Genomic DNA, 135849 nt, shown 5'->3' on the forward strand with positions numbered 1-135849 from the left:
GTTATTCAGAGGTGGGCTCCTACCGGTTCGGCCCGGTTCGGCCGAACCGGTAGTGGTATGGCGGCCTGGGTCGCTGGAACCGGCAGCGACCCAAGCCTGCCACCCCCCCGGAACTGGTTCTCTGGGCGTCGTTGTGGCTGCTGCCATCTTGTTTTTTGCTTGAGCAATTTTTATTGCACTGCACATGAACGCAGAGCGTGCATCATGCGCGTGGGCTACGAGCAAACCAGCAGTAGGCAGTTACCTGCCCCACTGATGTCCGATAAACCTCTTCTATTTAATTTTCAATGAATTCCTCTCCAGCAAAGTCTTTCCTCTCCCACAGTCTTTCAAGATAGTTCACAATTGCTAAGCTTTATCAGGCTTGGCGAGTGGCCAGGCCGATATCTTTCAGACGCCCACAAGAATGCAGGAATGAATTAATTGTCTCCTGCAAACTCCACTCCCCTTTCGCTCCTCTTTTATTTCCTATGAGGGGTGGGCCATTCACTGTCCACCTGTGGCCTTACTCCCAAGTCAACCCTCGTTCCTTAGCTGTTCCTTTTGTCTGGCAACTCTGTGCATGCACACACTAGGAACAGGCTCCAGCTGTTCTTCTGCCTCACTGCTGTCTGACTCTGAAGGCAGCTGATAACTGGCATACGGCCCTGGCCCCCTCTCTGTCTCCAACACAGAGCCTTCCCCAGACTCCAGGACTGGCCCAGGTTCCTCCCCAACCCTCCTCACTGTCCAAATGTGCTTCTACCTCCGTTGGCCGCTGGCGGACCGCAACACTAGGTTCTTCCTGCCTTTAAACCATCAAAAAAAAATTAAAATAAAAAATAAAAAAGGTTGCCCTGGAATGTAGGGAAGGAAAGAGAAAGATCACTTCTAGATTATCGTACACCCAACGTTTTTAATGATCAACAATAAACTCCCAACAAAAATAAGTAAGGCTGAATGCAACTCATGGAGAAAACATCCCAGATCTTGCAGAAGTTCATGAAACTCATCACGGTACGCTCGTCCTTTTCGGACCACGGGTGAACGCGGCGGGAAGAAAACGGGGGAGCAGGAAGAGCGCGGCAGGCCCGCGGAGATCGCCGGCGATGGCCTCCTCAGACGATATGGAGCGTCTTGAAGGCCGCAACCACCTGCTTCTCCTTCTCGTGCCTGTTTTGCAGGGACTCCAGGGAGGAAATCGGAGGGAGGTTCTCTCCGTTTAAAGTCCGCGCCAGGTTTTTCTCCTCTTTGGTCTCTTGCTCCGACGATCTCGAGACAAAAAGTCGAGGCTTGGGAATTGTCTTGGCGTATTCAAGGGCCTGGAAAGAAGCAAGGAAAGAAGGCCACAACCGACTGGCCGTGAAAAACCTCAAAGCCCAGATTAGAAAGAAGGCCATTTCCAAGGAAGAAGCAGTGGGGTCCCTTCACATCAGCACCAGGGGTGGGATTCAAAAATTTTAGCAATCAGTTCTCTGCCTGGTTGCTGGCTGGGTGTGGCCATGGTGGGCATGGCCTACTCGGCTCCATGTACCACAGTGGCAGGGGCGGGGGCAACATTTTTGCCTTCCCCAGGCTCCGGAGGCTTTCTTCGAGCCCCCGGGAGGGCAAAAACGGCCTCCCCCAAGCTCCAGAGGCCCTCCGGAGACTGGAAATGGGCCTGTTTCTAGACTTCCAGAGGCCCGTTTTTTGCTCTCCTTACCTGGCATCCAAAATGGGCTGCGTGGAGACTCCTGGAAAGGAGGGGTGGGTGTGGCCAGCCAGTCATTGCAACTACCAGTTCAGCAAACCAGATGTAAAATTAGCATCAGGTTCATCCGAACTGGTCCGAACCGGCTGAATCCCAGCCCTGATCAGCACCCCCACAAATTCTTCCTGTCAAGGCTCCGACTAAGGAACCCAAGCAAATCAGAATTCTGAGACTTGGCTCCTTCTCAAAGGTCTTTTTTTAATGAGTGCATCGTATCGGCACAGCTCTAAAGGAAAACCCACTCTAAATCTTTCCCGCAGTTTCAGTATAATTAAACTACAAAATAGCAATACCAATAGCACTTAGACTTATATACCGCTTTATGGTGCTTTTTCAGCCCTCTCTAAGTGGTTTACAGAGTCAGTCTACTGCTCCCAACCAGCTGGGTCCTCATTTTACTCACCTGGGAAGGATGGAAGCCTGAGTCAACCTTGAGCCTGGTGAGAACTGATCCGCCAAATTGCAGGCAGCCGGCAGTCAGCAGAAGTAGCCTGAAGTACTGCACTCTAACCACTGCACCACCGTGGCTCAGATAACCCCATCCCCAAATGTCACAGGTCACATTGGCCAACTGGGTAAATTGGCGGGCTCTTCAGGCACGAGAAAGCCCTTTGTTGTGTCTAGTACTTCCTTCCCCCTTTCCTCCTCTGTGTGGAAACTGAGGAACAGAAAGATGGCTGCAGCTAGGTTCAGTTCGAAGTTGACACTTCCCCAATCTGCACAACCACCCTCAAAAAAGTGGGGAATCACTCGTTTCCTCCAAGTTTGGCTTAACATCCTCCCAGAGGTGCCCAGTTCTGGCAAACCAGTAGCAGAAACTTTTGAGTACTTCAGAGAACGGGCAAATACCACCTCTGGCTGGCCACGCCCCCATCTATTCGCTGCCTCCCAAGTCCCAGCTTTATTGGCTGGGTATTCTTTTGTCGCCCTGCACAGGAGAACGGGACTGGAAAGCAGGTTAGTGGGGTGGGGAGGGAATGGAGATTTTGCAGTATCCTTTCCCCAGAAGTAGGGAGGGAATGAGGATTTTGCAGTATCCTTCCCCTGGAGTGGGGTGGAAATGGGGATTTTGCAGTATCCTTCCCCTGCCATGCCCACCAAGCCACACCCACAGAACTGGTAGTAAAAATTATTTTAATCCCACCACTGGAATAGAACCATGGCAGAAAAAAAAAAGAAGTAGAAGGGAAAATTTTAAAAAGACATAAAACCAGCAAGTAAACAGATGCATTCCATACTCCGAGCGAGGGAAACTTTATCACTTCTATCCCATCTCAAGAGAAGAGATGCCAACCTCCTCTCATACATTTGGCAGGATTTGCTCTTTGTGAATTCGCACCCAACTGGCAATCTCCTGAGGTGGTAGACTTGTTATATGATCATGTTTGAGAGTGCACACATGCATATGCCCCTTCCGTCATAAATGGAAATCTGGCAAGGTTTTTGCAATCTTGCCCACTTAGGATTTCAACCGAGTAGGTTAAACGATCAAAGAACGGTTGCAGGAACTGGGAATGTCTAGTTTAATGAAAAGAAGGACTAGGGAAGATATGATAGTAGTGTTCCAATATCCCAGGTGTTGCCCCAAAGAAGAGGGAGTCAAGCTATTCTCCAAGGCAGAACAAGCAGCAATGGGTGGAAACTAATCAAGGAGAGACGCAACCTAGAACTGAGGAGGACTTTCCCGACAGTGAGAACAATTAATCAGGGGAACAACTTGCCTCCAGAAGTTGTGAATGCCCCAACACTGGAAGTCTTTAAGAAGATGTTGGATAGCCATTTGTCTGAAGTGCTATAGGGTTTCCAGTCTGGGCAGGGGGTTGGACTAGAAGACCTCCAAGGTCCCTTCCAACTATTCTATTCTATTCTATTTTATTCTATTCCATTCTACTCTACTCTCATAAAGGAGGAGCTATGTTTGCATCACTAACACTGATGATGAAAACAATCAAAATTCCAGACGATTTATGTCAAGACAGAGAACCAGGAGCATTCTGATTATCCAAGAAAAAAGTTCAGTCTTGATCCTTGAAGGCCACTATTCCTCAAGCTGGGACAACTTGAAGAAGGATGGAGTTGAACTCCCAGGATGCTGTTGGGGAATTCTGGGAGTTGGAAGTCCACACATTCTTTGAGGTTGAGAAACACTGTTCCAGACAATCTTCTACTGGCCACGGTTCCCCCCCTCCCCCCGCTAGTTCCTACCTTCTGCCTCGACACGACCGATTTGTTCTCCGTTTTCGACTGAGGTTTCCGTGCACTTGACATATTCTTCAGATTTTGTTCGTTTACTTGCTTGCCGTATACTTTTTGGTGCTTTATCTTTTCCGACTGCCAAAAGGACAAAGAGGAGGAGTTCAAGGGCAGGCTGGAGATGATCGCATAACGCATTTTATTTATCGATTTAAATTGTTCCATTTGCATGGCCGCCTACCTCGAACCGGTTGAAAAGTTCAAGTATGATCTCTAGAAGGAAGGGTGGAAGAGGGAGGGGTGGACTCAAAACTCTTGCTAGCAAGGTAGAGCCGAGGTGGCGCAGTGGTTAAATGCAGCACTGCAGGCTACTTCAGCTGACTGCAGTTCTGCAGTTCGGCTGTTCAAATCTCACCGGCTCAGGGTTGACTCAGCCTTCCATCCTCCTGAGGTGGGTAAAATGAGGACCCGGATTGTTGTTGGGGGCAATATGCTGACTCTGTAAACCGCTTAGAGAGGGCTGAAAGCCCTATGAAGCGGTATATAAGTCTAACTGCTATTGCTATAAGGTAAAGCGTTTCAGCCAGGTATTTATTTTGTGAGCTAAATCTCTCCTGAACTCCTTACAGGAAAGGTAGCGTGTGAATACGACGATTCCTTAATTAGGCTGTTGTTTATTGTTAGCTTGATTGGGGATTGTCTAAAAAGATCAAAACATCGCCTCACCAGCAATCAACACTCAGATCATCATCATCATCATTAACTTTTAATCACCCCATAATCCCTTGCGGGGTGGCGTCTGGAGAATGGAGCTGAGTGATTACTGGCCAGATGCCATTCCTGTTGCCAATACGGAGTTACATTCAGCAGATATATTCTCATTGGTTCCCAGAGAGAGAAATAGCTGCCTCTACCTAGGATTGAACTCACAGCCTCCTGATTGTGAGACAAGAGCTCCGCCTCTGGGCCACCACACTGGGTTATGTAATGTCTGTAAGAACAGCAACCGAGCCCAGAGATCACTAAGGACCCCGCAGTTCAATCTTGAGCTACAGATATTCTCTTCTATTGGTAGGTTGAAGATTGTACATTGTTTCCCCTACTTGCTACAAAATCACCACCACAACTTGCTAAAAACAATTGAGTTGTTCTGACCTAGGGTTCCTGACACAGGTAAAAAGCACACGCTTAGTCCCAAGAACCCTCTTTTTATTCCAACGGCTGTGAATCATGTTCATTCACAGCCCGTAATGAGTCCCAAATAGTTTGTAAAGAGTCCGACAGAAGTCTGCCAAAGTCTTTCAGGATAAGGCTGATAAGCACCCACCTTTCTCTCCCTTGAAACGCTGCCAAAGACCTAACTGGCAATTAGCTTTGCAAGGCCACACGGAGCACAGAGTCAAAAAGGAGCTTCAGAATTTAAACCGACCAGCACGAACGAAGTTGCTTCCTGCAAAGGCTCACGTGTCTTTGTTCCTCCTTTATGTCCTGTGGGAGGGACTAATCACCTCCCAGCCTTATTCCCGAGTTCTCCCTTTTGTCTTAGCTGTTCCTGCCTTCTGGCAGCTCTGCGCATGTACACATAGGGAACAGGCTCTCCCTGTTCCTCTGCCTCGCTGATATCCAACTCTGGAGGCTCCGGAGCAGTGGTGGGTTTCAAAATTTTTTTGAACCTACTCTGTGGGTGTGGCCTCCTTTGTGGGAGTGGCTTGCCGGCCATGTGACCTGGTGGGAGTGGCTTGCCAGCCATGTGTTCTCTCTCTCTCTCTCTCTCTCTTTCCTTCCTTTTGTCTCTCTGTCCCTTTTTCCTTTTTTTCTTTCATCTTTCTCTCACTTTTCTTTCTTTTTTTCTTTCTTCCTTTCTTTCTCTTTCTCTGTGTAAGTCTGTGTGTGTGTGTGTGTGTGTGTCTGTCTGTCTGTCTGTCTATCAGTGATGGGTTTCAAAAAAATTTGGAACCCCTTCTGTAGGTGTGGCCTGCTTTCTGGGTCCACTGGTGGAACCTGTTTACTGTTTATTAAATTTATAGGCCGCCCAATCCCGAAGGACTCCGGGCGGCTTACAGAAACAGAAGTTAAAAGAAATTAAAAACAGATAAAACCTCTTCTAACCAGTTCGGTAGATTTGACAAACCGGTTCTACCGAACTGGTGCGAACTGGTAGGAAACCACCTCTGCTCCGGAGGCAGCATATAACCTCCAGATGGCCTTGGCCCCCTCCCTGCCTCCGATGCAGAGCCCTCATCCGAGCCTTCCCTTGACTCCAGGACTGGCCCATGTTCCTCTCCAACCTCCTGACTGTCCGACTCTGTGGCCAGCTCCACAGGCCGCCAGCAAACCATAACATGAGTGTAAATTGGGTGAATGTACACTACTGATCCTGTTGTACCAGTAACATGGAAAATACCTACCCTTTTCCTCTGAAAATAAGACCTCCTCGGATAATAAGCCCAATTGCCCTCGTGACCTCAAGACTGGACTACTGCAATGCGCTCTACATGGGGCAGCCCTTGAAGAGCATTCGGAGACTTCAGCTCGTCCAGAATGCAGCCGCGCGAGCGATTGTGGGTGCACCTCGGTACACCCACGTTACACCTATCCTCCGCGAGCTGCACTGGTTACCGATTGGTCTCCGGATACGCTTCAAGGTGCTAGTCGTCACTTATAAAGCCCTTCATGGTATTGGATCTGGGTACTTGGGAGACCGCCTGCTGCCAATTACCTCCCAAAGACCCATTAGATCCCACAGAGTAGGCCTCCTCCGGGTTCCGTCTACTAGCCAATGTCATCTGGCTACTACCCAGGGGAGGGCCTTCTCTGTGGCGGCTCCGGCCCTTTGGAACGAACTCCCCGCAGAGATCCGGACCCTCACCTCTCTCCAGGCCTTCCGAAAAGCCGTTAAAACCTGGCTGTGTCAGCAGGCCTGGGGTCGATGAGTTCCCTTCCCCTCTCGAATCGTGTGGCTGTTGGTTGTTTTTTTAAATGCCCTGTACTTTGTAGTTTTTGTGTTTTTCCCTCCCTCCTCCTTCGGGTTTGTGCGCCGCCCTGAGTCCCGTAGGGAATAGGGCAGCATATAAATAAAATGAAACTCAAACTCAAACTTTTGAACGCATGTGCTAAAATAAGCCCTCCCCTGACAATATTGCAACATAGAAGCAGCCATGAGGTGACCACGCTCCCCGTCTCCTGCACCTCAAAAATAATAAGACCTCCCCGAAAATAAGGCCAAGCGCTTATTTCAGGGGTCAAAAGAAAATAAGACCCTGTCTTATTTTCAGGGAAACATAGGTAGCATGTTTCCATTCGTTCAACAAAATAAAATATGAAGGTTTGGGGGAAAAGGCCTTTTTTCAATTCTTTCTTGGCTACTCAATTTCATCTTCTCCTTCGGGCCAAAGGAGAAGCATCAGGCATCAGATGAGTTTCCCGGTGTTTCCTAACATGGGCATAATGCGCGTTCTGCTCTTCACAACTAGATTTTCTCGGTTGGGTTGATTTCTATTCTTTCTTTTAATTTTTTAAAAAAATACGTTTGTGATAAAGCCAGGGCCATCTAAATTCCCCGGAATGGCACCACTGCATTAAAGCAACGCACCCTTGGACACACTAGAAGAGAAGGGATCTGTGTGCATTCCTGATCTGCAATTGGAATTCTCTGCAGGAGGACACAGACTAATGGAAATCTTCTTCCAAGGTGCAAAAAAAATAAAATAAAAAAAGCGCTACACCTTGGAAATCTACTCTGAACGCAGCCAGAAGTTTTCTGGACATTGATTTATCTATTTTGGTCATGAAGGACAGAACCCAAGGGAGCTTAGCCTTCGGAAGTTGTGGGAGCTTCATCCCTGGAAGCTTTCAAGAAGACAATGGACAGAAGACATCTGTCAGAAATGGTGTAGGGTCTTCTGTTTGGGCGGGGGGTTGGACTACCTACAAGGTCCTTCCCAACTCTGCTAATCTGAATCTGAGATAACAAGGAAAGGAAGGTGGTCCAATCCGGTTAAGATCTGACTTTTTAATCTTTTCTCCCCTCAATTTCTGAGCTTAGGTGGGCCTAGTGCCGTGATGGCCGAGGTGGCGCAGTGGTTAAATGCAGCACCGCAGGCTACTTCAGCTGACTGCAGTTCTGCAGTTCGGCTGTTCAAATCTCACCGGCTCAGGGTTGACTCAGCCTTCCATCCTTCCGAGGTGGGTGAAATGAGGACCCGGATTGTTCTTGGGGGCAATATGCTGACTCTGTAAACCGCTTAGAGAGGGCTGAAAGCCCTATGAAGCGGTATATAAGTCTAACTGCTATTGCTATTGCTATGGCGAACCGATGGCACATGTGCCATCGCCAGCTGGTCTTCACAGGTGCCAGAGCCACAGAAAACATCCTGAAAACAGCCTGAAAAGGCCATTCGGGGGGGCTTTTTTGGACCATTTTCAGGCCATTTTTTTTGGCCCGAAAATGACTCAAAAACGCCCCCCAAAACTGTCCTCAAAATGGCCTGAAAACCGGCCCAAAAAACCCAGAGCATGCATGTTCCAGCCACCTGGTATTCACATTTCCCGGCATGTCAGAGAGTGCGCGCATGCACATGCGTTCTGGTTTCGGCACTTGGTCCCGAAAAGGTTCACCATCACTGGCCTAGTTCCACGATGCCGAACCTATGGCACGCGGGCCAGGAGTGGCACGTGGCGGCCCCCCCTGCTGGCACGCGTGCCGTCGCCCCAGGTCAGATCTCCGTGACGTTTCTTCCGTGAGCTTCTTCTGTTTCCCTGCAAATGACGAAACAGAAGCTCGCGGAAGAAAAAGATCTTGCCTTCCTGGTTTCCGTTTGGTAACTCAGCCCCAAACCCTCCGTCGGTAGCGTTCTGCAGGGCAAAAACGCCGCTCGAGAAGAAGATATCCGTAAACGCCATTCCTCTTACTTTTTCTTTGATGGTTTCATAGTCAGGGCCAAGTCCTCCAAGCCTCACATCCATCTTCGTGTAACCTTTTGCTCTAGAGCCCTGGACAAAGGCAACGGGAAGTTTTGAAAGAAAATAATGGAGGCTGAGAAAGAATCAACCGCGGAAAGAGCACGTAAACCAGAGTGAGAATCAGGGAGAGGGACATCACACAAAGGAGGTTTATACTGTATTTTTTGGAGTATAAGACGCATCGCCCTGCCTTAAAAGTGGGTGGAAATTATAGGTGCGTCTTATAGACCAAATACGGGCATTTTTGGCCTCCCAAGTCCTCCACACATCGTGTTTTCGCCCTCCCTGACACCCAGAAGCACTCTACAGTGCTCCACACATCCCGTTTTTGACAAAAATGGGTCCATTTTTGGAGTCCCAAGCCCTCCACGCGATGCATTTCTGCCCTCTCAGACCCCGAGGAGCACTCCACAGGCCAAAAACGGGTGCGTTTTTGGCGAAAACGGGCCTTGCAAAGCACTGCAGAGTGCTTCTGGGGGCCTGGGAGGGCAAAAATGTAACACGCTGAGGTCAAAAACTATTTTGTTCTTGTTGTCCATCCTTTATATTTATTTTTATTTATCTATTTTACTTTATTGTCACTGTACGTATAAACACAGTGTACCCATACAAGGAAATTCACGTCACACCCAGAGACTAGGCCCAACACACACGACCATCCCTTCCCTCCGCCGTGGGTTACTCGTCTTAGCTCACCTTCCGGTTCTCTTTCTTTCCTTTCCTTTCTTTTTGCTTTTCCATCTGAAGCAAGTAGCCCTCGGAATTGCTGCGGCTGAGAACGGGCTGGGCCTCTTCGCCGCTCTCCAGGTGGAGCTGCGAGTCGCTCTCCCCTCTCTGGATTATGGGGGGAAACATGCTGGCCAAAGGATTCCTAGCAAGATGGTCATCTGCCAGCCGAGAGAATTCTCGATGGTGCCGTTCGACCGCCTGGATGAGCTGCGCCGTTGGAGAGAGGCTTCTCTTCACCGGGTGAGGACGAGCAAGCGGCTGCGAGGACCTCAAGGAACAAGGGCAAGTAAAGAGGGGCGCCAGGGAAAGAGAGAGACACAGGAAGCAATGAAAAGGCACTAACCTTTGTGAGCTTATCACACAGTCCCCGCGCCCCCGCACCCTTGTCAATGCACATCTTTTTTAGAACCCTGCAACCCAAATAATCCAACGGCAATGTTCTGACCCAAACCACGAAGCAGACTCCGTGTCCCGACAAAAAAAAACCCTTTTTATTAAGTTACTGTGAATTCCTCTCATTCACATCCAGCAAAGCCTTTCGAGGGAGAATTTACAGTCATAGACCTTATCTGGCATGGGAGGATTCATAGTCACAGACCTTATCTGGCTTGGGAGGATTTACAGTCACAGACCTTATCTGGCTTGGGAGGATTTACAGTCACAGACCTTATCTGGCTTGGGAGGATTTACAGTCACAGACCTTATCTTTCATGGGAGGATTTATAGTCACAGACCTTATCTGGCTTGGGAGGATTTACAGTCACAGACCTTATCTTTCATGGGAGGATTTACAGTCACAGACCTTATCTGGCTTGGGAGGATTTACAGTCACAGACCTTATCTGGCTTGGGAGGATTTACAGTCACAGACCTTATCTGGCTTAGGAGGATTTACAGTCACAGACCTTATCTGGCTTAGGAGGATTTACAGTCACAGACCTTATCTGGCTTGGAGAGCTGCCAGGCCGATAGCTGAAGAACGGAAAGCTGTATTTGGCAAGGAGTCTTTGAAAATCACGAACCCATGCGGCGAACTAATTGTCTCCTGCAAACTCCACTCCCCATTCGCTCCTCTTTATTCCCTATGGGAGGGGCCATTCACCGTCCATCTGTGCCTTTATTCCTGAGTTGGCCCTTGTTCCTTAGCTGTTCCCTTCTCCTGGCAGCACTGCGCATGCGCATATCGGGAACAGGCTCCAGCTGTTCTCCTGCCCCACTGATATCCAACTGTGAAGGCAGCTGTTAACTGTCAGACGGCCCTGGCCCCCTCTCCGCCTCCGACGCAGAGCCCTCATCAGAGCCTCCCCCAGACTCCAGGACTGGCTCATGCCCCCCCTCCTCCAACCTTCTCACTGTCTGAGTCTGCTGCCAGCTTTCCACTGGCCACTGGCGGGCCACAACAGGCGATGATGTTCTCATCAGACAAGTCTTCTCCTCCAACCCCTTCTCCAGTTTCCAGTCTATCTTTGGATCCTGCCCACATTTCATGTAAGAGTCTCCAAACCTGGCAACTTTAAGACCTGTGGACTTTTAACTTCCAGAATTCTCCAGCCAGCCATGTTGGCTGGGGAATTCTGGGAGATGAGGTCCACAAGTCTTGAAGTTGCCAAGGTTGGAGACTCCTGCGCCAACACATCCCTTCCTGTGGTCATTACTCATGGAACACCTCCTGAAGCTACCTGAAATGTCTCCAGCCATTTCCTCTTCCTGCCTTGAGACCCACGACTGCTCCCCAAACACCGGTATGGTCATCTCCCATCCATTCATCTCCGACTCTATATTTTCCCAGAAAGCCTTGGCTATATTGACTGTCAGCCCTGAAGGTGGGCCTGGCCGAAGCCATCTTGGAGCTTCAGTGCTGCCACACTGCAGCTGAGGGATAGGAAGGGGGGGGGGGGTTAGAGATAGCTGGGGTTGTGTAGTCAAAACAAAATACTCTCTCTTGGGAACCAAGGAGGTTCTCACACCTGGCAGGAGGAAAGAGGTGTGATGTCACCAGGCCCTCAAGACGGTGCCTTGATGGGGCCATGTAACTGATGGTTTGGGGTTGAGGGAAAACTTTTAATTCGGTAAAAACTGTGGGAAACTTCAGAGTCGGTTTTCACAGATGGTGTCAATATGATATATCCAATAAAGCTATTCCTTGAGGAATTCAGGAGCCTTGGAGTTTTGCTTAGTATGCGTCTATTACTTGGAATCTAGTGGTGGGCTCCAGTTCCCGTCACAACCGTTACGCTGCGACGGGGCTGGGAGGTTGCGCAGGTGCCGTACCCTGTATGTGCGTACGCAAACGGCCCGGTTAGTTCAAATAGAGGTAAGGAATGAGGGCGGGAGGGCAGGCCCTCCAAAGCACCGTTCCGGTACAGTGGCTGCTGCTCCCAGCTGCCACCGGTATACCCGTACTGGGACGTACCGGCTGAAACCCCACCACTGACACTGACCTTGGTTTAACGGGTGGATCAATAAAACAAGGAGGCGCCCCCAGACCATCCCGTTGAGTACTTCTTAAAACAGTATTCATAAAACATCATCTTTACCCTGAGTAATAAAAAGCATAGTTGTTAGGGATCTCTTCTGTGTGAATGTGCCAAGCTTTGCAAGGTGCAACGGCTCCGTTTACCGGCTGCTTCCGGCCGCCGTTGTGAGCATACGAAACACACTTCTCCCCTAAGGGATTCCAGCATTGGCCATGACAGGGGAAAGGCGGAGGCTCCGAAACAGTACACCTGTAGGAGGACGGGTGATGGAGTCCAGAGGCGTTTTCAAGGCCGGCTTGGCACTTCTCACCCGCGCATGGCGAAGGAAACCCTGGAAAGTGGTGGTACGCGTTCCGCTGAAGAGGCTTCGCAGCAAGGTTAAAATTCACGGACCGTTTCTTGGCATGGTGCTGAAGAAGGTTTGGAGCTTGGGCAGAGAACGGGCTGTTTCCACCGGAGGGATCGGCAACGGAAAAGCAGGCAGGTGGATAAAACTCACAATGCAGAACGCCTCCGCTGTCCTGCTCCACCCTGGATGTTTCTATGTAAACACTGGAACCTGGACCAGCATTCTCAAGTTCTAGCAGATTGTTACCACCGCTTGGCTGGCTTCTTAGTTCCACTTGGGTTCCTAAGGGATGTTGGGTTGACCCCTTGCTCGAGGGGGTTACGTCCAGCCATGCAGCTCGGCTGGAGTCCACACCATCCATTGGACACCTGGCAGATGGGTGAGCCTAAAAGGAGAAAAATCGTAGGGGAAACGTTGAGATTCAGTTCTACGTTGGCTGGGTAAGAAAGAGGTTGGGCATCTTGGCGGCCCGACAAGGGGGGAAGAGGGGAACCGGGGTTGCACGAGTGGTGGGTTGGCGCCACAGGAGGTATTCAGCCGGTTCTGACCGGTTCTGGTGAACTGCTAGAGGAAATTTTGAGTAGTTCGGATAACTGGCAAATACCACCACTGGCTGGCCCTGCCCCCCAATCAATTTGCTGCCTCCCAGCCTCCATGTCCCAGCTGATGGTCAGTCTATTGCTGCCTCCCATCCTCCCAGCTGATTGCTGGGTCTTCTTTTATTGCCCTGCACAGGAGAATGGAGCTGGAAAGCAGGTTAGTGGGGTTGGGAGGGAATGGGGATTTTGCAGGATCCTTCCCCTGCCATGCCCACCAAGCCACGCCCACCAAGCCACTCCATGCCCACCAAGCTGCGCCCAGAGTTAACCCATTTACTTAATCAGTACTCGGATTCCAAAAATTGTTGTCTTACAATGCAGCATTGTGCCCAATTGAGGGTTATAAACAGACAAGAAGGTTCCCCCCTCCCCCGAGTTTATTGTGCCAAATATGAATATTTATACACCATTAACCACTAAATGGGAAGATTTGTTTTTGACCAAAAGTACAGGCATCCCTTTTGGTTCTTGAATAAATATATCAAGTAATAGTAGTAAACTATATTTGGATTTCTTCCCCAAGTTCTAAGGAAACCCACAGCAGTATTTCTTCGGTTCTTATCTGCCTTTCTCTGAGCTAACTGCTGTCTGGCAAAAGCAGAATAACAGAGTTGGAAGGGACCCTGAAGGTCTTCTAGTCCCACCCCCTGCTCAAGAAAGGCAATCTTATAACATTTCAGACAAATGGTTATTCCAGAAAGCTCCATTCTTCCTAGGTGGCATGGTAGGTTTCCTCACATTCTGAGAAGACAAGCTGGGCTGGGGAATAGGATTTGTTTGTCCCCAAATCTTTAGTAATATACTGTATTTCTGAATGTTGAGAAAAAGTTTATTCATTTTGAAATGTTTATATCATGCTAACTAGACACTAATAACATGAGTTTGGGAAGAAAACGGCTGTGCTACAATGCCCAAAACTCTTAGCCTGAAATGCAATGACAAGAAAGTTTTTGGATCTTATTTTATTCTTCAAACTACCGGATAACCTGGTATTTATTTATCGTAATCCATACATTTGTCTTCAAAAATAATCCTGGACCAAATGTAATTTCTAATATTGGATTTTCCCCCTTACCAGAAGGAGCCCCCTTGTAGAGTACCGTGAAGCAGTTACCATGGCAACTCCACTGCTCTGTACAGTAGAAACCATTTTACGGCAGTACGGTAGAAACCATTTTAAGGCACAAGAGGCTGTATCTTAACAGAACACACACCCCAAGGGGTTTTTGGGGTGTCTTACCCCCACATTATTTGTTTCCAGAGAGTAAGTCATCTGTATACCAAGTTTGGTTGAGATTGACTGGGCTAGAGAGAAAAAACTGGGTGCTCCAAAAGACATTTGAATTTCAGGGGGACAGAAATATAAAATAACTTGAGTAAAAAAATCCCCGTATTCATTCTGTGTTTTACCGCAATTTAAATGCTCTAGTTCTGGTGCATTTGAGAGTGTTTATATGGGTGTGAAAGTGGTCTTTTTGCAAAATAGTTGACATCATATAAAGATAAAGGTTCCCCTTGCACATATGTGCTAGTCGTTCCTGACTCTAAGGGGCGGTGCTCATCTCCGTTTCAAAGCTGAAGAGCAGCATTGTCCAAAGATGTCTCCGTGGTCATGTGGCTGGCATGACTCAATGGTGAAGGCGCACGGAACGGTGTTCCCTTCCCACCAAAGGTGGTCCCTATTTTTCTACTTGCATTTTTACGTGCTTTCGAAGTGCTAGATTGGCAGAAGCTGGGACAAGTCACGGGAGCTCACCCTGTTAATGTGGCGCTAGGGATTCAAACCGCCAAACTGCCGACCTCTCTGATCGACAAGCTCGACGTCTTAACCACTGAGCCACCGTGTCCCTCTTGACATCATATACTTTGCTTAATTAGGAGGACTTGGGCTTGAGGGGATTTTGATACCAACCCTCAGAACATCCCTCCGGCACTAATAGGATTTTGTTCTCGGGGTGATTAAAGAAATGCCTGCTTGCTTTAGCTATTTAAGCTAAGAAGCTTGGTCTGCGAAGGAGAACATTCCTTGCGGAAGAGCCTGTTTTGAACCAGAAATAAAATCAGGCCTTTTGAAACACCTAAAACAGTGGAGACTCTCTAAACCAGGGGTCACCAACCTTTTGGACCTCGGGGACCATTAAATTCATAATTTTAAATCCCGTGGACCACTAATATGAATTTGTGACGGGATGGGGTCCTTCAGGCATTTAGTCTGGCCACCTGTTAGCGGAGAGAAGCGCCCGGGGTCAACTCTAGGTTTTCTGTCCATTGCAGCTAAGCATCTCAAATACAGCCAAGAATGAATGTTTGTCTTGTAGCCAGCCTGGGTTCTAGATCGGCCCCCTGCAAACTGTGTCTTTCAAATTTCGTGCACCGTTCACTGAAGCGCCTGGACTCTCCGAGAGGGAGGGAGGGAAGGGGTGGAGCTACTAAACAGGCAGCCAAGCTAAGTGCCTGAAGGACCCCATCCCGCCAGCAAGCAGGAGTAATTGCTTTGGTGGGCTGTATCCGGCCCAGGGGTCATAGTTTGAGGATCCCTGATTTAGTGCAATATAAAAAATGAAAATTTCTGCAGACATGCAACATTTTCTCGCGGACCAGTTGGTGACCGCTGCTCTAAACCGGCGCCCCCCCCCATCCCTTGGGGCACCAGGGACCGGTTCTGAGGAGAGAGGGTTTTTTTCCACAGAGGGTGGAAGTTTTATATGCTGCCTGCATCGCCAGACGGGGCTTAGCTTATTTGTGGGGCCCGGTACCCGTCCATGGATCGAAAGAGAAAGAGCCAAGGTGGCGCAGTGATTAGGGTGCGGTACTGGAGGCCACTTCAGCTGACTGTTATCTGCAGTTCAGCGGCTCTAATCTCACTGGCTCAGGGTTGACTCAGCCTTCCATCCTTCCGAGGTGGGTGAAATGAGGACCCAGACTGTGAGGGCGATATGCTGACTCTGTAAACCGCTTAGAGAGGGCTGGAAGCCCTATGAAGCGGTATATAAGTCTAACTGCTATTGCTATGGATCAGGTTTGGGGCTGCAGGCTCCTACTGCACTCCTTAACATTCCAAAATTTACCCTGCAAAATCAAGGTTTGTTCCTACTTATTTTTGGAGTGAAGAACTCAACCCACCACCCAAAGTTTGGTGTAGACCTTGAACCAACCAAAGGCAACAGTTGTTTTCTGTGAAAAGCAAAGCAACAGTTGAAGTTTGAGGTACCGTATTTTTCAGAGTACAAGACGCTCCAAAATATAAGACGCACCTAGCTTTTGGGGAGGAAAAGAAGTATAAAAAATCTGCCTCTGCCTCCCAGCAATTTGCCTCCTTGCAGAAAACAGTGAACAGCCTGTTTCAGTTTCAGCACAGCCTGATTAGCACAAGCAGCTGATTGTCGGTTGGATCAGCCTCCCGACAATCAGCTGTTTCAGGCTGCAGGACTTGCCATTGCCTATTGCCGCCTCCACGGGCCCCATATTTGGGCTCCGCATCCCATTTTCGGCCTCCGCACACCCCATTTTTGGTGTCCACACGTCCCATTTTCCGCCCATTTCAGGCAGTGCGGATCGGATCGGGCAGAAAATGGGGCATGAAGAGGCCGAAAACGGGGCGCACAGGGGTAAAAAAAATGGTATGCGGAGGCCAAAAATGGGGCATGTGGAGGCGGCAATAGGCAATGGCAATCCCTGCAGCCTGAAACAGCTGATGGTTGGAAGGCCGATCCAACCGACAATCAGCTGCTTGTGCTAATCAGTCTATGCTAAAGCTGAAACTGAGAAAGACTATTTGCTGCAAGGAGGCAAAATCCTGGAGGCAGAGGCCAAAGGATAAGTGCCGGTAGGTGGCTGGGGCTACATTCAGTATATAAGGCACACCCAAATTTTCACCCTCTTTTGCCGGGGGGAGGGGGGGAGTGCATCTTGCATTCCGAAAACTACTTGTATTTTAACTTGTATCTTAAGAGCCTATATGGAAGGTAGCTCGGGGTGTTTACTTGAGTCTTGATTATGGTAGCATCTTCTAGCCCCATTTTCAACTTTGACCTCTTGTTTAGTTATAATTGGTGTCTCATATTTGGGCCTCTCGCGGTATGCTATATTTTCTGAAGAGCAACATTTGCGAGATTACCGACTCGTCTTCAATTACAGACATTCAGGAGTGGAAAAACTTTTGCTTCATGAAGAAGAAAAGGGAAGGGGAAAAAAAAGCAAATTAGATTTTATTCGGACTGAAACAAATTAAGGGCAGGCTTGGTTAAGTGGGCCATCTCTTTAAGCCAGAGGACCGTTCACTGCCTGCCTTCCTCTCGTCATAATGCTTCAGAACAACAGTTGGGGGGGTGGGGGGGATCAGCCTCAGAAGGTCTTGCCTTAATTGCAACTTCTGGCATTAATAGAACTGTACTGGGATTTCACGAGAAAAAAAAGAGGACAGAGAAAGCATGTAGAACATGGTTCCTACATTCCTTCTGATCCCTTGCCGTAGGTCAGGGGTGTCACACCTAAGGCTTGGGGGCCGGATCTGGCTCACGGGGTGCTTAGATCTGGACTGCCCCCCCCCCCTGGAAACAGCGAAGGTGTCAGGCCTGCAGCCATCTTTTCTTTTGGGTCTTTGGCCTGCCACACTTTCTATTATTGTGCTACGCGTTTTCTATTGTGAGAAAATGGGTGGGTGAGATTGTACGGAGTTAGATGCTATGTAGCCATAACAACATTCTTTCTGAAAAGCCAAGGTCATCCTTTGTCTTTGATGGGTAAAACTGCCAGCCTGGCAAGCAGGAGATTGGACCATGTGATGGGAACTTGTAGGTGTGGGGGCAAGATCTTGAACTGGGTGGGGAAAACCAGGAAGCTTTCGGGTGGCTCTCTTCATAAATTGGAACTTTGAGCAATACTTTGCCTTGGTCTCCGATTTACTTTTGGATGCTATTTGGAACTCTGACAAAAGGACCAGCCTGTGGTGCTTCTGCCAGGAAAAATGAAGCTTGGGAGGGCCGCATGCTCAGTTTTTGCTGGCAGAGGGTTGAAGGAGGCCGTCCCAGACGAAAACGGAGCTTAGGAGCCCGTTTTCGCTGGCAGAGCACTTGGGCCGCCACAGGCGCCCCCAACAGGAGTGATGTCGAGCTGGCCACGCCCAACCTTCACTCCGGCCCCCTGAGATCAAACACAACCCTGACTCGAGTTTGACACGCCTGCTTTAGATGTATAGAAGAAATCCTTCAGCCTGGTCTTCCACTCCAGCGGCTGGTCTGCTAGATCAATCTCTAACCGAAGGTTAAGATTAACAGATTAACAGAGTTGGAAGGGACCTTGTAGGTCATATAGTCCACCCCCCCCAACCAAGCAGGAGATCCTACACCATTTCTGACAGATGGCAGTCCAGTCTCTTCCTGAAAGCTTCCAGTAATGAAGCTCCCACCACTTCCGAAGGCAACTTCTGTCCCATGGGTTGTCCTCACGGTCGGAAAATTTCTCCTCATTTCTAGGTCGAATCTCTCCTTGATCAGGTTCCATCCATTATTTCCTTTTCTGGCCTTCAGGTGCTTTGGAAAATAGCTTGACCCCCTTCCTCTCTGGGGCAGCCCCTCAAATATTGCAACACCGCTATCCTGTCTCCCCTGGCCCTTCTCTTCACTAGACTAGCCATGCCCAGTTCCTGCAACCTTCCTGCCCTTGGAAAACACCATCAAAGCTGAAAGAGATGTTGTGTTCTGGGTTTTTATTTATTTATTTCGAAGTTAAAGCTTCATCAACTTCCAGTTAAGGCCTCAGGTGCTACTCCTCACGAGGTGAGATGGGGAACTCCCGGGGGTAGGACACAAAGCCATCCACACTCCATTTAATCTTTGCCCGCAGTGGCCTCCTCCATTTCATCCGGCCTTCACCCCAGGCCTTCTTTGTTAACCACACCGGACGCCGGTGTGGAGAATATGCACTCAGAGTAACTGCTTAATGGTACTTATTAAAGTCCCGTACGGAGCAGAATGTTGCAGTGAAAGGTTTAACCCCGGGGAATTCTCGATTGCAGGTGGCAAGACGATAACTTGTTAGCTGGATCCTTTTATACTCGTGATTAATGTTGGTGTGTCGTGACTCTTATTCCGGACTCCCGAGTTTCTAGCAGCCGTTGGTGAGTTAGGCCATTATTGCCCTGCTTGCATGGATCAAGCGGTGGGTAAAATAACATTTTAAGGAGAAACTTCCTAAGGGTGAGGACAATTAACCCGTGGGGACACCTTGGCTTTGAGGAATCGCGGAGGTTTTATAAGAAGAGTGTGCGGTGACAGCCCAAAAAAGCCAATGCAATCCTAAGTTAAGTAACTCAGTGGCTTAGACGCTGAGCTTGTCGATCAGAAAGGTCGGCAGTTTGGCAGTTCGAATCCCCAGCGCCGCGTAACGGAGTGAGCTCCCGTTACTTCTCCCAGCTTCTGCCAACCTAGCACTTTGAAAGCATGTAAAAAATGCAAGTAGAAAAATAGGGACCACCTTTGGTGGGAAGGTAACAGTGCTCTGTGCGCCTTCGCCATTGAGTCATGCCGGCCACACGACCATGGAGACATCTTTGGACAGCGCTGGCTCTTCGGCTTTGAAACGGAGATGAGCACCGCCCCCTAGAGTCAGGAATGACTAGCTTTCAGCGGCTGTTAATGGTTCTAGAAACAATCCTCCCGCTGAGTTGCATTGATCCAAATATTAATTAACGGCCGAGACAATCGGTTGCAACACAGAGGAAAGCAAAAAAACAAAACCATGAAGAAGGTCTGAATGTTTCCACCACTGGCTTACCGTTATGGGAGAGAGGGAGAGGGTGAGGGAGAGAGGGAGAGAGGGAGGGAGGGAGGGAGGGAGGGAGGGAGGGAGGGAGAGAGAGAGAGAGAGAGAGAGAGAGAGAGAGAGAGAGAGAGAGAGAGAGAGAGAGAGAGAGAGAGAGAGAGAGAGAGAGAATGTTTGTTCTTGCGCGCAGCTCCACTGTCGTCTTCCCGGTGGAGGTAGAGCATACTTCTGCATTAGCTCTTTGAAAAGAAAGGCAGGAGCTACAACTTCGACCTGCAATTTTGTTTCCCCCCCCGCCCGGCTCCCTCCCCGCGAACTGTTCTATTAATGCCAATCAAATTGAGAAAATGATCAAATGAAATTGCATTTTGAGCATCGTAAGCTGTGTAATGTCTTCTTCTATTAAATTGAGGCCCGTAATTGCTTCGCCGCTGGGGGAGCGGGGGTGGGGGTGGGAATGGAAAGAGGGAGAAGAACAACAAAGGCCTGCAATCATAAGATGTCATTATCCTCAGAACAGCAAACCGGCTTTTGCAAGGAAAACTTCAAAGGCTTCTGGGTTCTTGAATTGCATTTGGCCGCTATTGTGGGAGCCCGGGCAATCTTGATGAGGTGTTTACACGGAGGTAAGGCGCAGTGGCACACAGAGCCTGAGTGCCTTGGTCTAGAGCCATTAAAAAATTGTACATTATGTTTCTGGCTTTGAAGTAAAGGGGGATAGAGGAGGGTTGTGTGTGTGTGTGTTTTAGAAGGGAAGCAACTGGCTCGGAGCGCAGCTGAGTAAGAGAGAGCGAGAGAGAGAGAGAGAGAGGGAGGCCAGCTCCTTTCTCTCAAAAGGAACTCATCATCCTCGGATGCTCAGAGAATCAGGCAATCCTTCGCGCAAAAGAGAAACCGATGCTTGAGAAAATGCGCCGGGAATTAAGGGGACATTCAACGATCCAACCAGGTTCAGGCTATCTACAGCGCAGGTGTGCACCCATTTAAGGACGGGGCCGCAGCCGTCATAATGGAGAGCGTTAATAGAAGGCTCTTTCCGGCAAAGGCTGAGAGAGGCTTTAGCCGAACGCTGCTTTGTGCCGCCGAGAGTTTTTTTTTTTTTTAGGGCGTCTGGTTTGAAGGCGGAAGCCGGCAACGCGGCGATCGCGGGCGCTGAGATGCTCAGCAAGCTCTCCCTTCGGTGCGGCTCCAGCCCTAATCCCGCCTGGCTTTATTTCTGTCTCCGATTTTTCTCTCCCCCCCCCCAAAAAAATAAATCCACGGAAATCGAGGAAGGCTACACAAGACACCGACTTTTATCAGAATTCCGGATTTCCCCAAAATGCCGCATAGAAGTTCCTAAACCGTTCTTGGAGATTAAAAATAGAGAGTGACTCCGGTCCCCGTTTTGGGTGGGAGGATCATTTCTAGCCAAGGACAAGGAACTAAAATGTAAGAAAATATAAAATATAAGAAAATATAAACTATAAGAAAGGAGGTGGGTGGTTGGGAAAGGGCAACCTCACTCACTGACTTATTTATTTATAAATTGTTTCTCTCTTAAATTTCATTTTTGTGCCACCCATCTCCCCTGTAAAATGCCTCTGGACAGCAATATTATATTTTTATCCTGCCTTCAGAACGACTTCTTAGTTTAGTTTTAGTTTAGTTTTCCTTCCTTCCTTCCTTCCTTCCTTCCTTCCTTCCTTCCTTCCTTCCTCCCACTCTCCCAATCTTCCTCCCTTTCCCCTAATCATTTTAACCATTCAGCAATAGATTTGTTTTCTTTCTTTTTCTTTCTTTCTCTCCTTCCTTCCTTTCCCTCCCTCCCTTCTTCCCTCCCTCCCTCTCCCTTTCCCTCTGTTTGAATTTGTGACTTATCTATTTTGTTACTAAGAAAGGCCTCTCAAAGGCAGCCTTTATGTGAGGGTACCTACCACACACTCTCCACATAAACAAGACTTTTGGAATTTTAAGTTGGGAGGAAGAAATGGTCAGCTTCCCACGAGCCATACCTTCCAGCCTGCTCATGTTGTGGCCAGCCAGCAGAGCTGGCAGCAGATTCAGACAGTGAGGAGGTTGGGGAGGAACCTGGGCCAGTCCCGGAGTCTGGGGAAGGCTCTGATGAGGGCTCTGTGTTGGAAACAGAGAGGGGGCCAGGGACGTATGCCAGTTATCAGCTGCCTTCAGAGTCAGACAGCAGCGAGGCAGAAGAACAGCTGGGGCCTGTTCCCAGTGTGTGCATGCACAGAGTTGCAAGACAAAAGGAACAGCTAAGGAACGAAGGTTGACTTGGGAGTAAGGCCACAGGTGGACAGTGAATGGCCCACCCCTCATAGGAAAATAAAAGAGGAGCGAAAGGGGAGTGGAGTTTGCAGGAGACAAATAGTTCATTCCTGCATTCTTGCCAAGTATTGCAGCCTCTGAAAGATATCGGCCCGGCCACTCTCCAAGCCTGATAAAGCTTAGCAATTTATCTTGAAAGACTGTGGGAGAGGAAAGACTTTGCTGGAGAGGAATTCACTGCAAATTAAATAGAAGGGGTTTATCGGAACAAAGACTCGGCTTCGTGTTGCTGGAGAATCCTAGGTCAGAACAGTTCAGTGCTTGCTGTGATTTTATTTTTACTAACATTAAAGAGACAAAAAAACCACCCATAGCTATTTAACAACAAAACAGCCCTGGCTTCAACTCGGCCTCCTTACCTAAGATGGAAGATTAAATATGGTGAAGCAGACTAGGTCACCTCTTTTACCTGGAAAATGTGTCTGAATATTGGAGCGTCTTCTGTGAACATTCACAAATGGATCGTCTACAAAAGACACCCAATTACGATAAAGCAAACCGATAAAAACTTTTCTTTCCCAGCTCTGCCTTCCAAGATCCTCCCTCTCCCCCCCCCCTCACCCCCTTCTGGAACCTAAATTTGATTTTGGGCTTTGAAGATGTGCTAGGCGAAATCTAAAAGGTTCCTGTGCCATAGCCACCTCCAGTTCTGACCGAGGATTCCCAAGAGCAGGAAGCAAACTCCTTGTCCCAACAAAAAGCCCTTTTATTAATTTCCTGTGAATTCTGCTCACCTCCAGCAAAGTCTTTCAAAGGAGGATTTTCAATCACAGACCTTATCTGGCTTGGAGAGCTGCCAGGCTGATATCTGCAAAACTTGGCAAGGAGTCTCGGAGAGTCACGAACCAATTAAGCAAACTAATGGTCTCCTGCAAACTCCACTCCCCTTTCGCTCCTCTTTTATTTCCTCTGGGAGGGGCCATTCACCATCCACCTGTGGCTTTACTCCCAAGTCAACCCCTGTTCTTTAGCTGTTCCCTTTGTCTGGCAACTCTGCACATGCCCACATTGGGAACAGGCTCCAGCTGTTCGTCTGCCTCACTGCTGTCTGACTCTGAAGGCAGCTGATAACTGGCATACGGCCCTGGCCCCCTCTCTGCCTCTGACACAGAGCCCCCATCCGAGCCTTCCCCAGACTCCAGGACTGGCCCATGTTCCTCCCCAACCTCCTCATTGTCCGAATCTCGTGCCAGCTCTGCTGGCCGCTGGTGGGCCACAACACCTCCCCCTTTTTCATTTTCGAACCTATGGGGGCCCAGAAGCATTCTTGTCGATAAAAGGAAGCTAATGTCCTGCTTTGCAGGATGCCAGTTTCCCCCTTCCATTTTCTAATGAAAAGAATCTTGCTAACAATTACCTTCCCTTCAGAGCCTTCCTCTCTCTGCTTTTTGCCATGGAGCCGAAGGTAGGACTTGTTCTGCTGGGTTGCTAATCCCAGCGTGTTTATGTTTTGCTCGACGAAGTCTTTTTCGGGTCTCAGGTTCGGTGCTTTGAACCGGACCCTGCAGCCAGAGCTGGCCAAGCTGTCGTTGCTGTCGTAGTGATGGATGACCTCTGCTTTTCTTCCTTTCTTATCCAGCCTCGGTGGTCTGCCTCTGCCATCTCCAGGTTCGTCCCCAGAAGGGCTCCAGAGTTCTCCTGCAATTCCTGGCGAGATATTTCGAGGGCTTTCCTGTAACGGGGAGTTTTGGGAGGGGATCCCTCCCTGGGAAGGACAGCAGGACAGATCAAGGGACGTCAAGTTGAAGTTTTCCAGTTCGTCCTGATGGGAACCTTGTAGCTCGAGAAAGCTTCTTCCTGCTGGGCTGTCTTTCCAGTTCGGATTATAGCGCAGCTCGGAATACGCATCCACGATCTTTTCCTGAGTGCTAAAAAGCAAAGCAAAAGGTGAAGAAAAGGTATTTAAAAGTTGGTCAAGAGGGTCACCGTTTTTAAATTTTATCTCCTTAGATGTCCCAGAATAATTCATGCTGGAAGCCGCCCAGAGTCGGCTTCTGGTGAGCTGGACATCAACCAAATTTGAATAGAGTAGAGTAGAGTAGAGTAGAGTAGAGTAGAGTAGAGTAGAGTAGAGTAGAGTAGAATGTAGAGTAGAGTAGAATATCGAGTAGAGTAGAGTAGAGTAGAGTAGAGTAGAGTAGAATATAGAATATAGAGTAGAGTAGAATATATAGAGTAGAATATAGAATAGAGTAGAATATAGAGTAAGTAGAATATAGAATATAGAGTAGAATATAGAATATAGAGTAGAGTAGAGTAGAATATAGAGTAGAGTAGAATATAGAGTAGAGTAGAATATAGAATATAGAGTAGAGTAGAGTAGAGTAGAATATAGAGAAGAGTAGAGTAGAATATAGAATATAGAATGTAGAGTAGAGTAGAATATAGAACATAGAATATAGAGTAGAGTAGAACATATAGAGTAGAATATAGAATATAGAATAATATAGAGTAGAGTAGAATATAGAATAGGATATAGAACATAGAATATACAGTAGAGTAGAATATAGAGTAGAGTAGAATATAGAGTAGAATATAGAACATAGAATATAGAGTAGAGTAGAACATATAGAGTAGAATATAGAATATAGTAGAATATAGAGTAGAGTAGAATATAGAATATAGAGTAGAGTAGAGTAGAGTAGAATATAGAGTAGAGTAGAATATAGAGTATAGTAAAGTAGAATATAGAATATAGAATATAGAGTAGAATATAGAATATAGAGTAGAGTAGAATATAGAATATATAGAGTAGAATATAGAATATAGAATATAGAGTAGAATATAGAGTAGAGTAGAATATAGAATATAGAGTAGAGTAGAATATAGAATGTAGAGTAGAGTAGAATATAGAGTAGAGTAGAATATAGAATATAGAGTAGAGTAGAATATAGAGTAGAGTAGAATATATATAGAATATCGAATATCGAATATAGAGTAGAGTAGAATAGCAATAGCACTTAGACTTGTATACTGCTTCACAGTGCTTTACAGCCCTCTCTAAGCGGGTTACAGAGTCAATCTCTTGCCCCCAACAATCTTGGTCCTCATTTTACCCACCTTGGAAGGATGGAAGGCTGAGTCAACTTTGAGCCTGATGGGATTTGAACTGTCAAATTGCAGGCAGCTGGCAGGCAGCAGAAGTAGCCTGGAGTACTGCGCTGTAACCACTGCACCACACAACAGAATGGAGTGGAGTGGAATAGAAGGCAGAATGGAATGGGATAGGTTAGATATTGGAATGTGGAATAGAATAGGATAGAATAGAATGCAATAGAATGGAATAGAATAGGACCTTGGAGGTCTTCTAGTCCAGTCTCCTTCTCAGGCAGGAGAACTTATGCCATTTCAGATATGTGACTGTCTAGCCTCTTCTTCAAAACCTCCAGGGATGGAGCACCTCCAACCTCTAGAGCCAAGCCATTCCACTGATTAAATTGTTCCCATGTCCAGAAGTTTTTCCTTAGTTCTAAGTTGCTTTTCTCTTTGATTGATTGATATCCATCCATCGCTTCTCGTCCTGCCTGCTGGTGCTTTGGAGAGTAATTTGACCCCCATTTTCTTTGTGGCAAATAAATATGAGAAGCTGCTGATTTTTGATCATGGGTCCACGGGGGATGCCGTGGTGGTCATAAATACGAGGACCAGTCACAAGTTGTATTGAGATGGTCACTAAACAAATGGTTGCAAGTCAAGGACTACCTGTACAATTCTGCACTTTCTCCTCCTCCTTTAGAACTATCGCAGCATCCCCAGGGTCACGTCACCAAAAGCCATTATGTACAGGGAGTCCTTGATTTACAACAGTTCAGTTAGTGACCGTCCAAAGTTACAACAGTGCTGAAAAAAGGGAAATAACCGTTTTTCAGAGTTATGACTATGATAAAAATAGATGAGAGAGAGAGAGAGAGAGATGATGGATGGATAGATAGATGATAGATAGAGAATAGATAAACATGATAGGTAGATAGAAGATAGATACATAGAGAGATGATATAGATATACAGATGATAGATAAGATAGATAATAGAGATAGATAGATAGATAGATAGATAGATAGATAGATAGATAGATAGATAGATAGATAGATAGATAGATATAGATATAGATGATATAGATATACAGATGATAGATAAGATAGATAATAGATATAGAGATAGATAGATGGATGGATGGATGGATGAGAGAGAAATCATGGATAGATAGATGATAAATATAGATGATATAGATAGATAAAAAGATAGATAGATAGATAGATAGATAGATAGATAGATAAATAGATAAATAGATAGATAAATAGATAAATAGATAGATAGATAGATAGATAGAGATAGAGATAGATAGATAGATAGCTAGACGATAGATGATAGATATGCATGATAGGTAGATAGATAGAAGATAAATACATAGAGAGAGAGATGATGGATGGATTGATAGATAGATATAGATGATATACAGAGGTAGGTAGGTAGGTAGGTAGGTAGGTAGGTAGGTAGATGATAGATAGATAGATAGATAGATAGATAGATAGATAGATAGATAGATAGATAGATAGATAGATACATGGGTGGGTGGATGGATGGATGGATGAATGAATGGATGGATAGATGGAGAAATGATAGATGATAAATATAGATGATATAGATAAAAAATAGATAGATGATAGATGATAGATAGATAGATAGATAGATAGATAGATAGATAGATGAGAAAGAGATGATGGATGGATAGATAGATGATAGAGGATAGATAAACATGATAGGTAGATAGAAGATAGATACATAGAGAGATGATATAGATATATGATAAGAGAAAATAGAGATAGATAGATAGACAGATAGAGATATAGATGATATAGATATATGGATGATAGATAAAATAAATTATATATATATATATATATATATGTATGTATGTATGGATGGATGGATGGATGGATGGATGGATGGATGGATGGATGGATGGATGGATGGATGGATGGATGGATGGATAGATGAGAGAGAGAAATGATGGATAGATAAATGATAAATATAGATGATATAGATAAAAAATAGATAGATAGATAGATAGATAGATAGATAGATAGATAGATAGATAGATAGATAGATAGATAGATAGATAGATAGATAGATAGATAGATACATTAGTCCGCCTTAATGGACTCCATCTGAATTAGCAGTGCGCTAATTTGGAAACGCATCAAATTAAATTTCCCCTGAATGGCAAGTCTAGGATCCTTCCTGCCTTCTCTCCCCAATGCAGGCCCTGCTCTTCACCCAATTAGCATCCTTTCCTGCTTGCGATAAAAACCATTCAGAACGCTTCCCACTCTGCCCGTCGGAGAGGTATATGGGAAGAGTGCCGTTCCTAATGAGCCCCCTTTTCTCTCTTTGCGATGTTTGTCTCCAAGCAGGGCATTAAATGGGTACATGTTCATCATTTTTCAATTCGGGCCTTAATTTAATCCTTTGAAACCCCACCATTATTTGGCATTTATGTGGCATTAACGCTCCAATGAGCATAACAAATCCAATTTTCCGTCTGCACAGAAGGGGAAAGTTAATGCGGCTCTCGGAACAAGTGAGGAATGTTTTAATTTTGCACTTAGGCAGTTATTGAATAAAAAGAGACAACTGGTCGGTACACTGGTGCTTCCCCTCCGCCTTCCCCTCCAATCCTTCAAAATAATAATGTTTTCCAGAGTGATACAGTCTAAGATCTCTTGAACATGGCAGCCCTCCGTACATTATTTGAAATCAATGAAATTTATAGCCATTAACTCGCCACTTATTCTGCTAACTGCTTCTAAAATGATTATATCTGCATTTTTCCCCCCCTTTCAACCCGGGGATGAAGCAAACGCTCGCTTCATGAAACTGGCAAATGATGAAAAACAGAGAATAGCATCAATACAAAAGCAGGATTAAAATATAAGGCGGATATACAGATCAGTGAATTAAAACACAACTCAGTAAAACCATGTGCCTGGTCTTACAAAGGTTGAAAAGTAGCCAAATGGACCGCCAATTAAAATATGAGCCGATGCAATCCTAAATTGCATTAACAGAGGGATATACTCAAGATCAAGGGAGGTACTAATACCACTTTATAAAGCTTTAGTAAGACCACACCTAGAGTACTGCGTCCAGTTTTGGTCACAACACTATAAAAAAGATGTTGAGACTCTAGAAAGAGTGCAGAGAAGAGTATAATAATATTTATTGTCGGGAGGCATACTCTGAAAACATCCTGAGGATTAAAGGCGAGAACTCATTGGAAATTATTCTTCAATAATTTTCAATAGAGCCGAGATGGCGCAGTGGTTAAATGCAGCACTGCAGGCTACTTCAGCTGACTGCAGTTCAGCAGTTTGGCTGTTCAAATCCCACTAGGCTCAAGGTTGACTCAGCCTTCCATCCTTCCGAGGTGGGTAAAATGAGGACCCGGATTGTTGGGGGCAATATGCTGACTCTGTAAACCGCTTAGAGAGGGCTGAAAGCCCTATGAAGCGGTATATAAGTCTAACTATTGCTATTGCTAACTATTGCTATAATAAAAACCCCACCCAAGCAGGAGACCCCATACCATTTCCGACATGTGGCAGTCCAGTCTCTTCTTGAAAGCTTCCAGGGATGGAGCTACTACAACTTCTGAAGGCAACTTCTGTTCCATGGGTTGATTGTTCTCCCTGTCAGGAAATTTCTTCTTATTTCTAGGTTGAATCTCTCCTTGACGAGTTTCCATCCATGATTCCTTCAGGTGCTTTGGAAAATAGCTTGACCCCCTCCTCTCTGTGGCAGCCCCTCAAATATTGGAAGACTTCTATCCTGTCTCCCCTGGTCCTTCTCTTCACTAGCCTATCCGTGCCCAGTTTCTGCCACCGTTCATCGTATGTTTTGGCCTCCAGTCCCCTCATCATCTTGGTTGATCTTCTCTGCACTTTTTCTAGAGTCTCAACATCTTTTTTATAGTGTGGTGACCAAAACTGGATGCAGTACTCTAGGTGTGGTCTTACTAAGGCTTTATAGAGTGGTGTTAGCACCTCCCTTGATCTTGATTGTATCTCTCTGTTAATGCAATTTAGGATTGCGTTGGCTTTTTTGGCTGCTGCTGCACAGTTAGCTCATATTAAATTGGTTGTCCACTAAGACTCCAAGATCCCTGTAAAGCTGTATATAAGTTCTATTGCGAAGTGCTAAAGAAGGAGGAAGGAAGGAAGGAAGGAAGGAAGGAAGGCAAGAAGGAAGGAAGGAAGGAAGGAAGGAAGGAAGGAAGGAAGGAAGGAAGGAAGTGGTTCAGTGGTTAGAATGCAGTACTGCAAGAACACTCTGCCCTCTTACCAGGAGTTCGATCTTGACCGGCTCAAGGCTGACTCAGCCTTCCATCATTCTGAGGTGGGGAAAACGAGGACCCTGATTGTTGGGGGGGGGCAATAGGCTTAGAGGGGGGCTGTAAAGCACTGTGAAGCAGTATATAAGTCTAAGTGCTGTTGCTATTTTTACCTTTCATTTTCCGGATTTCCTCTTTCATCCTGGTCCTCACTCAGCCTCTGTGTTTCTTCTCCATCGGATTCTTCCTCGTTCAGGTCGGTGTCTTCCAGGCTGTCCTTCTCCATGCTTTCCTCTGCCTCTTCTTCGTAAGCCCATCTGGCCCGTTCTTGAGTTTCGCAGATCCGTTTCTGCAATTCGCACTGGTACTGGGCTTCTTCAGCAAGACTGTCCGAATCCGATTCATTCTGAGCCAATCCTTCAGAGGCAATTTGCAAGAAGGAGTAATGGCGGTGGGCTTCAGACAAACCTTTCGGCGAGGAGCTCCTAATGTTCATCTTGCAAAAAAAAATAAAAAAAATAAAGGTCAAACTTCAAGGATGTCCGGCCCAGTTTTCTGCCGAAGCAATCGTATTTGAATAGCAATAGCAGTTAGACTTATATACCGCTTCATAGGGCTTTCAGCCCTCTCTAAGCGGTTTACAGAGTCAGCATATCGCCCCCACAGTCTGGGTCCCTATTTTACCCAGAAGGATAGAAGGCTGAGTCAACCTTGAGCAGGTGAGATTAGAACCGCTGAACTGCAGATAGCAGTCAGCTGAAGTGGCCTGCAGTACTGCACTCTACCCACTGCGCCACCTCGGCTCTATTGAAAATTATTGAAGAATAATTTCCAATGAGTTCTCGCCTTTAATCCTCAGGATGTTTTCAGCGTATGCCTCCCGACCGTGACCCGTCAAAACCGCGGCAGACTAAAGCGCGCCCGATTAAAGCGCGTACGTGACGTCATCAGCAGCGCGACAAATACGACCGCGGAGAAAAAAGGGCGCTTTAAAAAGCGCTTTTAAAGCAAGCCGATTCACATAAAGGTAAGGGTTAGGTTTAGGTTTAGGGTTAGGTTAAGGGTTAGGTTTAGGATTAGGGTTAGGTTTAGGGTTAGGTTAAGGGTTAGGTTAAGGGTTAGCGTTAGGTTAAGGGTCAGATTTAGGGTTAGGTTAAGGGTTAGGGTTAGGTTTAGATTTACGCGTTAATTTTAAGTTTACCGCTCACAGCGTGCTGTTTTCGTCGCGCTGTGTTGACGTCACGTACGCGCTTTCATCGAGCGCGCTTTAGTCTACCGCGGTTTTGTGGTGGAACCCCTCCCGACAATAAATATGATCAAAATATTAAGAGACGTGAAAAGTTCAACATTCTTCTAAATGCCAAAACTCTCGCTTTTGAAGGGTGGTAGGCTTTAAAACGTATTCTGCATTTCTTCTGAAAGTGTAAAAAAATGAATATTGATGGAAACAGATCCTGGAGAAAATAGGAAAAATGAATAGAATAGAAATAGAATAGAAATAGAATAGAAATAGAATAGAAATAGAATAGAAATAGAATAGAAATAGAATAATGAATAGGATAGGGTAGAATAGAATAGAATAAAATATAACAGAATAGAATATAAATAGAATAATGGATAGGATAAGGATAAAATATAACAGAATAGAAATGAATAGAAAAGAAATGGAATAGCAATAGAATAGCAATGGAAAAGAAATAGAATAATGGATAGGGTAGGGTAGGGTAGAATAGAAATAGAATGAAATAGAAATAGAATAATGGATAGGATAGGATAGGATAGGATAGGATAGGATAGGATAGGATAGGACAGAATTTTTTATTGGCCAAATGTGATTGGACACACAAGGAATTTGTCTTTGGTGCAGACACTCTCAGTGTACATAAGGAGAATAAAGTACATTCATCAAGAATAAAAAGATACAACACTTAGTGATAGCCAAGGTTACTAATAAGCTATCAAATCGTACTAAGAAGCAAATAAAAACAATATAAATTAAAAAATGGAAGCAACATGATTATAGTCCTAAGTGGGGAGAGATAGACACTAGGAAGGAAGAGAAGAAGAATAGCAATCCAGTCTTAGTAAATTATTGACCGTGTTGTGGGAATTAGTTGTTAAGCAGTGAGGCATCACATGATGGGATGGGATGACAAACCCAGAATACCACAAGCAGCGACTCCTTGCTTCGCTCTTACAGCCTAGCCTTTATTGTCACTGTGCAAAATAAAATTGGTTTTAGCCTCACTGGTGCAGCCCATGAGACCAAATGCAAACAGCATAAGTAGTATAAAGATTAATCCCAATGCAAGTAATTAGGGGAAAAGAAAAAAGAAAGAACAAGAAAAAACTGTGGTTGTGGTTGTGTTTAGGAGTCGGACAGCCCAAGGATAGAAACTTATTTTTAAACCTATTGCTTCGGCTGGCTATGCTTTGGAACACTTTTATTATTTACAATTATAAAACACAGAATTACACCAGTTTTGGGCTCTGGAGTTTTTAACTCTTTGTATCTGCGACCCTTCCGGGATGGCATTTTCCCCAACCTCGGAATGCAAGAGCAGAAGTCCAGCATGCATCTGGATGGAAAGGGGGGGGGGCAATAAATCAGAATAAAAATGCATTTTTCAGCCTTTGCAAGAAATCTGTCTGTCTGTCTCTCTCTGGATCAATTCCCCCCCCCCCAATGCAAATATCCACCCCATAAACGTTGCAAGGGAAAGTGCAGGATTCTCTTCACCTGGGAATCCCATCCAAAGGCATTCCCACTTTTTTTTTTGGAAAAGTTGCACAGCAGGGAGAATCTTGGCTCCTGCAGGTAGGAATTCAACAGGGGAAGCCCAGTGCACCTACTATATAGCCCTGTTGAGCCACGCCATTCCTCTGGGCGGGGGGAGAAGCAGCTTGCAGCCCTCCTTCCCAGCACCCCCCCCACCTCCCCCCCAGACCAAGCCCCCCCCCTGCCCATCTCGGGGGTCGCCCCCCATAGAGACCTGCTCAGTACCTTCCACCAGCCGCAGCGCTGCGGGGTATTCACAGAGCGCGTTTCCGCAGCCCCCGCTAAGCCACCAGCGTGGCTCTTTAGACCTCCTAGCAACGGTATCCAGATGCACAAGCCGCGCCGGCGCGAACCAACTGATAAGCTAAGAGAGGGGGAGCATTGGGGGGGGGAGGAAGCAGCGTTCTGGAGCTTCCGCCTTGGGTTCCGGCAAAATGGTATGGTCCAAGGTCTGTTTGTTTTGCTTTTTTTTTAATCCAAAGGTTTAGGATTTTAAACCAAGTTGGCAGTTTTCTAATTTTAGGAAGAGGGAGGGAGGAGAAAGAGAAGGAGGGAGAGAGAAAGGGAAGGGAAGGGAGGGAGGGAGGGAGGAAGGAAGGAAGGAAGGAAGGGACTGATGATGTTATCCAGTTTGGTAATGAAACGTCTGCAAGAAAATAACCAAGCTCAGAGAGCACTGAGGTTCTCAACAATTAAACCCTGAGCTACAGATATGGATGGATGGATGGAAGGAAGGAAAGAGATGGCAGGGAGGGAGGGAAGAAAGGAGGAAGGAAGAAAAAAAGATGGGTGGTAGGGAGGAAGGAATAGGTAGGGAGAGTGAGAAGGAATGAAGGAAAAGAGATGGAAGAGAGGGAGGGAGGGAAGAAGGAAAGGAGGAAGGAAGAAATATGGGAGGGAGGAAAAGGAGGGAGGGAAGAAAGGAGGAAGGAAGAAAAAGATGGGAGGGAGGGAGGAAGGGATGAAGGAAAGACTAGGGAGAGAGAGTAAGAAGGGAGGGAGAGAGGAAGAAAAAGAGTTGGAAGGGAGGGAGAAAAGGAGGAAGGAAGAAACATGGGAGGGAGGAAGGAAGGAAGAAAAAGAGATGGAAGGGAGAGAGGACAGAAAGGAGGAAGGGAAGGAATAGGGAGGGAGAATGAGAAGGAAGGAAAGAAGGAGGGAGGAAAGGAAAGGAAAAAGAAACATGGGAGGGAGGAAAGGGAGGGAGGGAAAAAAAGAAAGGAAGGAATAGGGAGGGAGAATGAGAAGGAAGGAAGGAGGGAGGGAAGCAAGGAAAGGAGGAACATCCCAAAATCATTAAGTCCACGCACAAGGAATTTCACTGCTAAATAACAACTGGCACAGATTCCCAAGGGCCTTTATCATGTGGTAATCGCTTTATTTTCAGTATTGTTCTGAGATGTATCTTGGTCTAAGAGATCCAAAATCCTCTCCAAAATCTGGATTTTTGAAGATAATTTATTTTATTTTTTTTGCAAAAAGGGTCAGCGCAGGAAGAAAAATGGGAAGAGAAGATGGTTCTTGCCGTTAAGCACAGCACAATATTGTCCTTAGTGTTACATATCCGTTTCTTTAAAGTGGGTCAATTCTTTTTCAAAGACCGAAGAGTCCTGACTTCCTTCGGAAGGTTTTGGCGTCCTGTCACGTGATTCTTGGACTGTATACTTCTCGCTGTTCCTCCAGGGCATCACTGTGTAAAATAAAGGCACAGGTCATTGCTACTTTGAGCTCATTTCTTTTCACTTCTGATACTAGCTCATATTTCAGCCCCCAAAGAGCTGGTAAAAAAAGATACAGTTTAACAGAGTTGGAAGGGACCTTGTTGGTCATCTAGTCCAACCCCCCAACCAAGCAGGACACCCTACACCACTTCTGCCAGATGATAGTCCAGTCTGTTCTTGAAAGCTTCCAGGGATGAAGCTCCCACAACTTCCGAAGGCAACTTCTGTTCCACGGGTTGATTGTTCTCACTGTCGGGAAATTTCTCCTTATTTCTAGGTTGAATCTCTCCTTGATCAGTTTCCAGCCATTATTCCTTGTCTGGCCTTCAGGTGCCTTGGAAAATAGCTTGACCCCCCTCCTCTCTGTGGCAGCTCCTCAAATATTGGAAGATGCTATCCTGTCTCCCCTGGTCCTTCTCTTCACTAGACAAGACATACCCAGTTCCTGCAACTGTTCTTCATATAGTTTAGTCTCCAGTCCCCTAATCATCCTGGTTGCTCTTCTCCGCACTCTTTCTAGAGTCTCAACATCTTTTTTATAGTGTGGTGACCAAAACTCAATGCAGTACTCCAAGTGTAGCCTTACTAAGGCTTTATAGACTGGTATTACCCTTAATCTTGATTTTAACCTCTGTTGGTCAGTTTCCATCCATTATTCCTTGTCTGGCCTTCAGGTGCTTTGGAAAATTGCTTGAACCCCTCCTCTCTGTGGCAGCCCCTCAAATGTTCAAAGACTGCTATCATGTCTCCCCTGCTCCTTCTCTTCACTAGACTAGCTATGCCCAGTTCCTGCAACAGTTCATTGTCTGTTGTAGCCTCCAGTCCCCTAATCATCTTGGTTGCTCTTCTCTGCATTCTTTCTAGAGCCTCAACATCTTTTTTGTAGTGTGGTGACCAAACCTGGATGTGGTATTCTAGATGTGGCCTTACTAAGGCTTTATGGAATGGTTTTAGTACTTCCCTTGATCTTGATTGCATCCCTCTGTTAATGCAATTTAGGATTGCATTGGCTTTTTTGGCTGCCTCTGCACATGGCTGGCTCCTATTTAACTAGTTGTCCACTAAGATTCCAAGATCCCTCCCACAGTCACTGCTATTAAGCCTGGTTTTATCCAGTCTACATGTGTATTCCACAGCAATGGAGCTGCCCACTTGTTCACCCTTTTCTTAATTCCAATCTCTGCCCTGCCTGCGAACCTGAAGAAATCTCATTTGTACGTACCACATAGATTCTTCTCGAGTCTGCCAAGGGCTTCACTTGCTTTAGGCCTGTAGCTCTCAATGGGTTGTTCAGAAGCATTATTATTTTCTATATTAGGGAGGGACAAGAATGAGGTGCAGAGTATTATTCCAGATATCTGTTCTGACAAAGACATTGTTATTTTTAAAATCTGCTATGGACATGCAATGCAATGCAATGCAATGCAATGCAATACAATAGCAGAGTTGGAAGGGACCTTGGAGGTCTTCTAGTCCAACCCCCTGCCTGGGCAGGAAACCCTATACCATTTCAGACAAATGGCTATCTAACATCTTCTTAAAGACTTCCAGTGTTGGGGCATCCACAACTTCTGGAGGCAACTTCTGTTCCACTGATTAATTGCCCTCACTGTCAGGACAATTTCTCCTCAGTTCTAAGTTGCTTCTCTCCTTGATTAGTTTCCCCCCATTCTTCAGGAAAGTGAAATCAATCGCTATGGCGGACAAGGTCTACTGTTCTATGAAGATGCTGGAGATGATTTCCCTCAAAGAATGCTTTTCAAAACCTTGGAGCCCCGCAAGAAATTTTGTGGGTGTTGAATACAGGCTTTTTAGAAACTTTTGGATGTGTGTGTGTGTGTGTGTGTTTGTGTGTTTGTGTGTGTGTGTGAAAGAGGAAACTATTCCAAATATGTACTAAATACTTCTTTTCCCCCCCCTTCTTACCTTTTTTCCAGACGCTGTGTGCTTTCCACAGCTTCATCACAAAGAGAAGGACCATGATCAAGAGAACAAGCAGGAGAATGGACACAAGGCCCGGGAACAAGATGTGGGCTTGTTCCTCCACAAAGCCTCTGTAAGCCACGTTTGTTTCTGTTTGGGATGAAAAGGAACAGAAAACATTGGAGTTTTGTCATCTTTAGCTTCTACTTCCTAGCAGAAAAATATTGGGGGCTTTGAGAGCGGGGAAATTGTATTTTTCCACCAACTGGAGCTTCCATGGAGTAAGATGTCTCGGTCCACCACACCAGCCTTCTCCAACTGGCTATTTCCCAGAAAGTTCTGGAGTACGCACAGAATTTGCATGACCCGACAAAAGCGCACACTACAAAAGCACACCGACAAAACCGTGTCGCTAAAACCGCGATGTCATCAACGCGCCGACAACAGAGCGTCGACAGAAGGGCGATTTACAACAGCGCGTCAGCAGAAGGGTGATTTAAGTTAAGGTAAGGGTTAGGTTTAGGGTTAGGATTAGGATTAGGTTTAGGGTTAGGTTTAGGGTTAGGGTTAGCGTTACGGTTAGGGTTAGGTTTGTCAAAGGTGCACGGAACGCTGTTACCTTCCCACCAAAGGTGGTCCCTATTTTTCTACTTGCACTGCTTTCGAACTGCTAGGTTGGCAGAAGCTGGGACAAGTCCCGGGAGCTCACTCCGTTACGTGGCACTAGGGATTCGAACCGCCGAACTGCCGACCTTTCTGATCGACAACCTCAGCGTCTTAGCCACTGAGCCACCGTGTCCCCTTATAAGAAGTTGACTAGAGAAACACACACACACAAGAGAGAGCATATCTATTAAGCAAATACTCTGAAATGAAAACTCCATCGTCTTCCCTAACCTGTTCCGTGTCACCAAGCCTCTGGCATCAGATCAGGAAGGACAGCGAAGAATTAAAAGCACATCAGTTGAACATGAGGAGTAATGTGGGAACAACTTACGATTGTTTGTCCAAACTTCTCTATCTGTACTTGGGAACGATGTTCGCGTGGTTGGGTTTCCCTCTGTCACGTTGAATGTTGGATTGGATTCTGTGGAAGGGTTGAAAAAGAGGGTTATGGAAAGGCCAGGAGAAATGCAACCGATGTTTTGGAGACGAGCTAGAAGCAAATTGAGGGTGATGTCCAGAAACACCAGAAAGGATCAATGTTGTAGTCTTACCGTTGGTGGTGTTAGGATGTTGAACTTCGGTTTTCCTGGTTGGGGATAATGTTGGAATGCTAAACGTTCCTTCTGCCTTCTGTTTTTGTTCTGAATGTGTGGAAAAGGAAACAGGGAAGGCATTTAACGCCCAGGTGTAACATAGATCAAGGTCAAAGTCTTCTAATCTTCTACTAGATTAGAAGATTCATTTAGATCAGATATGGCCTTCCGCTTCACGGTGCTTTTACAGCCCTCTCTAAGCGGTTTACAGAGTCAGCCTCCTGCCCCCAACAATCTGGGTCCTCGTTTTACTGACCTCGGAAGGATGGGAGGCTGAGTCATCCTTGAGCCTGGTGAGATTCGAACTGCCAAATTGCAGGCAGCCGGCAGCCAGCAGAATTAGCTGCAGTACTGCATTCTAACCACTGCGCCACCGCAGCTCAAGTAGTCGCAAGTCATTTTTTTCAGTGCTGTTGTAACTTTGAATGGTCCCTAAATAAACTGTTGTAAGTCGAGAACTATCCGCAGTGCAAACTGTATAAGTTTCCCATGGGGCATACTGTACATATAAATGATTGTGTAATTCTTAAGTAAAGGTAAAGATTCCCCTTGCACATATGTGCTAGTCGTTCCCAATTCTAGAGGGCGGTGTTAATCTCCGTTTCAAAGCCGAAGAGCCAGGGCTGTCCAAAGACGTCTCCGTGGTCATGTGGCCGGCATGACTAAACACTGAAGGCGCACGGAACGCTGTTCCCTTCCCACCAAAGGTGGTCCCTATTTTTCTACTTGCATTAATACGTGCTTTAAAACTGCTAAGTTGGCAGAAGCTGAGACAAGTCACGGGAGCTCACTCCGTTACGCGGCACTAGGGATTTGAACTGCCGATCTTTCCGGATCAACAAGCTCAGCGTCTTAGCCACTGAGCCACCACGTCCCTGGTAATTCCTAAGAGGGTCTTATTTCTCCTGTTTATTTTTTAAACCCGTTTTCCATCCTGCCTTCAAGATCTCCACTTACTGCCATGTTCCAGATGCAAAGTCACAGTTAAATTCCTCCTTCCTAAGGCTTTGTGGTGTATCACACAAGAAATGACACAGCCTTGGGGGAATGCGTAGATGGCCAAGTTGCTTATGGAATGGAACCTCTTGGCTTCCAGTTGATGTTGACTGTTTCCTAAAAACGCATTGAGGGATGCAAAAAGAGATGATGATAATAACAATGATAACAAAATACCCTGTTTCCCTGAAAATAAGACCTCCTCTGATAATAAACCCAATCGGGCTTTTGCACGAAAATAAGCCCTCCCCCAAAAAATTGCAACACAGCAGTAGCCATGAGGTGACCACGCTCGCCGCCTCCTGCACTTCAAAAATAATAAGACCTCCCCGAAAATAAGGCCAAGCACTCATTTCGGGGATCGCTGGCTGGGGAATTCTGGGAGTTGAAGTCCAGACATCTTCAAGTTGCCAAGGTTGAGAAACACTGGCTTAATACAATGGACCCAAGTAGTAAATAAATAAACAACCAACTTGATTTTAAAGCAGGTAATTGCCTAGCGGTTTTTTCAGTGTTATTGAACAAGAAGCTATTAAAAGGCAAAGTCCTGGAAGAAAAATTAAGTTATTTGAAACATACCAAAGATTTCCATTCCGTTCTGTAGCAGCCAGGTGATTTGAGGGGCGGGCCAGCTGCCCTGGGTGGAACACCTTAAGAGAATATTTTCTTCTGTCTGGTTTACTGTGGTTTTCAATGCTTCCAACAAAGGTTTGGAAGGTGGAGCTGTAAAAAGAAGAGAATCCATTAGTAAAAAGGCTTGATTTAAATCAACTCGGTTTAAATCATAATTTTTAATGAGCACCTGCCATCTCTGTCCCGCATCGGCTACTCCTGTGACTGGCTGTTGAGTTACCGACCGTCCCAATATTGCAGAATATACAGCCTCATGCTACATAACTACGCTCCATTTCATGCTGAATAAACTCGATTATTAATGTATCTTAAATAGAAAACTATCTTTAGATAGATTTTTTTTTTACTCCAGAAGCATTTTATTAAAATGAGTTTGATAAAAATAAAAAAAAACACGATTTAAATAGAAAAAAAAATCCATTTTATTTTATTTTTTTATTGGATCAATTCATCTGCGTATTTGGAGGGGAGATAGAAGCGAATTTAAGATTACTGGTGGCCCTCGATTTACCACTACAACTGAGCCCAGACATTTCCGTTGCTAACTGAGGCAGTTAATTGAAGCCTGTCCCATTTTATGACCTTTCTTGCCACAACTGTTAAGTGAAACATTGCAGTTATAAGTATGTAATATGGTTGTTAAGCAGTGGTGGTATTCAATTTTTTTTACTAATGGTTCTGTGGGCGTGGCTTGGTGGGCGTGGCGTGGCTTGGTGGGTGTGGCTTGGTGGGCATGGCAGAGGAAGGATACTGCAAAATCCCCATTTCCTCCCAATCAGCTGGGACTCGGGAGGCAGAGAACAGATGGGGGCGGGGCCAGCCAGAGCTTGTATTTACCCATTCTCCGAACTACTCAAAATTCCCACTACCGGTTCTCCAGAAATGGTCAGAACCTGTTGAATACCACCTCTGTCGTTAAGTGAATCTGCAACGCCCTGCGGTTCAGCTCAAAACCATCCCACCCATCTCCGCAAGCCGTCATCCGTTGAAAAGTAGGAGTTTCAGATCTTACCCCAAATTGTAACGTTGACTACTTTGGTTCCAATATTCTCGCTGTAGTAAAGACAGGTGAATAAACCCTCATCGTGTCTTGTTACGTTGGAAAGACGAATGGACAGGGAATCGTTGGAGTAGTGCAGAAGTTCGTACCTTCCATCTTTTGTGACTGTTTAAAAGAGAGATATAAATGTTGGTGAGGCGAAGGCCACACTTGGAATACTACATCCAGTTTTAGTCGCCGCAATGGAGAAAAGATGTGGCGACTCTAGAAAGAGTGCAGAGAAGAGCAAGAAAGATGATTAGGGGACTGGAGGCTAAAACATATGAGGAACGGTTGCAGGAACTGGGTACGTCTAGTTTAATGAAGAGAAGGACCAAGGGAGACATGATAGCAGTCTTCCAATATCTCAGGGGCTGCCCCAAAGAAGAGGCAGTCAAGCCATGCCCAGAAGATAGCTGGACCTCAACACAACTGAACATCACACATAAATGCTTTCTTGTTGGAGAGAGTGAATACTTTGAAGTATTTCTTAAAATGAAGAAAACAAAGAACAACTGTGGAGGCAGCCATCACACTATCGGAATTGCCCTGTTCACACATCCTAACTGTGGTGTGGAGGTCTTGTGGCTTTGAACGAAGAGGGCGAGTTGTGAAAATAGATTTATGTCAGCCTGTTACACCTCAGAGGCCTGTAGGAAAAAAACCCCTTCTTGTCTGCTTCCAGTGGAAAAAGTTGAAGGCGCCACCATCCCACCTTGCAAGTCGTTGAAAAATATGGTAAAGCCGCTGGGGTCCTTCCATTCCAGAGCGGAGGTGTTGCCTTGACTGTTGGTGCAATGGAGATCCAGATTCTGACCTTCCTCCAAGCTGAGACGTTCCCTTAGGACTTGGGAAGAAATCCCTAGCAAAGAAAAGGATTTGTAGAGAGTTACAAATCAACCAGCGGTTGAGTCCTTTTGAGTAAAATACGAGAGCAACCTCCCATTAGGCTCTTACAGAATTACTACGTTCCCCCAATCTTTTGGGGAAACGTATCTTTGACACAATATGTGTTCTTCTTTCTCCCCACCTCAATCTGTCTCCCTCCCTCTCTCTCCCCCTCCCTGTCTTTCTCTTCCTTTCTCTCTTTCTGTCTTCCTCCTTGCCCTCCTCCCTCCCTCTCTTCCTCTCCCTCCCTCTCCCTCTCTCTCCTTCCCTCCCTCTTCCTCTCTCTATTTTTCTCTTTCTCGCTCTCTCCCTCCCTCTCTCCTTATCTCTCCCGCTCTCTCCTTTCCTCTCCTTCCCTGCCTCCCTCTTTCCTTCTCTTCCTCCCTCCTTCTCTATTTCTCTCTCCCTCTCTTTCTCGCTCTCTCTCCTCTTTCTCCCTCTCCCCCTCCCTCCCTCTCTTTCTCGCTCTCTCCCTCTCCCTCCTTCCCTCTCCTTCCTTAACTCTCCCCCTCTCTCCCCCTTTCTCCCTCTCTCCTTCTCTTTCTCTCCCTCTCTCTCCTTCCCTCCCTCTCCCTCCCTCTCTTTCTCGCTCTCTCCCTCCCTCTTTCCTTCTCTCTCCCTCTGCCCCCTCTCTCCCCCTTTCTCACTCTCCTTCTCTCTTCCTCTCCCTCTCTCTCCTTCCCTCCCTCTCCCTCTCTCTCTTTCTCGCTCTCTCCCTCCCTCTTTCCTTCTCTCTCCCTCTCCCTCCCTCTCCCTCTATCTCTGTGTTCCTCCCCCTCCCTCCTTCCCCCTCTCTCCTCCCTCTCCCTCCCTCCCTCCTCTGTCTTAAATACATACACACACAGTGTATTGCAGCTGAATTCTTATTTTCTCCTAACACATCCTACACACTGGCTGGACTTAACGCCTTGTGTAAACCAGACAGATATGGACTTCCTTAAAATGGTATTTGCTCAAAGACACTTCAACACACCAGGGTTAGGTCCAAATCCTGATGCCAAGGATTCATTTATTCATTTTCATTTATTCTAAAAAAAAATTATTCTCCAGGCCACGAGATTCCAAGCTGTTCACAATAAAAGAACGTTAAAAACACCCCATTTATCCCTCAACTCCTCCCAATTAAAACCCATCTTGCCAGTTAAGCTAAAACATAGTCTCAATCTAAGTTCTAATGAATCCAAAATGCAACCCGCCCAGTGTGGGTGCTGAATTTTACCCACCCGAGGGCCGCTTCTATTTCATTTCGCCCACCTAAAATAATGTCACACTTCTACAAACATTGGAGTTTCCCGAAGCTGGTTGATAACCTCCCACCTTATCTGTGAATAGTGTCACTGAGGCTGGAAGGTGGGTTTTTCCACAGGAGGGAAGAAAAGGTTCCAAAACGCTCACCCCCCCCCCCCAAAGGGAAAGTTTGTGAAGTTTTCTCCTGGGGGCTCAAAGGCAGAATTTGCGGTCTTCCTGTGAACTCATCTTTAGCTTCACTGTTTCCTGCCGCAGGTCGGTTCGCAAACTATGAAATGAGGCCGAAAGGAAACGTGCACGCCAACAGAGATTGGGCCCCAGAATCAATTATACATTTCCTTTCCATTTGAGGTCTTAGAAAAACGGAGAGTGAAAATAAATGCAGTAGGCAGGGCTGAAATACATGTAAAGGTGTATTTTAAACAGAACCAAGTGTGTAGAGAAAAGAAGAATTAGGGGGTGACATGATAGCAGTGTTTGAGGGGCCGCCACAAAGAAGAGGCAGTCAACTTATTTTCCAAAGCACCAGAAGGCAAGGCAAGAAACAATGGATGGAAACTAATCAAGGAAAGAAACAAGCTGGAATTGATGAGAAACTTCCTAACAATGAGGATAATTAATCAGTGGAACAGAAGTTGTCTTCAGACATTGTAGGTGCACAGTCACTGGAGGCTTTAAATGGTATGGGGTCTCCTGCTTCAGCAGGGGGTTGGACTAGAAGACCTCCAAGGTCCCTTCCAGTTCTATTCTGATTGGTTGATTGATGTTGGAGAACAAGAAACGGGGAAAACACTCATTTCCACCACGTTAGCTTAGCATCCTCTCACCTACCCAACATTGGCCCCAGGAATTCCCAGGTTGAGTTCAGACATTGCCTGAAGCTGGGGTTCTCCAAAATGGTCAATATCGGCCCACCAGGGTTGGTCTATTATGGTTGCTGTTGTGGCCCAGCAGGAGCCGATGGAGCTGCCACCACCAGACTCCGACAGCGAGGGGCCCTACGAGTTGGCTCTGGAGGATGTTGAGGACCCTGGACAGGGTTCCGACTCCAAGCAGGGCGCAGAGAGACTGGTTGGCCACCAGGTGGTGCCTGAGCCTTGGATCAGTGGGGAGGAGATAAGGGAGAGTGATCCAGAAGCCAGCAGTGAGTTGTTCCTGGATGCACGCCATCGAAGAGCTACTAGGCGTCAGGAACAATTAGGCAATTACAGGAGGTAATTGCGCTCAGCTGGTGGTCATTAGGCTCCTCTCCAGACTATAAAAAAGACTGTGCACACACCCCTCTTGCAGAAGTCAACGCATTGACTAAAGAGACCTGTTGTAACTAACTTGGCAGGCTGGATTGCTGCCAAGGTTTGTCTGAGTTGCTGCCAAGGTCCTTATCTGTTTGTTTGCTTGGCTTTCAGCCACCGAGATTTTGGTCTTATTATTAAAGGACATTCCAGTTAAGCTTGGCATCCGTTACTGGACGGAGGAGGGGGTCAGAACAGGTTGCTATGGTTATTATTATTCATAGTATTACTAGTAAATGTAACGATCTTCATCTAGGAAATATTTGGAGGTCAATGAGCAAATGAAATTTCATGACAGAGTGGATGGCAGTGCGAGAAAAACCTTGAGAAATGGAGCAAAGAGATGCTACCTAGGGAAGCATTAGATAAGAGATGATGCAGCCCTCAGCTGTATAGTAGGCAGAGAAAGAAACTGGGAAGAAACCCTCCCTAACTTCTCAGAGGAAACACTAGCTTGGCTCTTTCAGGCTTGCAAAAGGTTGACATACAATAAAGTAAGAGTTGCCCCAATAAAAGAGAATATTTGTAGCTCAGGATTGAAATGCAGGGTCCTTGGTGCTCTCTGAGCTTGGTTGTTTCTTGCAACCAAGAGTAACTTGATCACTTGGACCCCTAAGAGTAACTCAACTCATCATAATCATTATCATCCCAACAACTGGAGCAATTAATAGCATTACCTGTGAGAGGGATCTTAGAGTCTTAGTGGACAACCAGCTAAATATGACCCAACAGTGTGTGCCATCAGCCAAAAAAGCCAACGCAATCCTAAGTTGCATTAACAGAGGGATTCAATCAAGATCAAGGGAGGTACTAATACCACTCTGTAAAGCCATAGTAAGACTACACCTAGAGTACTGCATCCAGTTTTGATCACCACACTATAAAAAAAGATGTTGAGACTCTGGAAAGAATGCAAAGAAGAGCAACCAGGATGATTAGGGGGCTGGAGGCTAAAACATAACGATGAACAATTGCAAGAATTGGGTTTGTCTAGTGAAGAGAAGGACCAGGGGAGACATGATAGCAGACCTCCAATATTTGAGGGGCTGCCACAGAGAGGAGGGAGGTCACGCTATTTTCCAAAGCACCTGAAGGCCAGACAAGGAATAATGGATGGAAAATGATCAAGGATAAATTCAACCTGGAAATAGGGAGGGATTTTCTGACAGTGAGAACAATTCACCCATGGAACAGAAGTTGCCTTGAGAAGTTGTGGGAGCTTCATCCGTGGAAGCTTCCAAGAAGAGACTGGACTGCCATCTGTCAGAAATGGTGTAGGATCTCCTGCTTGGTTGGGGGGGGTGTTGGACTAGATGACCTACAAGGTCCGTTCCAACTCTGTTGATCTGCATCTAATTCCCGTCAGAGAAAAATGAGCAGCCCAACCATTTGACCATGAAGATCTCGTTCGTTGAAGGAATCTTCATCCTTGAGAAGAGTCCTTGCAATTTAAGCCACCGCCAGCTGGCTCTACTCCCTGAAGACCAGGGAGAACGCTGACTTGGTCTCAACACTCATTGGAAGGAGGTGAAGCAGAGCCGAGCCCGATCCTAAAGATGCTGCTGGTTCCCCTACCCTGCTGGTTTTCTGAAAGCTACAATGATGTCCCAGAACTGAACCCTTGGCATGGAATCCGAGCAGATGCTCTGGTGTTACTTACCTTGCAGGGACAGGAGTACCAGCACCCAGACCCAAGGAAGGCAAGTCATCGTGAGGTGATGCCTGATCAACTTCCCCTCCACTTTCGATCTCAGGGGTTTGCTGACGACTTCTCCTTTTCAACAGAGCAGCACAAGCCGTGTACCATGACTTCATCAGGGGTAGGTCGGCCCTCTTCCTCTTGACTCCTTCTCCCCTCCCTCCCCCGTATCTTCACAGTTCCCTTCGCGGCAAGGGACAAGTGATCTCCAGGCTTGTGGGTGGGGAGATCTGCACCTCTCTTTAGACTGCTCCAAGCTTCGCTTTGTGGTGAATGCTGAAGCGCAGCTCAACCGCGAGTTCTTGCAAGGCGCCTCGTGCATGCATCTCATAGCTTTCTGGCGGTGTTCTGACCGAGGCTTCCCAAGAGCATGAAGCAAACTCCTTGTCCCAACAGAAAAACCCTTTTATTAATTGACTGTGAATTCTGCTCATTCACATCCAGCAAAGTCTTTCGAGAGAGGATTTACAGTCACAGACCTTATCTGGCTTGGAGAGCTGCCAGGTCGATATCTGCAAAACTTGGCAAGGAGCCTCAGAGAGTCACAAACCAATTAAGTGAAGTAATTGTCTCCTGCAAACTCCACTCCCCTTTTGCTCCTCTTTTATTTGTTCTGGGAGGGGCCATTCATCGTCCACCTGTGGCCTTACTTCCAAGTCGACCCCTGTTCTTTAGCTGTTCCCAGTGTGCGCATGTGCAGAGCTGCCAGAAGAAAAGAACAGCTCAGAAATCAGGGTAGACTTGGGAGTAAAGCCACAGATGGAAGGTGAATGGCCCCTCCCATAGGAAATAAAAGAGGAGTGGGCTTTTGCAGGAAACAATTTGTTTCAGGAGTGTGAAGATCTGTCCGTGAATCTCAGAGACTCTGTGCCAAGTCTTTCCTTGCACAGCACCATATTTACATGGCAGCTTTCCAAGGTAGATAAGGTCTGTGGTCATAAATTCATCTTTGAAAGACTGTTTGCCAGGCCTTTGATGAATGTGAATGAGAGGAATTCACATTTGTTTAATAAAAGGGGTTTTGTCGGGACCAGGACTCTGCCTCGTGCTTTTTGGGGGGAAGCCTAGGTCAGAACAAACCCCAGGACTTGTCTGTTTTGTTCCCCCTCCTTCTGCATCCCCCAAAAATCATGGACATTCTTCCAAGCGGCTGTGCCAACCTTGCCTTAACATTTTGACTTGCAGGAATGTGGTGTTGTACTTACCTGATTGATTCTGCTTCCAGCACAACCTCTTCTGAATAACGCTACCTAATTCCTCCTGTCATTCAATGTTTATCCAATGTGCTAGGACAACGGTGGTGTTCCATTGGTTTTCTAGTGATGGACTTAAGAGGACGTGAAAACAGGACTCTCCTTGCAAATTAGAGAATGCATTCTTGCCAATCCCAAAAGAACTGAAAACCAAATTTATTTGGATGATTCAGGACAAGCCAGATGATGAGGGGACTGGAGGCTAAAACATACGATGAACTGTTGCAGGAAATGGGCATGGCTACTTTAGTGAAGAGAAGGACAAAGGGAGACACAATAATAGTGTGCCAATATTTGAGGGGCTGCCACAAAGAGGAGGGGGTCAAGCTATTTTCCAAAGCACCCGAAGGCCAGACAAGGAATAATGGATGGAAACTGATCAAGGAGAGATTCAACCTGGAAATAAGGAGACATTTTCTAACAGGGAGAACCATCAATCCATGGAACAGAAGTTGCCTTCGGAAGTTGTGGGAGCTTCTTCCCTGGAGGCTTTCAAGAAGAGACTGGACAGTCACTTGTCAGAAATGGTGTAGCGTCTCCTGCTTGGGCAGGGGGATGGACTAGATGACCTTATAAGTTACCTTCCAACTTTGTTAAACTTTAACCATCATCTTTTTTAAATTCCTTTTTGCTCTGTGGGACTCCCTCCCTCATAAATATTATGCAACTTGCAATGTGTGTTCCTTAGTTACGATGGGAAAGAGAGAATAATATCCCTATCTATTTGTTATATACCCTTTTAGAAAGAGCTTAGAAAGGATCTACCACATCCTGTTTTAGTTGTCCTTTCCGTCAAATTGAAAACCACCGTAGATCAACTCAATTAGGGGACTGGAGGCTAAAACATATGAGGAACGGCTGCAGGAACTGGGTATGTCTAGTTTAATGAAAAAAAAGGACTAGGGGAGACATGATAGCAGTCTTCCGATATCTCAGGGGCTGCCACAAAGAAGAGGGAGTCAAACTATTCTCCAAAGCACCTGAGGGCAGGACAAGAAGCAATGGGTGGAAACTAATCAAGGAGAGATGCAACCTAGAATTGAGGAGAAATTTCCTGATAGTGAGAACAATTAATCAGTGGAACAACTTGCCTCCAGAAGTTGTGAATGCTCCAACACTGGAAGTTTTTAAAAAGAGGTTGGACAGTCATTTATTTGAAATGGAAAAGGGTTTCCTGACTGAGCAGGGAATTGGACTAGCAGACCTGCAAAGTGCCCTTCCAACTGTGTTATTTTATGCTATGCTATGCTATGCCATGCCATGCCATGCCATGCCATGCCATTCTAATTGTTCCCAGACTTTGATCCCAAATAATATTGTGGGGAGACAGTGAGAGCCCTTTTGTGGAAGGGAAAATAAATAAATGTACACTTTAAATAGTGCGGTTGTGAGAAACTGAGACCAATTTCTTTTATTGAGATCAATTTCGTTTCAAATGACAACATGTGGAAATTGAGCAGTAACAGAAAGAAAACATACTTTAAGCAGCAATTCTCTCCTTTAACACACACACACACACACACACACACACACACACACTTCACATCCAAATGAAAAAATCTGCGAAAGGAGGCATAGGATTTCCCTTTCATACCAGATAACACTCCCAAAAACTTAAAAGCAACAATAAAAAGGACGTTGCTTATTTAGCACCAATCCCTTGAACAGAAAATCTTAGTTCACTCTAAACTCCCTGCAAACTCGCTTTAAAACAAAGCAAAACAACAACAAGAAAACACAACGAAAAACTTTACATTTGGTTGCGGGAAGGAGATTCGCTAAACCTTTTCCCGAAGATTCCCAAAATATATTTTTTTGCATGTCATTTTTTTTTTTAAAAAAGAAGTTTCTTTGCTTCCCATTTTCCCTGAATTCAGCAGTTTCCTTTTGAGAGAGGTGGCTAAGAAGCCATCTCTACCCCAAACTGAGAAGTTTCTCTTCCCCAAATCAGTGCACAAATTCGCTAACATGCTAAAAGAACTACTTGGTGGTGGCGGCGGTGGTGGGAATGGACGTTTATCCAATCATCCGGGACATAAGCGTCAATAGTAACACAACGGAGTAAGACCCTGGAATGTGTACTTTGTGAATGAGTTTTTGATACATTAAAAGATCGACCTACTTCTGGGATGGGTGCTACTCAAACATATCCTGTTATCTTTTTGTACAGTACAGGGGTGGGTTCCTGCCAGTTCTAACCTCTTCTATAGAAGAGGTTCCACAAATCTACAGTGCCGTTTAGAACCGGTTCCAGCTCCCTCCCCCCTCCCGTCTGCACATCATCAAGATGAAGAGGGAGAGGAGGAATTCTGGGAGTTGAAGTCCACCAGTCTTAAAGCTATCAAGTTTGAACACCCCTGGGGTTTTTCTTTTCTAAAGGGTTAGGGGTGTAAGAGTCTTTTAACTTAACAGCTTTAAAACTTGCTTGTTTCAAATGCCAGAGTTCCTGAGCCAACATGACTGGAGGAGGAATTCTGGGTGTTGAAGTCCACAAGTCTTAAAGCTGTCAAGTTTGAACACCCCTGGGTTGTTTTTTTCTAAAGGGTTAGGAGTGCAAGGGTCTTGTAACTTGACAGCTTTAAGACTTGCGTGCTTCAAATGCCAGAGTTTCTGAGCCAACATTTTGGTTGCTCAGCAAGAGTGTTGTTAAGTGAATTTCACCACATTTTACAAGTTGGCCACTCCCACCCAGTCACATGGCTGGCAAGCCACTCCCACCCAGTCACGTAGCCGGCAAGCCACTCCCACAAAGCAGGCCACAACCTACAGAAGAGGTTCTAAATTTTTTTGAAACCCACCACTGGTACAGTACATCATGAAGTGTGAACAACTTGCAAGCTCTCAGTGCAAAAAAACCCCCAAAACATTCCTGCCCCAATTAAATACATATCAGTCAACAATAAGTCGGCGTTGATTGTCAAACACGTTTCAAAGATCGCAAAGACTCTTCCAGAAAAACCAGCCCGAAGAAGCTAGACCCTCGGTTCATTTTTAGAATATCTGTACATAGCCAAAAATACTTTAAATTATATACTTCCTACCTAGCCTAGGTGTTTGCATGTATTTACAGGTGTGTGTGTGCGCGTATATACACATATGTATACATTTCTAAAAATACTAGCAGCAACCGACGGCGTAATACAAGGCCTGCAATTGCTCTCCGTCCCACTCTTGGCTGCAATTTCTCAACTTTTCACTGTACATCCCTGGTTACAAAAGAATGCTTTCCCAGAATGCCTTGCTTACTTTTACATGGGTAGAATGTACATAATTTTAAGTCAATTTACATATTGCACACCAGGAGCTTTCGTGGATTGGCGTAGCGTCCTCTGCTGCCCTTGGCGGAAAGCTCCTTTTTTTTTAAAAAAAGCAAAGCTTATCCTATATACTGTATTTTTCTGAGCATAAGATGCACCGGAGTATAAGACACACCAAGGTTTTGAAGAGGCAAATTAAAAGAAAAAGAAAAGTTTTTGCACTCTGCAAACTTCCCAAAAAATGGCCCGTTTTTTGTGAAAATGGACGGGCCCGGTTTTTTCCCCAAAAGTAGCTTGTAGAGTGTTCGGGGGGGGGGGGAATCCCCCCAAAATGAACAAAATACAGCCTGTTTTTCACAAAAACTGGCCCGTTTTTTGTCAAAATTGCTGTGCATTGTTTTTAGGAGTGCTCCTGAAAGCTGGGGAGGGGGCAAAATTGAGCAAAAAATGGCCCATTTTTCACTCATTTCTGCCCTCTCCAGCCCCCAGGAGCTCTCTGGAAGCCTCCTAAAGGCAATGCACGGTCATTTCGGTGAAGGGGGCGGGGTTTCGGCAGGCAAAAAATGCTATATTCAGTGTATAAGATGCACCAAGATTTTCAGCCTCTTTTTTGAGGGAAAAAGATGCGTCTTATACTCCGAAAAATACGGTATGTAAGATGCAAATGGCATTATTGTTTATTTGAACCGGCCATGTGGCAGCTCTGTTCGGAGCCGGCTGGCCCTACCCTTTGGCAGAATTCAGGAAGGTGCCAAGCAAGGTTTGGAGGCGTAAGCTCTGTGCCCAGAGAACCGACGGGGTGCTACCTAAACTAGTCTTTGAGCCTTTTGAGGTGTAGTTGTGAAAGCGGTGGCGCTGGGACCCTATTGCGCCGGGGCCCTATCGCCACCGCGGTTGAAGAAAGATTCATCTTGGCAGTTGGGTTGACTTTGGTACGTGGGTTAAAAGGGAGCACCGTTTCGACTGTTACTTTAAGGTAGCGCAATATTTCGGGTGGAACCGACCCGATTGTTCTACCATCGAAGCCCCTCGTAGCACTAAGGAATATAGGTCGTCCTTGAACTTACAATCATTCATTTAGCAACTGTCGAGAGGACTGACAAAATGACTTAGAACTGGTCCTTGCCCCCCAGGGTCATATGATCAAAATTTGGGCGCTCGGCAACCTCAGTGTATATTTATGATGCTTGCAGCATCCTGGGGGTCATGCGGGAGCCATTCGCAACCTTCCCATGGTCTTCTGACAAGCAAAGTCAATGGAGGGGGAGTTGGATTTGCTTAATGACCATGTGATTCACTTAACAACCATAGGAAAAAGGTAAAATTGACCACGATTCACTTAACAACTGCGTCACTTAGCAACAGAGGATCTGGTCCCAGTTGTATTTGTAAGTTGAGGACTACTGGTAAGGTATGGACCATAGTTAACCAGGTTAGCGTTGGCGTAACTTATTTGTAAGAGGCTGTATCTGCTGGGGTCAACTTCATGTCTGGTGAAACTATCTTGAGATACTTATTTTCCCAACCAGACACACACACACACAAAACCCACAAACACAACACACAGACACACACACACAAAACCCTTCCTTGGAGTTTTTATACTGGCCTTGAGTCAGGGGTAAAAAGCTCTGTAGTCTGCTACTGGTTTGCTTCGTGAACCCATAGTAGAACAGCGAGGATGGGGAACAGGTGTGCCGCATGATATATATTCACTAGGAAGCAGGATTTCCTGCTTTCTAGCAAATATAAATCGTGCAGCACAGCCAATTGTCACACAGCTGATTGTCGGAACATTAAAAAAAATTAGCATTTTTTTTCACTAATGGTTTGGGCGAACCAGTAGCATTTTTTACAACTGGTTCGGGAGAACTGGCCCGAACTGGTAGCATTTCACTCCTTCCTTGAGTGTAGTTGAAGGGAAAAGCTGTCTCTTGAAGCAGCCTAAACCGGATGAAAAGTATCCCATTTTTTTCCAACCATTTGATAAACCAATTGTTTATCAATTCAACGTAGCATTTAATCATACCTTCAAATGGCACCCAGAAACAGGTACCTATATCTGAATCTTAGGGGACCCCCCCCCATTTCTATGAGTTCTGAACTCACATTTTCTGGGTCTATTTTTAATGATACAATCTCTCTTACATCACGTTGTTATTAAATAGATTTTTTTTCTAGTTCTGTTAGCAAAAGCTCCCCTCTTGAATTCCTGGTTCACAGCCAGAAACCAACAAGCACCATAATAGTTTAATCCCATGACTAGATCTATCCAGAACCAGATCTTGCATGCTTTGTAAGGCTTATCTAAGAGTTGTCTCAGTAGCAACCATCTGTAGTAGTTCTTCCTCTAGGATAATAGGACTCTTTCTCATAATGTCTAAGAGTCACAATTGGAAGCCCTTCTAAGATGGCTTCCCTCTTCCTCGGGATACGGCCGGCTCAGCCACAAAGGGAGAACTCTTTCAGTTGCTTGCTTGCCCAAAGCTGATTGCCCCCCCAAAACCAGTTAGGGCAAATATGCAAAAAGAATAAAACAAGACCCTTCAGATCTTTGCCAATCGTTGTAAGGGAACTTGTGAAGTTTGAAAAATCAATTTTCTGAAGCGTAAGGGAAGTGTGTGTGGGGGGGGAAATGGAGGGGGAAGGCTAATAAACATTTATAGAGTGATTGCCCTGCCGGCAATAACCCAATCGCTTAAAAGAGTAACTTAACAGTGACTTTTTGGAGAAATATTTATGGCGTGGGGGGGTGGGGGGGGCCCAGAAAAATGCATGGAAGAGCTGGCTCATGAGGTAAGGGCCATGAAACCCCACGTTCAAAACTGTTGAGTAACATCAAGAGGTGCTGATCATGGTTGAAATACCGTATTTTTGGGAGTATAAGACGCATCAAGGTTTTGAAGAAGCAATTTCTTTTTTAAAGTTTTTGCGCTCTGCAAACCAGCCCCAAAATGGCCGTGTTTTGCAAAAACGGGCCCATTTTTTTTTAAAAAAGGGCATGAATATCCTTTAGGAGGCTTATAGAGTGCTCCTGCGGGCTGGGGGAGGGGAGCAAAATTGAGCAAAAAATGGCCCGTTTTTCGCTCATTTCTGCCCTCCCAAGCCCCCAGGAGCACTCTGGAAGCCTCCTAAAATCTATGTATTTTGGTGAAGGGGTGGGGTTTTGGGAGGCAAAAAATGCTGTGTTCGGTGTATAAGATGCACCCAGATTTTCAGCCTCTTTTTTGAGGGAAAAAGGTGCGTCTTATACTCCAAAAAATATGGTATATCATTACGAATAAATTAAAGAGTTTCTCCAGTCTCTAACTAGACCAGGACTGTCAAAATCAAGGCCCGGGGAGGGGCGCATCCAATCCACAGGGCGTTTAGATCTGGCCTGCGGGCCTGACCAGTGAAAAAGGAGCAGACCACTGCCTCTGCCAGCGAAAAGGGAGGAGACCCTTTGCCAGTGAAAAGGGAGCTCAGGAGGGCCGCGTGCAGCCCTCCCGGGCTCTGTTTTGGGCTGCAACAGCCTCCTGCACTCCTTTGCCAGAGCTCAGGGAGGCTGTGCAGCAGAGGGTTGCAGGAGGCCTTCACGGCACAAAACAAGAGCCCGGGAGGGCTGCACGTGGGCTCCCCAAGTTCCATTTTCAATGGCAGTGGTCTGCAGGAGGTGTCGCAGTTGAAAAACGGAGCCCGGGAAGGTCTTTGTGGCCAAAAACGGAGCCTCGATAAGTGACATCGAGCTGGCCACGCCCATCCGGGCCACATCCACCCAGCTCTGCGAGGTCAAACACAACCCTGATGTGGCCCTCAATGAAATCGAGTTTGACACCCCTGTTTCACTTGAGGTTTTTCAGCATGGCGAGATAATGCAGCTAGTCCTTGACTTACCACCATGTGTCCAGTGGCCGTTCCCAGTTGTAACAGCATTGGAAAAAAGTGACCGATGACCATTTTCCACGGTTACGACCATTGCAGCATCCCGGTGATCAACATTCAGCCGCTTGGCAACGGATTCATATTTACGACCGTTGCAGTGTCCCGGGGTCACGCGATCCTCTTTTGCGACCTCCTGAACAAGCCGAGTCAGTGGTCAAGCCAGATTCACTTAACGACCGTGCTACTAACTTAGCCGTGGCAGGGATTCACTTAACAGTGGCAAGAAAGGTCGTAAAAGGAAGCCGAACTCGCTTAACGATTGTCTCGCTTAGTAACAGAACCTTTGGGCTCAGTCTTGGTCGTAAGTCAAAGATTACCTGGACATCTTTAGTGTGCAAACGAGATTTCCCTGGACAAAAATCTCTCTCCTTTTTTTTTTTGCATTCTGATTCCTTTTGTTCATTTCAAATATCAAATCATAAACCCCGTGCTGACAATGCTAGAAAAATTAGATATACTGTTAGGCAACCTTCTCTATTTTGACCTGAACTTTCCTTCCACAGAAAAATAATTTTCTTTCACAGACACATCCCTATAACGGGGATGAGATCTTGCTCGATATATCAAAAAACTAACATTAAACGAAACCCACAGTTTACGACTTTGTTGCTAACAATTATACAGAAGGCAGTGGAAACAATTTTTCCTTCCTAGACCTTAATTCCAATTTTTTTTAAAAAAATTCTGGAAATTATATATATATATATATATATATATATATACACGCATAAATACATACATAGAGATGTGCATTAAAACTCAATGGCTTACATCAGAGAGACCTATCTGCTGGACAGAAAGACCGAAGAGACGAAGAATGAAAATAAGTTGGAATAACGTTATATTTTTCCACAATCCAAGCAGATGCTATATTTGCTAATTCCCCCCCCCCCCCAAAGTGCCATTTGGTGGCAGATATGCTTAAATGTTATTTTTAAAGCCATTTCCAGGGCCAGGAGTAATTTTCTCCACCATCAATATTTTCTGTTTTTTTGTTTGTTTGTTTGTTTTATAAAAAAAAACTCTCAAGGAGGTGAGAGACGAGCTCCAGTTTTTAAGAAACTTTTTTTCCCCCCTGTCCTTCTGACTTTTCCCTCCCCACTTTTGGCCTTATTCTTGGAGCAGAGTTTCTCTCCAGTTAAATCCACCGGTTGGTCCGTGAGTGAGTGGCAGGATAGGTGGATCGGTCAGTTGCCAGAGTCCAGTGTCTTCAAGTTCTTCACAACAGCAGAAGCCCAGGTAGGGAATCTGAATCGAAAGAAAAGAAACATCAGCGAGAGATTCAACAGAATAAATTATTCTCCAAAGCACCAGAGGGCAGGACAAGGAAAAAAAAAATGGATGGAAACTGGTCAAAGAGAGAAGGAACCTGGAATTAAGGAGAAATTTCCTGATAGTGAGAACAATTAATCAGTGGAACAACTTGCCTCCAGAAGTTGTGAATGCTCCAACACTGGAAGTTCCTAGCAGTGAGGACACTTAACCAGTGGAACAGAAGTTGCCTTCAGAAGTTGTAGGTGCTCTCTCAATTTTTTATTCTTTTTTAACAATATATTTTGGAATGTTTTTGTTAAAGATTTATACCGTGTATGGGTTCTGGGAAGTTGGGGGAGGGAAGGCTGGGGGGGATGATGGGAGGGAGGGATGAATATTAGGCTTGACGAGGGGTGTTAGATTTTAATGTAATATGATTGCACATGTATACTGTCTTCTCTTATTTTTTCTTTAAAACTAAGATATGTTAAGTATATTGATATGGAAGCATAAATACCATCAACATAGAATGGAGTTTGCTCAGAAGCTGAAATACACCAAGTGAATGAGAGGCAGAGTGGGAAACAGAGGAGAGAAGAAAGATAGGAAGAGAGGGATAGGAGAGAGGGTAAGGGGGGAAGATGAGGAGGAGAAGGAGGAGCGGAATGAAGAGAGAGGAGAAGGAGAAAGGAAGGGGAAGTAGAGTAGGAAAGGATGGTGGAGGGAAGAAAGGAGGTAGGAGAGAGGTAGAAGAAAGGGGTGTATGGAGAGCAGAAGAGCTAATAATGGGTTTTTATCTTTGGGCGTTGATGACAAGAGGAACTGATGTAATTACTACTTAATACAATAGGATATTGGCTATGTAATAGTATACATGTGATTATATGTTATGAAAGTGGAAAATAAAAAAAGTATATTTAAAAAAAAAACAAATCCTCCCCCCCAATTAAAAAAAACAACTGACATAAAAATCACAGAAGTTGTAGATGCTCCATCACTGGAGGTTTTTAAGAGGAGACTGGACAGTCACTTGTCTGATATGGGATAGATTCTCCTGCTTGAGTAGAGGGCTGGGCTAGAAGATCTCCAAGGTTCCTCCCAACTCTATTCTATTCTATGTCAGGCTGATGCTTTATGAGTTGACATTTTAACTTATTCTATTCTAGCCAAGAAGTTGCATCTCTGTAACTTGATTTCAGTATTATTGGTCCAATGACATTATTTAGGTTGTGTTTGGAGAGGGGAGCAAATACCTTTCAGCCATGCGCTTCCTCTACACCAGTGGTAGTCAACCTGGTCCCTACCGCCCACTAGTGGGCGTTCCAGCTTTCATGGTGGGCGGTAGGGGTTTTGTTCCGATATTGAAGCACTTTCCTTTTTAAAATTGAATTGAATTTTATTATTTGTATGCCGCCCTTCTCCGGGAGGATTCAGGGCGGTGAACAATTCAAAAGGGGGGAAAAAGGGGAACATAGAACGAAATACAGATAATTAAAATAAGCAAGAGTCACGCAACCGTACAAGTCGAGAGGGGAGGGAACTCATCAACCCCAGGCCTGCCGGCAAAGCCAGGTTTTGACGGCTTTTCAGAAGGCCTGGAGAGAGGTGAGGGTCCGAATCCCTACGGGGAGTTTGTTCCAGAGGGGCGGAGCTGCCACAGAGAAGGCCCTCCCCCGGGTAGTAGCCAGATGGCATTGGCTAGTAGATGGAACCCGGAGGAGGCCAACCCTGTGTGATCTAATGGGTCTGTGGGAGGTAATTGGCAGCAGGCGGTCTCTCAAGTACCCAGATCCAATACCATGAAGGGCTTTATAAGTTACGACTAGCACCTTGAAGCGTATCCGGAGACTGATCGGTAACCAGTGCAGCTCGCGGAGGATAGGTGTAACGTGGGTGTACCGAGGTGCACCCATAATCGCTCGCGCGGCTGCGTTCTGGATGAGTTGAAGTCTCCGAATACTCTTCAATTGACTTCCCTACTTTATAAATCACCATTACTGTGGAACCGGTGGGCGGTTAGAAAATTTTACTACTAACAGAGATACAAAAGTGGGCGGTAGGCATAAAAAGGTTGACTACCCCTGCTCTACACAATTATAATTTTCTTTCAGGACCGCAGAAGCAACATAAAGAGCCAAGGTGGCGCAGTGGTTAAATGCAGCACTGCAGGCTACTGCTAGATCAGCAGTTCAGCGGTTCAAATCTCACCGGCTCAGGGTTGACTCAGCCTTCCATCCTTCCGAGGTGGGTAAAATGAGGACCCAGATTGTTGGGGGCAATATGCTGACTCTCTGTAAACCGCTTAGAGAGGGCTGAAAGCCCTATGAAGCGGTATATAAGTCTACTGCTATTGCTATTGCTATTGCTATGAAGCGGTATATAAGTCCACTGCTAAAATATGTATTGAAAATAGAAGTGCAAAAGAGAAGCGAATGCTGAAATAACCTTTTCGAAACGCTAAGTCTATCAGGCACAGTCTGGATTAATTGCTCTGCAAATGTGCATATCTGTGCCCAATTTCATGGGCACCGTCATGGGCTGTCCAAATGAGGTATGAGACAATCCTTTTTCCAGCAATCTTCCCTGCTCACATGGTTCTTGTGCTCAGACAATAAGCTTAGGGATCACGCCTGACTGAATAAAGCATGTTCGGACGCCTAAGAAGATTTTCATCTGGGCGCAAACAAAACCACATCTAAAGAGCTTTATCTTGTCAGCATGTCAGTCACCTTCCGGACCATCTGGATAAAATCCTTCGAATTCTGCGGCGACAGTCCTTGTAGCTGGCAAGTGCAGGCCTCCAGGGAGGATGCGTGTGCGACAATCAAGATGTTATTCCCTGCGGTTAAAAACAACAACAAAACAACAACAGGTAAACACAGAATCACATGGATTTAGGTTTCCCAGGGATGAGCTCTCCGGGACGCAAAAGCAAAGCTTTGACATGGGTTTGATGAAGCTGGTGGGTTTTCCAGTCCAAAGCAGCTCCAAGAGGCTGCCTTTTTGAAATGAAGATAGTGAGAAGTTTAGAAAGTAGAAAACATAGACACCGGTGTTTTTGTCGACTTATAATCAATTTCTTTCTATCCTGCTTTCCCACAATCTCTGGTGGGATTTCCTTTCTCTCCTTCCTTTATTCAACATAACTATTTCCATAAGTTGCCTTTCCAACCCAATGCATTGCAAGCCAACCCAACCCAACCCAATGCAACTCAACCCAACCCAACACAATGCAACTCAACCCAACCCAACACAATGCAACTCAACCCAACCCAACACAATGCAACTCAACCCAACACAATGCAACCCAACCCAACACAATGCAACTCAACCCAACCCAACACAATGCAACCCAACCCAACCCAACCCAATCCAACTCAACTCAACCCATCCCAACTCAACCCAATGCAACTCAACCCAACACAATGCAACTCAACCCATCCCAACCCAATGCAATACAACCCAACCCAACACAATGCAACTCAACCCATCCCAACTCAACCCAATGCAACACACTACACACAGAAACTGGTTTTTTATCTACTTATAATCAATTTCTTCCTATCTTGCTTTCCCACAGTCTCTGGAGGAATTTCCTTTCTCTTCTTCCTTTATTCAACATAACCCCCCCAACCCAACCCAACCCAATGCAACCCAACCCAACTCAAAGCAATGCAATCCAATGCAAGACAACCTAACTCAACTCAACCCAACCCAACCCAACTCAATGTGGAGGTAAGCTTCGAAACATTTCAAAAGGGGAAGAAAACAGCTATCTAGTCACTAGTTGGATGAATTCCTTTGGCCAAAGTTAAATGAGCTTAAATCAAGAGCCACATAGACTTTGGGAGGAGATTAAACCACAATACATTCTGGTGCCATCTTTCCCCAAGAGTCTCTCTCTTTACATGGGACGGGCCTTCTTATTTTTTCTTCTTAATTTTGTATGTAACAGAGTAGAGAGGTTTGCTGTTTGCAACTTCTTTAAAAAAGAGAGAAAGCCTATTTACAATGTTCATGAGCTTCCTATCGTAAAACAAGATTGTGGTTTTCTCTTCTGCCTTGTCTTTACAATTGCATCCTACTGTATCTTGTAAGGTAAAGGTAAAGCTTATCCTCGCACATATGTGCTAGTCGCTCATGACTCTAGGGGGCGATGCTCATCTCCATTTCAAAGAGCCAGCGCTGTCCAAAGACGTCTCTGTGGTCATGTGGCCGGCATGACTCAACACCAAAGGCGCATGGAATGCTGTTACCTTCCCACCAAAGGTGGTTCCTATTTTTCTACTTGCATTTTTTACGTGCTTTCGAACTGCTAGGTTGGCAGAAGCTGGGACAAGTCACGGGAGCTCACTCCGTTACGCAGCGCTAGGGATTCGAACCGCTGAACTGCCGACCTTTCTGATCGACAAGCTCAGCGTCTTAGCCACTGAGCCACCGTGTCCCTCCACTGCGTCATGAGTTTCCTATCGTAAACCAGGACGATGGTCTCCCCTTCTCCCTTGTCTTTACAATCCTATCCTACTGCATCTTGAGTGGCAGTGTTACAGACACAGGTAGTCCTCGACTTATGACCACAATTGAGCCCCACAATTTCGGTTGCTAAGTGAAGACACTTGTTAAGTAAGTTCTGCCCCGTTTTATGACCTCGCTTGCCCTGGTTGTTCAGTGAATCACTGCAGGGGTTAAATTAGTAACACAATTGTTAAGCAAATCTGGCTTCCCCATTGACTTTGCTGGTTAGATGGTCGCAAAAGGGGATCACGTAACTCTGGGACACTGCGACCATCATAAATAAGATTCCATTGTCAAGCATCTGAATTTTGACCGTGTGGCCGTGGGGATGCTGGAACGGTTGTTAAGTGTGAAAAGTGGTTGTAAGTCGCTTTTTTCAGTACCATTATAAACGGTCATTAAATGAAGCGTTGCTAAGTGAAGGACTGCCTGTATCTCTTAATCTAATGTTACTGTTCTCCACTTCACCAAAGGAATTATACTTGCCTTTAGCTTTGCATTCACTTAGAATTTCCTTGGTGACCTGGAAACTTCGGCTGATGTAGGTCTCATAGGATTCCGAAATTCCTAATTTGTTCACGGCTAAATGAGGTCTGTGGAGGTAAAGAATAAGAATAAAAGAATCAGAAAGCAAAAAATCCAAGTAATTAATTAATTGTAATTTGTAATTTAATGAGTTTATATGCCGCCCAATCCCGGAGGACTCCGGGCGGCTTACAAATACAAGATAAAAATAAAATGACAAATAGGGGAAAGAACAAAACAATTTAAAAACACAACATACATTAGGGTTAAACTGGGGGTTGGACCTGATTTAAAAATCAGCAACCCCAGGCTTGTCAAAACAGCCAGGTTTTGGTGGCTTTTTGGAAGGCCACGAGAGTGGGAAGGGTCCAGATTTCTGTTGGTAACTCGTTCCACAAGTATTATAAGAAGGAAAAGCTCAGCTGCCAGGGGTGAAATGCTACCGGTTCGGACCAGTTTGCCGGAACGGGTAGTAAAAATGCTATCGGTTCACTCGAACCGGTAGCATAAAATATACTAAAAATGCTTTTCCCACAATCAGCCGTGATACCTGATTTATATTAACTAGAAAGCAGGATTTCCTACTTTCTCAATTGGTAATTTAAATCGCGGGGCACAGCGGAATCCCCCCCTTCGCTGTTTGCTTACCTTTGCAGGCTCACTGAGTAGCAGGCTTCGCCCACCTGCCCGAATGCCATCCCATCCTTTTTTGACCCTCTGCGTATGCGTGTGGGGTCCTGCGTGGAGGTGGCATGTCCAACCAAGCGAGATTGTGCTCAAACGCGAGCACGCTCTCTCTCACATTGCTACTGAACCGGTAGTAACAGTAAGTTGATTTCACCCCTGTCGACTACGATTTTCTGTCTTCTCTTTTGGGGTTCTTTTTTCTTATTATTTTGCACTCTATTAACCTCCCAGAATTGGGTTTGTGAGATGGGCCGATGCATGAATCAATCAAAATAAATAAATAAATGCAAACAGATAAGAGAATACTGGAATTGGAAGGGACCTTGGAGGTCTTCTAGTCCAAACCCCTCCTTAGGCAGGAAACCAGAGGTGGGTTCCTGCCAGTTCGCACCAGTTCGGTAGAACCGGTTCGTCAAATCTACCGAACCGGTTAGAAGAGGTTCCACCAGTGGACCCGGAAAGCAGGCCACACCTACAGAAGAGGTTCCAAATTTTTTTTGAAACCCACCACTGACACACACACACACACACACACACACACACAGACTCACACAGAGAGAGAAAGAGAAAGAAAGGAAGAAATAAATAAATAAATAAAAAATAAAGAAACTGAGAGAGAGATGAAAGAAAAAAAGGAAAAAGGGACAGAGAGGCAAAAGGAAGGAAAGAGAAAGAGAGAGAGAGCGAGAGAAAGAAAACACATGGCCGGCAAGCCACTCCCACCAGGTCACATGGCCGGCAAGCCACTCCCACAAAGGAGGCCACACCCACAGAGTAGGTTCGAAAGTTTTTTGAAACCCACCACTGCAGGAAACCCTATATAATTTCAGACAAATGGTTGTCCAATCTCTTCTTGAAAACCTCCAGTGTTGGAGCATTCACAACTTCTGGAGGCAAGTCGTTCCACTGGTTAATTGCTCTAACTGTAAGTTGATTTTCTCCTTGATTAGTTTCCTGACTAGTCCTTCTTTTCATTAAACCAGGCAGACCCAATTCCTACAACTTTTGCTCCTACCTGTATGTTGTATCGACACTCAAACTGGCTGCAGCTAAATCAGGCGGTGGGATCCAGGCTGGCAGAGAATTCCCTGATACCCATTTGGTCCATTCGAACAACCCTGGCTCGACTCGAATCTTCAGGTTATTTTCTTGTTGCAAGCCTATTGAAAAAAGAAAGGAAGGAAGGATAGAAAGGGAGAGAGGGGAAGGAAGGAAAGAAAAAGAAAAGAAGAAAAAGGGAAGGAAGGAAAGAGGGAAAGGATGGAAATAAATAGAGGAAGGAAGGGTGGGAGGAAAGAAAGGGAAGGAAGGAAATAAATAAAAAGAAAAAAGAAAGTAAAGGAAGAAAGAGGAAGAGGAAAAAAAGAAAAGGGAAGGAAGGAAATAAAGGATGAAAAGGAAGGAAGAAGAAAAAGAAAGGAAGGATAGAAAGGGGGGGAAGGGAAGGAGGAAAGAAAGAGGGAAGGAGGGAAAGAAAGAAAGAAAGGGAAGGAAGGAAAGGGGGAAAGGATGGAAAGAAAGAGAGAGGGAGGAAAAAAGGAAGGAAAGAAAGAAAGAAAAAGAAAAGAAAAAAGAGGGAAGGAAGGAAAGAGGGAAAGGACAGAAAGAAATAGAGGAAGGAAGGGTGGGAGGAAAGAAAGGGAAGGAAGGAAAGAAAAAGAAAAAAGAAAGGAAAGGAAGGAAGAGGAAGAAAAAGAAAAGGGAAGGAAGGAAATAAAGGATGAAAAGAAGGAAGGAAGAAGAAAAAGAAAGGAAGGATTGAAAGGGAGGGAGGGGAGGGAGGAAAGAAAGAGGTTAAGGAAGGAAAGAAAGAAAGAAAGGGAAGAAAGGAAAGAGGGAAAGGATGGAAAAAAGGGAGGGAGGGATGAAAGAAAAGGAAGGAAAGAAAGAAAAGAAAGAGGAAAAGAAGGAAAGAAAGAAATGATGAAAAGAAAGAAGGAAGCAAGGAAGCAAGCAAGGAAGGAAGTGGCATAATATAAAAAAATGCATTGGTGGCTAACGCTTCATAATAACACATGCCATTTTCAAACGTTTGTGTTTCCGATGAACAAATTTGGTCTCTTGGCTCTTGGCTGTTTTTATCAGCCGCATGTTACTTGTGCATAAGTCACAATTCTGGCTGGATTAAACCTCCAGGCAGCAGAATTTTACAGAAACGTAGGAACAAGCGCCCCATTTCATCCCTAGGATGGACTCGGCCACGGGTGGCCCTCGGGGGAACCAACATCAACCCACCCAGCGACTTACCTTTCAGGATATGGTGTGCGGTCTGCACACAGCGCAGCGACGGAGAACAATAGATGTGGTGGATGACTGTGTTGCTCTCAAGAAGAGCCTCGCCTGTATGGAGACAGTGGGGTTCAAAATAAAGGCCACAGCAGGGTCGGCAGCACCCCGAGGGCCAAATTGGCTTTTTCAAGCTAGGAAAATTGTGACTTTCCAACAGGGGTGAAATGCTCTGAAGTCTGCGACCGGTTCGCTCCTCACGTGATTAAGAAGCCTTTCCTGAGTCTGCGAAGGTAAGTAGAACAGCGAGGGGGGTGGGAACAGCTATCCCGCACGATTTAGATTCGCTAGAAAGCAGGATTTCCTGCTTTCCAGCGAATATAAATTGTGCGGCACAGCTGATCGTTGGAACTACCGGTTCGCCCGAATCAGTAGTAAAAAAAAATGTTTAACAAAAGTTTTTAAAAGTTCCGGTGATCAGCTGTGTGGCAATCAGCTGTGCCGTGCGATTTCTAGCAGATCATTCCCCCATTTTTTGCATTTTTGGGAGAAAAGCAATTAAAACTGTAGCCTGCAAGGCAGTAACTACATTCAGCCTCTAGATGGCAGTCGTGCTGCAAAAAAACAATGTTCCCATCCAACGTGTATTCTTTTTTTTGGAAGCTTAGTTTAAGAGGTGATTTTGAGTGCGGTTATCACATTGTCAGTCTGGAAAATGCGAGACGTGCAGTAGGGCATTGCCGAGTTTCATTTTCAAGGACTCCTGGGGAGGCGGGGGGGGGGCAGAGGTTGGAGATTATTCTGCTGGTGACGTTGTTTGATCCCGGTGACACAGTTGGCGTCATTGGCACGAATGTGGTCAGTGGAAAAGCTGCAGCCAAACTGGGCCAGTGGCAAGCGAGGCGCCCACGGGGTGGGGTGGGAAATGGAGGCTTTGCTGTGGTTTTGCCAAGGGGAGGCCAACAGGCACAGGAGCATTAGAGAATGGCTCACTGGTGAGTGTGCTAGTGCCTTTACAGGTGTACAACCAGCATGGCTGTCTAAGGAATTCTGGCAGTCGAAATTCTGAAAGTTGTTACCGTGTTTCCCTAAAAATAAGACAGGGTCTTATTTTCTTTTGACTCCCCCCCCCCCCGAAATAAGCGCTTGGCCTTATTTTCAGGGAGGAGGTCGTATTATTTTTGAGGTGCAGGAGACGGCGAACTCATGGCTGCTGCTGTGTTGCACATGTGCTCAAAAGCCCGATTGGGCTTATTATACTGGGGGTGTGTGTGTGTCTTATTTTCAGGGAAACGGGGTAAGACTTGTAGCCCTCAGTCTTTCTGGCTTTGCAGAGTGGTGGGAGAGGAAATAGTTCCGTGCGAGCGGCAGGGGTGTGTGCTTCCACGCGCAGCTCTGCTTGCAGCACTCACACAAATGGAGCTTCATATGGGTCTGCGAGTGCCCGTCACTCAAACAAATGGAGCTGCGTGTGCAGGCTCGCCTGCTCCTTGTGTGGCCCAGTTCCAAACAGCCCAGGGTTGGGGATCTCTGCTTTAGACCGGAGAGGGTGTCAAACTCAATTTCATTGAGGGCCGCATCAGGGCTGTGGGTGACCTCAGGGCACCGAGCAAGCATGGCTTACTGGGTGGGTGTGGATGACGGTGGGCGTGGCCAGCTTCATGCCACTTACTGGGCATGGCCGACTGGGTGGGCGTGGCCAGCTTCATGCCACTTACTGGGCATGGCCGACTGGGTGGGCGTGGCCAGCTTGATGCCACTCACTTGACATGGCTGACTGGGTGGGCATGGCTGACTTGGCCCCACTCCCCAAACTGCTGGCCTGTTTCCTCATCACACTGAGTAGGCCAGGCTGAAGCGACATGGGCAGGCCCCTTACATTTTCCAGGATGGCCCTCGTCGGCCACATCCGGCCCGCAGGCCTTGTGTTTGACACCCCTGCTTTCGACAAAGAGCTTGCAAAGGCAAAGATACACCTTTTCAACGTGCCCCTTCCCGCCCCAAACCCCTGAGCAGGCAAACTCACCCACAAGCCGGGCTTGCGTGCATCCCAACACCGTGATGGGAGCATCCTTTTCATACTCCCTGAAGCCACCGCTCCGTTGAGGCAAGTTGTGAGGCATGTTCAGATTTGTGCGGATGTATCTTCCTGTTGGGAGACACGGAACAGTGCCGGATAAGGAGATTCCTCAAGGACGCATGGCTGACGTCAAGATAAAAGTCAAGCTCAACTCCTGGTAGCATCTGTGAAGCTTTCTTGGCGCTATTAGAGAAAGGATTTGCCCCAATCGAGTTCTGGGGGACGGAGTGGTGGTGGGATTGACCTCGAGTGTCCACAGCTGGAGAGGTTGATGGCCTCTCCTTCCAAAATATAATCTGCTTTGATCTTGGTGTTCTTTTGAGACCAGCCAAGGTTGGCCAGGAGTTGCCACCTCTTGTACATTAATGGGATGGCCTGGCAATTTTGAGATTGGTATCCGTGGTTTTTTAAGGTGACACTATGGAATGTTCATGGGAATGATTTAGAAGTGAATTGGCTTTGTCTTCTTCTAGGCTGCCTTTTTTAATTTAAAAATCTAGCCTAGTGCCTTAGAATTTCCTGGTATTCTCTTACCCTAATACAAATCAAGCTAAGATAAGATCTGTCTGTCTATCATCTGTCTGTCTGTCCATCCATCCATCCATCTATCATCTTCATCATCATCTATCTATCTCTATGTATCATCTCTCTCTCTCTCTCTCTTTCTCACTTGCTCGCTCACTCATTTGCTAGCTATCACCTAGCTATCATCTATCATCCATCCATCCATCCATCCATTATCAATGTCTTCATCATCATCTTTCTACCTATGTATTATCCCTCTCCCTCCCTCTTTCCCTATCTCTCTCTCTCTCTCTCTCTCTCTCTCTCTCTCTCTCTCTATCTATCTATCTATCTATCTATCTACTATCATCTATCATCTATCTATCATCTGTCTGTCTGTCTGTGTCTGTCTCTCTCTATATACCATCTATCTGTCTGTTTGTCTGTCTCTGTCTATCTATCTATCATCTATCTATTTATCTATCATCTATATCATCTATCTATCTATCTATCTATCTATCTATCTATAACTATCAACTATCATCTATCATCTATCTATCATCTGTCTGTCTGTCTGTCTCTCTATATATACCATCTATCTGTCTGTCTGTTTGTCTGTCTCTGTCTATCTATCTATCTATCTATCTATCTATCTATCTATCTATCTATCTATTTGTCTGTCTGTCTGTCTGTCTGTCTACATCATCTATCATCTGTCTGTCTGTCTGTCTGTCTGTCTGTCTGTCTCTATCTATCTATCTATCTATCTATCTATCTATCTATCTATCTATCTTCCATCCATCCATCCATCCATCCATCCATCCTAGAACAACAATCAAGCAAGAAACAATAACCCAATCAAGGAACTACCAGTTCTAACAAACAAGCTAACAAATAAACAACAGCCCAATGAGCCGTTAAGAACATCTCACCAACACTGATAGCGTAAGGCAGGGTATATAAACAGAGAGCAGACCCCACCCCCTTCCCACAGTGACGATGTTACCCAATTAGGTAATGAAATGTCTAAAGGATCCCACGGCAGCTGTCTGTCTGTCTAGGAAGTTCCAGAATCTCAGAAATCGCCATACGTTCTCTTCCTTCTCATTCGTCCTCTGTTTTTGCTCTGACCTACTTCCCATCCTCTTCTAAATCAGGTGAAACCTCATTAAAGGTGAAGATGAAGGTTCCCCTCACACATGTGCTAGTCATTCCTGACTCTAGGGGGCGGTGCTCATCTCTGTTTCAAACTTGAAGAGCCAGCGCTGTCCGAAGACGTCTCTATGGTCATGTGGCCGGCATGATTCAACGCCGAAGGTGCATGGAACGCTGTTATCTTCCCACCATTTACTTGCTTTCGAACTGCTAGGTTGGCAGAAGCTGGGACGAGTAACAGGAGCTCACTCCATTACGTGGCACTTGGGATTCGAACCGCCAAACTGCCAACCTTTCTGATCGACAAGTTCAACGTCTTAGTCCCTGTTTTCCCATTACAGTAATCCCCATTACTGAACTCAAAATTGGCTGCCTGTAAACATAGAAGAATGAACAGGTTTCCTGACGGAACGGAATGGAGAGAGACTCACCTTTGGTATCAAAACATTGCGAGAGCCAGTATTTTCCAAACACGACATCCATTCTTTCTCCATGACGACAGACAAAAAGGCATCTTTTCTGGGGTCCAGGTGTGTTGGAGATCCGTAAGGGCTGACCACAAGAAGAAAGTAGGACTTAAAAACGACCTTGGCTTGACTTCTCCCCGCCCAGCAGTCAAAACTGGGAGGCAGGCAGAGGGAGACTCACAAGTGTGAACTTTCCTTACCTGCATACTCTGACAGAAAATTGTGAGAGGCCCTGTTTCCCCTGGCCCTTGATCCTCCTGGGATCGTCGATCCATCACCCCATCAGCGAACATCACGAGAGACGAGGAAATAGTGGCATTCATAATAGAATATGACCTAGACCCAATGCAGAAAACAAACTCACAGGTTCATCTTGATCTCCCATCAATATGTATCTACTCACAAGTTCCTCTTCACTGCCTATCAACATGTTTCTATCCAAAAAGGTTTATTTTGATCGTCTACCAAGGTAGGTCTACCCAGCAATTTCACAGACCCATCAAGAAAACTTCTATAACTATAACTACTGATTTTACGGTTATAGAAACTTGATTCTGCATTTAATAACGGCAGCAAGACTGCTGGTGGCGCAATACTGGAAGAAGGAAGATTTGCCTACTATTCAAGAATGGACGATAAAAGTAACAAACTTAGCAGAGATGGCTAAAATATCAGCATATCTCAAGGACCATTCCAATGAGAGAGATAAATTGGAGTGGAGAAGATGGATTGACTATATTCAAAATAAATACGGGACTAAGAAACTCCAGATAGTTTTTGAATGAAAAAGCGAGGAATGATACAATCGGTTTAGAGTTAGCCTAACAAAAGAGGAGTTAAAGCTCAAATGAAATACTAACTTTCTTTAAGTTTACTTTAGAACATCTTTGTTAAAGATTTATACCCTGTATTTGTTCTGGGAAGTCGGGGGGAGGGGGAAGGTTTGGGGGGTGGGCGCGGGTGGAGTGGGTGGAGGAGGGGAGGTAAATATTTGTAAAAGCCTTTTTTGTAAAAAAAAAATTCAATTAAAAAAAATCAAGAAAACTTCCCATTACCCCTTTTGCACAGGATGAGGGTTATTCCCCACGAAAATACTAGACAAGATGGAACATGGAATTACTCACCCGTGGTAAACCCAAGTGCCACATTCATCGGCTTTGGTGATATAATTCTCCGGCAACAATCCTGAGCACCCCGTGGCGAAAGAAGTACCATAAATCCAGCCTTCGCTTGTCGTGATTTGTTCCACAGGAGACATGAAGATGAAGTCCCCCGGCACGAGTTCAAGCTCGTCATCATTCTGTGGGGTGTAGGGGTAGATGACTTGCAGGGTCTGGAGTAGAGAAAGAGGAAGAAATTGGGCACTGACTGGCAAATCGTTAGGCTCCCTTCTCCAATCCTTCAGAAGGTGTGAACAATCAAAGGAAACGAAGCAACGATGGATGGAGAGAAGCAACTTAGAACCAAGGAGAAATTTCCTAACGGTGAGAACAAACAACCAGTGGAATACCTTGCCTTCAGAAGTTGTGAGTGCTTCACAATGGTGGGTTTCAAAAATTGTTGGAACCTACTCTGTGGGTGTGGCCTCCTTTGTGGGAGTGGCTTGCCACCCATGTGACCAGATGGGAGTGGCTTGCTGCCCATGTGACCGGATGGGAGTGGCTTGCCGCCCATGTGACCAGATATGAAATTATGAATTAGTACTTAGGTCGGTCCAAGTAGCTATTCAGAAGTTAGTGGTTAGAAGCAATCGTAAAGCAAGATATGGAATTAAAAACCAGAAACATTTTGTTGGCTATTTGAAAGGGAGTATAATATATATTTAATTTTACACATGTTAGCAGCTGCTGGAATTGTGTTTGCACAACAGTGGAGAAACAGAGATGTGTAAATGAATAAATATGACAATGTGCAGGAATAAATAAATTGACAATTAAAATCAAGAAGGCTTTGAATACTTTTTCCACGTGGGATTGGTTTTAGCAATTGCCAATTAACGGAAACAGAAATTAGAAATCCAAAAGTATGAAAGAAAACACCAATTATGTAAGAAAAGGTCCCTAAAATGTATAAGGAAATATTACTAGATCATTATTAATGCGTAGATAACTGCGGGACATTATACATCCACCAGTGGTGGGTCTCAAAAAGTTTTGGAACCTCTTCTGTTGGTGTGGCCTGCTTTCCGGGTCCACTGAGAATCCAGCACAGAATTCTAGGGCTATTGACAATACTGGGAAGTCAAGACCCTTGACTCAAGAAGCCATCCCAGAATAAGTACAATAATACAATAGCAGAGTTGGAAGGGACCTTGGAGGTCTTCTAGTCCAACCCTCTGCCTAGGCAGAAAACCCTATACCATTTCAGACAGATGGCTATCCAACATCTTCTTAAAGACTTCCAGTGTTGGGGCATTGACAACTTCTGGAGGAAAGCTGTTCGTGACAAATCACTTCTATAATATTGCCAAGGAAGCATTGAGTGAGTCAATTTCAGGACACCTTCCTGGTTTTCACAAGGCATTTCTTCAAGTCCCACTCACCTCATGGTTGGCAAATCTAATGTCACGGGAGAAGATGGCAGCTACCCAGTCACAGCCCAGCTTGACATCAATGCTCTGAGCCAACTTCTCAAGGGTGGGCAAGTGGTTGGCTTGGAAGTGGTAAGCCAGGGTCACATGGAGTTGCTTCTTGTGCGGCTCCACATGCACATCTACAAGAAGGAAAATGGTGGTCAACGGCACGGCATCGAGAAAGCAGGAAGTCCCAATGGGCCCAGCATTTCGTTTTGCGTTATGGATGATCAGAGGTTACCAGAGGTTACTAAGCAGAAAATGAATATAAAAAGACCTCTCTTTTTTTTTGGTAGTGTTATTGAAAGGGGAACCAATCAATGTTCTCATGGATTTTCCCCATTTTTTCCTTCTCAATCTATCTACGATAATATATGTCAATGCAGAATTGTTGGCCCTTCACTTACAATCGTTCTTAGCAGCCTTGAAAGTTACAAGGTTACTGGAAAAAAGTGACTTATGATGGGTCCTCGCGTTTACAACTGCCACAGCATCCAGAGCCGAGGTGGCACAGTGGTTAGTGTGCAGTACTGCAGGCCACTTCAGCTGACAATTATCTGCAGTTCAGTGGTTCAAATCTCACTGGCTCAAGGTTGACTCAGCCTTCCATCCTTTCCGAGGTGGGTGAAATGAGGACCCAGACTGTGGGGAGTGATATGCTGACTCTGTAAACCGCTTAGAGAGGGCTGAAAGCCCTATGAAGCGATATATAAGTCTACCTGCTATTGCTATTGCTATCCTCACACTCACATGATCAAAATTTGGGTACTCGGCAACTGGCATTTAGTTATGCTGGTTGCAGTACCCCCAGGTCATGCGTTCACCATTTCTAACCTTCCCATCTGGTTTCCGACAAGCAAATGCAAGGGGGCGGGAAGCCAAATTCACTTAACGACTGTGTGATTCACTTAACAGCTGAAGGGATTCACTTAACAGCCATGGCTGGAAAGGTCATAAAACCAGGTGCATCACAACAACGGTTTAGCAATAGAAATTCTAACCCCGAGGGTGTTTGTAAGTGAATAACTTTAATTCAGTTCCCTACGAGACTATGGCTAGTTTAATAGAAAGAAGGACTAGGGGGAGACATGATAGCAATGTTCCAGTATCTCAGGGGCTGCCACAAAGAAGAGGGAGTCAAGCTATTCTCCAAAGCACCTGAGGGCAGGACAAGAAGCAATGGGTGGAAACTAATCAAGGAGAGAGGCAACCGAGAACTAAGGAGAAATTTCCTGACAGAACAATCATCTACAACTTGCCTCCAGAAGTTGTGGATGCTCCAACACTGGAGATACAATACAATAGCAGCGTTGGAAGGGACCTTGGAGATCTTCTAGTCCAACCCCCTGCCTAGGCAGGAAACCCTATACCGTTTCAGACAAATGGCTATCCAGCATCTTCTTAAAGATTTCCAGTGCTGGGGCATTCACAACTTCTGAAGGCAACTTCTGTTCCGCTGATTCATTGTTCTAACTGTCAGGAAGTTTCTCCTCAGTTCTAAGTTGCTTCTCTCCTTTGATTAGTCTCCATCCATTGCTTCTTGTCCTGCCCCTCAGGGGCTTTGGAGAAGCTCACGTGCCTTGGAGATTTTAAAGAAGAAAACCATTCGTCAGAAATAGCAATAGCATTTAGACGTATATACCGCTTCACAGCCCTCTCTAAGCGGTTTACAGAATCAGCAAATTTCCCCCAGCAATCTGGGTCCTCATTTTACCCACCTCGGAAGGATGGAAGGCTGAGTCAACCTTGAGCCTGGTGAGATTCGATCTGCCAAATTGCAGGCAGCCAGCAGTCAGCAGAAGTAGCCTGCAGTACTGCCCTCTAACCACTGCGCCACCGCAGCTCGTGGTATAAGGCAGTGTTTCTCAACCTTGGCAACTTTAAGTCCTGTGGACTTCAACTCCCAGAATCCCCCAGCCAGCTCTCGCTGGCTGGGGAATTCTGGGAGTTGAAGTCCACAGGACTTAAAGTCGGCAAGGTTGAGAAACACTGGTATAAGGTCTCCTGCCTGAGCAGGGGGTTGGACTAAAAGACCTCCAAGGTCCCTTCCAACTCTGCTCTTCTGTTTCTGGAATCTCTTCAAGGCAAACCCTTCCTTGGGTTCTTCGAGATCCCTCGTCAAAAGTAAAGTGGATTTGAGGACAGCCTGTGTACCTGAGATCATGGAAAGCCATTTCAAAGGCACCAGTACAGACCATTTAAGCAGGATTTAAACGGGAATAGTCGCCTTGTAATTCCGCTCCCTGCTCACCAGCTTTAGCAGTGGCTTCCGCCGCAAAGTCCGAGCCAAATTTCTTCAGGATCTCCGCATAGTCCTCCTTAACAAAGAGACCGATGAAGTTTGATGAGGTATAGAGTTCCAGAGGCAACGGGAGAGGGAATTTGCACCTCCACCTGGTCACTGTTGCCTGAAGAGCTTCACAGAGGGCATCCACCTTGCTGTCTTCACACTGCAAGACATCCCATAAGAAGGTGAGATGCAGACCTCAAAGCCGCGTCGCCAATTCAGGAGGAACTCCGGTCCAGACTCACCATAAAGAACTGGCAGAGTGTGATGTGGGGGAAGATGTTGTGGGCCTTGTTTTTCCCACACAACTGCTTCGACTGCTGCCAGAAGTCGGTCAGCTTCCGCGCTAAGGGGCCAGTGGGACGTAGGTAGAGGACGTATTCCCGAGGAAGAGGGTCATCGAGGAAGGGGTCACACACGTGGGAAAAGAGCCTGTAAGGAAGAACAGAGGGGACGGATGGTCCTTTCAGGTCCATGGAACAAATTCAGATTAATACACAATAGAATTCTTTATGCTACTACCGTATTTCTCCGAAAATAAGACAGGGTCTTATTTTCTTTTGACTCCCTCCCCAAAATAAGTACTAGGCCTTATTTTCAGGGAGGTCTTATTATTTTTGAGGTGCAGGAGGTGGCAAGCGTGGTCACCTCATGACTAGGGAATTCTGGGAGTCCAAACTTCTTAAAATGTTCCAGTCAGGGTCCCTGCCATTCTGGTTGCCAAATTTGAAAAAAAAACACTGCTCTGGGAGAACCCTTTTTCTCATAGACAAGTAGTCCTCGTGTTATGACCACGATTGAGCCCAAAGTTTATCTTGATGTGAGTTTGCCCCATTTTGCGACTTTTCCCTCCCCCAGTTGTTAAATGAATCATTGCACTTACTTAAATAGTAAACTCGTTGTTATGTAAATCTGGGTTCCCCGTTGACTTTGCTAACCAGAAGGTCGCAAGAGGGGGAAATCACATGACCTCGGGACACAGCAAGTGTCGTAAATACGAGTCAGTTGCCGATCATCTAAATGTTGATCACGTGGGGATGCCGTTGTAACTTTGAGCAGTCACTAAATGGACTGTTGTAAGTCAAGGACTACCTGTATATTTTATTTACATATTAGGTTTTTGTTTAATACTTCTATAATCAAGAAAGGCAGCTTTGACTCTAAAGACCAAGCCAGGAGATGCTGCATAGTATAAATAATAATAATATCTAATGTAAGTAGCCGATGTGAATTGGACAGCTCGAACCTTGGTGAAGTTATAAAACCGGCTCTTATTTTCATCGGCGGGATGCCCAAGAGATCATAATGGCTTTGGATGTAGTCGCAGATGAACACCAGAGGACCATGCCTGCCTACACACAAAGCCACCATTTTTATCCCCAGTTCTTCCAGGGACAAGGGGGGAATTTTTATTTCCCACAATGCTGGCCGTGTTCGAGATTCCATAGTACGTGAATTTATACGCACCAGTCACAAGCCGCTTGGACACTCCGACCTCCGGTGGATGCCAAAGCTTTCTGCCTGCAGAAAAGCAAAGAGAGAGAGAGAGAGAGACATGAGTTGTGGGTTCCGGCTCAGAACACTAGATGGCAGTCAAGAAACACATCCTTCTCTCAAGGAGGGAAATACAGTCTAGGTGTCCCTGGATAATGTCTATTTATTTATTTATTATTTATTATTTATTAAATATATTTATATGCCGCCCAATCCCGAAGGACTCCGGGCGGCTTACAAAAAATATAAGGAAAAAAAAAGAACACATAACGATAAAAGAAAACAGTTTAAAAACAGCAACACCCTCATACATTCATTGTAATCGGGGCTGGACCTCAACAGTGAGGTCAACAGCCTCAGGCCTGCCGGAACAGCCAGATTTTTACAGCTTTCCTGAAGGTCATGAGAGTGGGTAAGGTCCGGATCTCCGGGGGTAGCTGGTTCCAGAGAGTCGGAGCAGCCACAGAGAAGGCTCTCCTCCGGGGGCCCGCCAGCTGACACTGTCTGGCTGACGGCATCTGAAGGAGGCCCAATCTGTGGGATCTTACTGGCCGCTGGGAGGTATGTGGCAGCAGGCGGTCTCGCAGGTACCCTGGCCCTAAGCCATGTAGGGCTTTAAAGGTGATAACCAACACCTTGAATTGAGTCCGGAGACCAATTGGTAGCCAGTGCAGCTCACGGAGGACAGGTGTAACGTGGGTGTACTTCGGCACACCCAATATCGCTCGCGCGGCCGCATTCTGAACTAACTGCAGTCTCCGAACGCTTTTCAAGGGTAGCCCCGCGCGTTGCAATAATCCAGTGGTGGGTTCCGGATCCCGTTGCAACTGGTATGGTGCAACAGGGCCGGATGTCCAACTCATAGTCGCGCACAGCATGCGCATGGGTACTTACTGCCTGCGGCGCTCCAGCGGCTCGGCGGAGCGTCGTGCAGGCGCCGTATGTTCTGCGCGCATGTGCGTAAGCCCCGATCGGCTTAAATACAGGTAAGGAGGGCGGGCGGGTGGACTCTCTGGAGCACTGTACCTGGTACCTGGTGCACCGGAACGGTACCTAGTGCTCCCAGCAGGCACCGGTACCCCTGTACCGGGGTGTACCGGTCATATCCCACCACTGTTGGGACCAGAGATTTAGTCTTCCAAGTTTTTGGCCCCATCCTTGGGCAACTTCTCTCTCTCAGAATGTGTGAAAGAGAAGTTCTAGCGAGAGAGAAGTTGACTGAGGATGGGCTCCAGCATGAGTCCAAAACAGTGGTGGGTTTCACATTTTGTTACTACCAGCCAGATGTGGGTTCCTACTGGTTCGGACCAATTTGCCCAAATAGGTAGTAACTTGGCAGCCTGAGTCCCTGGAACTGGCAGTGACCGAGGCCTTCCACACCCTCAAACCATTTCTGTTGGTGGCGGCATACACATCATTTAGCCATCAACAAGCTCATGTTTGGAAAATCCAAGCCAGCATCACTTAAAGGAGGCTGGCATTAAAGCCCTCGGCCATTTCTAGATAGGTGGACTTCAACTTCTTCATGCCATGGAAGTTTTTCAGTCAAAGAAAGAGAGAGAGAGAGAGAAAAAGCTTCCCATAGGTTCCATTAAAAGATGCCCATTAAACTAAAGGAGCATGTCAATATATCTATGGCATAATGGTCTTCCATTTACTTGAAATGAAGTGTCTGTGATAGGATGTATTCCTTCCCTAAAAGATTCTGTATCTTGGCACAATTATTTTTTACCAGAATGGTTCTTGGTCCATTAGAGCATCTGTTAGAGCTGTGATGGCAAACTTATGGCGTGTGTGCCCAAGGTGGCACACGGAGCCATGTCACCTGGCACGCGTGTCTTATCTGTTCCTCTTCTGGGTTTCTGGCACCCATGCACACACAATGATCAGCTGGCCTTTCTGCATGCGGCAATGCTGGAAACCAGAAGAGCTGGTCTTCTGGCCTGAGCATGCGTGTGTATGCATGGCAGTAACTGGAAGACTTGCTGGCCGCATGCATGCGTGTGCCGGAAACCGGAAACTGGAAGTTCATTTTCTGGAGTGTGCATGCCCCCTGGGCAGCTCCTCTTCTTGGTTATGGCCCAGATGAGCCGCAAAATACTCCCTTTTCAGCACTCGGTGGCCCGCGTGTGTGTGCATGCTCCCTTTTCAACACCCAGTGCCAAAACAGTTCGCCATCACTGTGTTAGAGCACAGGTCTATCACAAGTACCAACCCAGGAGCAAGTACAGTGGTTAGTAAGAAATAGTGGCTTTTATCTACAATAGGAATATAGGAACACTATACATACACATGCTACAAGCAGTATCTAAACAAACAGCAATTACAGCAGAGAAGAATTTCGAACACTCTAGCAGGGCCTCCTCTTCTTACACAGGCTCTTAAAGGGATAACAGCCAAAGACCCTGCTGACTCATTCCCTTAATTGCATCAGCTGGTCAGCTCTTAAAATTATCACTTAGATAAGGCGGTTTCTTTGACATCTGTAATAAGGAGCTGCAGAATGCAGTGACCTGCCCTTTCATCCAGGTTGGATTGGTGGCCTTGCAACTCTACTCTTTGCTGGACGTCTGATACTAAAAAGAGAAGCTGGAAGCCACCAGCAGAAAGCCGTGGCCCGTTTCCCACAAGTCCTTTTTGGTTTTTCTCGCAAAACAGTCATTTCAGGAGAAAGAATTGCCAATGCGCCACACCACCTCTGCCGCGGCACGCTGAATGTCATCCTCTGCGTAAGACACGGTCGCACACAGACAATTGGCACAACCACAGCTGGGGTGAGGGGTGATGTGCACATCAAGGATTGCACAAGCAGAACTCTCCGGAGCCCTTGAAACCGAAGGGCCATCACGAGGCCAAGGAGGAAGGGGAAATGCATGTGAACGAAAGCGTTTTGACACAAAGATTTGGGAAGACGTTTCCTGTTCCCATTGGCACAACTCGCCCTCTGGGTTTGTTTGAGAGGAAGGGTGGCAGAGAAACAAATCCGTAACCTTTCAAGGATTTAGGAGTTGGGGGGGGGGAAGCAAACAAGAAGAGCAAAAAACAAAGCATAATATCGGCCAGAGAAATAACTACCAGCAGAGATAAGTTAAGAGTTGAAAATGGTTGTCCCAAAGGTGCTTTTTCAAAAGGCAACTAGACTTTTTTCTTCTTTGAGAACGTTTTGCTTCTCATCTCAGAAGCTCCTTCAGTTCTGAAAAACCTCAGTTCTTCCATTCTGAAAATCTGAAGAATTTAACTTCTGGAGATCTGAAGAAGCTTCCAGAATGAGAAGCAAAACATTCTCAAAGGGGAAAAAAAAGCAGTTGCCTTTTGAAAAAACACCTTTGGGACAACCACGACTTGAATGACTGAGAATCTTCACAGAAGTTGGGTTGAGTTGAGAGCTTCCAAGCGCTCTGATTGTGGCTCTCACGATGCATGGGTTGTGGCCCACCAGCGGCAGTAGATTTGGACAGTGCGGAGGTTGGGGAGGAACATGGGCCAGTCCTGTAGTCTGGGGAAGGCTCTGATGAGGGCTCTGTGTCGGAGGCAGAGAGGGGGCCAGGGCCGTATGCCAGTTATCAGCTGCCTTCAGAGTAAGACATCAGTGAGGCAGATGAACAGCTGGAGCCTGTTCCCAGTGTGCGCATGCGCAGAGTTGCCAGATGAAGGGAACAGCTAAAGAACAGGGGTTGACTTAGGAGTAAGGCCACAGGTGGACAATGAATGGCTCCTCCCAGAGGAAATAAAAGAGGAGCAAAAGGGGAGTGGAGTTTGCAGGAGGCAATTAGTTTGCTTAATTGGTTTGGGATTCTCCAAGACTCCTTGCCAAGTTCTGCAAATATCGGCCTGGCAGCTCTCCGAGGAGATAAGGTCTGTGACTGTAAATCCTCCCTTGAAAGACTTTTCTGGAGGTGAATGAGCAGAATTCAGAGTGAATCAACAAAAGCGGTTTTTGTCAGGACAAGGAGTTTGCTTCAGGCTCTCGGAAAGCCTTAATCAGGACAGCATGAGGTGGACATGGAATAAAATGATATAGAACGGAAGAGGAGCGGCAAAAGCAAGGTCATAATCTAAGTGAGTCTAAATAACACGACCTCTGATGGACTTGAAGGCCTGCCAAGGGAAGAGTTGGGACTCTCCTGTCCATCAGCTGCTCCCTGGCACTCTCTTTGAAATGAAACCCACAGATGGAAAGAAGAAGAAGAAGAAAAGAACGGGGGTCTCGGAAGAAGCAAAACAGCGCCGGAGTGGAGAAACATTGGCTGGGATCAGTGGAAAATGTTCTGTGGTTAATTCTTGCTTTCGAAAGGGCTTCACTGTGCCCAAAGTTGGTGATCTGGAGGAGGAAAAGGGGATATTAGGAAGGTGTAGATCGCCAGACGTTTGGCTCAGAGGCAGAGGAGTCGAGAGGCTGCAGCAGAATCCGAGGGGGGGCCTGGAAACGTGCAATCGATTAGTCCCGCCAGGGCAGTGGTGGGTTCCGGATTCCGTTCCAACCAGTACGGTTGGAACAGCCCCGGCGGCGTCACCTACATGCATGCACACGATATGTGCATGCGTTGTAGCATCAAATGACGCTTTCGCAAGCCTCTGGGACACTCCAGCTGCTCAGCGGAGCGCCGTGCAGGCGTTGTATGCACTATGCATGTGCGTGGAGGCGCCAAATGCTTAAAGCACAGGTAAGGAGTGTGGGCGGGTGGGTGGGCCCTCCGGAGCACCGTACCTGAACGGTAACCAGTGTTCTGGGCCTAGATGAGCCGAGGTGGCGCAGTGGTTAAATGCAGCACTGCAGGCTGCTTCAGCTGACTGCAGTTCTGAAGTTCGGCTGTTCAAATCTCACCGGCTCAGGGTTGACTCAGCCTTCCATCCTTCCGAGGTGGGTAAAATGAGGACCCGGATTGTTGTTGGGGGCAATATGCTGACTCTGTAAACAGCTTAGAGAGGGCTGAAAGCCCTATGAAGCGGTATATAAGTCTAACTATTGATTGCTATTGATCTGGTATGCCCGTACCGGGGCGTACCGCCTGCAACCCACCACTGCGCCAGGGAGAAGTCCTGCCCTCTCCCCCCCCCATTGCAAAATGCAAAGGGTTTCCATCCATATGGCTTCCATGTGCCGCTTTGCTCGAGGTTGCTCCTTCAAAGGCAGAGCCACGCATCCTGAGAGGAGGCCTATGCAAGGAATGCCTCTATATATCACCAACCCCAGCCGGCATTCTTCCAGAGGACATGAAAGCAGATCCCACAAGTGGAATGTAGGGGGACCCTCCCTCTCTTCCCCCCCCCCCGCCCCACACACTTAAAAACCAGAAATGTGGCCACGGGGAGGAGAGGGGGAGAGGGGCAAACGAGAGAGCGAGTCAGATGAGCTGGGGAGGTTCAAGAGAAACCATCTGGAGGAGGAGCCCTAGGAAAGGAAATGCTTGTCGTGTGGATCTGAGAACAATAAATTTCTCACCGTCTTCTGCCAGATCAAAAGGAGATATGACATCTCCCCTCCCACTGTCGACATGAAAGGAGGCAGCTCCCACCACCAGATCGAGATAGAATGACAGGTAGCCCCGGACCCACAATCGGGGCCAATCTTCCCATTGCTCAGGGTTGTTAATGAACTGTGCCTCATTTTATGACCTTTTTTGGTCACGGACGCTAAGTGAATCACTGCAGTCATTAAGTGAACCTGGCTCCCCACCCTCTTAAAGTTACATGTTGGAAACCAGCTTGGAAAGTTACAAATAAAGGTAAGTACATGCTAGTCGTTCCCGACTCTAGGGGGCGGTGCTCATCTCCGTTTCAAAGCCGAAGAGCCAGTGCTGTCCGAAGACGTCTCCGTGGTCATGTGGCCGGCATGACTTAACACTGAAGGCGCACACAACGCTGTTACCTCCCCACCAAAGGTGGTTCCCAATTTTTCTACTTGCATTTTTTACGTGCTTTCGAACTGCTAGGTTGGCAGAAGCTGGGACAAGTCACGGGGCCTCACTCTGTTACGCGATGCTAGGGATTCGAACTGCCGAACTGCCAACCTTTCTGGTCAACAAGCTCAGTGTCTTAGCCACTGAACCACCGTGTCCTCTGGTAAGAGTTAAGGAGATAAGGCTAATTAGGGAAGGGGTCTAGGGCAGTAAGAAATACACAAACCTAACTGAGAGGCCAGAATTGATTATTTCAACTGTTGTTTTATGGCGTTTCTGATATTTTTATAACGTTTCTAACAGTATAAAAGGGAGACCATTCCCTCTCTTGGCTGTGGCTCTTCCAGTGGTGAAATTCATTTTTTTTTACTATCGGTTTTGTAGGTGTGGCTTGGTGAGTATGGCTTGGTGGGTGTGGCTTGGTGGGTGTGGCTTGGTGGGTGTGGCTTGGTGGGCGTGGCTTGGTGGGCATGGCAGGAGGGAAATACTGCAAAATCTCCATTACCACCTACCTCACTCTGGGGCCAGCCAGAGGTGGCATATTGCCGGTTCTCTGAACTACTCAAAATTTCCGCTACCGGTTCTCTGAACTACTCAAAATTTCCGCTACCGGTTCTCTGAACTACTCAAAATTTCCGCTACCGGTTTTCTGAACTACTCAAAATTTCCGCTACCGGTTTTCTGAACTACTCAAAATTTCCTCTACCGGTTCTCTGAACTACTCAAAATTTCCGCTACTGTTTCTCCAGAACCTGTCAGAACCTGCTGGATTTCACCCCTGGGCTCTTCCCTTCATATCCTTGTATGTGTTTGGAACTTGCCCATGCCCTTTGATCTGCTGATGCTTATTCTTGCCTCCGTGTCTAAGTCTCATTTTTGGCTCATTGCGGCTTAAACGTATTGTCAGACCTAACACCACAACGTTGCACCCAATGGGTTGGCTTCAAAGGCTGCCTATCAACCTGTTGCCGAGGCTATTTTTAAGCAATTTAGCAAAAGTTTATGCCGGTTTCCAGGGAATATTTATGAAAATATTCCCAGACATTGGGGGGCTGTTTTCAGATCCACCGAGTCCCTCATCCATGTTACTGAAAAGATTAAGTTGGGTAAGAGGGAAAAAAAGGGAAGTGTTTGGCCTCTTGAGGAAGTATCCAGTTCCAAGAAACAAGGAAGGAAGACGATTGTACATCAGGTTTCCAAATTAAGACAGGCCTTCTTCCCATTCGTTCAGGAAGCTTTCGGCTATTTTAAGACTCTTGTGCTGATTTTCCTCCAAAATCCTGTTTAGTTTCTTTAGCTTGTTCCCCCAACAGTTGTAACTGTGAGAGGGACCTTAGTGGATGATCCCTTGAATATGAGTCAGCGCTGTGCAGCCGCCGCCAAAGAAGCTAATACGATCCTAGGTTGTATACCCAAGAGGCATAGAATCAAGATCACGTCAAGTATTAGCACCGCTTTATAAAACCCTAGTGAGACTATTATTATTATTTATTATTTTTATTTATTAGATTTATAGGCCGCCCAATCCCGGAAGACCGCATTTTGAAAATATTTATATGGCAGCTTTCCAAGATAGATAAGGTCTGTAGTCATAAATATTCCTTTGAAAGACTGTTTGCCAGGCCTTTGCTAAATATGAATGAGAGGAATTCCCATTCGTTTAATAAAAGGGGTTTTGTCGGCCAGGAATCTGCCTTGTGCTTTTCGGGGAAGCCTGGATTAGAACAGACGGTCACGTGACTGCAGGATGTTGTAAAGAGCTATGAATGTAGGCTAGTTCCCAAGAGCATGCTGGCTGGGGAATTCTGGGAGTTGAAGTCCACAAGTCTCAAGGTTGCCAAGGTTGGGCACCCCTGCTTTAGAACAAGGGGTGGATTAAGATGTCATAAGACTGGTATCAAGGCGGCATCTCACCCAGAGCTTCTTCGGAACCCCAGCTCAGCCCCTAGGAAGAGGCTGAGCGGAGAAATGTAGAACTTGTGCCTAGTTCCATTTTTGGAAGTTTCACAAAACCCCAACCACTTCTTGGCAGCCCGTCTTCACATTTTGACGAATTGTGTTGTTAAGGAATCTGTTTACTTGTGACAAGGAGCCCAGGATCCTAGCCAATTTCCTTCAGATTGGCATTTTATGGCTTAGGGGGGGGGGGGCGGGGAAACCAACCCAAGTCTGTTTGTACTTTTCTTAAAAAGCAAAAGCCAGTGAAACACAACAAGCCAGGGGAAAAAAAAACTCCACAACCTGGCAGATTGACTACTGATTTGCAGAATGCAGATTAAGCAGCACTGACAGCAGAGAATGCGATTAGCAGATTTCAGATTAAAAGGCCACGAAGGACTTTGAGGGTCGAGTGGGGGGGGACAAACATTCTGGATCGGGCAGCCTTATTTTTCATTTATTTTTGATCGTGTCGGCCTTCCAAATTGCAGGCTGAGTTAGGGGACCATGGAATTTTCGTGACCCGTCAAAACCGCGTTCCACAAAAGCGCGGTCGACGAAAGCGCGTATGTGACGTCATCACAGCGCGACGAAAAAGATAGAAAAATTGAAATAAAAATTAAATTACAGCAAGCCGATTCACATAAAGGTAAGGGTTAGGGTTAGGGTTAGGGTTAGGTTAAGAGTTAGGGTTAGGTTTAGAGCGTTAGCGTTACGTTTAGCGTTAGGTTAAGGGTTAGGTTTGGGGGGGTTAGGGTAAGGTTTTCGCTTTATTTTTACATTTTTCGATCTTTTTCATCGCGCTGTGATGACGTCACATACGCGCTTTCATCGACCGCACTTTTGTCTACCGCGGTTTTGTGGTGGAACCGGAATTTTAGCAGGAGCACCAACCTATGTGTAATTCATGGCAGCACCCAGGATGGGTCAATTGTGCCAGGCAGGGATTTTTGCACAAACTCAATCCTTAGCTACATAACATGCCCTGTTTCATAAACGGAATTGTAAGGAAGAGACTGAAGATGTTAACTCGCTTTGGTAATGAACCATCTGCAAGGGAAACAATCAAGCGAAGAGAACACCGAGAACGCAACGGAGGTGCTATAAATTTTGGACTCTGTCTTAAATTTGGCATGAAGCCGTTGAATGGGAGGAGGAAAATAAAAACAAAAAAAAACAAGATCCCCCCATTCAGGATTCACTCCACATTGTCTCTTTAACAAGATTAACAAGCATGTTGGGCAACAATCGCATCTATTCTTTCAGACCGCATTAAATCTGCTTAGGCCACACAGATGCTAAAGGGGAAGCGATTGAGATGGTAACCCCCAGCTAATTGCTCTCAAAATGATCTAACTGGCAATTGTAGCCCCGTTAGAAAATATTGGAAAGGTAACCGAAAAACGAGCACGTATTACTATAGGTGGTGGATTTGGATTAAAGTAAACATTGTTGTGGAAAATACGCAAGTGGTTAGAAAAGATTATTGGAAAACAGTAGATCTTAATCCTGAACTGTTTTTATTAGGCATAATAACAGAAAAACTAAGAGGTGGAGATTAAGAATGTAATCTATTTTGTCAAACAAATTAAATAGCCCAGACAAAATGATGTTTGTTAAGCACAAACAAAATGTAAATAACCGAAAATCAATATATATATATATATATATATATATATATATATATATATATATATATGTGTGTGTGTGTGTGTGTGTGTGTGTGTGTGTGTGTGTGTGTGTGTGTGTGTGTGTGTGTGTGTACATACATATACAGTATATATATATATACACACATATATGTGTGAGTGTCTGTATGTATCTATGTATGTATATACATACACACACACAAACATACATACATACATACATACATATACAAAGACACACAAACACACACACATGATTCTATCTTCCCAAAATTTCTGTATTTCTGAAAAAAAGAGAGTCTACAATTTCTCAGAGCCATTCACTCCAAATGAATGGTAGAAATAGAAGTGGCTACCCAAAAGTTGGGACGCGATGGCTCAGTGGCCAAAATGCTGAGTTTGTCAATCAGAAAGGTCGGCAGTTCGGCGGTTCGAATCCCTAGTGCCACATAATGCAGTGAGCTCCCATTACTTGTCCCAGCTTTTGCCAACCTAGCAGTTTGAAAGCATCTAAAAAAGCAAGTAGAAAAATAGTGGGAAGGTAACGGCGTTCCATGCACCTTTGGCATTTAGTCATGCCGGCCACATGACCCCGGAGACGTCTTCGGACAGCGCTGGCTCTTCGGCTTTGAAACGGAGATGAGCACCGCCCCCTAGAGTTGGGAACGACTAGCACACATGTGCGAGGGGAACCTTTACCTTACCCAAAAGAATTTGCACCGTCTTGATATTAAAGAATAGAATGAATTTGCGTTCTTTATTAACAACTCATCAAAGATCCAATATCTGAAACACAACCAGATGTCTGCTCCTCTTCTAAACCATTTTAAGTGCCGCCATTAAAAGAAAGTGGAATGCGAATGGACTAATTGCATCTCCGCTGCTATATCACCCTCCTCAAATAACTAGCAAGCAAGGATTCCGTAGGAGAGACTCTGAAATTTCATGGCTATTAACTCACTTAAAAACAAAAAAGCTTCCCCTACAAATGTAGATGAAGTTTGAAAACCACAGCAAGGGAAAGCAATAACATTCTCATTAGAGAGACTCCAGGAAGGAAATGGCTTTAGGAGCCAAGTCTCAAGAGAGAAACAAATCTTTTCCAGAACTCCCCCCCCCCCCCCCGCTTTCTTGGGGGAAGGGGGGAAGAAGGGAAGAGAAACTCTCCATGGGCTGCAAGGAATGGAGAGACTCTGTGAAGACATTTCTACTGGCGAAAAGGATGGAATCCCAGCCCCAGAAGATGTAGAGGCATTTGTGCATCACCGTGTGGCCCTCACAAGCCCTTCTGGAGAGCTTCAAACTGTGTCTACGGGTGTGGAAGAGGCAAGGAGTAAAGTCCTTTGCAAGCAGGAGTTTGAAGGAGAAATGGTGAAGCAACATTCTGGGCAACGGTCCACCTCCCCCACGCAGCTGGAAATAACTCAGATTAAACAATTTAGCCTGGAATAGAATGGAATGGGATGAAACAGGACAGGATAGAGAAAAATGCAGAATAAAATAGAGGAAAATGCAGAATAGAATAGAATAGAATAGAATAGAATAGAATGGAACAGGATAGAGAAAAATGCAGAATAAAATAGCGGAAAATGCAGAATAGAATAGAATGGAATGGAATGGAACACGATAGAGAAAAATGCAGAATAAAATAGAGGAAAATGCAGAATAGAATGGAATGGAATGGAACGGAATGGAATAGAACGGAATGGAACAGGACAGGATAGAGAAAAATGCAGAATAAAATAGAGGAAAATGCAGAATAGAATAGAATAGAATGGAATGGAATGGAACGGAATGGAACAGGACAGGATAGAAAAATGCAGAATAAAAGAGGAAAATGCAGAATAGAATAGAATGGAATGGAAAGGAACACGACAGAGAAAAATGCAGAATAAAATAGAGGAAAATGCAGAATAGAATAGAATAGAATGGAATGGAATGGAATGGAACGGAACGGAATGGAACAGGACAGGATAGAAAAATGCAGAATAAAAGAGGAAAATGCAGAATAGAATAGAATGGAATGGAAAGGAACACGACAGAGAAAAATGCAGAATAAAATAGAGGAAAATGCAGAATAGAATAGAATAGAATGGAATGGAATGGAATGGAATGGAACGGAACGGAATGGAACAGGACAGGATAGAAAAATGCAGAATAAAAGAGGAAAATGCAGAATAGAATAGAATGGAATGGAAAGGAACACGACAGAGAAAAATGCAGAATAAAATAGAGGAAAATGCAGAATAGAATAGAATAGAATGGAATGGAATGGAATGGAACGGAATGGAACAGGACAGGATAGAAAAATGCAGAATAAAATAGAGGAAAATGCAGAATAGAATGGAATGGAATGGAAAGGAACACGACAGAGAAAAATGCAGAATAAAATAGAGAAAAATGAAGAATAGAATAGATAAGATATTGGAATGAAGAATAGAATAGAATAGAAAAGAAATATATATCGTACCAATTCAGTACAATAAAAAAATGCCGAATCCCTTCTTCATAAAATACAGAAATTTTGAGAAGATAGAATTCTTATTTATGTACTAAGGATGTTGCCTACTTGGGTAATGAAATGTTTGCAAGAAAACAAGCAAGCTCAGAGAGCACCAAGGATTCCTCATTTCCACCCTGAGCTACAGATATTCTCTTCGATTGATGTAATTCTTACTTAGCCATTAGCTGTAGGGAAAATTGGACTTATTCATCATTTTAAACGGGTTTGTTGGCATGGCATTGAGCACAGCCTTTGCAATAAAGTCAAAAAACCATATTAATAAATCAACTTGTGGCTCTGTCAGATGTGAATCTCTTTTCTGTGGATGGGTGTATGTAATTTGATTTATTTAAGAGGTCCTTCTGTGATGGGATTTTGAGACAGATGATTGTGTGTGCTTTCTAAAATTGATAATGACTGCCCATCTTGTGGAATAGCAATAGCAGTTAGACTTATATACCGCTTCATAGGGCTTTCAGCCCTCTCTAAGCAGTTTACAGAGTCAGCATATTGCCCCCAACAACAATCCGGGTCCTCATTTTACCCACCTCGGAAGGATGGAAGGCTGAGTCAACCTTGAGCCGGTGAGATTTGAACAGCCGAACTGCCGAACTAGCAGTCAGCTGAAGTAGCCTGCAGTACTGCACTCTAACCACTGCACCACCTCAGCTCTAATGGCTCACAACAGAGGTGGGCTCCTACCTGTTCGGCAGCCTGGGTCGATGGAACTGTCAGCCACTCAAGCCTGCCACGCCCGCTTGTAGGTTCTCCTACAAGGCCGCCATCTTGATTTTCAGTTCTGCGCATGCGCAGAACAATTGTAATTGCACAAATTTACCCCCCCTTTTTTTTAACGTGTTGCGCATGTGCAGATTTACTTTTTGTGCAAATACACACACTTGTGTAGCAAACCGGCAGTAATGCCGGGAGCAACCCTCCCCTGGCTCTCAACAATAATAACAATCAAAAAACAATAAGAACAAAAATCAAGAAATGCTTCATCTATCAATACAATAACCAGATGCCTAATCCATGAATAAAGCAGAAATCTGGAAGGACCAGGGGCAAAGGTGGGTTCCTACCAGTTCGCACCAGTTCAGTAGAACCGGTTCGTCAAATCTACCGAACCGGTTAGAAGAGGTTCCACCAGAAAGCAGGCCACACCTACAGAAGAGGTTCCAAAAAATTTTGAAACCCACCACTGACACACACACACACACACACACACACACACACACACACACACACACACAGAGAGAGAGAAAGAGAGAGAAAGAGAAAGAAAGGAAGAAAGAAATAAAGAAAAAAGAAAGAAAAAGTGAGAGATGAAAGGAAAAAGGGACAGAGAGACAAAAGGAAGGAAAGAGAGAGAGAGAGAGAGAGAGAGAGAACACACATGGCCGGCAAGCCACTCCCACCAGATCACATGGCCAGCAAGCCACTCCCACAAAGGAGGCCACACCCACAGAGTAGGTTCAAAAAAATTTTGAAACCCACCACTGGACCAGGTGCCCAATCCTTCAACTGCATCCATTCACCTATGCAATCCTGAGCTTCAGTTTTATTTCAGCGCAATTCCTGTCACAAACAGCATCTCTTTACCCCTTTTCAGAAAGTTAAGAGGATGGTGATCCACAGGTTTCAAAGGGAGGATGTTCCACCAGGCAAATGCAGCCGTATGTATGCTTGTAAACCATGTTTTATGGCTTAGTGCAATGTGTAACCGCAAGCCATGGTTAGCAACACCTTAGCACCATGCGCAAAGCCAACCCATGGGCCATTAGAGAGCCTTTGCTGCAGGTGCATGCACACATCTGTATGACAACAAGAATTGTGAGGTGCAAAAACTGCCTGGCAATTCCTGTTATGGTGCCCACCGAGGTCTTCCTTCAGCCCCCAGGGACCGTTGAAGCAGCCACACTCCAGTGGTGGGATTCAGCCAGTTCGCACCTATTTGGGAGAACCGGTTGTTAACTTTCTAAGCAGTTTGGAGAACCAGTTGTTAGAAGAAATCTCATTTTGGTTTTTCCCCCCACTTTGCAGGGCTAATCCTGTAAGGAAGGCAGGAAGGAAACATACTGGTTTTGTTTCTAGCCTCATCTTTATTGCCCTGCTTACAGAAACTGCCTCTCCGGTTAACCCTTATTCCATTGTAATAGCTAAGACAAAGCGCCCATCGATGTGAGTGACATCGAGTTGGCCAGCCCACACGGTCACATGACCACTCAGTTATGCCTGCCCAGCTGGTCATTAGGGCAGAGAACTGGTTGTTAAATTATTTGAATCCCACCACTGCCACACACCACATCACCAAGATCGCGTGAAGTTTTACCACAATGTAAAACAGATATGGAGACTCTAGAAAGAGTGCAGAGAAGAGCAACAAAGAGGATTAGGGGACTGGAGCCTAAAACATGAAGAACAGTTGCAGGAACTGGGTAAGTTTAGTTAATGAATAGAAGGACTAGGAGAGACATGATGCCAGTCTTCCAATATCTCAGGGGCTGCCCCAAAGAAGAGGGAGTCGAGCTATTCTCCAAAGCATCCAAAGGCAGGACAAGAAGCAATGGGTGGAAACTAATCAAGGAGAGAAATAAACTACCGTGTTTCCCCCAAAATAAGACAGGGTCTTATTTTATTTTGACCCCGAAAACCTTATTTTCGAAGATCTTATTATTTTTGAGTTGCAGGAGGCTGCTGCTGTGTTGCAATATTTTTGGGGAGGGCTTATTTTGTGGGGGAGGAATTATTTTAGTGCATGCGCTCAAAAGCCCGATTGGGCTTATTATCCGGGGAGGTCTTATTTTCAGGGAAACAAGAGTAGAACTAAGAAAAACATTTCCTGACAGTGAGAACAATTAACCAGTGGAACGACTTGCCTCCAGAAGTTGTGAATGCTCCAACACTGGAGCTTTTTAAGAGGACATTGGACAATCATTTGTCTGAAATGGCGTAGGGTTTCCAGCCTGAACAGGGGGTTGGACTAGAAGACCTCCAAGGTCCCTTCCAACTCTGTTGTTGTTGTTGTTATTGTTGTTGTAAACACAGGCCTTTTCTTCAGTGGGCCAAACCTATCCGAGCCAATTGTCATCCCCCATCTGTTAACAGGAATTGCATTCTCAGCCAAGCCAGCCCAATCTTTTAAAGACCATTTTCCCCTCGCTGATAAACAAACAGCACAGAAGGACTAATTATAGCCTCTTTTCCTTCAGGCTGGCAATTACCAATGACACGAAATAACCTCCACTCACAAGCAGCGGCTGCTAGAGCTCATTATCAAGAGGCTGAGTGAGGTTTTCTTTCTTTCTTTCTTTCTTTCTTTCTTTCTTTCTTTCTTTCTTTCTTTCTTTCTTTCTTTCTTTCTTTCTCTTTCTTTCTTTCATTACCGCATCAGCCAAAAATACATTGAAATATCTCTATCTTATCTATCTCCAAAACTGAGGTTGTCCCTTCCACAATTGCCAATCATCCCTTCTGCAAGATGAAAGAGCAATAGCAATAGCAATAGCAGTTAAGACTTATATACCGCTTCATAGGGCTCTCAGCCCTCTCTAAGCGGTTTACAGAGTCAGCATATTGCCCCCCAACAACAATCCGGGTCCTCATTTTACCCACCTCGGAAGGATGGAAGGCTGAGTCAACCCTGAGCCGGTGAGATTTGAACAGCCGAACTGCAGAACTGCAGTCAGCTGAAGTAGCCTGCAGTGCTGCACTTTAACCACTGCGCCACCAAATGTGGATTTGCAGGGTCTGGGTGAAATGACGCTCTTTCCCACCTGCTAGATTCCATAACTGGGAGAAGGGATGGAAACTGACCAAGGAGAGATTCGACCTAGAAATAAGGAGGGATTTTCTGACTGTGAAATCAATCCACCCGTGGAACAGAAGTTGCCTTCAGGAGGAGTGGTGGCTTCATCATTTGCGACTTTCACGAAAAGACTGGACTGCCATTTATCAGAAATGGTGTAGGGTCTCCTGCTTGGGCAGAGGGTTGGGCTAGATGACCTCCAAGGTCCCTTCCAACTCTGTTAATCTAATTCATTGGGATTTGTTTTGTAACACGTGAGTTTTAAAAAAATGAATTTTGAGGGCTCTCCTCAGGACTATGTTCTCTGATATCCTGGAATAGAGGCAGCTATGGGTTCGTAGGGGTTTGGGAGAACATCTAGCTAAGATTCAAACTGGCAACTACCCGGAGGAGAGCCTTCTCGGTGGCTGCTCCGACCCTCTGGAACGAATTCCCCGTGGACATTCGGACCCTCACCACCCTCCAATCCTTCCGCGCCGCTTTGAAGATCTGGCTGTCCCGGCTGGCCTGGGGTTAAGATTCCAACCCCACCCGAATTGTGTGACTGTTGTGCTCTCTTTTAATATGTTGTATTGTTTCCATATTGGAATACTGTTTGTCTTCCCCCCCTCCCTTTTTGAATTGTGAGCCGCCCTGAGTCCCCCCAGGGAAAAGGGCGGCATACAAATAAAGGAAATTCAAATTCAAATTCTCTGCAGTTCGGAGAACCTCTAAATCCCACTCCTAGCTAGGGGGGGCAAAAACGCCCCCCTGCCATGGTGCAGGAGGCCAACTAGGCCACGCCCACCCAGGAACCAGGCAGAAAACCCCTTGCTAAAATTTTTGAAGCCCACCCCTGAAAAGCAGTAGAAGCTGGCTGGGGAATTCTGGAAGTCCACAAGTCTTTAAAGTTGCCAAGATTGGACACTCCTGATAAAAGGCTGATCCTTATGGTACAAGAACCAGCCTTCTCTTCCCACTCCAAAGCAAAGTGGAAGTTATTTAATTGCCACACACCATCTTCCCTTCCCTGCAATCTGTCAGTTTTCCTTCTTTCCCTTCCTCTTCGCCTCCCACATTGCTCGCACAGCCCTTGGCTTATCTGCATAGTCAATTAACTGCACGGCAAAGCCAGATACCAATGCCAAATCTGAATCAGCTGCATCGGAAATGCAACTAATCTGGGCACATCCCGAAAAATGACTTCAATCAAACGCGTCTCAAACTCTGAATGAGGCCCAGGTATTAAGGTAAACTCTCCGGGCAAGGATCGGCTTCTTGCCCCGCGAGATTCTGTCACAGCAAATGGCATTACAAAGTTTTATCTGCAGGATTAAACATCATAAATGAGAATACAATGGAGATACACAATTAAATCTTGGCTAATCTCACAAAAGCTTAGCTGGGTTCTAATTTAGATTGGTTTTCTATGGTTTTCCCAGTTGCAATGTATGGCTGTGAAGGTTGGACCATAAGGAAAGCTGAGTGCCAAAGAATGGAGGCCTTTGAACTCTGGTGCTAGAGAAGACTCCTGCGAGTCCCTTGGACTGCAAGGCCATCCAACCCGTCATTCCTAGAGGAGATCAACCCTGACTGCTCTTTAGAAGGCCAGATCCTGAAGAGGAAACTCAAATCCTTTGGCCATCTACTGAGAAGGAAGGACTCCCTGGAGAAGAGCCTCATGCTGGGAAAGATGGAGGGCAAAAGAAGAAGGGCACAACGGAGAATGAGGTGGCTGGAAGCAGTCAGCATGAATTTAAATGGACTCCAGAGGATGGTAGAGGATAGAAAGGCCTGGAGGAACATTGTCCATGTGGTCACGATGGGTCAGACATGACTTTGCAACTAACAACAACAACAAATCTTCTATTCCTCCATTCCATTCCATTCATATTTAACAGAAGGCCAGATATTGCAAAGTTTGCTGATTGGCTCACAAAATTAGGCCTTCTACATTACAATAAGCACTAAATATTCTCAATAGGCCAATAGAAAGAACAGAAGCTGAGAATGCCTATGTGATTTTAAACCTACTTAGGCTGGGTTCAAAGCATAAGCTAAGCCTGGATGCATCTTGATGACTTCTACGGCATGAATTCAGCCACTTTACTTTATCAAATACCTTTGAAGCTTAGCATAATTGCTTCCAATTGTGGCTGTTTAATCAAACTATTATTTAAGTAACTTCATGTGCTGTGAGAACTTGAGCATCATCTGGCTTAAATCACTGTTCAGGCAAATCTTCTCAGATTCTTTATTTCCCCAGAGTCAATTCCCCCACCCCTTTGTTAACACTCTTAGAAACAGCTCCATTTTCTCGGAAGATGCTCTCCGGTTTCTTTTTTACAACTCACCCTCATTTCCATGTGCAAACTTCTGAAACGATGCTAAGCCTGGGGCATCCACGAACAATAAAGAAAAAAGGGGCGAGCAGGTTGCTAAGATGTTCATGCCACTTGAAAGGGGGGGGGGGGAGATGAAATAAAACACCGAGAAAAAGAATAGGTGGGGAAAAAAATCCATGCTAATAATGAGCTGCACCTTGCCTTAAATGCCGGGAGAATTTCATTGCTCTTTGAGGAAATTAATGAAAATATCCTCCTCTTTTTCTGCCCGCCAATAGCTAGATAATTTGCAAGGAGAGCTTTGCATCCAGCAATTGTTTTAATAGTCCCCTCCATCTTCTCCTGCTAATGGGAGGCTCCTAATTTAATCAACCAATTTTGCCAGAGTTAAACAACCAGGTTGGGCATGTTGGTTTGCTTTAAAATCTTTTTATAGGCTGCAAAGAGCATTAGGAATATAAAGTGTTGCGGGAGGGGTACATTTTCGTTATCAGCTCCAAAAGCACCCATCATCCTTGGCTATATATATTGCTTCCTTTCCTCCATCATGTTGACTACATGCCTTTAAATGAAAAGGGTTGGACATGTTTATTTCTTACTAGCTGATAACTCAGCGCTGCCCAAGTATTTATATAACCCTAACCCAACCTTCCTTCCATAAAGAGATATTAAGTGCTATTGTTATTTAATCTGGCAGTCTGAGATACCCAGAAATCCCATCAATTCCTAAACTTGGTGTGCGAACCTTGTCATCCGGTACATGCCCACTGTGGTTATATTTCCCATCACGTTTGTTTACTATTTTACCTCCGCCATCGTGGCTTGTGTACCATAATTTACAGCTCGAAGTGTGAGGTTAAGCTAATTGTGGTCGAGTCAACCAGATATGTGAGAGAAGTTAATTAGTTACTGCGCACGATCCTTAATTATGGTGAGTCTGGAATGCATTTCTCTGCACCATAAAAAAGGGCTCTTTAAACCACAGGGCTTGTCAACGTGACTGACAGGAGGTTGACGTTTTCCAGGATGTAAGGAGCCGATGGCCTAGAGCAGGGGTGTCGAACTCGATTTCATTAAAGGGGCGCATCAGGATCTTATTTTCGGGGAAACACGGTACTAATTTAACAACTGCAGTGATTTACAGTGTCCAGAAAGGTCGCCAAATGGGTGAAACTCGCTTAATCACTGTCTTGCTTAGCCACAAAAAAAATGTGTGGTTGTATGCCAAGAACTGCCCGTAGATTGCCATGAGGTCAACAGGAATTGATCTTGAATACAAAAGAGATGTTTACTTCACTTACAAATGGCGGGCCGACAAAAACCTCCAAGATGCTAGAAGAATCTGGCACCAGCTTGTCTCTCTCGTTCTTGGCTCTGCCCTCCGCGCTTCATGGGGAGGAAACCGATCTCTTGGGCCCTCCAGGCCGTCCTTTAATTGCCACCCTGGTTTGAAATGCCCTCTAATATGCCAGATGTTCTTGGATGTTCTTTCACCCTGTCATCTGTGGTTGGGAAGATGGAGAACAGATGACTCCAAGCTGACCAACGTTGTAAGACAAATGGGGAGTTGTAAAAGCCGCCGCCAGCCTTTTTCTCCCCCCCCCCCTTGTAATGGCAACCTACACTAGAAGTCACCACCGATTGCACGAATACTGTACGTGCATTGCACCCTGTTAACTGCCACGTTTCTCTCGCCTTCTTCACCTTGGTGCACGGACAGCCTCTCGCTCGGCTCCGCCAACGTTTGCTGATGGAAACCTCCATCATGTCCTTAACAAAAATAAAAATTAAAGGTGGAGGCTGAAATTCCAGATGTGGCCCTTCGGTCAAGCAAGACTCAATGGGAATTGAGCAGCCCTACAGGAGAGAAAAGGGAGTCGCGGAATTCTCTGGGATTCAACAATATTCCACATGTGTACATTCGTGAAACTGTGAACAAGCCATGGCTTAGCCTGGGGATTTCCCAGTTCCATCAGGATGAGAGTTATGTCAGGCTTTGTTCAGATGTTAAGAGGATCTCTTCCTCCTCCTCCTCCTCTTCTCTCTTCCTCTTCCTCCTCTCTCTTCCTCCTTCCTCCCCCTCCTCCTCCTCTTCTTTCTCTTCCTCCTCTTCTTTCTCCTCCTCCTCCTCCTCTTCTTCCTCCTCATTCTCCTCTACCTCCTTCTGTCTCTTCCTCTGTCCTCCCCTCTCTTCCCCTCCCCTCTCCTCTTCTTCTTCTTCTTTCTCCACCTCCTCCTCTTCCTCTTTTTCTCCTTCTTCTCCTCCTCCTCTTCTATCTCTTCCTCTTCTTTCTCCTCCTCTTCCTCTTCCTCTTTTTCTCCTCCTCCTCCTCCTCTCTTCCTCTGTCCTCCCCTCTCTTCCCCTCCCCTCTCCTCTTCTTCTTCTTCTTTCTCCACCTCCTCCTCTTCCTCTTTTTCTCCTTCTTCTCCTCCTCCTCTTCTATCTCTTCCTCTTCTTTCTCCTCCTCTTCCTCTTCCTCTTTTTCTCCTCCTCCTCCTCCTCTCTTCCTCTGTCCTCCCCTCCTCTTCCTCTCTACTCTCCTCTTCCTCCTCCTCCTCTCCTTCCCCAGTCTCCTGCAAAAATCTGGCTTGTTCAATGTAATTTTTAGTGCCTCCTTGCTTCCATCTACTGGCCAGCTGGATTATTGCAGTCCAAATACGTCCGATATAATTAGGGGAGTTAAACAGAGGTAGGTTGCCAACCTTTCTACTACCGGTTGAGGTGTGCTCCCATGTGCCCTTGCATGTGCCCCTAACACTTCTGGGCATGCGCAGAAGCATCTGGGCAGAGCCTCCTGCTGCCACTACTACCGGTTCACCGGATCTAGGCCGAACCGGGAGCAACCCACCTCTGGAGTTCAACCTCTTTACATTTCCCTACTTCTGTCTAACTAAGTTTTAATCTGAAATGTTGTGGGAATTGGGGAAAGGGATCCTGAGCCGAGGTGGCGCAGTGGTTAGGGTGCAGTACTGCAGGCCACTTCAGCTGACTGTTATCTGCAGTTCAGCGGTTCTAATCTCACCGGCTCAAGGTTGACTCAGCCTTCCATCCTTCCCAGGTGGGTGAAATGAGGACCCAGACCGTGGGGGTGATATACTGACTCTGTAAACCGCTTAGAGAGGGCTGAAATCCCTATGAAGCGGTATATAAGTCTAACTGCTATTGCTATTGCTATTGCTATCCTGGTAGGCCCTATGGCTGTCCTGTATGAACTCCAAGCTTAACCCCACGGGCGGCCACAGTCTTGATGGAGAGAAGGGCTGTTTGTGGCTCTCTGCGTCCCAGGCAAAGAATCGCGAAGCCTCCTCTCCTTGCTGGATGAAATGAACAGAAACCCTCCAACGCACACCAGAGACATCCAGCCAAGCTTCTCGGAGACTAAATGTCACACTCAGGGAAGGTCAACGAGAAGCAAGCCACTAACCACTCTCAGAGAGGAAATCAGCCTTGCAACTGTCAGCAAACAAACCCTCTGTGCGAAAGCAACTTGGGAAAGCCACAAAGGCACGCTTTGGCGTACTTTGTGTGCCAAAGCTGCACACAAGAAACCCCGGGAGGAACTTGGCTTGAAAATGTTTATTAGAACACGGCCTCTTTGCCAACCGAAAGGAAACACACACACACACCCCTCTTTCAGTTCAAGCTCCTGGGGCAATATTTTCTTTTGAGACTTTTTTTATTATTATTACCATGACGCTCCCTCCTTTCATTCAGGAGCTTAAGGCGGGGCCGATGATAAGCATTTCCTCCTGCAATTTATTTATTTTTTTTCTCCCCAAACCCCAAACATCCTGTGAGACAAGTTGGCCCGGGCTGGCAGCAAAACCATCCAAACTTGCTGAGTTTTGAGGACGAAGCTGACAAGGAAAAAGCCTCCCACCCCCTATTTAGAGTCCAGCACCCCCTATTTAGTGTCCAGCACTTAATCATTACACCGCCCTGTTTTCCTCCCCCCCCCCCCCCCCCGGCTGCAAAGAGAAGCGGAGACGGTCAAATCGATTCCTTGATCCCAAGGAAGAGAGAATATGTTTAACCTTTTTTTCTGTTCTGAAATTGCTTCCGGATTTGGGCGCTCGCGATGAAAATTAAATAAATAAACGAAAGTTTGTCTTTGTTAACGAGAGAGGCTGATTGTTCTAGAAATGGCTTGTACGTACTGTGGTGCAAATGCAAAAAGTTGTGGTTGTGCTGTTGTTATCTTCTGCTGTGCTAAAGGATGTTGGTACTTTCTTCTTTCCTCTTCTCCCTTCACACTATCTCTCTTCCTGCCCCCCTCTCCCCCTCTTCTTTGTTTTCCATTTCTTTTTCTTTCTTTCTATTTTATACTTTGATAAATTAAGGGGGGGGTGTAAACATTATACTACCCTGGTTCTTCCTCTTGCTAGAGATTTGCAGCAAGACAGAGGTCACACGTGTTCATTTGGGCACTGCTGAGGCCTGGAATTTCCATGGGGCATTAAGAGAGAGACACTTTGGTCTAGTGGTTAAAGCAGTGTTTCTCAACCTTGGCCACTTGAAGATGTCTGGACTTCAACTCCCAGAATTCCCCAGCCAGCATTCGCTGGCTGGGGAATTCTGGGAGCTGAAGTCTAGACATCTTCAAGTGGCCAAGGTTGAGAAACACTGGGTTAAAGTGTCAGGCTAGGAACCAACCAGGAGACCGTGAGTTCTAGTCCTGCCTTAGCCATAAAAGCCAGCTGGGGAAGTTTGGGCCAATCACTAGGAGATGGTGAGTTCTAGTCCTGCTTTATGCATGAAAGCTGGCTGGGTGACTTTGACCAATTACTAGGAGATTGTGAGTTCTAGTCCCTTCTGAGGCACAAAAGCCAGCTGGGGGACTTTGGACCAATCATCAGGAGATGGTGAGTTCTAGCCCTGCTTTAGGTATGAAGTCAATTGGGTGACTTTGGTTCAATCACCGGGAGACTGTGAGTTCTAGCCCTACCTTAGGCACGAAGGTCAGCTGAGTAACTTTGAGTCGGTCCCTCTGTCTGAGCCCAACCCACCTCACCAGGTTGTCGTTGAGGGGGGGGGAAATAGGAGGAGGAGGGAATATAGCAGTAGCAATAGCAGTAGACTTATATACCGCTTCATAGGCCTTTCAGGCCTCTCTAAGCGGTTTACAGAGAGTCAGCATATTGCCCCCAACAATCTGGGTCCTCATTTTACCCACCTCGGAAGGATGGAAGACTGAGTCAACCCTGAGCCGGTGAGATTTGAACCGCTGACCTGCTGATCTAGCAGTAGCCTGCAGAGCTGCATTTAACCACTGCGCCACCTTGGCTCTATCAATTGTGTTCGCTGCCCTGAGTTATTTATAAAAAGAATAAAGACTGGGTCTAAGGGGAAATCTAGACAGCATCCTAAAAAGCAGAGACATCACCCTGCCAACAAAAGTGCGTCTAGTCAAGGCGATGGTTTCCCCAGTTGCAATGGATGGCTGTGAAAGTTGGACCATAAGGAAGGTTGAGCGCCAAAGAATGGAGGCCTTTGAACTCTGGTGCTGGAGAAGACTCCTGCAAGTCCCTTGGACTGCAAGGCCATCCAACTGGTCAGTCCTAGAGAAGATCAACCCTGACTGCTTTTTAGAAGGCCAAAATCCTGAAGAGGAAACTCAAATACTTTGGCCACCTAATGAGAAGGAAGGACTGAATGGAGAAGAGCCTCATACTGGGAATGATGGAGGGCAAGAGAAGAAGGGGACGACAGAGAAGGAGGTGGCTGGATGGAATCACCAAAGCAGCTGGCATGAGCTTAAATGGACTCCAGAGGATGGTAGAGGACAGGAAGGCCTGGAGGAATGTTGTCCATGGAGTTGCAATGGATTGGACACGACTTTGCAACTAACAACAACAAACCGGTTTTTCTCCTTACAATCCAGAGGATGATAGAGGACAGGAAAGCCTGGAGGAACGTTGTCCGTGGGGTCGCGATGAGTGGGACACGACTTCACAACTAACAACTACAGAAATAATTAAAGCAAGCGTAGGAAGAACACTACAGAAGCTGCTGATGCAACCTGGATCTCTTTTTTCCACAATGGCCATGCAATATCCTCCCGTAAAGGTCATTAATGGAACATGTTGCAAGCCTCTTCTTGCTTCTAACACGCACAACAAGCTGGGCAACTTTGCAGGTGAGAAGCACTTCCTGTTAACTCCAGAGCCTAGAAACCTCTGTGGGAGCACAGCTGAATTGTAAAAAAAAATAATCTAGGTTGATATAACCCGGCTAGTTTTCCTTGAAGCTTCCATGTCCACACATAAAGAGCCGAGGTGGCGCAGTGGTTAGGGTGCAGTACTGCAGGCCACTTCAGCTGACTGCTAGTTGCAGTTCAAATCTCACTGGCTCAGGGTTGACTCATCCTTCCATCCTTCCGAGGTGGGTAAAATGAGGACCCAGACTGTGGGGGCAATATGCTGACTCTGTAAACCGCTTAGAGACAGCTGAAAGGCCTATGAAGCGGTATATAAATCTAACTACTAATCTAACTACTATAAAGCACCCTGAGCAAAACCATCTTGGAGCTTCAGTGCTGCTGAGAGATAGGGATGAGGGGGGGAATTGAGATAGCTGGGGTTGTGTAGCCAAAATAAGATACTTTCTCTTGGGAACCAAGGCCGTTCTCACACCTGGTCGGAGGAAGGAGGAGTGATGTCACCAGGCAACCAGACAGCGCCTTGATTGGACCATGTGACGGATTGTTTGGGGAGGGGGGAAAAACAGTTTAATTAGGTGAAAAACGCGGGAAACTTCAGAGTCGGTTTTCACCAGCCTGTGCCAATATGACATATCCAATAAATGTTTCGGGGGCAAAGTGCCAGCATCGTAGACAGGGCGGGAAAGAGGAGAGCATGGGAGGTGGAAGGAGAGGGTAGGGATGATGGGCATGGGAGTAGGGGGAAGAAAATCCCCTCTCAATGGCTGCCTGTCAGACAAACGCTTCAATGTCTATAAATACCTGGGCAACGCCAGTTTATCAGCTAGTATCAGGGGTGGGTTCCTGCCAGTTCTAACCTCTTCTATAGAAGAGATTCTACAAATCTAGAGTGCCATTTAGAACCGGTTCCAGCTCCCTCCCCCCGCCCGTCCACACATCATCAAGATGAAGAGCAGGAGGAGGAATTCTGGGAGTTGAAGTCCACAAGTCTTAAAGCTGTCAGGTTTGAACACCCCTGGCGGTTTTCTTTTCTAAAGGGTTAGGGGTGCAAGAGTCTTGTAACTTTAAGACTTGTGTGCTTCAAATGCCAGAGTTTCTGAGCCAACATTTTGGTTGCTAAGCAAGAGCGTTGTTAAGTGAGTTTCACCACATTTTACAAGTTGGCCACGCCCACCCAGTCACATGACTGCCAAGCCACACCCACTCAGTCACATGGCCAGCAAGCCACTCCCAGAAAGCAGGCCACACCTACAGAAGAGGTTCTAAATTTTTTTTGAAACCCACCACTGGCTAGTATCCAATAAAACCATTCTTTGAGGAATGTACCTGCCTCGGGAGTTTGTTGCTGTGGGTATGTTATTTGGAAGTTTAATAGCACTTGTAAAATATGAGTCATTTTCTACCTGGCAAGCAGGATCAATCGCAACGCTCTAAAACCGCTCATTGTATCTCCTCTTCTCTCTCCCCCCCCACCCACCAATTTTGAAGAGTCCTTATCTGACTTCATCAATACCCCCCCCTCCCTTCAGGGCTGATTCAATCCAGGACTACCAGGCTGCACAGTCATAATGGAAAAATCTAACTACGACACACACAGGAGTTGAATGTGTCAACCATTCCAGCTCGTTGTCAAACAATTGTTTGATCTTTAGATCAGTGTTTCTCAACCTTGGCAACTTGAAGATGTCTGGACTTCAACTCCCAGAATTCCCCAGCCAGCATTCGCTGGCTGGGGAATTCTGGGAGTTGAAGTCCAGACATCTTCAAGTTGCTAAGGTTGAGAAACACTGCTTTAGATCATACCAAACTTTTAACCCAAAGGGGAAGGAAGCCCCACTCACAAGGTTTGGCCATCAAGAGTTTAAAGAAAGGACAAGAAGACAAAGGGAAAAGAAATGAGACCAAAAAGAGAAGGAACATTCGTTGCCCAATGACAACTAACGAAGAGACATTCAAGATGGCAACAGCAAACCGGCCGAATATGAACCTGTTGCACTGCTAAATTCCTCTTAGGGTGTGATGGCGAACCTTTGGCAGGTGTGCCAGAGGTGGTGGGCAGAGAGCCCTGTCTGACGGCACATGCGTCATCGCCCCATGTCAGATCTCTGTGTCGTTTCTTTCGTGAGCTTCTGCTTCCCTAGAAATGGTGAAACAGAACTCACAAAACAAAGATCTTACCTCTTGCTGCGCTGCCGGTGTTGTGATGCCCCACCTCCTGTGGGCCAGCTGGTCTTTGGGTCTCTGCTGTGCATGTGCACATGTCCCCCAGAGGTGGGATTCAGCAGGTTCTGACCAGTTCTGGAGAACCGGTAGGGGAAATTTTGAGTACTTCGGAGAACGGTAAATACCATCTCTGGCTGGCCCCGCCCCATCTATTCTCTGCCTCTTGTGGCCCAGCTGATCGGGAGGGAATGGGGATTCTGCAGTATCTTTCTCCTGCCACGCCCACCAAGCCACACCATGTCCACCAAGCCACGCCCACAGAACCAGTAGTAAAAAATTTAAAATTCCACCACTGATATCCATGCACGCACTCATTCGTGCATGCGCACACACCTTTCAGTTTGGGCATGCCCGTGTACAGTTTGGATACTCCGCGCCTAAAAAGTTTGCCATCCCTGCTCTACGTAACAAAGTGAAATTGCCAGGCTCAAATAACCAAGAGCATCGATTGATTTCAAAGTACAGAAGAGTTCATTACTGCTATCTGAGCCGAGGTGGCGCAGTGGTTAAATGCAGCACTGCAGGCTACTTCAGCTGACTGCACTTCTGCAGTTCGGCTGTTCAAATCTCACTGGCTCAGGGTTGACTCAGCCTCCCATCCTTCCGAGGTGGGTAAAATGAGGACCCGGATTGTTGTTGGGGGCAATATGCTGACTCTGTAAACCGCTTAGAGAGGGCTGAAAGCCCTATGAAGCGGTATATAAGTCTAATTGCTATTGCTATCTCTACACATGGATTTAGTCAGCTAATGGTCAAAGCTAAAATTGGCGCTAGATAAGGCTCAACGAATTTAGAGGTTGCTGGGCTCGGGTCTCTTATGGCAACGCAAGGAGTCCAAACTGATAGCACCTTTAACTCCACCTCCCAGATCAGCCTCCTCTTCTCCTACACAAATTGAAAAGCAACCCAATGAATATATTAAATAAAAAAGCAAACAAAAAAGAACATGCACAGAGATATAAATAATAATAATTATAATAATAATTTCATTTTAGGAAGGAATGTGTAACACTGGTCAAGATGGTAAATGAAAAAGTAGTGGCACAAAGTTGGAGGGAGTTGCTTTCTCTTTGGGGCAGTTAAGATGTCATTGTTAGCTCTACCACCCACTCCCCAAAACATGTGCGTCTGACCAAGGCTGACTCAGCTAAAGGGGGGGGGAAATACTTCCAAGCACAATGCAGAAGTGATGGTCATGAATTATCAGCATTTGCACAAGGCTTAAAGTATGTTCAAAGCTCGCCTTGTTGACTCTTACACTGCAAACTAGGTCAGCAATATTATCCCGAGCTTGCAGAGGAGAAACTTAAAACGTAGACAAAGCAATATGATTAAGGGCCAAACTAGATTAACTTGCTACATCTGGGCCTTATTTTTTTCCTCCCTCCAAGGAACTTAAGGTTGAGCAGCTGTCTGGTGCAGCTGTTCTGTCAGAGGGAGAAGATTAATGGTCAAGAGCGGTGAACCTCCCCAAGATTATAGGGGAAAGAGTCTCGTTTAAAGGTTGAGGCCCAGATAAGTTATCATCCTAAGCCAAAGTTTACCTCCCCTTGCTCCAGACCTTAAAGTCAAACCTCGGAATAAGCTTGTGCTATATCCTTATATCTCCATGCAGTGGCTCAGGGGCTAAGACGCTGAGCTTGTTGATCAGAACGGTCGGCGGTTCGAATCCCTAGCGCCGCGTAACGGAGTGAGTTCCCGTGACTTGTCCCTGCTTCTGCCAACCTAGCAGTTCGAAAGCACGTAAAAATGGAAGTAGAAAAATAGGAACCACCTTTGGTGGGAAGGTAACAACGTTCCGTGCGCCTTCGGCATGTAGTCATGCCAGCCACATGATCACGGAGTCGTCTTCAGACAGAGCTGGCTCTTCAGCTTTGAAACGGAGACGAGCACCGCCCCCTAGAGTCGGGAACGACTAGCATATATGTGCAAAGGGAACCTTTACCTTTTTATATTCTTATTATTTGAAGAATGAAACACAGCAGTTATGGTGAAATAGTTTGGAAGTGTGGATGAAGAATATACAGGAGTATGTATGTATGTATGTATGTATGTATATTCATAATGAGGATGTTTGTATGCTTGTATGCTAACATCATGGATACCGAGAGAGTGCACTGCTTAACACAGAAAGGAAATGTATGATGTAAAACAATAAAAATAAGTTTTGTTAAAAAAAAGGAATGCTAGTGTAGCTTCTGTGCACAAGGAAGAATTTCTACCCCATTTGCAAACAGCTAACAGAAATGTAAAAGCAAAAACTCTCAACTATGAAATAAAGAGAAAGAGAGCACTTGTCCCTTGAATATTTATCACAAACTACTCAGAAGATGCAAAATGAAGAAAAGGGAATAGGAAAGGTTAAGCATAAAATTATAACAGAGTTTGCGGGAATACCATCCCCAAAATACACCAGCTCAGAGTTGAAAAAAGATAACCACAATAACAGAAAAGGAAAGGAAGAGAGGAGGAGAGAGGGAAGGGGAGAGGAGGAAGAAAGAGGAAAGGAGAGGAAAGAGGGAAGGGATAGAAAGAGAAGGAGAGAGGGTAGGAAGGGGAAGAGAGGGGTAGGGAAAAGGAAAGGGGAAAAAGGAAAGGGAAAGGAAAGGGGAAAAAGGAAAGGGAAAGGAGGGGAGGAAGGAGAGAAGGGAGGGAGGATGAAAAGAGAAAATAGGGCGATGATAATACAAATACAAAATAAATGTATGGGATGGTAAACAAAGCAATTCAGAATGTATATTTTAACCTTTTATATGGAAAAACAAATATGTAAAAGTGATAAAGATAAATAAGAATAATAACTATGTGAATATATACCCGTAACTATATATAAGAGAACAAAAATAAAATAGATTTTTTTTTTAAAAAGGAAAGAAGATCCAAAATTTGAGCTGCAGTTGTCTTATAGTTCATAGCATAACACAGAAGGCCAAAGGAGAAAACTCTCATTCTGCTGATAACCTAAATCCAAGGCCCTTCTTTCTTTAAAGGCGGCGTTTCAAATTCCACCCCACGGTTTGCATAAGCCTTGGGAAGTTTTCCCCTAAACAAAAGTCCTCTTGTCTTTTTATCTGATCCTCGCAAAACCCCAGTCTCCTAGAAGAATACCTGATAAACATTATGTTTGCTTTTTCCTTAGTCACCCTATTCGGTCCTTCTGCTCCAAACATTCCCAGCGTTATTTATTTATTTTAATTGCAAAAGAAATAGTGTTCAGCTGGGGAACAGGTTTCCAACAACACAGACGTTGGGCAACTGTGGAAAACTGCAATTCCGATAACTCAGTGTTCGGTGTGCCAACGGTTTTCTTCCCACAAATGTTTATGAAAATTAAGAGTGAGCCAGTTCGGTATAGTAGTATAGTTCGCTGGCCCAGAAAGTGGGAGACTGTGAGTTCTAGTCTCGGGCGTGAAAGCAGGCTGGGTGTTTTGCAGCCAAACACCAGGAGACGGTGAATTCTAGTCCTGCCTTATGCATGAAAGCCAGCTGGGTGACTTTGGGCCAATCGCCAGGAGACTGTGAGTTTTAATCCGGCCATAGGCTTGGGAAAACAGCTGGGTAATTTTGGGCCAATCACCAGGAGACTGGGAGTTCCAGTCCAGCCTTAGGCAGGAAAGCCAAGCGGGAGGCCTCGAGCCAATTACTCCCTTTCAGCACCTCACAGGGTTGTTTTGGAGAAAACAGAAAGAGGCAGGAGTATTAGGTACATTTGGTGCTTTGTGTTGTAGGAAGTTAGCATCCACCCCACTCCTAGAAAAATGAAATATTATAGGAAATATTAAAAAGGCAGAATATTATATTTCCCCAGATGAGAAAAGGAGAAACATGTTTTTAAAGACAAAGCAGCTTCCTGAAGCTCCCTGCCCGCCCCCACTTCAGCTCCAGGGTGATAGGATTAAGACAAGATCCTCAGGACATGATAGGATTCGCCTGCTACCCATCTCACCACATGATGTTCTGACCGAGGCTTCCTCAGACACGCTTAGTCCCAAAAACCCTCTTTTTATTTCAACGGCTGTGAATTAGGCTCAATCACAGCCCGTAATGAGTCACAAACAGTTTGCAAAGAGTCCGACCGAAGTCTGCCAAAGTCTTTCTGGATAAGGCCGATAAGCACCCACCTTTATCCCCCTTGAAACGCTGCCAAATTGGCAATTAGCTTTGCAAGGCCACACGGAGCACAGAGCTTCAGAGTTTAAACCGACCAGAACGAACAAATTTGCTGCCTGCAAAGGCGCATGTGTCTTTGCTACTCCTTTATGTCTTACGGGAGGGGCCAATCATCTCTAAGCCTTACTCCCGAGTTGTCCCTTTTGTCTTAACTGTTCTTGCCTTCTGGAAGCTTTGTGCATGCGCACACTGGGAACAGGCTTCCCCTTTTCCTCTGCCTCACTGCTGTCCGACTCTGGAGGAGGCACATAACTCCCAGATGGCCCTGGCCCCACTCTCTGCCTCCGACACAGAGCCCTCATCTGAGCCTTCCCCAGCCTCCAGGACTGGCCCATGTTCCTCCCCAACCTCCTCACTGTCCGACTCTGCTGCCAGCTCTGCAAGCCGCTGGTGGACCACAACACGTGGCACCTGGGGAGATTGTATCACCAGCAAGGCTCAACCAAGCCTGGGGATGCAGACAGCCTAAAAAGTTAGGTAAGACCCCCATCTGCCTGGGAGTCTGGCCACCAATCAGAATACATTTATTGCACAGGAACAGGAAGCTCCAAGGTGAGGCCCAAGACAGAGTATAAAACTGAAGCTCACACAGCATCTCTTTCCTTTGTTACTTCGAGATTTTCAAGGCACGTGAGCCCCATTTTCCCCCAGGACCTCAAACCACGTGGTCCTGTCCATCATCGATAAACCTTCTTTCCAAGCAACTTCCATGAATCCAGTGTCTTTGTCTCCCCTTGGGAAAAAGATGGACATTTCTTCTAACGGTATTATGTATAAATTAATAAAGGTGGCATAAATCAATCAATAAATTGTTTGGCACTGCAGAATGCATCTTTGTATGTCCCCCATGTGTTAATAAGAAAAACCAATCCTCAAAAAAACATAACAGGTTAAAGGTTTTTCATGAGAATCTTAATGCAGCCCCAATTCCAAGCGTACCCATTGATTGACCAAAATAACTCCGTTTTTTCCAGTTTTGAACACACAATCAATAACCAGATCTTGGACTACAAACACCTTGGTTTTCCCTGGCTGTGACCATGAGGTGTGACTCACAACACCCGTTGCAATTAACATTGATTTATTATTTTTAGCCAAAGGAAACATGTGGAATAGCACTAACATATTCTTTGTTAAAAAGGAAGAAAACAAGAATCTCCAATCCCAATTATACCATCTATTCGACAGGTGGTATAATTGGCTTGAAAAGAGATGTAAAGCCAATGCATAATGAATAGATAGAAAATATAGTAACAGGAGATGGTATATATTCAGACAGTAATAGAGATGTAAATATTGTGTGTGTGTGTGTGTGTGTGTGTGTGTGTGTGTGTGTGTGTGTGTGTGTGTGTGTGTAGGCAACAGTAAAAATATTGGGTTTCTGCCTGGATGGTCTCTTGTGACGAGCCGAAAGACAGAGAATGGAAGTAGTGATCTTCCTCCCATATTTGGGCATACCGGGGGTTGTAAAATATATAAATATATATATACACACACACACAACATACACAGGTTCGATTCCCAGTAAGGGTATGGCTAGCTGATGAGAGCTAAATAGCTTGAAATAGATCTATACTAGTCTCCCTTTATTTATTTGTCAGCACAAATATAACACAAAATGTGTAACAAAGGCAACAGTAAAAATATTGGGTTTCTGTCGTGATGGACTCTTGTGACGAGCCGATTGACAGATGATGGAAGCAGTTAGCTTCCTCCCATAATTGGGGCTTACCAGGGGTTGTGACTCTAAATATGTATGTATGTATGTATGTATGTATGTATGTATGTATGTATGTATGTATGTATGTAGTAACAAAAAGGCAACAGTAAAAAATATTGGGTTTCTGTCTGGATGGTCTCTTGTGACGAGCCAAAGGACAGAGAATGGAAGTAGTGATCTTCCTCCCATATTTGGGCATACTGGGGGTTGTAAAATCTATCTATCTATCTATCTATCTATCTATCTATCTATCTATCTATCTATCTATCATCTATCTATCTATCTATCCATCCATCCATCCATCCATCCATCCATCCATCCATCCATCCATCCATCTATCTATATTAAAAATGAGAAATTATGAAACAAAGAGGAATATGTATAAGACAATATGTTGTAGAATGGAAAACCCAAAATTAGAAAAAAGATAACAGAAAACTGTAAAAGCGTACTTGTGATTTTTAATGTTTGGAAAATGTTGAATAAAAATAATTTTTAAAAATAAGAATCTTCAACACCTCCAAAGGATAAATCCCAATCATGCAACCCACTGTTTGATGCGTCCCGCAACATTGACTCAAACTTCTCCCAAGAAACGTGATTGGAATTCACCGGCTAACCCCTGGTTGCCTAAGACTGCTGCAGCTGCAACTTACAACATCTGGAATAGTCATCAGATACAGACCGAGAACAGTAAACAAAGCAACCAAACAGGAGATAGAAACATCTGTAGCTGTATTCAGACTCTACAAACCGAGCACAAACTCCCCATAACCGGCTGAGAAATTATAGAGAGCGTTGAAGCCCTCCAATTAAAATCAGAACGGAGAGGAAGCCTCTTGACAAATTCAAGAAGATTCTGCAGCTACGGAGGAGAAACCACCCCATTTTCAAACCCACAGCTCTCTGGCCTCCAAGTATCCTGTTGTTCTGACCTGGGGGAAAAGGTAAAAGTTCCCCTTGCACATATGTGCTAGTTGTTCCTGACTCTAGGGGGCAGTGCTCATCTCCATTTCAAAGCCGAAGAGCCAGCGCTGTCCAAAGACGTCTCTGTGGTCATGTGGCCGGCATGACTCAACGCCGAAGGTGCACGGAACGATGTTACCTTCCCACCAAAGGTGGTTCCTATTTTTCTACTTGCATTTTTTACGTGCTTTCAAACTGCTCAGTTGGCAGAAGCTGGGACAAGTAAAGGGAGCTCACTCCGTTACATAGCGCTAGGGATTCAAACTGCTGAACTGCTGACCTTCTGATCGAGAAGCTCAGCATCTTAGCCACTGAGCCACCGCGTCCCTCTGTTCTGTCCTAGGCTTCACCAAATCCCGAAGCAGACTCCTTGGAGCATTCATGGAACAATCTACAACAGTCCTTTTAATGGTTCCAAAAAGGTCCCACACCCATTTGCGCCACTCAGGTGACCCTGAGGACAGAGATAAACCTCCAGGCGGCCTCAACAACTCTCTAAAAAGATGCAAATGATCAGCTGTCTGCAAGGAATACAAATCTTTCCACTCCCCACCATCCAGTCAGAGCTGAAGAAGCTTCTTGGATGAGAAGCAAAACATCTTCAAAGAAAAACCGGAAAGTCCAGTTGCCTCCTGAAAAAAGGACCTTTGGAAGGCAATGACATGTTAGGACAAAACTGGTTATCAGCTCAGGATGAGAAGCCACGAACCATCTCCACCACAAAACGTGGCCCAATTATTCCCTGGATCAAGTAGCTGGGTTTTTTTTTTTTTGAGATGGGGGGGAGGAAAGAATCTTAATCTCGTTGACATCTGAGCAAGCGATCCGTCCTTGAAGCTATTTTGCAAATCTGCTAGATTTCATTTCGAAGGGTGAGAGGGACAATATGCAGCCCAGTTCGCTGCTATTAATAAATGTCTCGCCTCATTAGCTTAACAGAACATCCTCGGCGTACTAATTATTCCTCAACCTAACCTCATTCTATCTCGTCTTACTTTAAAGGCATTTTATATATTTTAGGATGTCGAACCGGACCAGGAGTCACACGCGTCCCCCAAAAAGCTGAACTGAACGTCGATGTTTTTATAACTTGGGCCTTGTTCTTTTCATCGATGAATCTTGCCACAGAGTTACACCTGTCTTGTTGTGATTTTGTTTGAAAGTCCCTATCAAAATCATCATTGCAGTAGTTAAAACATTGCAGCCTGAACAATAACAAACTGATTCAACTTTTCCAATCTGAACAGGGATAGATCAGGCATCCAGGTCTTGCTTATCAATGGAGACTGAGTGGAGCGAGTGGCCAGTTTTAACTTTCTGGGTGTTATCATAAAAGAGGGGTGCTCACATTTCAGCCCTGGTCAAAAGGGCCCAGCAGAGAAGATTACCTCTCTCAGACCAATTAGATCGCACTGGTTAGGTCTCCTCCGGATTCCATCTGCCAGCCAATGTCGGCTGGTGACTCCCCGGGGGAGAGCCTTCTCTGTTGCAGCTCCGGCCCTCTGGAACGAGCTCCCTGTCGAGATCCGGACCCTTACTACCCTCCCGGCCTTCCGCAAAGCCACCAAGTCCTGGCTGTTCCAGCAGGCTGGGGGGGGGGGGCGCTGAGAATAGCAATAGCAATAGCAGTTAGACTTATATACCGCTTCATAGGGCTTTCAGCCCTCTCTAAGCGGTTTACAGAGTCAGCATATTGCCCCCAACAACAATCCGGGTCCCCATTTTACCCACCTCGGAAGGATGGAAGGCTGAGTCAACCCTGAGCCGGTGAGATTTGAACCGCTGAACTGCAGTCAGCTGAAGTAGCCTGCAGTGCTGCATTTAACCACTGCGCCACCTGGCTCAGCATTTACCTCCACGGAAATTGTGAATGTTGGTTTTGTTTTTAATATGTTGTCTTTGTCTTGTTTTCCCCCTTTCCCTTGTCTTTTGTGAGCCGCCCGGAGTCCTCCGGGAGTGGGTGGCATACAAGACAAATAATAAATAAATAAATAAATAAATAAATAAATAAATAAATAAATAAATAAACAAACAAACAAACAAACAAATAAATAAATACTTGAGCCTTCTCAGGAAACAACAACTGCATGAAAAAAAAATGCCCGGTGACCTTCTACCTCTGCACCATAGAGAATATTTTAACTGACTGCACCTGTGTCTGGTTTGCCAATTGCCCAGTGGCAGATAGGACAGCGCTCCAGAGGGTCAACGTCATTGCCCAGAGGATGATTGGCTGCCCCCTCCCCTCTTTGGAAGAGCTTTAGCGCTCCCGCTGCTTTAAGAAAGTTCAAAACATTCTCAAAGATCCATCCTTTTTTTTTGAACTATTACCATCTGGCAGACGGTACAGGACAATAAAAAACAAGGACAAATAGGTGGGAAAAAGAGTTTCTATCCCAGGGCAGTAACTAGACTGAATTCTATGGCATAGTGCAATATTAATGCAATATCGGGTTTTCAATTTCAATTACCATATTTTTTGGAGTATAAGATGTACCGAAGTATAAGACGCACCAAGATTTTGAAGAGGTAAAATTTAAAAAATAGTTTTTTGCACTCTGCAGGCTTCCCGAACCCTTTGCACGCCTCATATTTTGTGCCTGGGGGCCGGGGAGGGCAAAAACTGGATGCACAGAGGCCAAAAGCTATTTTTTTTCTTGTTTTCCTCTTCGACATCTAGGTGCGTCTTATAGTCAGAAAAATACGGTATAACCCTTGCAGCATCTCCAAATCCCATGATCAAGACTCCGGGGTTTGACAATGAACATGTGTTTGCAAAGGGTGCACCGTCCCTGGGATCATGTGATCCCCACTTACAACCTTCCCAGGGGGATTCCAACAAGGGACCCTTTGGTTTGCTTAACCGTCATGTGTTTCGCTTCACAAATGCGGCGACTCGCTTAACGACCTTGGCCAAGAGGGTTGTGAAACCAGGCCCAACTCATGAAGCACCCCGCCTTGCCTTAGCAATGGAAATTCTAGCCTCTCGTTGTGGTCGTAACACAAGGATTATCTTTCACCACATTATGATTTTTGATTGCCGGTATCTATCAAGGCATCAAAATAGGTCAGTGGAAAAAGGAACATCAAAATATCACACCAGTGGGTGGAAGAAGAGACTATAGTGAGTTTGAGGCCCAGGCTGCCAACTGCACAGATATGCAAACTATTTCACTGTGCTTTTTTTTTTTTAATGGGTTTGGCTTCTAAACAATGGCTGAGAATGAGAAAGAACCTGAAATATTTTCCAAGGTCTTGGCTAGCCTCTTCTTAAAATCTGGGGAACGTACAGCATTCATTGATACAAATTCTGCTATTAAATCAAACAAATATAAATATACCATATTTCCCCGAAAATAAGACAGGGTCTTATTTTCTTTTGCTCCCCCCCACTGGAAATAAGCGCTTGGCCTTATTTTCGGGGAGGTCTTATTATTTTTGAGGTGCAGGAGGTGAGCGTGGTCACCTCATGGCTGCTGCTGTGTTGCAATATTTTTGGGGAGGGCTTATTTTGAACGGAGGGATTATCTTAACACATGCGCTCAAAAGCCTGATCGGGCTTATTATCCGTGGAGGTTTTATTTTCAGGGAAACAGGGTAGATATAGTTTAACAGAGTTGGGAGGGACCTTGTAGATCATCTAGTCCAGCCCCCTGCCAAAGCAGGAGACCCTACAGCATTCCGGACAGATGGCAGTCCAGTCTCTTCTTGAAAGCTTCCAGGGATGAAGCTCCCATAACTTCCGAAGGCAACGTCTGTTCCATGGGTTGATTGTTCTCTCTGTCAAAAAAATTCTCCTTATTTCCAGGTTGAATCTCTCCTTGATCAGTTTCCATCCATAAATGAGTTGGTGGTTTAAAAATTACTCTGGGTATAACATCCCCAAGGTTAGTGAGTAGATAGTTAGTCCTTGACTTATAACCACAATTGAGCCCCAAATCTACACTTCTGAGCGACACATTCGTTAAGTGAGTTTTGCCTTGTTTTATGACCTTTCTCGCCGCGTTTGTTAAGTGAATCACTGAAATTGCTAAGTTAGTGACACGGTTCTTAAGTGAAGCTGGCTTCCCCACTGTCTTCCCTTGTCAGAAGGTCGCAAAAGGGGAGCATGACCCCGGAGAACTGCAACTGTCATAAATATGAGTCAGCTGCCCAGCATCTGAATTTTGATCATGTGTCTGTATGGATGCTGCAGTTGGAAAAAGGATCATAAGTCTTCAAACATTCTTCAAACATTCAACTTCAAACATTCACTAAACTTCAAACATTCAAATATTCACTAAACTTCAAACATTCACTAAACTTCAAACATTCACTAAACTTCAAATATTCACTAAACTTCAAATATTCACTAAACTTCAAACATTCACTAAACTTCAAACATTCACTAATCTTCAAATATTCACTAAACTTCAAACATTCACTAAATTTCAAACATTCACTAAACTTCAAACATTCACTAAACTTCAAACATTCACTAAACTTTAAATATTCACTAGACTTCAAATATTCACTAAACTTCAAACATTCACTAAACTTCAAACATTCACTAAACTTCAAACATTCACTAAATTTCAAACATTCACTAAACTTCAAATATTCACTAAACTTCAAACATTCACTAAATTTCAAACATTCACTAAACTTCAAACATTCACTAAACTTCAAACATTCACTAAACTTTAAATATTCACTAGACTTCAAATATTCACTAAACTTCAAACATTCACTAAACTTCAAACATTCACTAAGTTTCAAACATTCACTAAACTTCAAATATTCACTAAATTTCAAACATTCACTAAACTTCAAATATTCACTAAACTTCAAATATTCACTAAATGAAACTTCAAACATTCACTAAATGAAATGTCGTAAGTTGAGGGCTATCTGTAGTAGATCCCGACAGACCAGTCGCAGAAGATCAAAAGCAAATGAAAACTTATTCTTTCCCCAGCCATTTCCTAGTTTAATTTCACCGGAAACTGAAAAGCAAAGAATACTTCCGTTCACTCACATCAAATTCCAAATTGTCATCATCCAAAATCTACATTACGGTAAGAAGGCTTCCCGGGAGAAGTAGCTACTGAAATACTACTAAGGTACTAATACAGAGGGATACAATCAAGATCAAGGGAGGTAATAACACCACTCTATAGAGCCTTAGTAAGAACACACCTGGAATACTGCATTCAATTTTGGTCACCAGAGTCTCCAAAAAAAGATTGAGACTCTAGGAAAAAGTGCAGAGAAGAGCAACCAAGATGATTAGGGGACTGGAGGCTAAAGCATATGAAGAACGGTTGCAGGAACTGGGCCTGGCTAGTCTAGGGAAGAGAAGGACCAGGGGAGACAGGAGAGCATCTTCCAATATGTGAGGGGCTGCCACAGAGAGGAGGGGGATCAAGCTATTTTCCAAAGCACCAGAAGGCCAGACAAGGAATAATGGATGGAAACTGACCAAGAAGAGATTCAACCTGGAAATAAGGTGAAATTTTCTAACAGGGAGAACAATCAATCCATGGAACAGAAGTTGCCATCGGAAGTTGTGGGAGCTTCATCCCTGGAGGCTTTCAAGAAGAGACTGGACATAAAACTTTGTTTTCGGTTTAATGCTATGACTTATGAATTCGTATGAATAGATTTTTATCCCTTTGCTGGTTGTTTGAAATTCAGCATATTGTTTTTGTTTTTTTAAGCAAATTGCCTGTATAAAATAACTGATGACGTGGAACCTTAATTCTTTAGATCAGTGTTTCTCAACCTTGGCAACTTGAAGATGTCCGGACTTCAACTCCCAGAATTCCCCAGCCAGCGAATGCTGGCTGGGGAATTCTGGGAGTTAAAGTCCGGACATCTTCAAGTTGCCAAGGTTGAGAAACACTGCTTTAGATAGTAAATTGTGACTTAACTGGATTGTTCTTAGAACTCTCATATGCAAATGTACTGCATAGGGAATGGAATGTTACAGATATTTCGTACGGCATACGTGGTGTTGTCATTGGAAGAAATGCAAATTATTTGCAACCGTGATACCAAAATAATAAATCATTTATTAAAATGAAAAAAAAAAGAAGAGACTGGACAGTCATCTGTCAGAAATGGTGTAGGGTCTCCTGCATGGGCGCGGGGGGGTTGGACTAGATGACCTCCAAAGTACCTTCCAACTCTGTTAATCGGTTAAGCCAAAACCACCAAATGAGGGGGGGGAAACCCCTCAAGCTTTTGAAATTTCCAAATATTCATCAGACAGTGTGAAAATGGAAGGAGTTGATCACCGGCCAAACAAACAACATGCATTTACTTCTGTTGGCTTCTTCCTTTTTTTTTTTTCCTGATTCCATTAGAGCTCTTGATTCTGAGATGATGACTCGGCAGAATTTGTGACTAACGCATATCCGCAGCTTCCTTTTTCTTTCGCCATTTCATTTGCCTTTTCTGACCCCTTGCCGGATGAAGCAATCTAGGCCCCTTGGAAGCTTGCTCAGTTCCATTAACCAGGGGAATGACCCGCCTCCAGAAATTGTGGGTGCTCCAACAATGGAGGTTTTAAAGAAGAGAGTGGACAGCCACTTGTCTGAATTGATATAGACTAGAGTTTCCTTCTTCAGCAGTGGGTGGGACTAGAAGACCTCCAAGGTCCCTCCCAATTCTGTTATTCTGATGAAGAGAAGGAGTAGAAGTGATATACCACTTTATCATGCCTTGGTAAGGCCACACTTGGAATCCTGCATTCAGTTTTGCTCGCCACGATGTAAAAAAGATGTGGAGACTCTAGAAAGAGTGCAGAGAAGAGCAACAAAGATGATTAGGGGACTGGAGGCTGAAACATATGAAGAACGATTGCAGGAACTGGGTATGTCTAATTTAATGAAAAGAAGGACTAGGGGAGACATGATAGCAGCGTTCCAATATCTCAGGGGCTGCCACAAAGAAGAGGGAGTCAAGCTATTCTCCAAGGCACCTGAGTGTAGAACAAGAAGCAATGGGTGGAAACTAATCAAGGAGAGAAGCAACCTAGAACTGAGGAGAAATTTCCCGACAGTTAGAACAATTAATCAGTGGAACAGAAGTTGCCTCCAGAAGTTGTGACTGCCCCAACACTGGAAGCCTTTAAGAAGATGTTGGATAGCCATTTGTCTGAAACGGTATAGCGTTTCCTGCCTAGGCAGGGGGTTGGACTAGAAGACCTCCAAGATCCCTTCCAACTCTGCTATTGTATTTATTTTATATGATAGCAGTGTTCCGATATCTCAGGGGCTGCCACAAAGAAGAGGGCGTCAACCTATTCTCCAAAGCACCTGAAGGTAGAACAAGAAGCAATGGGTGGAAACTCATCAAGGAGAGAAGCAACATAGAACCGAGGAGAAATTTCCTGACACTGAGAGCAATTAACCAGTGGAACAGAAGTTGCCTCCAGAAGTTGTGAATGCTCCTACAGTGGAGGTTTTAAAGAAAAGATTGGACAGCCATGTGTCTGAATGGTAGAGGGTCTCCAGCTTGATCAGGGGGTTGGACTAGAAGACCTCCAAGGTCCCTTCCAAGTCTGTTATTCTGCTTCTTGTGACTTTTGAGGGGGTGGGATCTAACCATCCAGCAATTCTCACAGACTAGCATGGCGGCCAACAGGAATGTCTTCCTTAACCTCTGAATTAGCTTGAAAATAATTCTCCCTGTAACAGAACCTTTAAAACTCTTGCTGTTAACCGAGGATTACTAATGTGGTTTGCAGACAAGGTTCACAAAACTTGATTAATCTCTCGATGGGAAGAAGTGGATTATGTTCAAAATTTTAGGGGGGAGTGAGAGGGAGGAAATATTAATCTCAGAGGGAGAGGGGCGGTTAGGAAATATGAAATATAAATAAATAAACTTTCCTTGAACTTGTTGCAAAGGCTGGGAGCCACTTATTAAAATATTCTGAGTTTTTTTTTTTCTTGTTTGACTTTTTCTATTTTCTTTCTTTCTTTTTGCCCTTGGGGTTTCTTTTCTCTCTTTCCCTTCCTTCCTTCCTTCCTTCCTTCCTTCCTTCCTTCCTTCCTTCCTTCCTTCTCCTTGGATTCTGTTTCTTTCTGCTTTCTTTTTCGTTTTGTGCTATTTCGAAGCCCTGTTCAAACCCTTAAGGAAAAGCATTTTTAACAAACACCTAAATGAAACTCTTCATATGTTCACTACATCCAAGGTTAACCGAAGTGGAGAGGATGGCCTTGTTTAGGACACTATCACTTTCAGTTCTACCACCTGCATTGGTCAAACAAGACTTTTAAAAAAAAAAATAAAGCATGCTCCTGTGCCTTAAATCAGTGTTTCTCAACCTTGGCAACTTGAAGATGTCCGGACTTCAACTCCCAGAATTCCCCAGCCAGCATTCGCTGGCTGGGGAATTCTGGGAGTCGAAGTCCGGACATCTTCAAGTTGCCAAGGTTGAGAAACACTGCCTTAAATGACACCTGGGTGCTGTTTGCTGGATAAAACTAATGATGCCAAAGGTTAGCGTTTAAGTCCTTCCGAAAGATATTTTAGAATGGCATAACCGGTTTCCCCAGTTGCAATGGAGGGCTGTGAAAGTTGGACCATAAGAAAGGCTGCGCGCCAAACAATTGGGGCTTTTGAACTCTGGTGCTGGAGAAGACTCCTGCGAGTCCCTTTGGACTGCAAGGAGATCCAACCGGTCAGTCCTAGAGGAGATCAACCCTGACTGCTCTTTAGAAGGCCAGATTCTGAAGAGGAAACTCCTAGACTTTGGCCACCTAATGGGAAGGAAGGACTCCCTGGAGAAGAGCCTCATGATGGAGGGCAAAAGAAGAAGAAGGGGATGACAGAGAATGAGGTGGCTGGATGGAGTCACCAAAGCAGCAGGCGTGAGCTTAAATGGACTTCAGAGGATGGAGGAGGACAGGAAGGCCTGGAGGAACGTTGTCCATGGGGTTGCAGTGGATAGGACACGACTTTGCAACTAACAACAACAAACCGGTTTTTCCCCTTACAATCCAGACTTTCCCTTGACACTTGACTGGCTAATATCATTCCTGAGCCGCCCTACCTACAGCTAGAGAGAAGGAGAGGGAAAGGCCTGTAGGAAAAACGCAGGCTTGCCAAGCATAAAAACATCCCCATTAAGGCCAGCAAGCTTGAAACGCTGGAAGCCAGCATTTCCAACGCTGCGGGCATTTAGGACTACATTTCCCAGCATTCCTCCGCAGCCTCACCAACCCACCCTGGGTACCTGGGCAGGTTGGGAAGCCGAGTTCCAACACACAGCTGGAGGGCACCGGCTGGAAAAGCTGGCGTAGGAGGAGATGCCCAGCGAAGGGGAGGACAGGGCCCGACTCCCCCGCCCGGAGAAAACGCTTGTGCCATTCCCCCCAAAGTGGAGGCGATGGACACTTGAAGGGGTGCCAGACAAGGGCTGGCTTTTCCGGGAGCCAAGGATGCTCCTGGACCACAACCCCCCCCCCATCACTCTCAGCCTGAAGGGCGGGGGCAGAGGGGGGGAGCAACCCAGGTTCGATTCCAGCTGCGGGCTCAGTCCTGTTATTACGGGCCGAAGTGGAGGGGAAAAGGAGACAAGGAACCGAAGTGAGAAGCCAGATGAGAAAGCGGCGAGGCACAGATGTTGGCAGCGCGCTGGTCCCTCGTCGCCGAGCTCCCCGCTGCCTCGCTCCGGCCACCCGGCAAGCAGTTTGCTTGGCCGGCTGCCGGGGCTGGGCGAGTCCATCGCTCGGCCTCTGCACTGCGGTGCAACAGAGCGCAGTCCAGCCCAGCCCATCTCCAGCCACCACGGCTCCCCTGGAAAAGCGTCCCGGCGGGCCAAAGGATGCTCAGCACCGCTCCTCTCCAGAACCCCATCGCCCAGCCCGGAGAGCAGCTTCCCCTTGCCCCGCGCTGTCCGACAGGCAAGGCTGGACGAGAGCATCGCCCGGCCGGCTGGGGAGAACCAAGACCCCCGGGATGCGCGCTTTGCTTTGGCACGCGTGGCGGGGCGCGCCAGTCCAGCTCCGGGAGAGGCAAACCTGCGACCCCCCCCTCTCCCCTCCAGCCCCCCCTCCAAAAACCAGATTCCTCCCACCCTCCCTCCCTTCCCCAGGCCTAACTCACGCTCGCGCTTTGGGGAAGCCCATGGAGAGCAGGATCTCCAGCGATGAGCCCCGCTTGATGGTCCCCGCTCGGCTCTGGCGGCTCCTCCACGGGGCCACTTGGCTGTACAAGTCATCCTTGGCAGCCATGGCCAACGGGCGGGGGGACGGTGGCAGGGGCACGGCGGCACGGCTGCCCGGCCGGCGCTCACCCGACCATCACGCCCCCCCTTCCCTCCCAAGCCGGGCCAAAGCAAGCGGGCCCGCTCGCTGGGTTCCTTGCAGCTTGGATTGCGCCCTGCAAGGAACCGGCTGGCTTTTTGCAAAAAACCCCGCGGGTGGCTGGGTGGGTGGTTGATGCGTGCCCGGCCAGGCCAGAGGATTGCGCGGCTCCTGTGGCAGCGGCAGCTTCCTGGGTAGATGGCGAAGGGAGCTGCCTTGCCCGGCCTTCCTCCTCTTCCTCCTCCTCCTCCTGCTGGCTCTGCCTCCGCCAAGGTGGTGCCAGCAGCTGCTGACGCCCAGCGCCCTCGCCTCTTCCCGTCCCTCTCCTCCCTCGCCCCGCCCGGATGCTCAGGTCCCGAGCCGACCAATCCACGCGCGTCCTCCTCCTCCCCCCCCTTTCCTCGGGCAGCTCCCTCGTCCTTTGTCGCCCCCCCCCCCAGTTTGGCCACCGGGAATTTCTGAATGGATCAAAGGCGAGCGCGTCAAAGCCGACTCGGCTACTCCATTTCCGCCTTGCTTCCGCCCCCTCCCCCCATCTTTGGCTTCCCTCTGCACGCATTTTCTCTCCTCCCCCATCCCAACTCCTCCTCCCCCCTCCCCGCAATATTTCAAAAGAGGCAGAAGAACTCAAGAGCCGGTTCCGTCCACGCGCAAGTGTTACGCAAGGACCTTTGGGGATCGGCTTTGAGGAGCCTTTGATGGATTGCCGCAAGGCTGCATTGGATGACCCAATAGTCAAGTTTGGGATTTGTGCCAGGGGAAGAGACTATTTATAGCTCAAGCTTGAACTGGGTGATCTTTGGAGCTGGTTTTCCCTTGAGCTGGGTGGTTTTCCAGATGTTTCGGATGATGTGACCAAGTTGGGTATTGAAGGGTTTGCAAGAAAACATCCACAGATTCTCCTTGGATTACCAGATTACTAGAGCTGGGAAGGGGCCTTGTAGGTTTTTTAATCCAACCCACACAGCCATCACCCCGCCTGTCCCACCCTGCTTTGCCCCACACGCTCATCAAGCAAGGGGGAAAGTATCAGACATTGCCTTATTCCAAAGGTGGGTTCCTACCAATTCGCACCTATTTGGTAGAACCGGTTCATCAAATCTACCGAACCGGTTAGAAGAGATTCAACCAGTGGACCCGGAAAGCAGGCCACACCTACAGAAGAGCTTCCAAAATTGTTTGAAACCCACCACTGGCAAGGATGTTGTAACTGGACAGCTTTAAGACTTGCATGCTTCAATGCCAGAGTTTCTGAATAGCTACTTGGACCGACCTAAGTACTAATTCATAATTTCATATCCGGTCACATGGGTGGCAAGCCACTCCCACAGAGTAGGTTCCAACAATTTTTGAAACCCACCACTGCCTTATTCACACAACACGGAAAACCGTGAATTTAAGAGAGACATTCTTGGAATGAAATTTGATCTGTGTTCACTGAATCTGTTCAGTTTTCTTGGCACTGCTATGCTACAGAGATGGTTTGTCATTTCTTTTTCCTGGCTTGTGTCTGTACCCAGTTTACTTTTCTTGTTGTTAGTTGCGAAGTCATGCCCGACCCATTGTGACTCCATGGACAATGTTCCTCCAGGCCTTCCTGTCCTTTACCATCCTCTGGAGTCCATTTAAGCTCACGCCGGCTGCTTCCGTGACTCCATCCAGCCACCTCATTCTCTGCCATCCCCTTCTTTTTTGCCCTCCATCGTTCCCAGCATGAGGCTCTTCTCCAGGGAGTCCTTCCTTCTCATTAGGTGGCCAAAGTCTTTGAGTTTCCTCTTCAGGATCTGGCCTTCTAAAGAGCAGTCACGGTTGATCTCCTCTAGGACTGACTGTTGGATCACCTTGCAGTCCAAAGGACTCGCAGGAATCTTCTCCAGCACCAGAGTTCAAAAGGCCTCCATTCTTTGGCGCTCAGCCTTCCTTATGGTCCAACCTTCACAGCCATCCATTGCAACTGGGGAAACCACAGCCTTGACTAGATGCACTTTTGATTGGCAGGGTGATGTCTCTGCTTTTTAGCATGCTGTCTAGATTGGCCATAGCTTTCCTCCATAGGAGCAAGCGTCTTTTAATTTCTTGGCTGCAGTCCCCACAAACAACAACTAAAATTGGATCCTCTTGAATCCTGTGGGCCACTGAAGTGATCCAAAGTTAACCAAACCACGAATTTAAGAGAGTCAATCTGTGATGACTGAATCTGTGCATTTTTCTTGGCACTGCTGTGCTTACAGTTTGAGCCGAGGTGGCGCAGTGGTTAGAGTGCTGTACTGCAGCCACTCCAGCTGACTGTTCTCTGCAGTTCGGCGGTTCAAATCTCACCGGCTCAGGGTTGACTCAGCCTTCCATTTTTCCGAGGTGGGTGAAATGAGGACCCAGACTGTGGGGGGCGATATGCTGACTCTGTAAACCGCTTAGAGAGGGCTGAAAGCCCTATGAAGCAGTATATAAGTCTAACTGCTATTGCTTTGTCCTTCCCCCCACCCCACCCCCAATTTGGGCCTTTATCCATTTTACAGCTCTAGAATTCCCAGGTCCCCATCCAAACACCAACTAAAATGCTGCCCTCTTGAATCCCGCTCGCCACTGAGGGGAACACAAGTTAACCAATCTCAGTTCTGGGAGTTGAGGTCTTTCGGCCTTGGAGTTGCCAAAGTTGGAGATCCTTTGATTAGAGCATAATTTATCTATATATAGTATTGGATTGGATTGGATTTATTACATTTATATGCCGCCCTTTTCCCCGAAGGGGACTCAGGGCGGCTCACAATTCAGTCAGGGAAGGCGGTACAGACAGGGGATAAAAAGACAAACATAATAATACACAATTTAAAACACACAACAACCATACCATTCGAGGAGGGGGGCAAAAGCATTGCATTTGTAGAGCGGCTGCTATACTTTTAAACCAATATTTTTTTCTAGCTTGCTCAATATCTGATCTCTGGGCTTCTGCAATGTTATCCTGCCTGACATTTAGATAGCACTATGGAGTTATGTAGCATTATGTAAGGACATGGGGGTCCAAGGGGCGTGATGGCTCAGTGACTAAAAAGCTGAGCTTGTCGATCAGAAGGTTGACAGTTCGGTGGTTCGAATCCCTAGCACCGCGTAACAGAGTGAGCTCCTGTGACTTGTCCCAGCTTCTGCCAACCGAGCAGTTGGAAAGCATGTAAAAATGCAAGTAGAAAAATAGGAACCACCTTTGGTGGGAAGGGAACAGCGTTCCGTGCACCTTTGGCATTTAGTCATGCCAGCCACATGACCACGGAGACGTCTTCGGACAGCTCCTGGCTCTTTGGCTTTGAAACGGAGATGAGCACCGCCCCCTACACACATGTGCGAGGGGAACATTTACCTTTATGTAGTTACATTCCAGGCAAATGGATTGTAATGTCAATTTTCCCCATTGTGTTTCTGTTGGGCAGAGCAGAGCATTTGAATGTGTTTGTATATATACACAGCGTCTCATTTTCCATAACAAATATGGGGGACTCTGGCCAGCCACAGAATTTTCTCCTGTTCTCTCCTGCGTAAATGTTGCATATAATAAGTGTATACAACTGCAGGAAAAAAAAAGTTAACCAATCACATTTGAGCCCAGCAGACTTGAGCTGAACCCAACGCCCCATGGGTTGACAACACCCTTCAAATCCAGGAGTTTGGGACTAACCACAGTCCAGTTAATTCTGCATAAGAGGGCCTTGCAAACACAGTGTAGGAAGTTGAAACCCACCCCATTCCTAGAAAAGTGATATATCCTGGGAAAGTATTGAAAAGGCAGAATATTATATTTCCCTGGATAAGAAAATGGAGAAACATGTTTTTGGGCAGGAAACAGACTCACTCTTAATAGCCTTTGTCAATGGGCCATCACAAAAGCCCGAGCTAAGTCTACTCTACATAACAAAGGTAGGGTTAGCCTTCCACAGAAACTCACCACATGGCATCTGGTAACTCAACCAAGCTTGGGACTCAAAAGACACACAACCTACAAAGTTAGCTAAGACAGCCCCCCCCTCTCCCCTGCCGCTGGGAGTCTGACAACCAATCAGAATACATTTCTTACACAGGAACAGGAAACAGAGAGTTGGAGCCAAACAGAGAGTATAAAAACCCAGGAACTCTCTCTCATTCATTCATTCATTCGCTATGGAGTCCTTGGTGTTCTCTGAACTCGGTTGTTTTCTTGCCCACGTTTCATTACCCAACTAGGTAATTTCATTAGTGGTAGAAGGGAGAGGAAGGAGTCTGATCTCTGTTTATATACAATATAACCCCACTCCCTTCTAGCACTGCTGATGTTATCTAGTTGGGTAATGAAACGTCTGGAAGGAAACAACCCAGCTCAGAGAGCACTAAGGACCCCACAGTCCTTCTATTCTTCTTCCTCCTCCTCCTCCTCCTCCTCCTCCTCCTCCTCCTCCTCCTCCTCCTCCTCCTCCTCCTCCTCCTCCTCCTCCTCCTCCTCCTCCTTTCCCCAATCCCCATTCCTTTCTAGTCCTGATGATGTTATCTAGTTGGGTAATGAAACGTCTGCAAGAAAACAACCAAGCTCAGAGAGCACCAAGGACCCCACAGTCCTTCTATTCCTCCTCCTCCTCCTCCTCCTCCTCCTCCTCCTCCTCCTCCTCCTCCTCCTCCTCCTCCTCCTCCTCCTCCTCCCCCCCTCCTCCTCCTTTCCACAATCCCCATTCCTTTCTAGCTCTGATGATGTTATCTAGTTTGGTAATGAAACGTCTGCAAGAAAACAACCAAGCTCAGAGAGCACCGAAGACCCCTCAGATAGCCAAATATCTGGGGTGGCTTCACCAACATCCCAACCACAGCCTCACAAGGTCTTTGCTATTTGCCTAAAGCAAAGTTGCCCTCGCCAGGAGCAGGAAGTCTCTTTAGCTCCAACTGGCTCCCCTTTGAATGTTCTTCATGCTTTCCTCTTTTCCTTTCTCTTTTCTTTCCCATCGGTGATTTTCCCAGCCCCTAGACTCTTTTTCCCAGCCCCTAGACTCCTTCTTCTGCCCCAGGCATTTCTTTTAGGCTAAGGGCCTCCTGCTCTATTTCTCCCTTCCTCAGAGGGAGATCAGCTCAACCTGCTCCCTCAGACCAGAAATGGTCAAAGCAAGTCAGCGGCAAAGATGGATCCGTCCTGAAGACATCCGATCACCTCTTTGTCCCTTTGCAAGGTTCATTCCATCCCTGGAGACTGGATAACCTTTCCTAAATATCCAGCTCTTCTTTCTCAGCTGATTGCTTTTCGGAGATGAAGGCATAGATGTTAAATATTTGCTTTCTTCCAAGATCCTGGAGCTCTCCTCTGGTGTCCAATGAAGCTCTTTCCAGTCCTTTTCCCTGAAAGTTGTGCTAATGTGCAAGTCATTTAACAGATTTCCAACTCCCATCTCTACTTCCATCCATCCTTCAATTCTTCCTTCCATCTATCCATCTATCCTTCCTTCCATCCATCCATCCATCCATCCATCCATCCATCCATCCATATCATTCCTTCCTTCCATCCATCCATCCCCATACTTCCTTCCTTCCATCCATTCCCATCTACCCATCCATCCTTCCTTCCATTTATCCATCCATCCACGTCCTTCCTTCCTTCCTTCCATCCATCCATCCCCATATTTCCTTCCTTTCTTCCTTTCATCCATCCCCATACTTCCTTCCTTCCATCCAACCAACCATTCCCATCTATCCATCCATCCTTCCTTCCATTTATCCATCCATCCACATACTTCCTTCCTTCCTTCCTTCCATCCATCCCCATACTTCCTTCCATCCATTCCCATCTATCCATCCATCCTTCCTTCCATTTATCCATCCATCCCCATACTTCATTCATTCCTTCCATCCATCTCCATATTTCCTTCATTCCTTCCATCATCCATCCAGCCCAGCCAGCCAGCCAGCCAGCCAGCAGCCAGCCAGCCAGCCACAGCACCAGCCAGCCAGCCAGCCAGCCAGCCAGCCAGCCAGCAGCCAGCCCAAGGTGGCGCAGTGGTTAAATGCAGCACTGCAGGCTACTTCAGCTGACTGCAGTTCAGCAGTTCGGCTGTTCAAATCCCACCAGCTCAATCCTTCCGAGGTGGGTAAAATGAGGACCCGGATTGTTGTTGGGGGCAATATGCTGACTCTGTAAACCGCTTAGAGAGGGCTGAAAGCCCTATGAAGCGGTATATAAGTCGAACTATTGCTATTGCTATTGCTTTCTTCCATTTATCCATCATCCCCATACTTCCTTCCTTCCTTCCTTCCTTTCTTCCTTCCATCCATTGATCCTGTCCGTCCACCAACCCATCTATCCATCCACCCATCCATCCATCCATCCCGTCCATCCATCCATCTGCTGCAGTTCTAATTCTGCATTTTATTATAACATAGAACCAAAAAAAACACCCCCACACAATTTCCAGTATCTTGGTCATGTGGTAATGTTGGAATTAACCAGACCAGTGGCCCTAAGAATGGGTGAGCAGGTGTGGATGATTTTATTTTATTTTATTTAAATCACTGCCAGATTAATCTAGGTTATTTTGCATTTCTAAAGAAACACACCAATTAAACATAATTAACATTCAAAAGGCACTGAATTTTCAGTGCTTTCCTCTCTCTCTCTCCATGCTCCTCTTTCTCACGCTGGCCTCCTAGGACCTGTGTGTGTGCGTGTGTGTTAGTCGTTCCTGACTCTAGGGGGCAGTGCTCATCTCCGTTTCAAAGCCGAAGAGCCAGCACTGTCCGAAGACTTCTCCGTGGTCATGTGGCCGGCATGACTCAACACTGAAGGTGCAGAGAACGCTGTTCCCTTCCACCAAAGGTGGTTCCTCTTTTTTCTACTTGCATTTTTTACGTGCTTCGAACTGCTAGGTTGGCAGAAGCTGGGACAAGTCATGGGGAGCTCACTCCATTACGCGGCGCTAGGGATTCAAACTGCTGAACTGCTGACCTTTCTGATTGACAAGCACAGTGTCTTAGCCACTGAGCCACCCTGTCCCTTTTATATATACCTCATATGAGCCAAAATATATATCTACCTTCATGAAAATAACATAGAAACTTCCAGCAAGCCAGATTTAAGGAGAAACAGTTCAAACGGAAATGGCCCTCATTGTGTTGTTGTAGTTGCGAAGTCGTGCCCGACCCTTCACGATCCCATGGACAGTGTTCCTCCAGGCCTTCCAGTCCTCTACCATCCTCTGGAGTCCATTTAAGCTCACGCCTCCGCTTTGGTGATTCCATCCAGCCACCTCATTCTCTGCCGTCCCCTTCTTCTTTTGCCCTCCATCGTTCCCAGCATGAGGCTCTTCTCCAGGGAGTCCTTCCTTCTCATCGGGTGGCCAAAGTATTTGAGTTTCCTCTTCAGGATCTGGCCTTCTAAAGAGCAGTCAGGGTTGATCTCCTCTAGGACTGACCAGTTGGATGGCCTTGCAGTCCAAGGGACTTGCAGGAGTCTTCTCCAGCACCAGAGTTCAAAGGCCTCCCATTCTTTGGCTTCCTTCCTTCTCATTAGGTGGCCAAAGTCTTTGAGTTTCCTCTTTAGATCTGGCCTTCTAAAGAGCAGTCAAGGTTGATCTCCTCTCGGACTGACCGGTTGGATGGCCTTGCAGTCCAAGGGACTCACCGAGTCTTCTCCTCCAGGACCATAGTTCAAAGGCCTCCATTCTTTGGCGCTCAGCCTTCCTTATGGTCCAACCTTCACAGTCATCCATTGCAACTGAGGAAACCATCGCCTTGACTAGACACACTTTTGATTGGCAGGGTGATGTCTCTGCTTTTTAGCATGCTGTCTAGATTGGCCATCGCTTTCCCTCCATAGGAGCAAGCGTCGTTTAATTTCTTGGCTGCAGTCCTCACAAACACCAACTAAACCTGGATCCTCTCGAATCCTGTGGGCCACCGAAGTGATCCAAAGTTAACCAAACCACGAATTTAAGAGAGTCATTCTTGGGATGAAATGGGATCTGTGATGACTGAATCTGTGCAAATTTTCTTGGCGCTGCAGTGAGGAAGAGCTGAAGAACCAGGGTACAAAAAGCAGACACGAAGGTATTTGCACAAATACACAAGGAGAATTCAGAATTGCCCCCTGGCAAACAGATCAGGACAGAAGGACTTCGGGAAAGCTTTATCTTCATCCGTCTTCAAAACGCAGAACGTGTGACGTTCCCCTTTTACGCATCTCTGCCATATCTGACCCGTCTCTTTGGAAGCTGAACCAGCTCCATTTGAAACCCGCCAGAAACGACGAAGAAGAACAAGGCTTCCGGCTCTCCGGGCCTTGCATTAATTACTGGTATCATGGTGACGAAGAATTCTCGGAGCCCAGCTCCCAGACCGTCAGCATGGAAAACATAAGGCCAGCGTGATATAAGACCTATTGTGAGCATCAACTTCTTGTACCCCCCAGTGAAAAAGGAACACGGTGTTTCGGTTACCGCCCAGAGAGTGCCAACCTCTGTTGGAATGAGGGCCGTACAGTCGCTTCCCCGGGTGGGGGGGAGTTCATGAAGAGGCCTCGTGCTTAGACCATGACGTAACTCCGTCAGGCATTGCTGCGAACTTCGATTGCTTTGCAAAAGCTTCCCGCAAAAGGTTTCTGTGCTTCTTGCACCCATTCGTGGTGAGAGTTTGCATCGTCAAACAAGGTCATTTCCAGATTCAAGGTTCATTTTATTTATGCCGCCTATTCCCAGCGGGACTCAGGGCGGTGCACAAACCCAAGGAGGGGGGGGAGGGAAAAACACAAAAACTACAACAAAAAGTACAGGGCATTTAAAACAACCAACAGCCACACAATGCGAGAGGGGAAGGGAACTCATCGACCCCAGGCCTGCCGACACAGCCAGGTTTTAACGGCTTTTCGGAAGGCCTGGAGAGAGGTGAGGGTCCGAATCTCTGCGGGGAGCTCGTTCCAAAGGGCCGGAGCAGCCACAGAGAAGGCCCTCCCCCGGGTAGTGGCCAGATGACATTGGCTAGTAGACGGAACCCGGAGGAGGCCTAATCTGTGTGATCTAATGGGTCTTTGGGAGGTAATTGGCAGCAGGCGGTCTCTCAAGTACCCAGGTCCAAAACCATGAAGGGCTTGAAGGGAACAAGCAGGTGGCATGGGTGCTTTGCTTCGTTTACAGATTAACAGAGTAGGAAGGGGTCTTGGAGGTCATCTAGTCCAACCCCCTGCCCAAGCAGGAGACCCTACACCATTTCTGACAGATGCCAGTCCAGTCTCTTGTTGAAAGCTTCCAGGGATGGAGCTCCCTCAACTTCTGAAGGCAACTTCTGTTCCATGGATTGATTGTTCTCCCTGTCAGGAAATTTCTTCTTATTTCTAGGTTGAATCTCTCCTTGATGAGTTTCCATCCATGATTCCTTGCCTGGCCTTCAGGGGCTTTGGAAAATAGCTTGACCCCCTTCTCTCTGTGGCAGCTCCTCAAATATGGGAAGACTGCAATCCTGTCTCTCCTGGTCCTTCTCTTCGCTAGACTAGCCATACCCCGTTCCTGCAACCGTTCATCGTATATTTTATCCTCCAGTCCCCTTATCATCTTTGTTGCTCTTCTCTGCACTCTTTCTAGAGTCTCAACATCTTTTTTATAGTGTGGTGAGCAAAACTGGATGCAGGATTCTAGGTGTGGTCTTACTAAGGCTTTATAAGGTGGTATTAGTACCTCCTTGATCTTGATTGAATCCCTCTGTTAATGCAATTTAGGATTACATTGCCTTTTTTGGCTGCCGCCAAACACTGTTGGGTCATATTTAGCTGGCTGTCCACTAAGACTCCAAGATTGTTTGTTTGATTATTTAAATTGATTTTTCTCTTGAATACATTTCTTGGTGCTTTATAAACATTGTGTTGTCTGGGCATTTAATTTGCTTAATAATACATATTTACATTCTTACTCTCCACCCCTTTTTTTCAACCATTGGTCAAATAGTTTCTATGTTTCATAATATTCCATATCTTCTTTCTGTTTAATTTTCAATGTCAATCTATTCGTTTCTGCACAATCTAGATCAGTGTTTCTCAACCTTGGTGACTTTAAGTCCTATGGACTTCAACTCCCAGAATCCCCCAGCCAGCATAGCTTGGTTGTTCAACGTACCTCATGACTTGCTTCCAAAACCCATTTGACTCCCCTGGTTTGAACCCATATCATCTCCTTCTCCTTCTCCTTCTCCTTCTCCTTCTCCTTCTCCTTCTCCTTCTCCTTCTCCTTCTCCTTCTCCTTCTCCTTCTCCTTCTCCTTCTCCTTCTCCTTCTGCTTCAGAACTCACCCGTACTTTTCCCCTTCCTAATCCAGATGTTTTGCTGAGCTGTTGTGCCTATTCTGTCTGCGTCTATTGAGAATTTAACCTACCCCAATAAAAAACAGATCCTTCCCACCAGTCCTTTACAACGGCTTGGAAAACGTGGCCCCAATGAATCCTTTTAAGGCGATGCTATCAAAAGACGGAGAGTTTTTAGATCCACGACCGGGTGAAAATTCCCTTCTAAACATTTCTCCTGCTCATTTGTAGCTCTCAATGATCTCTCTGGAAATCGAAAGAACCTATTTTTATTCTCTGGTTTACTTTGCTAGCGGTCTAGCCACTAGGGGGCACCATTGCATCACATTTCTATGCGCTGATTTCTCCCCCCCCCCCAAGATTTTGTTTTTTTTTTTAGCAGAAAAACAGTTGGGTAGGACACAAAGGACTTGGAAATCCCCCTTTTTTTGACTCCAACCCCCCTTAAAGGGAAGCCAAACGGAAGGGAAAAAAAATAGCCTTTTTCTATCTATCTAGAATTTTTTTTCTTGATAGGGTCACACCAGAACAATCCAAATTACAGTGGTCCTTGATAGTGTTGTGCCCCCCCCAACACCCCAGCAGCCAGTGCAGCTGGAGGCAGACAATGAGGAGGTTGAGGAGGAACATGGGCCAGTCCTGGAGTCTGGGGAAGGCTCTGAGGAGGGCTCTGTGTGGGAGGCAGAGAGGGGGCCAGGGCCGTCCGACAGTTATCAGCTGCCTTCAGAGTCAGACCTCAATGAGGCAGAAGAACAACTGGAGCCTGTTCCCAGTCTGCCCATGCACAGAATTGCCAGGAGAAGGGAACAGCTAAAGAACAGGGGTCGACTTGGGAGTAAGGCCACAGGTGGAAGGTGAATGGCACTGTGAGAGATAACAGGAAGTAGAGGGTTTGTAATAGCCCTTAGATCTATATACCACTTCGCAGTGCTTTACAACCCTCTAAGCGGTTTAGAGAGTTAGCTTATCGCCCCCAACAATCTGGATCCTTGTTTTTTTTGACCTTGGAAGGATGGAAGGCTGAATCAACCTTGAACTGATCAGGATCGAACTCCTGACTGTGGGCAGAGTTAGCCTGCAATTCCTTCCTTCCTTCCTTCCTTCCTTCCTTCCTTCCTTCCTTCCTTCCTTCCTTCCTTCCTTCCTCCCTCCCTCCCTCCCTCCCTCCCTCCCTCCCTTCCCACTTAGTAATAGCAGTTAGACTTATATACCACTTCGCAGTGCTTTACAACTCTCTAAGCGGTTTAGAGTGTTAGCTTATTGCCCCCAACAATCTGGGTCCTTGTTTTTTTGACCTTGGAAGGATGGAAGGCTGAATCAACCTTGAACTGATCAGGATCGAACTCCTGACTGTGGGCAGAGTTAGCCTGCAATTCCTTCCTTCCTTCCTTCCTTCCTTCCTTCCTTCCTTCCTTCCTTCCTTCCTTCCTTCCTTCCTTCCTTCCTTCCTTCCTTCCTTCCTTCTTTCCTTCCTCCCTCCCTCCCTCCCTCCCTCCCTCCCTCCCTCCCTCCCCACTTAGTAATAGCAGTTAGACTTATACTGTATATACTCGAGTATAAGCCTAGTTTTTCAGCCCACTTTTTGGGCTGAAAAAAGCCGCCTCGGCTTATACTCGAGTCAGTGAAAAATTTGCCCGAAATGGAGGAGAAAAAGGGGCGGGGCCATGCCGCTGGGTGACACTCGTGAATGGCCCAGCGCCCCTGAGTTTCCCCTCCCTCTGTGTCAGTTTGCCACGCAGCGCGCACCGCACCATCCCCCCTCCTCACGTTCTAATGTAATGCAGGGCTGTCTTACGATTCCCCTTCCTCCCCCTCCTGCCGCTCTGCAACGATGTCCCACCTCCTCCTTGTTATGGCAAGCAGCCACATAGCGATGTCCCACCTCCTCTGGTACAGTGATCCAATGATAGGAATCACTGTGCCGTGTGTCATAGGAGGCGGGACATCACTCCCGCGGCTGCACGGGACATCATCATCACAGCGGGACATCAGCATCATGAGGTGAGTGAAGTATTTCATTGAATACACCGCTAGTTTACTGTTTTTCTTTGAAATAAATATTCAAAAACATTATTGGTATCTATTTTTATTTTTGAAATTTACCAGTAGCTGCTGCATTTCCCACCCTAGGCTTATATTCGAGTCAATAACTTTTCCATTTTTTTGTGGTAAAATTAGGTGCCTCGGCTTATATTCGGGTCGGCCTATACTCGAGTATATACGGTATACCACTTCACAGTGCTTTATAGCCCTCTAAATGGTTTAGAGAGTTAGCTTATTGCCCCCAACAATCTGGGTCCATGTTTTATTGACCTTGGAAGGATGGAAGGCTGAATCAACCTTGAACTGATCAGGATCGAACTCCTAACTGTGGGCAGAGTTAGCTTGCAATTCCTTCCTTCCTTCCTTCCTTCCTTCCTTCCTTCCTTCCTTCCTCCCTCCCTCCCTCCCTCCCTCCCTCCCTCCCCACTTAGTAATAGCAGTTAGACTTATATACCACTTCGCAGTGCTTTACAGCCCTCTAAATGGTTTAGAGAGTTAGCTTATTGCCCCCAACAATCTGGGTCCTTGTTTTATTGACCTTGGAAGGATGGAAGGCTGAATCAACCTTGAACTGATCAGGATCGAACTCCTGACTGTGGGCAGAGTTAGCCTGCAATTCCTTCCTTCCTTCCTTCTTTCCTTCCTTCCTTCCTTCCTTCCCACTTAGCAATAGCAGTTAGACTTATATACCACTTCACAGTGCTTTACAACCCTCTCTAAGCGGTTTATAAAGTCAGCTGTAAAAGCACTGTGAAGCTGTGTCTATAAATCCAAGGGCTATCGCTATCTCTCTCCTTTCCCAGGCCTATTTAACCAACCAAGCCAGGATGGCGGGAATCTAATTTTAATTTTATTTGTTGGTTGATGCACCCACCTGATGGGCTTCTCTTTTCTGATGGTGCGTTTTGATGAGCAAGAAAGAGGCAGGTGTTGAAATAATAATTTAAACACACACACACACACAAACCCGCAAAGAAGATACTTTAATGAGCAATTTCCATTCCTTTCTCTCCCCACTTCCGGGTTGAACCTTGTCATGTTTCGGGAAAGGGAGAAAAAAAAAGGGAGGACGGAGCCTCCTTGAGGGATGTCAAGCCGGAGGCTCATTAGGGCCCGCGATACCCTTCCAGCCGCCCCGTTGTCAGCTCTTAAAAATAATTGGGCGCTGCGCGTTTTGAGCAAAGCTTTCCAAAGAACGAGAGAAGGAGGAGACGCCGCGCAGGTTTGCTTGGATGGAACAAAGGAGGGGGAGAAAAGCATCTGTATGCAAACGCTCACCTCCAACTTCGTCTTAAAGAGGGGTGGGGGGACGATTCAGACGTTGGGGATGGGGGGGTGGGTGGGCTCCCAGGGTGGGGGAAAGAGGAAGGGATGCGGGAGCTTGGCTTCTGCGGATTTCCCCAAACGCTTCATGGAAAGTTTCTCATGCGTAAAAAAGGTAAACCTTCTCCGCAACCTTTTCAGACCACGCTGGGGAATGAGGTCACCTGCTTTCCTCCCCCCTCCCGCCCCAAACGTTTCAAAACAGGGGCAGATGAAATGGGAAGCCAAACACCCCCCCACCGGTGATGGGGAGGGGTGGAAAGGGAGCCTTTTCCCACGTGTGTCGAAAACTCACAATTGGATGAAAAGGCAGATCGGTCTAGTGCGTAACGGTGGATAAAGCGCGCTGGCCAGGGATTGTCCCTTCTCCCCCTTTGTCTCATTGATCAAACTCCCTGGATTACATTGCGGTTTGGGGTAGGGGGAGAGAGGGGGGGGCGTTTTGGTGCCCCTCGGTTGGATCTCATTAAGGGGGCCCTCCTTGAGGGGGAAGAACAAGTCTGGGCTTTTAAAAAAAAACTTTGATCTGAAGAAGGCGGAGAAGAAAAGATCGGAAATTGCAGCAGACCGCAGGAGAGGTTTGATTAGCTAGTGCGGATAGAAAAAAGTTTTCTGCTTGGGTTGGGAGAATTGGCCCTTCGGAAGCACCCCGAACAAAAGAAAGAGGAAGGCAGCTCCTGTGTGGTTGTGATTGGCAAGTTGCCGTTGTCTGGTGTTTGGCAAGGTCTACACAACAGACTTGCTCCCACAGCCGGAATGAACCTTGAACCCTAAATGTGGCCGAAATGTTTTGGTGCTGGAGATGGAAAGAAGAGACGGGCACCAAGAAATGAAATGTTCTTTAGCTGTTCCCTTCGTCTAGCAACTCTGCGCATGCGCACACTGGGAACAGGCTCCAGCTGTTCTTCTGTCTCACTGATCTCTGACTCTGAAGGCAGCTGATAACCGTCAGACGGCCCTGGCCCTCTCTCTGCCTTCGACACAGAGCCCTCATCAGAGCCTTCCCTGGATTCCAGGACTGGCCCAGGTTCCTCCCCAACCTCCTCGCTGTCCGAATCTGCTGCCAACGCCAACTGGCCACTGGTGGGTGCTCCCTGGCAAATGAGGTTGACTGATCCGCCATTAGAAAGAGATATTGTGCCATGTCTGATGCCCTGAACTTTTTAATGTTCTAGATCTCTCTATGTGTGAATATCTGCATTTTTGCACATTAATCGCTAGGAGAACTTTTGCAACAAGTTGGATGGAACCATTTGCACATAAATAAAATCCATTTTCCGCAGGTCCTTCAGGCTCGCCTTTCCCCAAGCCTCTGGGCCCATTTTTGTGTGTCTATGCACGCTTACGGTTCTGGTAAGAACTTTAGCGAGAGCATCCTGTTGCATTGTGGAGTGGGGGGAAAACGCGATTTCCTGCGATAGGGAGGGATTTTGCAGTAGGAAGCGTGTGGCACAGGCCCAGATCAAAGGTGCTAATCAGTTTTGTGTATATTCATATTGCAGGAAGTTCCCCGGATTGTGTTTTGACAGAATAAACTGTAGGTGGGGGCGACCTTGCCAAGCGCAGGTTGGGAGAGGGAGAAAGCTTGGGAAAGGAGAGAACTTGCAAACAGCACATTTCAGATTTAGAGGGTTGCTCAGATTCAGGGTTTATTTCCTATAAAGAACAAGGGCGATGGGATATTTGGCAGCTTGAATGGACTGAATATTGTTTTTTTGTGTTGTTTCTTTCATCACCTATACCGTTTCCCTGGGGTTAAGGTGGCTTGGTGAGGTGGAGTTCAGTTGGGATAAAAGAGGGGGAAATTGAAAAATAGAAGCATATTAAATAACTGAAACTAGAAACATTCACTCTTTCTCTCTCTCTCTCTCCTCTCTCTCTCTCTCTCTCTCTCTCTCTCTCTCTATCATATATATGTGTATGTGTGTGTGTGTGTCCGTCCGTCCGTCCGTCTGTCTATCCTAATCCTCCCTCCCTCTCTCTCTTTCTCTCATCTATCTATATCTATATATCTGTGTCTGTCTGTCTGTCTATCCATCCATCCTATCTCTCTCTCCCTCCCTCCCTCTTTCTTTCTCATCTCTCTCTCTATATCTCTCTCTATCTTTATCTCTGTCTGTCCGTCCATCCTACCTACCTACCTAACTCACCCACTCACTCACCCACTATCCATCCATCCATCTATCTATCTATCTATCTATCTATCTATCTATCTATCTATCTATCTATCTATCTATCTATCTATCTATCTAGTCATCCATCCATCCATCCATCCATCCATCCATCCATCCATCCATCCATCCATCCATCCATCCATCCATCCATCTATCTATCTATCTATCTATCAATCATCTATCTATCTATCATCTATATCTATCTATCTATCTATCTATCTATCTATCTATCTATCTATCTATCTATCTATCTATCTATCTATCATCTATATCACCCATCTATCTATCTATCTATCTATCTATCTATCTATCTATCTATCTATCTATCTATCTATCTATCTATCTATCTATCTATCATCTATTATCATCTATATCATCTATCTATCTATCTATCTATCTATCTATCTATCTATCTATCTGTCATCTATATCATCCATCCATCCATCCATCCATCCATCCATCCATCCATATCTATCTATCTATCTATCTATCTATCTATCTATCTATCTATCTATCTATCTATCTATCTATCTATCTATCTATCTATCTATCTTCTATCTATCATCTTCCAAGGTTTGGAAGCCCTGTCCTATTTAAATCTTAATTAATAGGACTTGCCTTTTCCCTGGCAATTATAGAAGTTTTCTTCCAATAACATGTTGGTGGCAACACATAATTAGATCTAAATTTTACGAATCCTAGCAAACTTTAGAAACATTTCTGACAGAGATGCTTGAATGTATTGTCTGCAAATAATTTCTGCGCTCTGTTTGCAACATTCTGGAAAGAAAGAAAGAAAGAATGAAAGAAAGAGAAAGAAAAAGAAAGAATGAATGAAAAAAAGACAAAGAAAAAGAATGAAAGAATGAAAGAAAGAGAAAGAATGAATGATAGAGAAAGAAAGAATTAATGAAAGAAAATGGGAACCAATAAATTTGGGGCCACTTTTGTAAAGTTACCCATCAAGGAAGTTGCCAACAAAGAATTTCAGCTCCCTGGAATTATGAATATGAGCCAGTGGGGGGCAGGAAATGCCAACCATTAGAATAAATAAAGAAATAAAATGCTGTGTTATTTCACTCTAGATCCACCAGGCGGTTATCTAAGCCTGCTTTCTTGCAGAAGAGTACCTGAAAAGATTGGATTTGAATTTTGTCTCGCCTCCTGGGGGGAAAAAAAAAAAACTTTAGAAAATATAGTCCTATGCATTTTATATACATTTTTAATTTTTTTTTTTAAAAGAAAATTGAGTTCCAGGCCTTCGCTGCAGTTTCTTCAGATTAATTTGGGCAAGATAGGTAAAATTCAGAGAGCGGAGAAGACCTTTCCTTTTCAGCGTAGTTTAGAAAGGAGAGAAAGGTTTTGAAAAAAAGGGAAAAGAAAATACATATATCCATCCCTATTTCCCCCCATGTCTGCCAAACACTTAATTCCCACAGCACTGTCTTCTGCTTCTCAACTTTCCTATTACCTTTTCCTATTGGTATCTTACGATTTATCACATTGTTGTTTGTATCTTATGATTTATGATGGTTATCTTATGATTTATCACTTCATTGTTTATATGTACACTGAGAGCTTATGCACTGGAGACAGATTCCTTGTTTGTCCAATCACACTTGGCCAATAAAGAATGTTCTGTTATTGTTCTGTTCTGTTCTGTTCTGTTCCCTTCCCTTCCCTTCTTCTCTCCTCTCCTTTTCCCTTCCCTTCCCTTCCCTCCCATTCTAATTCTAATTCTAATCTATTCCTATTCCTTTCTTTTCCTATTCCATTCCATATTTTCCTCTTCTCTTCTCTTCTCTTCCCTTCCCTCCCATTCTAATTCTAATTCTAATCTATTCCTATTCCTTTCCTTTCCTATTCCATTCCATATTTTCTCTTCTCTTCTCTCCTCTCCTCTTCCCTTCCCTTCTTCTCTCCTCTCCTTTTCCCTTCCCTTCCCCCCATTCTAATTCTAATTCTAATCTATTCCTATTCCTTTCCTTTCTTATTCCATTCCATATTTTCTCTTCTCTTCTCTCCTCTTCCCTTCCCCTCTTCTCTCCTCTCCTTTTCCCTTCCCTTCCCTCCCATTCTAATTCTAATTCTAATCTATTCCTATTCCTTTCCTTTCCTATTCCATATTTTCCTCTTCTCTTCTCTTCTCTTCCCTTCTCCTCTTCTCTTCTCTTCCCTTCCCTCCATTCTAATTCTAATCTATTCCTATTCCTTTCCTTTCCTATTCCATTCCATATTTTCTCTTCTCTCCTCTCCTCTCCTTTCCTCCCTTCCCATCCCATCCCATCCCATTTATCCCTGCTTCAACTCACCCCCAAGTATCCACTTCCTACAGTACCTATAGGACTCCTGAAATAATTCACTTCTAAATGGGGAAATATCATCCTTGGTTTTTCACGCTTAGTTTTACTCCTACCTTAACCTACCTCGCAGGGCTGTTGTGAAAATAAAGGTCACTTCATTCAGAGAGCAGCACCCTTGGATTTAACCCTGTCCCTTGACATTTATTCCCGGCTTACGTGAAAAGCTTTTCTGCGTCTTTTGTTTCCTGAACAGATCAGGATTCGGTAGCCACTAGTCTGAAATAGTCTACGGTCTCCTGCTTGAGCAGGGGGTTGGACTAGAAGGCCTCCGAGGTCCCTTCCAACCCCCTTCCACTGTTCCGTTCCAAATTTTCGCTGCTGAGTTTGGTTAACCGAAACCAGCATTTCTCAACCTTGGTTGTTTTTAAGGCAGGTGGATTTCAAACCCCAGAATTCCCCAGGCAGCATGGTTGGCAGTGGTGGGTTTCAAAAATTGTTGGAACCTACTCTGTGGGTGTGGCCTCCTTTGTGGGAGTGGCTTGCCACCCATGTGACCAGATGGGAGTGGCTTGCCGCCCATGTGACTGGATATGAAATTATGAATTAGTACTTAGGTCGGTCCAAGTAGCTATTCAGAAACTCTGGCATTGAAGCATGCAAGTCTTAAAGCTGTCAAGTTACAACATCCTTGCCAGTGGTGGGTTTCAAAAAAATTTGGAACCTCTTCTGTAGGTGTGGCCTGCTTTCCGGGTCCACTGGTGGAACCTCTTCTAACCGGTTCGGTAGATTTGACAAACCGGTTCTACCGAATAGGTGCGAACTGGTAGGAACCCACCTCTGATGGTTGGCAGGGAATTCTGGGAGTTGAAGTCCACTGCTCTTAAAAGCGGCCCAGGTTGAGAGATGCTGATCTAAATAGAACGAAGCGAAGC

The 135849-nt window shown here is 45.9% G+C and overlaps 3 protein-coding genes across 4 annotated transcripts; all 3 read right to left on the bottom strand.

The window, feature by feature from the left end:
- Window positions 1-877: 877 nt before the first annotated feature.
- JHY (junctional cadherin complex regulator) lies at window positions 878-29949 on the bottom strand. The gene is made up of 7 exons (XM_087706409.1): window positions 29627-29949; window positions 23482-23992; window positions 12150-12823; window positions 9581-9881; window positions 8834-8914; window positions 3935-4060; window positions 878-1301 (listed from the first exon to the last, which is right to left on the bottom strand). Exons 1-7 carry the CDS (start codon window positions 29947-29949, stop codon window positions 1098-1100), a joined length of 2220 nt encoding a protein of 739 aa, XP_087562535.1. The 3' UTR covers window positions 878-1097.
- A 3723-nt stretch (window positions 29950-33672) lies between these two features.
- Window positions 33673-45053, bottom strand: CRTAM (cytotoxic and regulatory T cell molecule). The gene is made up of 10 exons (XM_087703783.1): window positions 44892-45053; window positions 40519-40665; window positions 39777-39929; window positions 38711-38854; window positions 38093-38248; window positions 37094-37183; window positions 36874-36963; window positions 35880-36026; window positions 35176-35262; window positions 33673-33922 (listed from the first exon to the last, which is right to left on the bottom strand). Exons 1-10 carry the CDS (start codon window positions 44938-44940, stop codon window positions 33789-33791), a joined length of 1197 nt encoding a protein of 398 aa, XP_087559909.1. The 5' UTR covers window positions 44941-45053; the 3' UTR covers window positions 33673-33788.
- A 9006-nt stretch (window positions 45054-54059) lies between these two features.
- On the bottom strand, window positions 54060-117070 carry UBASH3B (ubiquitin associated and SH3 domain containing B). Of its 2 annotated transcripts, XM_087706410.1 has the most exons (14): window positions 116591-117070; window positions 73104-73157; window positions 71882-72068; window positions 71601-71799; window positions 69320-69489; window positions 67902-68110; window positions 66978-67113; window positions 66742-66862; window positions 64598-64720; window positions 62593-62685; window positions 61361-61505; window positions 59620-59726; window positions 57348-57457; window positions 54060-54612 (listed from the first exon to the last, which is right to left on the bottom strand). In XM_087706410.1, exons 1-14 carry the CDS (start codon window positions 116716-116718, stop codon window positions 54475-54477), a joined length of 1920 nt encoding a protein of 639 aa, XP_087562536.1. In that variant the 5' UTR covers window positions 116719-117070; the 3' UTR covers window positions 54060-54474. The 2 variants fall into 2 exon arrangements, with proteins under 2 accessions (XP_087562536.1, XP_087562537.1); XM_087706411.1 differs by lacking the exon at window positions 64598-64720.
- Between the last annotated feature and the right edge of the window lie 18779 nt (window positions 117071-135849).

Source organism: Thamnophis sirtalis, unplaced genomic scaffold (genome assembly GCF_051295495.1).
Source record: "Thamnophis sirtalis isolate CommonGarterSnake01/CBP01778 unplaced genomic scaffold, rThaSir2_p1.2 scaffold_2, whole genome shotgun sequence".
In the NCBI taxonomy this organism is placed as follows: domain Eukaryota; kingdom Metazoa; phylum Chordata; class Lepidosauria; order Squamata; family Natricidae; genus Thamnophis; species Thamnophis sirtalis.

What these genes read in the sequence shown, in the direction of transcription:
- UBASH3B (XM_087706410.1), bottom strand. Translation starts at nt 116,718, where the DNA reads ATGGCTGCCAAGGATGACTTGTACAGCCAAGTGGCCCCGTGGAGGAGC. An exon ending in TTAGATTTGCCAACCATGAG is followed by an intron (nt 68,111 to 69,319) that starts GTGAGTGGGACT and finishes TCTCTACTCCAG; the next exon opens with ACCCTGCAAGTCATCTACCC. An exon ending in TTTTCTGTCAGAGTATGCAG is followed by an intron (nt 66,863 to 66,977) that starts GTAAGGAAAGTT and finishes TCTTGTGGTCAG; the next exon opens with CCCTTACGGATCTCCAACAC.
- CRTAM (XM_087703783.1), bottom strand. Translation starts at nt 44,940, where the DNA reads ATGACTTGCCTTCCTTGGGTCTGGGTGCTGGTACTCCTGTCCCTGCAA. An exon ending in GAACGGAATGGAAATCTTTG is followed by an intron (nt 38,249 to 38,710) that starts GTATGTTTCAAA and finishes ATGCGTTTTTAG; the next exon opens with GAAACAGTCAACATCAACTG. An exon ending in AGAAGTTTGGACAAACAATC is followed by an intron (nt 36,027 to 36,873) that starts GTAAGTTGTTCC and finishes CATCCCAAACAG; the next exon opens with AAACAAACGTGGCTTACAGA.
- JHY (XM_087706409.1), bottom strand. Translation starts at nt 29,949, where the DNA reads ATGAACATTAGGAGCTCCTCGCCGAAAGGTTTGTCTGAAGCCCACCGC. An exon ending in GGAAATCCGGAAAATGAAAG is followed by an intron (nt 23,993 to 29,626) that starts GTAAAAATAGCA and finishes TTTGCTTTTTAG; the next exon opens with CACTCAGGAAAAGATCGTGG. An exon ending in GAAAGAAAGAGAACCGGAAG is followed by an intron (nt 8,915 to 9,580) that starts GTGAGCTAAGAC and finishes GCCTTTGTCCAG; the next exon opens with GGCTCTAGAGCAAAAGGTTA.